General features: G+C 40.3%; 6 protein-coding genes and 1 long non-coding RNA gene across 14 annotated transcripts; 4 read left to right on the top strand and 3 right to left on the bottom strand.

The window, feature by feature from the left end:
• The first annotated feature begins 7,451 nt into the window (after positions 1 to 7,451).
• Positions 7,452 to 48,670, top strand: LOC105923906 (neurabin-1). Of its 4 annotated transcripts, XM_036139288.1 has the most exons (20): positions 7,452 to 7,614; positions 9,453 to 11,387; positions 30,797 to 30,929; positions 31,694 to 31,814; positions 32,903 to 33,007; positions 33,358 to 33,487; positions 34,084 to 34,245; positions 34,351 to 34,404; positions 35,462 to 35,691; positions 35,868 to 35,964; positions 36,062 to 36,188; positions 38,922 to 39,073; positions 39,385 to 39,682; positions 39,767 to 39,821; positions 39,904 to 39,978; positions 41,467 to 41,662; positions 42,949 to 42,993; positions 44,954 to 45,070; positions 46,772 to 46,960; positions 47,233 to 47,391. In XM_036139288.1, exons 2-20 carry the CDS (start codon positions 9,606 to 9,608, stop codon positions 47,389 to 47,391), a joined length of 4,227 nt encoding a protein of 1,408 aa, XP_035995181.1. In that variant the 5' UTR covers positions 7,452 to 7,614; positions 9,453 to 9,605. The 4 variants fall into 4 exon arrangements, with proteins under 4 accessions (XP_035995181.1, XP_035995183.1, XP_035995184.1 ...); XM_036139290.1 differs by lacking the exon at positions 42,949 to 42,993 and having other exon boundaries at positions 47,233 to 48,670; XM_036139289.1 differs by lacking the exon at positions 7,452 to 7,614 and having other exon boundaries at positions 9,606 to 11,387; positions 47,233 to 48,670.
• Positions 48,671 to 50,505: 1,835 nt separating this feature from the next.
• Positions 50,506 to 63,676, bottom strand: pdk1 (pyruvate dehydrogenase kinase, isozyme 1). Of its 2 annotated transcripts, none has more exons than XM_036139296.1 (11): positions 63,235 to 63,676; positions 61,117 to 61,258; positions 60,962 to 61,033; positions 60,698 to 60,882; positions 54,319 to 54,414; positions 54,139 to 54,216; positions 53,880 to 53,956; positions 53,694 to 53,792; positions 53,459 to 53,569; positions 51,681 to 51,794; positions 50,506 to 51,591 (listed from the first exon to the last, which is right to left on the bottom strand). In XM_036139296.1, exons 1-11 carry the CDS (start codon positions 63,356 to 63,358, stop codon positions 51,451 to 51,453), a joined length of 1,239 nt encoding a protein of 412 aa, XP_035995189.1. In that variant the 5' UTR covers positions 63,359 to 63,676; the 3' UTR covers positions 50,506 to 51,450. The 2 variants fall into 2 exon arrangements, with proteins under 2 accessions (XP_035995189.1, XP_035995190.1); XM_036139297.1 differs by having other exon boundaries at positions 63,250 to 63,675.
• Positions 63,677 to 65,362: 1,686 nt separating this feature from the next.
• Positions 65,363 to 67,717, top strand: nup62l (nucleoporin 62 like). The gene is made up of 3 exons (XM_021313319.2): positions 65,363 to 65,598; positions 65,698 to 67,210; positions 67,307 to 67,717. The coding sequence occupies exons 2-3, from the start codon at positions 65,705 to 65,707 to the stop codon at positions 67,463 to 67,465; spliced, it is 1,665 nt and encodes a 554-aa protein (XP_021168994.2). The 5' UTR covers positions 65,363 to 65,598; positions 65,698 to 65,704; the 3' UTR covers positions 67,466 to 67,717.
• A 3,484-nt stretch (positions 67,718 to 71,201) lies between these two features.
• On the bottom strand, positions 71,202 to 98,026 carry itga6a (integrin, alpha 6a). Of its 3 annotated transcripts, none has more exons than XM_036139293.1 (26): positions 97,749 to 98,026; positions 87,038 to 87,162; positions 86,854 to 86,933; positions 86,516 to 86,768; positions 86,297 to 86,413; positions 83,452 to 83,656; positions 82,613 to 82,806; positions 81,664 to 81,758; positions 79,219 to 79,346; positions 79,043 to 79,129; positions 78,903 to 78,964; positions 78,649 to 78,815; positions 78,313 to 78,456; positions 76,416 to 76,534; positions 75,972 to 76,128; positions 75,777 to 75,851; positions 75,614 to 75,693; positions 74,477 to 74,551; positions 74,183 to 74,285; positions 73,906 to 74,082; positions 73,699 to 73,791; positions 73,512 to 73,619; positions 73,306 to 73,404; positions 73,087 to 73,209; positions 72,053 to 72,179; positions 71,496 to 71,609 (listed from the first exon to the last, which is right to left on the bottom strand). In XM_036139293.1, the coding sequence occupies exons 1-25, from the start codon at positions 97,940 to 97,942 to the stop codon at positions 72,072 to 72,074; spliced, it is 3,168 nt and encodes a 1,055-aa protein (XP_035995186.1). In that variant the 5' UTR covers positions 97,943 to 98,026; the 3' UTR covers positions 71,496 to 71,609; positions 72,053 to 72,071. The 3 variants fall into 3 exon arrangements, with proteins under 3 accessions (XP_035995185.1, XP_035995186.1, XP_035995187.1); XM_036139294.1 differs by having other exon boundaries at positions 71,498 to 71,609; positions 72,034 to 72,179; XM_036139292.1 differs by lacking the exon at positions 72,053 to 72,179 and having other exon boundaries at positions 71,202 to 71,609.
• A 16,111-nt stretch (positions 98,027 to 114,137) lies between these two features.
• On the top strand, positions 114,138 to 115,982 carry dlx2a (distal-less homeobox 2a). Its single transcript, XM_012857118.3, has 3 exons — positions 114,138 to 114,695; positions 115,043 to 115,227; positions 115,348 to 115,982. Exons 1-3 carry the CDS (start codon positions 114,374 to 114,376, stop codon positions 115,675 to 115,677), a joined length of 837 nt encoding a protein of 278 aa, XP_012712572.2. The 5' UTR covers positions 114,138 to 114,373; the 3' UTR covers positions 115,678 to 115,982.
• Positions 115,983 to 120,158: 4,176 nt separating this feature from the next.
• Positions 120,159 to 140,560, top strand: LOC118563723. Its single transcript, XR_004931391.1, has 2 exons — positions 120,159 to 121,665; positions 139,155 to 140,560. It is a non-coding gene; the product is annotated as an uncharacterized LOC118563723 (long non-coding RNA).
• On the bottom strand, positions 122,808 to 128,045 carry dlx1a (distal-less homeobox 1a). 2 transcript variants are annotated; one of them, XM_036139286.1, is made up of 4 exons: positions 127,535 to 128,045; positions 125,572 to 126,177; positions 125,088 to 125,290; positions 122,808 to 124,900 (listed from the first exon to the last, which is right to left on the bottom strand). In XM_036139286.1, the coding sequence occupies exons 2-4, from the start codon at positions 125,879 to 125,881 to the stop codon at positions 124,649 to 124,651; spliced, it is 765 nt and encodes a 254-aa protein (XP_035995179.1). In that variant the 5' UTR covers positions 125,882 to 126,177; positions 127,535 to 128,045; the 3' UTR covers positions 122,808 to 124,648. The 2 variants fall into 2 exon arrangements, with proteins under 2 accessions (XP_035995179.1, XP_035995180.1); XM_036139287.1 differs by having other exon boundaries at positions 125,088 to 125,287; positions 127,535 to 128,042.
• Positions 140,561 to 143,186: the final 2,626 nt, after the last annotated feature.

Below are 143,186 nucleotides of genomic sequence, written 5' to 3'. Positions count from 1 at the left end.
CAGGATTGCCTGCATGAGCTTCGCCTGGGGCTCTGTCTACTTATACCTGCCTTTCACAGCCAGTCAGTGTGAGCAGCATTTGCGTATGCCGTCTGCCCTGACCTATGTTCCCGTTTTGGACTTTCTGCTCAGCCTGCCCTCGCTGGACACATCATTGGCCTTCTGACGTTGGTCACGACCTGGATCGTCTCTGGTTCTGATTTTTGCCTCACCCTTTTTGGTACTTTTACACTGCAAAAACAGATCTAAAAATAAGTAAACTGTTCTTAAAGTTAGTGTATTTGTCCTTGATTTGAGCAGGTAAATAAGATTATTTGCCAATGGAATGAGTACTTTGACCCCTAATATAAGATAATTAGACATTCTGCACTTGAAATAAGATGATGGAGTTGAGTTGTTCCTATTTTAAGGTCAAAAATCTTGTTCCATTGGCAAACTATCTTATTTACCTGCTCAAATCAAGGACAAATACACATATTTTAAGAACATTTTACCTTTTTTAAATTCTGTTTTTGCAGTGTAGGTCTGCCAACTCCAATCACAACCCCTGCAAGGCTCACGGACCACCTATCTGTCACCAGTGGTTTCTGCCTGTCTTTTTTTTTTTGTCTTTTTTTGTGTCCTGTCTGGCAGTGTAGCAATAATAATTGTTGTCTTAATGCCAAAGAGAGCCCAAAAGATTTTACCTTCACAAGTGGAGCCTTACTGCTTTCGCCATAGTGCACCTCTTTATTTATATATGGAAGACGCTTTATTAGATTTTATGCTGGGACTATTTCACATTCAATGGGCACAGAAATGGGAAGGTAGAAGAGGAAACAAATGAGAGATACAGATTAATGCTAAAATGGAGAAAAGATGAAAGAGAAAGAGGAGAGGAAAGGGAGAGAGCAACATAACATAACTGCTTCTACATCTGCAAAGAGAGATATAAAAAGAACAGCAAAACCAACTGATAAAGTATTAAAGGTACAAACAACCAACGCCTCGATACCATCACTGAAAAATATACAGTATTATTTAATACGAAATGTATAAAGTGACAGCTGAAGATGAGAATAGGGGTTTTCTGTAAAGAAGTGAATCTGTAAGTACCTGAATCCAAGCACCTGTAGGTGTTTGTGAGAGTGCGCTTGTGTATGTAAGGTTTAGACATAAGAAAAATGCTTAATAGTGGTTGTGAGGAGCCAAAGACCTGGCCCCCAGAGGACTGAGGCAGACGTCTGAGGAACCAGAACCGTTTCTGCCATCCAAATCCTACTGCTCCTGCTCACCCCAGGCTCTCTCCTGCCTGCACCACATTTTTGTTTATTTGTTTTATTTCGATAAACTATTTAAGCGGAACATCGTGTCCAGCTGAATTATCGGGTTCTTTGTCAGGCTTAGCATTACAATCACAAAGTTTGAATAAACAGCAAACCAACAAAGAAAGTCTGCAGTGTGCGAAATACCTGTCAATATTTGGGGGGGTCCCCATCTCCCGATTGTTGCGCAATAACGATGTAAATTTTCTCAATATGCAGTAGGCCTATAACATTACAATGTCAAAGTCAAAGTTAGCTTTAATGTCAATTCTTCACATTCACCAGACATACAAGGACTCGAGAGGACTTTCTCATTCACCAACAGTGAAACAGATAAAGTGCACAGGCACAACAGATAAGATCAGTTCCTAATACTAAAATTTAAACATTTTTAGTATTAATTGTTGTCAACGTTACGTTATTCTTCTGTTTGGCGCGCACATGCCTAATTTGCATCCGCGAATAGGATTGGCTGGCTCCACTTGGCATAAAAAAGAACATATTTCCCCCTGGGATCATTAAAGTATGTCTGATTCTAATTCTGATATTTGTGAATAAATGTTTTGAATTTTAAATACTGGACATGTTGAGCTTAAAATTTTTTTAGTGACCATTAGTGACAAAAAATATTTCATTTTTAATTTTTTTGACACAATTTAAGACCCCCTTTAAATTTTGCTTTTGAGGGGGTCTCATGGGTTAATCGGGGGGGTCGAGCCCCCCCGGACCCCCCCGTATTTCGCACTCTGAAAGTCTGCCAACCCAGCTAAATAAAGGGCCCGTGGTTACTCTGGAGGAGCAGCAGAGATCCTTAGCTCATGTGGATGAATTTGTTGACGGAACAACAAGTAGTCACACATTTCACAAACCTCACCAGTTATAGCCATTAAAACCAAGAGATGAACCATTTGAAGTGCGCTAGAACCAGATAGAGCAAACCTGTATTTAAATTAGCCCATTTTAAAAGGACAGTGCACATTAATAAACTGCATTGCAGCCAAGTAAGCCAACGGGCTTGCTTTCATTGGCAGTCCATTAGCCTAAAGCAAAGAGTTGTCTAAATAAAACAATAACAATACAATAATTGTTTAAAAAATACAAACATTACATCACAACCAAGCATATACCACTAACATGTGAAATCAAGTTAAAAGGAACAGACCACTTGGTAAAATATGTAACACAGATAGTTCCAATTCTAAACATAAGTGTTTAGATTGTGTTTAAAGCCAAGATAACCTGGACTTCCTGACTGACTGTGGTATAGATTTCCTCTGATTTGATGCTTTTTAAAGGAAAAAACCATCGAACCAAATAATGTCGTTCTGAGGGGGATTGTATGTTCATCCCTGTTGATTTGATTTTAACAAAGTCTGACAGAGGAGGAAGAGCAAGGAGAAGAAGGATGCTAAGGATTAGGAAAACGTTTGTTTACATTCCAAAACAGGTCCCAGCTGAACAGAATATTGTTTTTGTTCAAATGTGACAATGATGAATGTCATTTCTTATCTAAAATGTTGTGAGTTTGCTTCGATGATAATCCTTAAAGTTTTAGGGTAGGACAGAGCTAGAAGACGAGCTGTCAGAGGCTGCAATTAGCTTTAGATGAGCAGAGCTTCATCTTCCAACAGAAACAGTTTGCTTTAGGTCAAAGGATATTCACGTGTTAGAACGGCCCAGTCAAAGTCCAGACATGAAAAAAATGCTGTTTATAGATACTCTTAATCTGACCAAGCTTGAGATAGTTTGCAAACAGAACTTTGCAAAAGCAAAATACAAAGAATGGACATATGCTCGTCACATTATTTTTAGATTTTCATCACATGAAAGATGTTAAAAATCAAACATCATTTTCCCTCCAGTTCACAAGGAAAAGGATTCATGTAAGGTTATTTTATGTTAGAAAGTGTGAGACAAGGTCAAGGAGGATGAGGACTATTGCAAGTCCCTGTATCAAAGAAGAATACAACAGGACATATTTATTCTGTTAAAAATGATGGTTGTTTTTTTTCTGTAAGTCAGTCGGCTGAAAAGCATTTCTCTGCATAAGTAAGAGATGCAACAAGGAGAGCTGCTTCGTCCTAAGCTGGAAAGAAAATGAGAGATTTTCTCAAAAGTTACCCATGCTCCTCTGACCACATCACCTGCTTTTTTTCTTCTTCTCATTTTCCTTTTCGTTCCATGTTGTTTGACGTGTTGCCGTAGCAACCACTGTTGCTTAGATTTTACCCCAAGCCCAGAGACTGTGGGACATGTCGGCCCTACAGTTGCTAGGAAATGCTCCTGCGAGCACCGAACGTAAAACACGCAGACACGCAGAGCGCTCGTGTGCACGTGCAGCAGACATTTCTGCTGCATTTGAAAAACGACTGCTAGAATGTAAGACTTCTTTGAACGATTGCCTTTAGAGGACAAAGCTAACTTGAGACCTAACTCTTGCTGCACGTGCAGAAAAGAGCAAAGGAAATAACGTTAAAACAAGTGTGCTCTTTAACCCATTCCTTGGATTTACATAAAACAAATGAGCCAAGAGAACTGCAGAAAGCCATACTGTACGCAGACAACAAAGTGCTTACATAAGCTATGAACATGAGTGTGGATATAAGTAAGCTACAAAAAGCTTCACATATCAGATAACCACGTCTCAGATGGAATGTGAAGGCAGATAACTCCAGAGGAAATGCCTGAGGACTGAGACTTTTCTGCAGACGTCTCCTTGGATGCTTTAGGCCACCAGTGTTTGCACAGCAACGGCAGACAACATGGTTTCACAATGTTCTTCAAATTATTCGGACCAGTGAGGTACCGTAATGAAAAAAGATAAGAGAAAAGATCTTGGGAAGTCAGTATTCCATGTTTTAGCCAATTAAAACTTTAAGTGGGATAACTCCTTAGGCTACATAAAAAGATGATAGTGCTTTCAGAAAGCGCCCGACAACTAGAACACCATCTGTTCAAGGCTCATGCTGCAGTCTGCTTCATGTTTATCAATAATTAGTATACCCTTTGCATTGTATTACATATGCTCAAAGTATACAAATGCCTGATAATTATTCTATTAGATTGTTGTTGTTTTTTTTGCAATGAGCAATTAAAGTTCCTAATTCCATCAAAGAAATATATGTCCGAAAACGTCACGTGTATCGCAGGTATCACTAAAAGTAAAGGTGAGACATTGTCTTGCACTTCCACTAAACTGCTTTATGCAGCGTGTGTTTCCTGGGACAACGGGCTGGGTGATATTTCTGTAATGTAGGTTCTTTGCCACTGAGGAAATCAAGCTACACTGCCACTCAATTTCTTTGTAGACCAGCTCAAAAATCAGAAAACCTTTGCTCCTGCGTGGAACATGTGAACTAAAAAAAGGGAAATATAAGACGTCAGCAACTCAGTGAGGGAAATTCCTAGCTGAGGAATGGACTCGTTAAAAAAAGAAAGTAAGAAGAAAAACAGAAAAAAATTTAATTATACAAAATAGTTTGTAAAAATACATAAATAAGAAATGAATAAACAATAGAAAAACAAATAAAATCAGACAACAAAAACTTCACATTAGAATCAGTTCAACAGATTATTTTATCATTGTAAACAGACAATTTCTAAAAAAACTGTTGTGTACAACAGATATCTGCTTGTGACCCATTTTTAATGAGGTAGTGTATACACAACCGGCTTACCTTTTATTCGTCTAAGGAATACCAAAAAAGACAGTACAAAGCCCCGTGACACTAATTTCAGAGGGGAGACGAGACATGAGGAGACATCAGTGACGTGGCGTTTACTTACCATCTTGCAGCATAGAACTGGAAACCAGTCGTGCATCACATCCAGGTGTTTAACTTCTTCCTTGTTTTATTGCTTCATCTTTGAGCCCAGTGTTCCTGCTTGTTTATATTCGATGAGATGTCACTGCCATATCACAACAGCTCATTGGGCTCACTGCTATGTCTCTTATAAACATGTCTTGTTATGGGCTGCACCTTTTCTAGCAGCTGTGATTCTTCATCTGCTCAAAACAAAAAGCACTCCTTATAACATCTTGAACTATCATGCAAACAAAAAAAATGGATCATCTGGCCATGCTGTTCAGTTTTTGGCGCTTGATTGCGCACAGATGTACAGATGTTGCTGTTTTTTTTAACATTCAATTTTAGAATGTCTGGATTCAATGCGATAAAACAACATTAAGTAGTGCACAATTGTGAAGTTGAAGGAAAATTATGTCATTTGAATACTTTTTACAAACCAAGTCCTGAAAAATCTGGCGAGAATTAAATATTGCATTCACTCTGAAACCCATGTGCAATCAATTGCCCTCAGACATCATCTAATTAGTAAGGCCTCAGAGGTTTTGTTGGACAACATTAATGAACAATAAGCAATGTGATGCAATTGCTTTGCCGTAACATGGTGGTGGCAGTATCATGCTCTGGAGAAGCTTTTCGTTAGCAGGGACAAGGGACCTGTCATAGTTGATAAGAAGATGTAGGTCAGTCCTGAAAGAGAACCTGTTAGAGGCCGTAAGAGACTAGAGATGGGAACTAGAGATGGGATTGAACTTGGAGAGACAACAATAAAAAACATACAGAGCCTGGGCTACAATGGAATGGCTTAAATCAAAGCACAAACGGGAAAACGGGAAAAGGTTAATGGGCTGCAGAGCAAACTGTTGCTGCTTAGGGCCCCCAAACCAGTAGCCCCCCCCCCCCCCCCATTTATGCTACATTTAACATATATCAAACATTTTATATTAGTTTTTCTTAATTTAACCTTTATTTATACAGGTATTCTCATTGAGGGACAAGATCTCATTTTAAAGACAGTTGTGTTTGAGGAAACAAAACAACAACAAAAAATACAATTTCTATCTAGTTTATTTATAATGAGAATCCCATAAAATTTGAGTTGATGGTTTCAGTAGAGATTAATCAAAGGAGTATTATAATGTTTAGTATTTAAACAAACATCTAAATGAATATTTCTTTAAAGAAGCTATATGCAAGATATTTACTGGAAAATCAACCTAAATTATTCTCATTTGTCACGTTCCCTGTAAACAGTCGGTACTCTCCATTAATAATGTCATTGTCAAGTTTTTCTCCTTTCAAACCTAGAGGTACGGTCCGGAACTACTTCGGTTCGGAGTGTAGCCCGCGTCTACTTCCTGCTTCCTGAGCCAATCATATGAGAGTTCCCAGGGTTCCCAAAACAGAGGGCAGCATTTGATATTTTATGTCAGCAAAAGAGCAACAGCCATGAAACACGGAAGTTGGTAAGAGAATCAGACCAACAATAGAACAAAATACATTACATACCTATCATGTGGAAGTTAACACTCAGTGGACTTTCACAGCTGCAGAACTGTTGGCTAAATGGCGGGCCTCCATGAAATACATTGTGTGTGCTGTTCTGATTTTAACCACAAGGTGCCATTGTTACTTATTGTTCCTTTAATTTGTTTCTCCTTGGTTGTTTTGCTCCCCCAACCCCAAATCACAGATTTGGATTTTACCAAATTTGTGTGGAGATGCTATCTGTCAGGCCCCAAATATAATTCTGCTTAAGGCCCTGTTTAACCTTGGGCCAGCCCTGGTGTGCTTTTGCAGCAGGATTTAAAGATAAACAATGAGTTATTTCAAACATGAAATCATGAGTAATGTATTAACTAAAGGTTAGCCAACATGAGTTTATGAGCCTTACTCTTTTTTTATTGCTCAAGTTTTTAAAGCTACTACTCCGTCAGTGACACATATGTGGAAAAGGTAAATCATAATAGCACAGCGAGGTCACTGCTAAGAGAAGCTTAAAATTAGGGAACTTTATCATTGTTAATGGGAACTGTTTACAGTTTTAGTAAAATTACATTTTCTTCTTAGTAATGTTTTGGAAGTGTTCTTCAAGTAGAAGGTAACTCCTTTTATCTTTCGGCGCTTCGACGCGAACTCTCGTTCCCACGCCTCTTTTCTCTCAACATTTCTCGTGTTCGTCTGCTGTGTCGTGGTGAAACTCTTGGTTGGGGGAAAAGAAAAGGAGTAGTGGGTTACAGTCCTGGAATGTGTGCGCGCTCCCGGTCCCTGCGTGCGTTCCCGACTGGCAGCGGCGGCTGACTGACTGCCGGCGCGCGCGGTTCTCTGGCGCGCGCGCAGCTCGCGGCTCGCCGATCTGGAAGTGCAGAGAGAGAGAGAAGGCAGGGAAAACGCCGCCGGGAGCGGGGGATGATGGCGGAGAGCGAGAAGGAACAAGTTTGATACCGGAGCAAAGCTGGAATCGCGGGCGAGCTTTTCGGCGTCTAACTCGATAAGGCGGCTAGGTGAGAGGCTGAGAAAGTTGTTATTCACGTTTGTTTCCCACAGCAGATCGCGTTTGACCGGCGCGAACTACTTCAACGAAGCGTACTTGAAAGGCAACAATGAACTGTTTGAGGCTGAGGTACTAACGCTCGGGCTCTATTGAAGTGTCGCCAGACCGAGTTGAACTTTGTGTCGTGCTTTATCTGGGGGTGGAGTTGCCGGCGGTACCAACACAGGTTAACCTACCGATTTAAGTTAATTTTTTTCTTTTTAAAGTTAGTTTTCGAGCCTAACTAGTTCGGGTGAAGTTTAGCTTAAAGCTAGGAGTCCAACTATTCAAATCCACTCCAACGGCTGTGCACGCGAGCAGACCTTTCAAATCAGTGATTTGTTGCACCCGAACCTCTCCGGTTTCCTTATACAATGTTTTTTTAGTGGGAGAAATAAGAAACTATGGCTAATGTTTGAGGAAGGGGGCTAATAAAATAATAAAACCAAGGAAAGTGCTACTACTTAACACAAGGACGTCACTAAGAGGCATTGGTGTGAATTTTGTTGGATTACGTCTTCCCAGGGTTCCTCTGCAACCTTGAAAAAATATTAAATCTGGTTTTTGGCATTGTCCAAGTCTAGATAAGTGTGGTAAAACAAAAATGGATCAAAATACGCCGACGTCACTCCCTCTTAGCAGAGGTACAACAAGCCCGCTGGTATTTAGATACCTTTTATTTTTTACTTAGAATAATCCAAGAAAGTAATTAATTCAACTGCTGTGCTCTCTGGCATTTGTTTTAATCTTTTACAGTACTGTTAAAAAGTAGCAAAATTAGATATCGGAATTCCCAGGCCTAATATCTTATTCCATTTTCTAACAGATAAAATCAGAATTTCTTGAAAGATAAATATGTTTTTTGTATCAAGTTCACTTCAGAAGTTACTTGTCCAATTCATTTACCACTTTGGTTTTTGAGTAACTAGCAGAAACAAAAACTCATTCTATAACAAAAAAGGGCAATTTCAGAACTTTATTATTATATTTGTGTACCTTTTATTTGTTTGATAAAAGGATTTTGAACTGGTTTGGTGTAGATGCTAAACAATTGACCTAGGAAGTGATCGCAATAGTCCAGCCCAAATTGTTTTATGTGTTAGAGATCTGAACAAATCTTAACTAACCAAAAAAGATCTAAAATAGAGATAGTTGATCAGCACACTTCTAAAGTGGAAAAATAGCAAATGGCATCCAACAGAGGACAATGTTTTAAAGTTGCGAGTTCTTACCATTGTGGAAAAAGGCAGAACATAAAGTCTGAAACGTGTGTAATTGTGAGGTGGTAATACTGTAGGAACCCTAATTAACATATTTTATGTTTGTTGTCCAAATACGAGTATTACATTTCATATATTTTGTGAACTTTAGCGGTGATAATATTTGCAGGCGAGGGCTCCTTTGGGTGTTCTAAACACCTATTCATTTGAATAGGGCCATTAGAAATAAATGTCCTGAGAAAGACAATAACCTGTTCAAACCTTATTGTTGGGCTCTATGCTAAAAGCTGAAACAAGTTGTGCTTTTGGCCCATTTTCTTATTTTTCAGCCTGGGCTGAAACGGCAGCCTTTGGCCAAGTTTATACAGTTTATCTGCAAAAAAAAAAAGTTGATTTTGGCACAAGTTACGCTTTAGAAACACAGAATTTTATTGATTTAATGCAAAACAGCTCTTTTTATTTTCAATGTAACAATTGCAAATTTATGGGACTGTTGGCTGCCCAAGTCATCACTGAATGAAACCATTGTCATTATCTTTTGAATTTGCTTCTCGTCTGTGTTAAGACCTTTTTACGTTTCTTTCTTCAGATGACTTCGCTTGAAACGAGAGAACAGTGCTCCAGAAAAATCTCTGCCGGACCCATGGCGATGGATGCCTGAACTCGTATTGTCGTTCTCCGCCGAAGCATTTTACAAGAGCTGATTCGTTTTGGAATACAACTGCAGTAATAGACAACCAAGATGATCAAAGCAGAAAACAAAGGAGGGGAGAGGAGCCTAAGAAGCGCGTCCCCTCACAGAAATGCGTACAAGTCTGACTTCCACGCCATTAAGTGCTCCTTTGACGGGCCAAAGTCCGAGGACGGCTCAAAAACGTTCGCGAATGGATCCAGTGAAACCCGGGAAGAGTCGAGGGGAAGGCCGTTTGGAACCAGAGTGAATAAGATCAAGAACATATTCCTGCAAATGGATGGACAGCAACAGGAGCCCCAAGAAGTGAAACCAGCTTTAAAGTCCGATGCCCCGCACGTCTCCCCGACAAAGTTGCAGTTCCCAGTCAACGCTCACAGGGTTAACTTGAGCAGCGCTTCAAGCCCAGAATCCCACAATTTAGATAAAACACCCAAGGGGGAAGATGTCGAGATTGACAAAGTGGCTCTGGCGGAGAAGTTTTCTGTGACCAGGAAACTCTTTGAAAGGGGCATCAAAGAGCAGCCGACTGCCGACAAACAGTCCCCGAGCAGAGTGGTCAATCGCTTGTCCCTCGGAAGTGCCTCCGATGAAGAGAAAAGCACCAGGAGAGTGTCGGGAGGCAGGGAGAGCGGTGGCAAGTTAGAGCAGACTCCCACATCAGCAGCTAAAAGCTGCTCAGATGAGGTAGCCGATGGCGAAAGAAGGCATGTGTCTAGGGTGTCGCTGAATGCAGGGCCATTGTCAAAGAGGTTAGAAAATTATATAGTTCAGAATGACTCAGACGACAACAACACATCTGATGGGAAGGAAGGAGCGACATCGGCTAAACAACACAGCACCGCTCAGCACACACAGCCTTCATCTGTGTCTAAGGACGGCTTACACAAACCCACGTCTCCCGTCAAAGAGGCCGCCGACGCTCCGTTTGTTAACAGCGTTGCCATCAAAAGTAAAGACAGCAAATCTGGGTCTTTGGGATCAAGTTTTGGAAGTAAGCCAACATCCCCCGACAGCGCGACTGTCTCAACAAAACTTTGCCCATCAGAGCAAACGGCCTCGGTCGGCCACGGCTACAAGCTCCCCTCGTCGTCTGCGGATAGATTTAGCAGGACATCTGTCGGTGACGGGGGTAAACCTCCTAGTTCGCCCCCAGGGGAGGAGAAACAGCCTTTGCCGTCAGCTAGACACCCGGAAAAACCCAAGAGCAACGACGGCCACACCGGGGCCAAGCCACAAAGCCAGGCTTCCCCACCTGACTCCAAGGGAGGGAGCACGGTGCGGGCTGAGCTGGTGGTGGTACAGAATGAGTCCTCGGATAGCGAGGAGGAGGAGGAGGAGGAGATCAGCGGGGACAACGTGTTTGAGAAACAGGAACGCAGCAAAGACCCGCAAAGAAGCCTCAGCCCTGCAGACGCAGATCGACGGGGCCCAGACACCGTCAACGAGGGGAGAGTGCAGAAGACGCGCACGGGATCCGGTTTAGAGAAGGAGGAAGACAACCTGAATGTCAGTCAGGATGGCATCGATACTTATGAAGAGGATGAAGCAGCAGGAGAGGAGGAGGAGGAGGAGGATATACTAGCAAAGAATGTGGAGGAGAACATTCTGGATAGAGCCTCTCCTGTGGTTTATGGTATAGAGAACGCAGCATTTGTGGATGACAGAGATGTAGACCAGGTCATCAGGGAAGAAGAGGAGGAGGAGGAGGAAGATGAAGAGGAGGATCAAACCTACGGGGATTACGATGACTGTTATGAAGTCCCCGGTCTCTCAGATGAGGAGGAAGCTTCCCCGAAAAGGAGAATCAAGTTCTCCACAGATCCCATTTTGGTAAGTGTCCTGTTTTACGTCTGAAGTTTCTGCCGTTCGGCTCAAACGTCTAAAACACGGTATATCGTGTTTTAGACGTTTGAGCTCATCAACCACTGTCCGCGCTGACTCAGCAGCGGCGTCTGACCCGGGCGTCCCCTGTGGACCCACAACAAATTAGCAGAGTCTGAGAATGAACGCTTTCGTCTGCAACGGCCGCGTCACACGGCTGCAGCACTCTATCATCAGACGAGCTCTGAGGCCGTGCACAGGAAAATAATGTTTGGTTTATTTAATCTAGTTGAACAGGAAGACAGGTGGTTTGACAGCATGGCTCCTTAATCTGGTGAGAGCTGAGAGAGGAGTTTGGAGACAAGGCCAGTGTAGTAGTTACAGTATTTTTGGAAATAGTGTTGACTTTGCAAAGTTGCAGTTGGGGTTTAATGTGAAATTTTGTATTGCATAGCAGAAAATCTTTGCTACTTCTAGGTCAGTGGACGTGTTAGTTGGTAAAGTTGTTTCCAAGCATGCAAGGTCGTCTTGAAGATTATTTGGACACATTTTTCATGGACTGGATGCCTTTGTGGAACCCTGACTGCCTAGTTGCTTTGAAAAACCGGGAGTCTGCGTGCATGCTTGTACAATATTTAGTTTTCTGTCTGAATTTATGTTAGGGCTGAACAATTAATCGCATTTTCAATATAATCGTGATTTAAAATAACGCAGTTTCCAAATCGCAGAGGTCTGCAATTTTTGGCTATGTAACAGTTAGGAAATCAGACACGTCCTTTAGTGTCAGTAAAATGGTTAAAGTGGGTTTGCCTCCACATGGAAGAGAAGACAGTTGCAGCAGTGAGATATTCTAATTTTATTACTTGTTTTAGAGTTTGTATAATCATACAAAGCATTAAGTACAGGTCAGTCAGTTTAATACATAGACTTGCTTGTTGGTTGGACTTTGCACTTTATGTTTAACAAGGATTGATGTCCAATTAAATTAAAAGCTGTTCTCTTGAATAATATTCTGATCAATAGAAACATTAAAAGTTCATATTTAAAATAGTCCTTGTTTACAAACATCTTTATTTAGAGGCCATTTTTGTTGCTTGTGGTTAATGCGGAGAAAAGTCAAAATTGCAATTTTGATTGAAATATATTGTAGACAGAACGCAATGATTACTGCAGTTTAGATGCTGTGGGTCTTTTAGCAACTAATCCACATGGCGAGGAAACAAATTGATTTGTTGTTTGTATATATTTTGAATCACATGATAAATTAAACTGGGAAAAAAAAAATCGCAATTAGATTATTTTACAAAATCGTTCAGCCCTAATTTATGTTGCTTTCTTGTCATCGATTGGTGCCGCGGGTTAGCATCGGTGTGGTATGGATGACTCAAGATGTTTGTTTGAATAAGCTTTGGGGTTTTCTCGACATGCTGTAAATAATGTGCTGCAAAGGTGCTTCGTCTTTTGTTATGCACATTGAGGAGAAATACTTCCCGTCACCTTATTATATTATATTTGGACCAAATATCGACTCGCAATCTACGATGCAATGTTTTGTAAGCGGTTATATTTCAAGTGTCGCTCTGCCTCCTAGTTAATGTTTGGCTAGTTGGGTACATTTAGATTTTAGTGACAGATTGGGATGCTTTACAGTGATGGAACATTTATCATGAAAAAAAAACAACTAAATTAAGAACAAATGAGTTGTGGCCTAATTGCAACAAATATAATCTTTACGGTGTTCAACAATGAAACTGTAATCGCACTTTTCCCCCCCAATATCATGCAGCCCTGAAGCTGCTGGTTATATTTTTACGTCGCATCTGTTTGAAACATTCAGAAGGGAATAATATAACTTTGAGCTTTATACTTCAGTTTGACGCCTACGGCATTCACTGCAGTTCCTATCTTAAACCGTAGATGGCGCTGCAGGGGAAATCTGCTTGTATTTAACTGGCAGCAGAAGAATAATCAGGACCACAGCTAGCCTCACAAGCATTGCTTTTTTTATGCCCTTTTTGTTTTTCCAAATCTATCAAACATTTAGTAAAATGTATTCTGTCTGTGTTTATATTCAGCCTTTCGTTTATTTGGAAAAACAAAAGTGCCCGCTGCTCTTCCTGTTTAGCGAGCACCCACTGAGCTTTATTATACACTGGAGTGCTAATCACCGTCTGTTTGAATGAGTCGCTTTGAAGCCACCAGCCGCCATATTGGTACTCCCTATTTCCCCCCCAGTAACTAGGGAATATGTGCGCTACAGCATCGAATAACGAGGATTTTCTCATGTTCAAGGGAGGCTTAAAACTTTTTAAATGTCTAATGCCATATAGTTTTATGTTATGTTCTAAAAATATCAAGTACTGAGAAAGTCATGTGCTGAAATATTTTGCATTTTATTCATTTAAATATATATGTTTAACATTTATAAATAACAATATACAAAAACACATATTTACATATGTGTATACATATATATACATATACACATACTTATATATATATATATATATATATATTTAATATGAATAACATGTAAAATATTTCAGCACCTAATTTCCTGGTAGTTGATAGTGTTAGTTCATCCACTGACTGTAGAATTACCTGTGAAACGTTTTCACACAGCCAGAAAACTGCTTGTTGTTGCAACCAAAGCCTATGGGATTCTGTGAGAGTAGGGAGTAGCAAGATGGCGGCCAGTGACTTCAGTTTTTCGGCAAAATCAGCACTCCAGTGTATAATATAGCTCAGTGCGAGCACCGCACTACGAGGGTGGTGGGGACAGCGCGGCCATCGGAAACGACAGAAGAGAACCCCCTACACAGTCAATGCAACCCAGTAGTGAAACCCTGCTGTCTAAGACAGAAACGACGAGTTTAAACCCGGTGTTGGACCTTATTTACCCGTGGCGCCATAGACATAATATAAGAGTAGACGCGTCATTGGGCGGGTTCTGCCTATGCTGCGATGCGTCAGAGCGTCCGCCATCTTAAATGTGGCAAATCTGCAGTTACTCAGTCACTTAAACAGTATCAGAGGGACTTTAATCTCTGAATATACTTTGTTTTCGTAGTATTTTTTTGTGTAATATTACAAGTTTATTTTCGTATCCCTTTAGCTTCATTCTCCTGAATTTATTCTCCTAAAGAATATAAATATAAAAATAACCTGGCCTATTACTCCAGGAGTGAAATAATTCTGCAAACTGTGATTATTCTGGAAATGTCCCCCCTTAATTCTTATAATATGATGTTTTTATCATAACATTATCACTTTTGTGTTTGTTTGTTTATTTTTACTTTATTGACCTAGGACTTTTTTCCCTCACATTATTAATTTTAGCTCTTTAATACTCACCCAAAAAGTCTGTTCCTAAAGGTTCACATGTGACACGGTTTTATGAAATAATGAAGACCATAATGTTTAAATTTAACACATTGAGCCTTTTATTCATAACACATACACACACAAATATATATATATATATATATATATATATATATATATATATATATATATATATATATATATATATGTGTGTGTGTGTGTGTGTGTATTTATTGCAGCACAGGAATGAGGCATCTTCTCTGATCCACGTTCACAATAACAGAACTCAACTTTTTTCTGCCACATACAATATGGCGGTGACGTTGACGTGCGTACCTGCGCCCTATGACGCGTCTACGTATATATGTCTGTGCGTGGCGCGCTGTCCTACCCTTATGTGAGATCGTATGGTGTTGCCCTCCAAATTAAGGGTTTGCTGACAGCCTGCTACGTGAGTGGAGGATGTTTTTGGAGCCACATCCATGTTTGACGCTTTCATGTGTGACAAAGTTGCATTTAGCAAAGTGAAGTGTTTATTTTAGACGAGGCACTGTTACGTCAACATCATTTCTTGATTTACCCCCTCTCGGGTAAGGTCAAGACGAGAATAAAACGCGTTTTATGGAGCACATTGACCGTAGTACAGTTGTGGAATTGTGCTGACCCGATTCCTCCCCTTAGGTCTGTAATGACATCTGATGACGTGCAGAGCTGCTTTACAGAAGAAGCTTGCTATGAGTTTAAAGAAGGCGAGTTTGCTCTACTAAGTGAGAAACACCAAAAACGCCTTGTGTTTTCAGAAACATATTTAATAAAAGCTTTGGACACAAACGTCACCGGTAAATATGCACCATAACGTCAGCTCATATGTTCCAGGCTAATTGGTGTCTTTTCTAATCTAAGCTCCATGGATTTAGCCAATTGTTGCTATTACTTGCTTGCTTGTTTTTGGTTGGGATAAAAGTAGAGACTACTGATATTCTATCACTGCAACAGCTAACCAACATTTAGTTAAAACAAAAAAAAAAAAACTCCCATATTTTCCAACACAAGCCTTCAAAATGTGTTGTTATCTCAGGGTGTGGATCACCAACCCACCCACCCCCCTCCCTACCCTCCCAGTTTCCATCCCGACCATCAGGGGGTCCTGAGAGAGGGGACCAGAGGCCGACCCAGAGTGACGACACAAACAACAAACTGCTTTATGTGCCTAAAATTGACTTGGGACATTTAAAATATCTGTCCTTACAGTCTTATAACGAAGACTGAACGATTTTGGAAAATAATCTAATTGCGATTTTTTTTTTCTTAATATTGCGATTTAATGCAATTTTTTATTTTTTTTCCCCCAGTTTAATTTATCATGTCTTTTTAAACATATACAAACAACAAATCAATTTGTTTCCTCGCTGTGCAGATTAGTTGCTAAAAAACCCACAGCATCTAAACTCAGAGCAGAAATGATTGCGTTCTGCCTACGATATATTTCAACCAAAAATGCAATTTTGACTTTTCTCTGCATTAACCACAAGCAACAAAAATGACCTCTAAATAAAGATGTTTGTAAACAAGGACTATTTAAAACAAGAACTTTTAATGTTTCTATTAATCAGAATATTGTTCAAGAGAACAGCTTTTAGTTGATTTGGACATCATTCCTTGTTGAACATAAAGTGCAACCAACAAACAAGTCTATGTATTAAACTGATTGACCAGTACTTAATGCTATGTATGATTATATAAACTCTAAAACAAGTAATACAATTAGATTATCTCACTGCTGCAACTGTCTTCCCTCTCATGTGGAGGTAAACCCACTTCAAACATATTTCTAACACCTAAAGGACGTGTCTAATTCCCTAATTGTTACATAGCCAAAAATTGCTAACTCTGCGATTTGGAAATTGCGTTTTTTTAAATTGCGATTATATTGAAAATGCGATTAATTGTTCAGCCCTATCTCCCATTACAGTCAAGAGCACAGAGGAGACTCTATGAGACAGGCTGTTGATCTAGGAGAGCTGGACAGAACCATCCGAGGTCCCTGACCCATCAGCAGGACCGGTATCTGCTCCTTTGTGTAAGGAGGAACCGGATGAGTTCTGCCAGAGTCCTACAAAGTGAGCTCCATCGGGACAATGGCGTTGAGGTCTCTGACCAAATCCCATTAGAAATAGACTTCTGGAGGGTGGCCTGAGGGCCCGACGTCCTCTAGTAGGTCCTGTGCTCACTGCCCAGAACCGGGAAGTTAGATTTGCATTTACCAAAGAGCCCCAGGATTGGCGGCAGGTTCCACACTGTGGTGCCCTGTTCTTTTCACAGATGAGAGCAGGTTGACTCTGAGCTCTGGGAGGAAATACCCCAGGATCTTATCTGCCATCTCATAAGGAGCATGCCCCAATGTCAGGCAAGCATGTAGGGCACACTTCTGAGTGCCATTTTGAGTTGCTGCTGTGACATTTCAGCAAACCGGACAAGCTTGCTGCATGGCTTTTTCTGCTTCACCTTCTCAGGGAAGCAGAAAAAAACATTTTTATTTTCATCAAATGATGTGGTATCCTTTTGTTCCTAACACATCACCCGTTCCACGTCAGCATGGACATCCAGCATGGTTTTTTCCCCCCCAGTTGAAATCTGATGTGTTTTGAAATCTTTAATTTTTTAGCAATATATTTGGACAGCTGGATGATCTCTAACTGCCCTTGATGAACTCCATATGTATATTTTTAGTGGGTGAGATGCTAAAGCTAAAAAATGGGGAAATCTTAGGGAAAAGTGAGGAAGGAGACTCTGACGAAGACGGATAGTTTGAAACATTAGCCTATATAAAGTTTACACATAAAGCTGAAATCTGATCAGGCCTCCAGCCCTTTCTGCCCTTTGCAATTGTCATTTTTGATTTGTTTTCCGCCTACATCTCTGCCTGTAGACGGACTAGCTAAAGCTTTCCGCTAACAGTACACATTTTCCCACAGTCTATTAGTCAAGTTGGCACTGGAATAGGAGCCAGTGGAGCTTTAGCTGACCAGGAGAGAAGAAGTGCTTTGTGCTTGTAGTTCACAGTAGAATTAGATATCCTAGGTCTTCCTGACAGATGAGATGTCCTGTGTGGAAGAAAGATCCTCTTTGTGAAGCAAAGCTGCGTTCAGCGTGCAACAGCCTTATCAGGGTTAAAGAGGGGAGCTTGGAAGAAGACAGCTTCGAGGACGGTTGGAGCAGAAACACAGAAACTGCTGCCAGATGCAGGTATTGTCTCCTATTCCACATGTGCAGCAGATCACAGAACAGCAGAAAATAACAGCATAGCATTAAAAGGTTGGCCTTTTCTGTTGCACTTACATTTTTAAGACTCTCAGACTCGTTTTTATGTCAGACAGAGATGACCAATGTAAATACTAAATGGGGTTTTCAACTGATTTCATTTATTAAGGAAAGAAAGCGATCCTACCAAACATACTAGAAACAGATATTGGCATCTATCAACGCGGATAGGGTTACAAAGCCAGTTATAGGACTTGGTTACTCCAGCAAAACACAGAGACAGCTGTTATCCACAAAGGGAGAAACCACGAACCAGAGGTGAAAATCTACAGGAGTGGTCAGTCTACCAAAATTACTCCAAGGGCTCGTCAACGACTCATCCAGGAGGTCACTAAACAACACAGAGCGTCATTTAAAGCACGGCAGGCCTCACTTACCTCAGCTCACGTCAGCGTTCATGATATAAGAGAAAGAAACTGAGCAAGGATGTCGTCTGTGACAAAAAATAAAATAATGCTGACTTAAAAAAAAAAAAGACAAAAAACACGGCAATATATTTGGCGAGACGAGTCCTTTGTTGACCTACAGGACTTTTAGCAGAAAACCCTGAAAGATAAAATGCAACCAACAGTTTGCAGGCTTAAGATGAAGGTTGCCGGGTTTACACAGTGGGACCCTAACTATGTTTACATGCAAAATCTATTCGGATTAAATAATCGGATTTTACCATTTATATGGACACACAATTAAGCCGATCATAATGTGCGTGTAAATGCACCTGGCTTTATTCAGAATATAAACACTTTGACATGCGGAGCTAACAAGTTCCCCTTAAAAAACACACAGAAGAAGTACTTACTGCTTTGTTTTCTATTTTTTGTAGTTTAGCAAAGACATAAGTGTTTGTTTGTCTTCCGAGCGCTCAGGCTGGACTTGCACCAGGTTCTAATAAAGGTTGAAACGTTACTGAATAAGCAACAGTTTTGAGCTCTTTTAGTTTTCTCAGCAGAAAGGTTGTATCGGGAGCCCCAACAGTTTTCTTTCCACTGTATTTCTGCCTCTCACCAACGTGGAAATGCGTCACGTTTACGTCCACCGCACATCCACACTCGGATCAGTTTGCCACATTCAGAATAACTTGAGCCTGTTGATCGGATTATCAATCAGCATAAACCACCCCCCTCATTTGAATGCATTTTTATTCTGATTTGCCGTTTATTCCGATTACTTTTGTCCGTGTAAATGTAGCTAATGATCAAAAAGGAGGCTGTCAAGTCCACATCTGAACGGTAAAAACAAAACAAAGTGAAGGTCTTGTAGTGATCATGTCAAAATCTGATTGAGTAAACGGGTAGTTCATACCCAAAAATACTTTAATGTGGCTGAAATTAGCAAATATATAAGAGTCCAAATTCCTCCAAGCTGTAAAAGACTCACTGCTTGTTGTTACGAATGCTTGATGGTAGTTGTTGATGTCAAGTGTGGCACAGATTGATAACGTTTTCTCCCTTAAATACATAGTTTGAGAAAAGCAGCTGTATTTCCCCAGGTTATCTTTGTCTGATATTAAGATTAGTTTGAACTGAAACATGTTACAAAAAAAAAAAACAAATACAGTAGAAATCTGTACCAAATGTTTTACATTGCTGTGTGATGAATCTGAATCTTTTCAGATTATTGATGTGATTTAGAGATGGATGATATAGCCGAAACTTTTATCCAATATATTTGTGTTAATTTTTGGCTGATACAATATAATTACAATATCGATATAAACAAAATAAAAGCCTCCGAAAGAGTGTCAAGAGTGCCCACAACAGATGCCTGTATAAACTTATGTTGATTGTTTTGCCATCTTTCTAAAACTCCTCCAATATAGCATTTTAGAAACATTTGCTTTAAAAAAGAAAACATATAAATCTACATGAAACCCAGAACATCAGTCAGTGACACATGGTGTAATCATAGACTGTGTTGTATATTGAAATATCGGAAATGTCATATAACCTTTATTAAGGCTGGGCAATAATTCAATAACAATATATATCGATCGATTGACATGTGGTTCAATAGAAAAAAAAGGGTGAATAAAAAGTTCAATAAAAGAACAATGCCTTCTAGCCTATCATGTAGGTTAATATTACAGTCATTACCCCCAGCCAATTACAAATGCAGACACCGAAAAGCTCCTTCTCCAAGCGTCAAAGAGATTTTTTTTCTTCTGTTTTTTATGATTTACAGTTTTGGTAAAAAAGTTGGTTGAATAAAAGGGTTGTGTTTGAATTCATTTATTTAAAAATAGGTCATTAAGCAACAGCATAAAACGGCCAGGGTTGCACTTATGTTCTGAATCTTTTGATAATTATTGATATTGATCAACATGATTTCTTTATTATCGATATGCTCATTTTCTAAATCGTCCAGCCCTAACCTTTATTAAATAGTTATATTGCGATGTATATTGATATTGAATTATTGTCCACCACTAATTGATTCTATATTTTTGTACATGAATCTGACCGGTCTGTCTTGTAAAGTGCCCTGAGATGACCTGCCACCCCTCAGAACATGTCTAAAACTTGCCAGGACTGCTGTGAGACATAAAATGACTACAGTCAAACTTTTATTGGACATAAAAATTACCATCATTATCAACACTTTACAGCAGCAGTAATGTAAATGGGCGTATTCAGCAGACCTCTTGTATCTTTTTTCCTTGCGTAATCTGGAGATCGCTGTTCCTCTGCATGTTAAAAGGACAGGAAGAAAGTCCTCAGTTCTTTTAATGGTTAGTGTGCCGCGTTGTGGGCGTGTCCAGTTATGGAGGACAAAGAGCCCAGTCGTTTTCAAGGCACCCGTCTTGGATATCCAAACAGGTTGTCGTGGTGTTTGCTTTAGGTTGAACTGAAGGACGTTTTTAAATAGGAGTCAAAAATAAAGTTAAAAGGTCAAAACATGAAACCAAGATCTGCACCTGCCGCCTTTGCCCCGCCCACTATAAAAAAAAACAAAAAGCAGGAAGCTCCAACTGAAGGTTTTAGGCCAGCGGCCGCCGTGTGTGTTCGCTCTAAACAACAGGCGTGGTGGAGGATTTCAGCTCATTGCTTTGTTTGTTTAAGTTTTACACATTACAATGTCTGATTTCCTCACTGAGCAAGCATGCGGCTCCTGCAATCACGTTTACTTCCTGCTCACCTGCAGCGTGTCTTTGTGATCTGGTCTGTAGACGTTTCACCTGTTTTCAGGAAGGAACACGCGTTCGAGAATCGTTTTACTTTGAGTTCTCGTTGCTAAATGCTTCCATGTTGTATATTTTATGCATGGATGTATATTTTAGCAAGCGGGTCATTTTACATCTGGATTACTGTCAGTACATGTCTGAAATAAAGCCAGACCAAAAGAACTGCCTCCATCTGCAGTTGAATTACCTTTTATTTTATTTTGCTTTTTCTTTTCTTGACCGAGATTTCTCAAAGCAGATCTGACTTCCCTTCAGCCACCTGGGCTGGTCGGGGGACACGAGAGCGCAGAATACTAATGGACTCGGCTCAATGCTGTTTGTTAAGCCTGTATGCCATTAGCTTTAAGCTGATTGTTATCACTTTGAACATTTTTCTGATTCTTAACACATTACCTCCCTCTACTAAAACAACAGATGCGCTTTGTCGACAGCTTTAGGCACTTTTGCCAATCCTGAAATAGCTTTTGTTGGTCATTTATAGACAGACCAGTTCAACCTGTCTATGTACTCTGGAAATTTGATGCTTTTCTCAAACGTAAACTCTTTTCTTTCCCTCTCTCTTTAACGTTTTGATGCTCAACGATGGTAAAAAATAAGTCTGGTTCGTAGATCCGCTGAGAGATTTGTCACTGGCTGACTGTTCTTCACATACCTCTGTGTCCCAGAACGCGATCCGCTTATAGTCGACCATATTTCAGTGAAAAAAGTCAAATGAACCACGTCTTTCAGTTAAACGCGAGTGTTTATTTTAACCACAAAGACAGCTTGTTTGTACACTATCTACTCTGAAGAAAAAAGATAAATGGTTCCTCATCAGAAAATAAGTGCAGTTTCATTAGGGCTGGGTATCATCTAGGATGAGCCGATTCGATACGATTCTCGATACATAGCTCAGCTTGATTTGATTCCAATATCGATATTTATTACTTTGAATTAATGCTCAGTGATTCAATCACCAAATATTATGTTTATGTTCTATTTATTGATCAGACATATTAACAGGAAAATAAAGTGCATTTGCTTCAATGCATTTAACGTGTCACAGAAACCAAAAATGTGCCCAAACATCTGATTTTAGGGACAAAGGAGCTTTTAAATCCTGTCGGCCGTTCCACAAATTCGTCTCACTCGCTCTCCTTCGCTGTGAACTGTAATGGTTGCGCTGTAATAACGCCCCCTAGAGGTTGGGAGGTATATCGATATTGAAAGCCAGAATATCGATATTAAATCGTTTTTAAAAATATCGATATTAATCTTTATATCGATTTTTATGCACAGCCCTAAGTTTCATGTCCTTCTGGTTTGGTTCAATTATCCATCCATCCACACACGGACGCAAACGCACGCATTGTTTCTCAAAAACAAGATTTAACCTGTTTTCATTATTCGCTCTGTTTGCGCCGCCCTTTGAATAGGATAACATGTCATGGTAGACAAAAGCAGTCAGTGCGGTCACAAAAATCTGCGGCAGGTGGAGGTCCATGGGGAGTCTAAGCTGACCCCAGTGGACAGGTACCGATGAAGAAAAGTACGAGGCCATGCAGCCAGTGGAGCAGATTGAGAAGTACGGTCAGGGGCAGGTGATTGTAGGGCTGCCGGATGTTTTTGGAAAATATAACTTTTTAATATTGCAATGACGATATCAAATGCAATTAACCTAGAGTTGCCTTCCTAATTGATTTATTTTATTTGATGTTCCCATCACTTCCTGAGTTTGAGTTTCCTCGACACCAAGCTGTAGATCAGCTAGGCGGCAGTGAAAGTCCATCAGAGGGCTGTGTTTGCCCAGCTGGCCCAGTTACCGACTGCGATTTCATGGGTTGTGCATATCTCTTAACCTGACCCTAGCCACATTGATATCGCTCCGCCTAGCTTCACTCACATCCATCTGGGACCTCTTCCATAGAGAGTGATTTCTCCAACCAATTTTATTGTCCAGCCAATCAGGACGCAGGGCTGGAGTTTCATAGATGTGACGTAGTGGAGAAGCGACCGTGAAAAAAAAGCAACGGCGGCTCGCATCAAGGAAGCAAGCGTTAACATTGATGCTGCTATTTCTTCCGTGTTGTCCAATCTACCTAATATTGTTTCATTAAAAGAACATCAGAGAACGGCTCTGAAGGCTTTTGTTGGTGGAAACCATGTTTTCAGTGATGGCTGCAGGCAGGAAGGATCTCCTGTCTGTCTTACAGCAGATCTGGAGAAACCTTTGACTGAAGACACTCTGTTGATGTATAACAGTCTGATGAAGAGGATGCTCAGGGTTGGCCATAATATTCTTAACTTTATGAAGAATCCTTCTTTGCAAAGTCATCTCCAGAGGTTCTAGTAGAGTTTCCAGAGCAAAAACGTCTTCATCAGCTTGTTGAGCGTCTTTAAGTCAGCTGCTCTGATGCTGCGACCCCAACACATGATGGCAGAGGAGATCACGCTCTCCACAGCAGATAATTCGCTCTTGACCGTGCTTTCACTTGTAAATCACTCGCTCCATTCACCTTTTTCACTTTTTGTGTGGACGTACCTTTAGAAAACTAAAAATAAATACAGTACCACCTTTTAGACAAGCTTTATTAACAGACCCTTCTTGGTAAAATCACTGTAGTAAAATTATTTAACATTTAAAAAGGAGTAGATTATTATCAGACCCCCCCCCCAAAAAAAAAAAAAATTGTAACACAGAATTGTGGGTGAAATTAAAGTTTTTTTGTTCTTGTTTTTGGTTTCTAATATCTGCTTAAAGGTTATTTTCTAAAGATGCTTTTATATCTTGACCAACAAGCCTCAAAGTCTAATAACTCATATAAACATAAAACATATCTAACATATAATATTGATTTATTGAATATGAATATATATCAGGTTCACCTAACCACGTTTGCTTTCAGAGGCCAATGTGGAAAATTACTTTAACTCATCAGTTCTTAAAGTACGTACAAAATATCTGCCTGGCAGGTGAAGCTTGATGTCAGAAGACGACTCTCCCTTTTGCACCCAGAAAGTCCGGTATGAAACAATTTAAATCGGCAAAATGGTAACGTGGCAAAAGAACAGCACCCGTTACTAAAGGGAGACTTATTTAAAATTCATGGTAATTGAGTTTCCTCCGTCTGAGCGACATATCGTAACACGGCTGTGACACTTTATCCAATGTTGTCTTCTCGTTAGTAAAAAAAATTAAATTAAAAATATTCCTAAAATGCGGTGACTGTACTAAGAACTTGGCTATTTGAGATGCCTGAGATTTTCCTCAAAAAGCTCAGCGTGTGGATACACTCAGTCATGTTGAAGAGGCTCTTTGGATCAAATTAAAGGGCTGCAGACAGAGCAAGGCTTTTGGCAAAAAAAAAAAAAACCTCTTTCACTCGAGGCCTTTCACTCTTGCCTTTTTATTTGTATACCTGCTTCCTAAAACAATCTTTGTCAGCAAATCATTGTGAGCTCAGCCGACTGTTTATAATTTTAGAGGCATGTGCGCAGGAAGCACTACAGATATATTATGCTGCTTTTCCTGGTGTTTAGCCAGGATCGCAACCGGGCTCCACTCCTTTTTTTTCCCCCCTAATTATGCTGTGATGTCCTGGCTGCCACCCCTGCGCCAGCTCACCCTCACAGCATGTTTTAATTTGTTGTCTTTTGGTGGTTCAGTTTACATTACAGGCCCCCCGATCCAGTGGGCAGCCCTTGTTGTTTTTCTTTTTGCTCTGGCAATGGGTTTTCTCTGGTTTGCCTTTCCTCACTGCTGCTGACTCATTTCCCATTCTGGTATTCTAAATTGTGGGGGGGGGGGGATGGAACGAGTTTCATTTTGGGTGTGGGCATGAGTGCATCTGACAGGGCACAGGCTATAAAGGTAGTAAAAGATTAAATAAATGCTGAAATTATCAGCAGGTAATTGACCAGATTCAATGTTTATGTTGAAATGTACAGAATGCTGTTGACATGATCGAAATCAATAATCAACGAGAGCAATGGTTCTGACGGAGTTAGTTTGACTTTTAAATATGGCGATGATACATGTTAGCCCTTTGTTCTGCAGTAAAATAAAAAATAACAAAATAACAGGTGGTTTTAATTTGATCCCGACTTTGAACTGGGCTTGTTCTGGAGGTGGAAAATGTGTCTTGTCTGGTAAGAGGGGACACTGGCCTTTGTTTAAGGACATTATTTAACTGCAAGAAACTAATGAACAGTTCAAGTTCTGTCTTTCTTACCAACAATGGTGTGATTGTGTGCTTGGGTTTCAGCAAAGTGCAAACATGTTTCCTTTCTGGCTGCAGGAAAGCTAGACATGACAGACCAATAGAAGATGAGGAGAAAAAGTGGAGCTGCTAAAAGCTAATGCTACTGACAGGCTGCACTGGTCCTGTCAGAGTTTTTAATCGTCTACATATGCAGCCTTTAATTAAGTCTCTAAATTAAACATCATATTTCTGCCACATTGTCATAAATGTGAAGCTTTACAGCTTTTATGAGAGTTTGAGAGGTCAGCTTAAAAAATTGCACTTGGTTGTTCCAGATGTTGTTAAAAATTAGGAAATAAACTTCAAATATTGAGTGCCTGAAATGTGGTTAAAGAAACAAATCGTTACTCAATTATTTAAAGATCAATGACTAATCAATTATTTATCAATATAATATGTGATATTAAACTAGAAATATTTAAAAAAATATATTTAAAAAAAATGTGTTTATTAAACAACTGGAATTATAAATAAATAAAGGTCAAACCAAATTTGAAGTCATAATATGATAATATGTAATAGTTTCCATATTTAAGCAAATATTTTGTGGCTAATTCTTTGCAGCATGGTGAAATAACTGAATTTGTACTGTTCTGGTACATAAAAAGTGCTTGAAAATGTTTGCACTGCACATTTTTTTTAACCAGAGGAAAATCATAACTATACATTTATTTGCCAGCGAAGACGAGGTTAAACTTGAGGTCCAATAAATAGCATCTGGCTGAAGTACAGACTGTCCGCTTTAATCTTTCATTGTTACTTAGGAAATAAATGCGGCGCCTTCAAAGTTCACACATTACATATACATTCAGTGTTGTACACAATTAACATGAAGTTCTGTATGGTAGTTTCTATTGCTCAGTATAAAATGGTTACGGTAGTTTTCTTTGCTAATTAAAATATACAGCTTGGCAAGTCATCCTGGTAACGTACTGTCTGCACTGCTTTGGGCCTCATCCAAAGACTACACAGTAGGAAGAATGAAGGTTCTTTAATGGTTAATTTCTCAAACACTGCCGCCTTTTCCCCCCACAATGAAGTAGATTTCATCGTTTAATCTTGAGGCAGATGCTTCAGCTGTTTTTTTATTTTAATTTCATAAGTTGTTTTAATGCAATCATAGAAATCTTTTTTTTTCTTTCTTTTTTTTTTTATTTACAGAGGTTATCTTTGCTTTAGTCCGAAGCAGTTAATTGTTGCTGCTTTTTCATAGAACTGTATTCTGAATTTTAATGTCCTACTCTGTTTGTTGTGGCAAAAAAAAAAAAAAAAAAGGAAATTCAAAAGGAAAGAAATCAAAACGAAGAACGGGAGCATTACATTACATCCTCCCACATGTTCAGGTTTATCATACAAAGGCAGCACGCTGAACATTTTGCCAGGTATTATCAGATAAAAAAAAATACCCTCCATCCATTTAAATTTGCAACAGCTAAATTCAACTGTAAAGGAAAATTGACCTTGGCAGCACCGAAGTGCATCTTGTTAATTAATGCAAATCAGTTGCCGCCTCTGAAGCCCATGAAATGTGTTAAAACGCAGCAAGACAGGACAGATTACTGGACTATGCTTCGGTATAGAACGGGTCCAGAAAGGATTTTGTTTCTAAATACTCTTGCTCTTCATTCTTTCAGACCGTTTCAATTTAAAAATGGCCTTTAAGCTCCTCTGTTTATCTCTGCAAGTCTTTACTTTTCATCCCGTGCAGATATTGCAGTCAAATAATGAACATGCTTAGAAGTCGTTCCATCATTTTTGTGACAGAGTCACAGTGACTTCATCCAGACACGGACTAATTATTCTCAAACAGAAGGTTTTTGTTGGCCGGCTCTCTGTTTGGTTCGTCCTCAGGCGGCAGCTGCTCATGGAGTCTCCTCCACTCAAATCTGCTTTGTTACCAGTTCACAGACTCACAATTTGATTTACTCCTGTCTTGATTCGGCCAAAGAGAGGTTTTTACTCTCAAAGTTCAAATCCAGCATCATTGTTTTTTTGTTTGTTTTTTTGGGTGGGTGGGAGTGGTTGTACACTTGGTCATGAAACCATTGAATTGTAAGTTATTGAACCGAAATGCAACAATATTTTTTAAAGCTGAACGGAGTTTGTTGGTTTTTATTCTTTTGTTCGTTTCACAATAATTTAAAAATAGCCAAAATGTGTTTCTTTTTTTATTTTTAGTTAAATAGCTTGTCAGAGTAATCACAGTGGTACTGAAGCAGTTGTTGAACCAGATGATGTTTTAGCCAATTATGAGAATAGTTGGGTTAAACCAGACTTCTGTGCAATTTTTACCTCAGCTTCACTCAATTGGATGACATTGTTTTATTTCATACACACGTTTTATAGTTATTGGCATCTGTCAAGGAATAATATAGGGGGTTACAAATCATTATTTTATCTTTGCTGTCCACATTAACCTGTTTAGTGTTTTATTATATACAGCTGCGCCTAAAATAGATCAAAGCGGCGCTGCAAAATGGGTCTATTGGCAAATTCTCCAAACTAACAGATGTTTATTATAAGATGCCCAAACAAGGACAATGTAAACTGCCTAAGGCAACTGATTTCATAAGTAATCTCTGCAAATGAAACATAAGATGCCCTTTTATGGTGCTGTATGTTGCAGGGGTAGAGTATACTAGCTAAGCTCAGAGACCTAATTTCTCCACACCACTGTTCTGGGTTTGAATCCCGGCCTGTGGACCTTTGCTGCAGGTCTGCCCCCCTGTCAAATAAAGGCACCACTAGTGCCACAAAAATAATAAATGCCATTTTAATGACTACTACTGCTCACCTTAAATAATTCAACCCCTTCATGACAAGCATCTTTAGTACTTTTTTAAATCTTGTGAAAATTAATCTAAATAGATGTGCAGCTACAGTCGGTGAGACCAAAAACGTCATAATGAGGTCGTCTTATTTATAGCAAGTAAAATGGACTAACTTAGACATTTCTAAACATTAACATTGACAGTTTTCAGGTGGATTATATTGTTTAATCCATCTTTCCAGTCTTTTGATCTGCCTGCCTATACTACTGGGGGAAAAAATCCAACTGAATCTTGTCAGTTCTATATGTACTTTTAAAGTTGTACTTTAAAAATGTACTTTTAACGTTTTAAACCATAAGGTCAAGGTAACTTTATTTGTACCCGGGGGTAGATTTGCTTGCAGGTAGAGTGGGCTGCATGCACACATTACGCGGCAACAACACTGACAGAAGACAATGACGTAAGAGTAAAAACAACAGTGCTCCAGGCGTAGAGATATAGATAAAAAGTACGTAAAGGTACCATCAAAATACCGTTGATATCATATTACAGAGTAAAAACCACCATATCAATAAAAACAACACAAAAAAGCTGGGCCAATAAATAATTAAATAAATAGATTAGGAAGGCCGTGCATAATTTAAAACGATTAGTCTACAAATAGCCTGTTGTGTTGTTCAGGATCTTAATGGCTGAAGGAACAAAACTGCCTCTGTACCTTTTGGTTTCACCTGCAGGCATTTTAAACCTACGGCCTGATGGGAGAGGCAGGAAATCACCATGCAGTGGGTGGGATCCATCTTCTAGGATGGAGCCCACTAGCCTCTGTGGCTGCCTGGTGTAAAGGGTTTCTACACACTCCACTATCCGACCATTTATTCTGGTTGGTTCCTTAACCCTGGTCAGTCTCATAAAGTCTATAAAATCTAATTTCAAAAACTGTGAACCCCTAGTTTTCAGTATACTTTTTTTTATGTAGTTTATATTGAAAGTTTACATTTTCTACCTTTTTTCATTGTAGCAAAATAAAACTAATATGAATGATTCTCCAGTGGAGGCCTCGTCTCCACAGCTGTACTTTCTCATTCAGCCACTTCTTCAAAGTGATCCGCTGCTTTCCAACAACCCGGCAACAATTATATCATTGTCGCGTCTATAGGCAGGGACCAGTTAACCGGCATCAATGTAAACTAAGAGTTTTAAAAAGTTTGCTTTTTAAAAACAGCTAAAATGTTCCACCCCATCATTCCTACGCTCTAACGTCCATTTTCTGTCACGCCAGAGGAAGCGTTGCAGTGACGAGGATTTTCTCCGGCTGTGAGAGGGGGAAGAAAAAAAAATTCCAACATGTGAAAACATTCAGTAAAAAAAAAAAAAATTTCAGTGATTTACAGTGAAAAAACAAAATCCAACATTTATAAATAAAATTTTTCCTCAGATAAAGCATCAGTGCTCCAGCAATACTTCTGGGTTTTGCCACCAACGATTCTCTGCGGCGCTCCTTTCCGATGGCTTTGATGGCCGCTCTATGTTCCAGGACATTTTCTGAAACCAAGCCGTTTGTTGAACTTTGAAATACGCTCGGGATCGTCGTGCCGCTTGAAGGCCGTCTCGAGATTTGTTTATGTTTTCGTTGCGGTCTGAAGTCCGGGAAAAGATTGGACAAATTATTCTGCTCTTTCTCTGCTGCGCGTCGGAGGAACGGATCTAAGCTGCATCAGACTATATGCTCAAGACTAATGTTTATAAAATCAACACTGCTTTAAAGGGTTAAAGGTTGTGTGTTTTTCTTTGTAAGCCGCCTTCCCCTCCAGGTTTATAGAAAAGTATTTACAAAAGAGAAACAAGCTTTTAAAGGACCAGTCCCCCCATAGTGTGCAGAAACAATGTGATCCTGCAGGATCAGGGCTTTGATGCGAGAATACTCATTTGGCGTGACCGGCATTAGCTTGTTGTTTATGATGAAATGTGAATCTAATATACTGTGCAATTGCTTATAATCAAAATGTATTTTTTTCCCCCTCACAGTGAGGAATACTATATATATAAATCCATCTTTGCTTGATTACCTCTCCACAGCTGTGCCCCACTTTCCACAGTGCCTCATGATCATCATCTCTACCGCATGTCTGTTCTGTCTAATTGCAAGCAGAAGTCTTTTTGAGATGCGTCCCATGCTTTGAGAAAAACCCGCCTGCAAATTTCACAACTTCTGAGATCTCTGCAGCGTATCGTTAGGGAATTCCTTTCATGGTTTGTGTCATTTCATCTGCCAGAGATGCGAAGCAGCACTCTCCCCAGACAGATAAGTAGAAATTAGGCGTCTACATATGCTCAAAAGAAAGGAAAGCTGGAATTTCAGTGTTGGTGGTCCCGATCATTATCCATCCATCTGCAGATGTTAAAGCAGGTTCACCGAGTACCTCATTTTTCTCTGAACAGGTTAGATTATGAGTGCAGTTCCACCTTTTTGTTTTCAATAAAAGCCAAAATAAAAATGTTTTCCCCTTGCTGTGAAAGAAATGTGTAAAAAACTAGAATGTCATCCACGTGAACGACTTAATGTTCTGATTTGCACAGGTCTTCAGTACCTTCTCCAACGAGGATTATGATCGGCGCAATGACGACGTGGACCCAGTCGCAGCGTCTGCGGAGTACGAGCTGGAGAAGAGAGTGGAGAAAATGGACGTGTTTCCTGTGGAGATTGAAAAGGGTGAGGCGAAACTATTGTTTTAGGGTGTTGAGCAAGTTAACTCAGGAGGAACATGTTAGGAAAAATAAGAATAAAACCATATTTTACAAGCTGCTGACCAGAATTTCTTTGTGCCGATAGGAATTTCGCCTTATCGCTTCTTTTTGTAACCTTGAATTGTAACGAAACAAAAATGAGATCGGCTTTCAAAATGTGTTTTCTACTCTGCAGCAAAGCCACCTGCGTGGGAAAGTAGTTACTGTTAAACATGGATTTACAATTCTTTTAAAACAGAGACCATACAATTATTAATTAGACATTTTTAAACCTCAAAGTGGTAAAACACTAGTCCCTGAGACCATAATGTCTGAGGTTTACTCCAAACATTTGTAAATTCAGCACGTTCCATGGCGGAGCGGTTGTAAGCTTAACGAGCTCAGTTATTTGTTATCTGCTTAACAACCAAAAAACAGGTCCCCATATGTCAGAGAAAATAGTTTCCTTTCTTATAGCTTCTTACCTCTCAGTCTTTATTTTAAACACAGCACTGAAAATATCTAACTTTGAGACTTCTTCCCTCATTAAACACTTCAGGACAGAGGGGTCAGATCGACCTGGTAGCATTTATTTGTTAACAGATCAAAAATCATCTGATAGTTTTTTTCTGATCAGCTGGTTCTCACATTTCTGCGTTTATATATATTTATTTCTGCATTTTATGTATGCTTTAATATCACAACGTTATCTGCTACATCATCATCATCATGAATTTTCTCTGCCACCAGGAGACAACGGGCTTGGGATCAGCATCATAGGAATGGGAGTCGGAGCTGACCAGGGTTTGGAAAAACTTGGCATTTTTGTGAAAACAATAACTGAGAATGGAGCAGCTGAGAAAGATGGACGGTAAGTAAACGCTCCAAATGTGCCGTCGTGCCCTCCACCTGCACTTTAGTTGTTAGCTGTCACAATAGACACTCCTTGTTTTTCCCTCACCTGAATTATAACACTCAGTGTATAATGGAGAGAGAGAGAGACTCAAATGTAAGGGAAAGTAGTTTAATCCTTCCTTTTGGAGCTAATTTGGGAAATTCTGCTTTGTGTTGAAAATCTGTGCAAATCCCTACAAAAATGAGGTGCTTTAGAAGAGGAAGAAATCTTTTTGTCAATGCAATTGTACGTTGCAACAACATTTGTCTTTTGCATTTCGCCCATCCCTTAGGGATCAGTAGGAAGCTTATCACTGCGTCCGGTGGTAGAGCTGCACCGACCCGATACCCGGATTGGATATCTGCTCCGATATTGACTAATTAACTAGATCAGATATTGGATGAATGACGTTGATCCAGTCATTTCTTTTTTTTTTTTTTTATTAATATCATATACAACAATACAGTTACAGCGATCTAGTCACTTCAATTCTGTTTTCAACGCCGGTTACGTCTTCAAGCAGAGCACACACAGCAGCTAGTGATGCGCAAACACAGAGCAACATGGAGCAAGCGTCGGACTGAGCCAAGTCTGATATTTGGGAACATTTCAAACTTGATACGGCAACAAGTCTGACTGCAACATGCAGCATCTGCAACATGAAAATTGCGAGGGTGGTGATAAAGTTCATAAATTCAACACCAGAAACTTAAATAACCTCAAAAAGCACCATGCTAAAGAAGATGCAGACCTTTTTTTTTCTTAAACTATGTTATGTCTGATGCCTTCACTCACATGGCAGGGTATACAGTTCATTAATTCAAGTATCGGATCGGGATCGGCTGATATGCTGAGCCCAGGTATCTGATTGGATCGGATAAAACTGGACCGGAGCATCTCTACTGGGGAGTAATCTGTGGGTACGGGTCATGCTCAGGGATCCATAGTGGCAGTCTGCGGGGTTCAAACCTTCTCAGAACGCAAGCGGACTGCTCCAACCACCAGGCCACCATTCCCCCCTAATCCAAAATCTTCCTCTCAGATTTTGCTTTCTCTTTCTGTAGGATACAGGTGAATGACCAGATAGTAGAAGTGGATGGGACCAGTCTGGTGGGAGTAACCCAGCTGTTTGCCGCAACTGTCCTAAAGAACACCAAAGGCACAGTGAGGTGAGTTCAACTCCTCCTCTACCCTCAAAGCAACCCTCATCTAAATATCCTGCTGGCAGCAGGACTGTGCTGCTGTTTTCTCACTATAATTAAATAAGCTAGTTGAGAAAAAATGTTCAGAGAGGAGAGACAAGGTTTATTTGTTCTAAGTCCAAGATCCTGTTGAATGTGCTACGATAAAGATTCATAGGCAAATTTAACGGCCACACATTAGAAAGTCTGTTCAAAAACACATTTCTAGTTTGCATATTGCACTATGAGACACAAACGGCAATGCAGTGTGAGTATTCAAAACATCATGTATAATGCTACATTGTACAGTATGCTTCCCTGTTAAAAAAAAAAAACAGGTTTCTGATTGGTCGAGAGAAGCCAGGAACTCAGAGCGAGGTGGCCCGACTCATAAGCGAGACACTGGAGCAGGAGAGGAACCAGCAGCAGCAGAACCTGGACGATCCCTACGATCACTCCACAGAGGAGGTAAGTCGGCTACAGAGCGGCCCTCTGACCGGTCAGGCACTGCTTTCCCCAACGCTGTGTAAAAAAAAAAATGTTTACAAGAGTAAATCCTGTAATTATGATAATGCAGTAATTGCGTTTGCGCAGTTCAGCCACTTTGCTGCTCCCGGACCAATCCCTCTTGGATCATCCAGGAAATTAGCAGCTGCCTCTGAGTAATCCATGTGTCACAATTCTGCTGCTGGAAACGTCCACTCAGCTGCCATCTGTCCGTCAGACTGGCTGAAATGTTTGTTTTCTGAACTACAAGCCACCGCAGGAGTCGAATTTTGCAACGTTGAGACTACGCAAAGATTAAATATGCTTTATTAGAGCAGACAAATGTACAAGTGTGGTCATAGTCTTTATCTATTGAGTGTGTTGCTCATAGTTGCCTTCATTGCCATGAACCTGCTAAAGTGACTCCTGTGGACCAACCCGATGTTGTTTGCATTAGACACACTGGTCAAGATGTTTCCTCTAGGCAAGGGGTAAACATTGGAGTGTTGGTGAATGAATGTTCAACCTGTATGAGACCATTAAGGTGTGTTTGAGCTCACAGTAAGCGATGTCTTTAGGAGGAGAGGTATGAGGACGACGACGACATACTAGAAGAGAGAATTCTGGGGTCCAATTTCTCGCCTGGGAGAAATGTGGAGGTGTTTGAGCTGCCCGATTCTGAGGCCTTGTTCCTGCCAAAGGACATGAACAGCTCTCAGATGGCCTTCAAGTTCAAAGAGGTACAGCTAATCCCTTCTTTCTTCTTAAATATATATGCTTCTGCTCGTTGATAAATGATCTGTTTTGTCAAATGTGAGATCTCTAATTTTCATGATTTCCCATAGCTGCAACTGAAGCACAGCATTGCTGTGGCTGAAATAAATCAGCTGAAGGAACAGGTAGGATGAGAACATTTTAAGGGTTATATTTTGTTTTTAAAGGAAGTACATTCTCAAATACAGCAACCCGCAAAAGTATCTGAATCTTAACTTCAATAATATTTTATTGGGATTTTATCTGCTAGACCAACACAAAGAGGGACATAGTTGTGAAGCTGAAGGACTCCATGATTTCAAACATCTTTATGAATGCAAATCCCAAAGGTGTGGCACGCCTAACCCACCTAAGTCAATACTTTGTAGGAACCCATTTAGCTGCGATTATAGCTGTGACTTTGATGCTCTACCAGCTTTACACATCAAGAGATGGCAATTTGTATCAATCCTGCATAGCAAAATAGTTTAATATCATTGGGATTCTATGACGAGCGTCTGTGAACTGCTGTTTAAGCATGATGCTGGCACCATCGTGTCTCATTGTGAGGATGGTGTGTTCAGGGGGATTTGTGGTATCAACTTCACAAATGGTCTATTGCATCTTCCTATTGCTTTTTTCAGCAATTGCTTTCTTGTCACTTTTGCATAAAGTTCAGATTTGTGAAGTTCACCGCTAATAGTTGACCTGTGTGCTGATTTTATTTGTTTTTTTCATCTTCACCTGAGTCATGAATCTCTGCAGCTCCTCCAGAGTTACCATGAACCTCTCGGCTTCTTCTCTGATTCTTCCTATCCTTACCTGTGTGGGTTAGTAGGGTCGTCATGTCATGCTAGGTGTGCAGACATCCTTTACTGATGATATTTCATGCATTTGTCTTATACTTTATCACTGTGCTCTGCTTTGTGTCAGTCTATCACATAAAATCCCAATAAAATACATTCAAGCTTTTGGTTGTAATGTGACAAAGTGTGTACAGGTTCAAGTGGTGTGAATGCTTTTGCAAGGAGCTGGATGTGGTGGCTCCGGTCCGTATTATGCTGTGTAGATGGGACAGTTTTTATTATTTCTCACCCTTCGTTGCTGTTTTATATCAGACGTAACGTACGGTCTGCTTCAAAACTAGGAGTCTGCCAATAACAGCGAATGAATTTCTGTAAATCTGTTGTTTTCTCTTTGCAGCTAAGGAAATCAGAGGAGGACAAATCTCTGTGGGAAGACAGGCAATCGGCAATGGAGCAAAAAATCGAGGAGAGCAACGACAAAATCCTAAAGCTGGAGAATTACTGGCTGGAAGCCCAGGCTGTGTGCAAGAGTGTGAACGAACAATTAGCCGAGAATCAGGCTCAGTATGAGGCCCTGGACAAGAAGTACAACAAGGCCAAGAAGCTGATCAAGGACTACCAGCAAAAGTGAGTTTAGTTTCTTTCTCCAGCTGACATCTGATGTTAGATTTGTTTATTCTGTGTTCATTTTTTTTTTTTTTTTAACAAAAACAGACATTGTTGGATTGTTGTGGGTTTTACAATCAGGTAAAAGTCTGCATGTTTATCAAACAAATGCCACTTTTTTTTCATATCCCCAACAGAGAGATAGATTTTGTGAAGAAAGAGGAGGAACTGAAACGGATGCTAGACGAAAAAGACAAGCAGTACAAGGAGCAGCTGGAGAGTTTGCAGAACAGGGTAAGACTCCTGGTCTGACCATGAATCCTTTACGTCCCCGTTAACCGGCTGCTGTCACCGAAATAAACACCATCATGACTTTTGCTTTCGTCCACAGATTGCTGCCCTGGAGTCCAGAGGCGCTTCAGTCGTGGAGGATCCGGCTGGTCTGGACTCTGCTGCTGAAGAGAGACTCAGCAGCCAAGACTCAGTCAATAACTCACAATCTGTTGATTCACTGTTAGGTACAGTGGCACACTGAGATTAAACCTAGAAACTGCCTTCACGGCGCTTCCACTTATTTTCGTAGCAGGACTTTTTCTTTTCTTGAAGGCATCCACCACAGAGCAGTAAATTTCATGGCTGCATGACCATGAAATGCCACAATGTCCATATTCAAAGCTCCAGGGTTTAATCTGCAATAAACCCAGGGAAATGGTCCGGTCAGTCTGTGGCCGGTTCTAAAGCCGACCTTTCCTACCATGTACCCAAACCATGGCAGCTTTCTGCTTTGTTGATCTAAGTGGAGCAAATAGTCACTCAAAAAAGTTTAAGAAGGGAATCACTCGGTATAAAAGGAGAATCAATTTTGAAAACAAAAATCAGTTTATTCAGGGTTTTATTATTGGATTTCATGTGACAAAGATAGAAATCTTTGCTGGCTTTACAGCAGGTAGACGCTTCTTTGAATCACTGACCAGCATGAAATCAGAGCTTGGAAGACCTCCTTGTCATCAGCCTAATCTTTAGAGTCCACAGATTCAAGTCGGGCCTCTGGCTGACCCTCTGCAATATATAGATATTACTTCCCGCCGCCTGAAAGACGTTGATGAAATTAAAATGTTACTTTTAAACCAAAGCGCCATGAATAATTTTGGGGCCGAACTGTAGGTTGGCGGTGTCAGGCTTTGGCGTCTGGCATGTGAGCGTCTGGCATCGCAGTCGTCTGTGACTTGGGCAATTCCCAGTGTAAACAAATGCATGTAAATTGCTTTTTTCCTCCCAGCTAAGGTTAAAAGGCATCACAGGTTTCAGCGTTGACTTTACAGAGACGGGTTAACTGTTCTGACGAATGCCGGCCCTAAAGCAGATGGGTGCCATATATAAACTAAAGATTTAATCATTTACCTGCACTGAGTTTTCATTAAAGCATAGCTATGGCACTTTTGACATGGGGCTTAGACCAATTATGGTTTTGAGGGATTTTGAGCAGCTTGTGTAAAATTGAATTTAAGTGGGATTGTTGTCTTCATGTGAAGTACGGCAGAGATGTTTGACGCGTGACTTGAGCTCAGAGCTTGTTGTTCAGGAGGGATTTAAACCAAGACATGGTTAACTCTAGTTAATAGCTGTGATGTTTAGGCTGTTCACTTAGAAAACTGTGTTATGTTCATATTTGTGGTTAAACGTATATCTGGTTCTAACAAAAGGTAGGAATTTCAGACATTACTGTTTTACCACAAGTTCCTTTCCATTCCTGGTTGGGTATTTCCAGTGGACTCCTGAAAAGGAGATCTTAACCTTTATTTTTATTTTTTTTTGGTTATCTCTTAATTATTTAATCTCTGTCATATTCAGCTTTATTAAACTCATCCGCTGCAGCACTCTTTATTCGCTGCTGTGGTTAAGAGAGTTCCTGTAATAAACGTGGCTCCACTTTTCAAAGTTTAATCTGTTTCAGACTTTAAAATTAGCACTTTTGTTGTATATATGGCTATGTTTAGACAACTCACTACCTTTTTTTGGTCATTTATTTACTTATGAAAACGTATCAATCACACCTGCCCTACTGAGAGGCCTGTTCTCTTGTCTATTCTATTTGCAAAGTAGCCAAGAGAAACGGGCCTCTGTCACGTTATATTTATACACCATTGAAACAGGAAATTGTGGATTACAAATGAAGTCTCAAGAAACTAATCATCTTAAAAATGTAAAGTGTGGATTAAAAAAATCTTTAGTTGTTTTAATTTTATACACATTCTTTTGTGTGCTAAAAAGTGTTGCAATAGGGATTTTGTTAAATATAAATAAATATTAAGATATTTGTACCTTTTTTTTTACCATTTAGAAAATGTTGGATTTTTTAAAAATCTTTTTCTGAGATTATTCTACTTTCTATTAAAGATTAGTTCATTTAAAATTTTTTTCCAAATCTTTACCGGGGTTGTGAGTGAAAATATTTTCAGTTATATAACAAATATATCCTCCCTTGAAAGTCTAGTGCTTTTAATCAGACCAACAAATGTCAACATAGCCTTTTACAAATGCCTTTGGTTTATTTTGGACATTTTTGGACATTTGGTAAATTTTTGTTTGCAAATAGATGTAAAATACTTCCATAAAAATCTTTATTCCCTTAAGAAAAAATAAATAAACAGAAGAGGAGCAAATGAGTTGAAAATGCTCACAAAGCAGGAGAAGTTATCGTGGCACTTTCAAGTTCCAAGAACTGGCATAAGAAATATTGAGAAATTGAAAAAGATTCACAGGATCTCAGAGACAGAAACCAAAATATTCCAGAAGCTCTGGAAAGAAAACTAGCGATAGGTGCCACTCCAGAACTCCTGCTATAGACACTGATGCCTTGGTCAGGAACGCTGCAGAGTGAATGCAAACCAAAGTGGCAGACAGAGAAACTATCTTCAGAGGAGACTCCTTCAAGCCAGAAGGGATTATGCTAAAGATCAGAAACCTGCAGAATACGAGTTATAGCAAAATTCAAGTTTCCTTTGGGATTAATAGTGTTTTTGAATTGAACTGAATGAGACAAAACTAGAACTCTTTGGCAGAAGAAAGACGTCACAAATCAAATTATCATCTGAAACCTTTTTTTTTTTTTTTTTTGGTATTTACTTTGTCCCATATTACAATGTCTTTCATATGAGATATATTTCTCAGTAAAAAAAAATATTTAAAAAACCTAGAAGTCTGTCACAGCGCCGTATAACCGCACTGTGTGTGTGTGTTTCCTGTTGTAGAACAAGACTGGACTGAGCTGGTCCCTGAAACTGCGCGCTTGGACACCAGCGCTCAGAGAGCAAAATGCCGGCTGGCTCAGATGAGCAAGCGACAGGCTCCGTCTCGAAACAAACTAAAGGAATGCCTCGCTGGCCCCTCTCATCATTCTCAGGTCTGACCCTCTCTTTAATTATTCTAGGTTTTTTCCCAGCTCAAACAAAAAAAAATGCCTTCTACCTCCTCAGTGTATGAGCAGCACACCCCCAATGAAGGTGGGATTTTGTGAATTTGGGTCTCTCCTGATCCTCTAAATATACCAGCAGGCTGTGCAACACAGTAGAACCCATTCTTAATTTAGTCTGAAGACAATAGAGCGATATTATCATAGAGACACAGCTAACCAGAGCTCTCTGCTACATAAACAGCTTTTTACTCCCCCCTTCCTTGTATTGTCCTTGTAAGTAATTAGCCTGGTCCCTACAGGAAGCTGAAGAGGAGGACGAGCAGGAGGAGCAGGAGTCTGCCGTGAGCCTGACCCTCCCCGTCAGCGCCAGCTATCCTGGAAACGGACAGAAAGACGACCCGGTCGAGGCCAGAGACGCTTCCAGGAGCAAAGCGGAGCTCTCCAGCAGCCCGTCTCTGTCGCCGTCACTGGGGGACAGCGTTGAAAGCAGTCCATCGCTGTCCTCTCCTAAACACGCTTCCTCGCCACACTCTCCCTCCGGTTTCATGCGCAGCGTTAAGAAGAGAGAATCCAAAGGCAAAGGGAAGGAGCTCAAAGGTACGCAAGAAGCAAAGTTAATGTCTGCAGTAGCAGAGGCTTTTTCCTTCTCGCTAAAGGCTGTTGCTCCCTGCTTTGTTACAGAGGAGCTCGCCGAGCCCACAGCAGCAAAACCTAAGAGACGATTTCCAGATTTTGGGTAAGTACTTTACTTATTCACCAATCAGTTGTAGCCAAGATCTCAGCTTTTTGTTTAGGGTTAATATCTTTGATCAAAACAGAGGCCTTCGGAAGTCGGGCGGCAAAGGGAAGAAAGACAAAGAAAAAGAGGCGCTGAGAGCTTCTTTGGACAGCAGGTACTTCTCTGCCAATATTAAACATTAATATCACAAGGTTATATAATTTATACCTGACGTCCTGATTCAATCAGGCACATCACAATTAATTAAAATATCGTCAAAAGGTTCATTTCTTTCAGCAATTCAGTTCCAATAGTGAAACTTGTATTATTTAGAATTGGTAAACGGTGACATAGTGCAAGAGTTTATTTCTGTTCTTTTACAAGATCCTTGCTTAGTTAATAAAAACGCTAAATTTAGTTCATCACCAAAAAACAATATTAAATAGGCGCAATAAAAGGTATTTTAAGAAGGAATGCTATTGGGGCGACATGGGGCTCAGGAGCTATGAGTTTGTCTAGTAACTGGTGGGTTGCTGGTTCAAAGCTCTCGCTCCAGCCGTCTCAGTTGTGTGAAGATACTTGACCCATTGGTGCTGATTGTATGGCGGCCTTGCTTCAGTCAGTCTGCCCCAGGGCAGCTGTGGCTACAATGTTGCTCACTAATGTCAGTATATGAATAAATGACTGAATAAATGTAGTGTAAAGTGCAACAGGGCGTACATAGCATTGAGTCTGAGCAGAGCCGCGGCGTTAAAGCATCAATTCATGCAATGGGAGCCCCAACCAGGCATTGCATGGTACAACTTTCAGCAGAAAAATAAAACTTTCATTGGTCTTGTATAATATTGACATTTTCTGAAAAACTGAATTTTGATATTTTGTTAGTTTTAAGCTAAACGTCTCTAAATGAACAGAAAAACACATGACATATGTAATAGGGGTGTGCAAAATAATCGTCATGACGATGCATCGCGATTCTAATTTTCACGATCTACTGCATCGATTCTTGATGCCAAGTATTGATTATTAATTTAAAAAAATTAATAAATAAAATTGCATGAATGGTTGGCGAACATCAGCCAAAAACAAGTGGAATACAACTTCACTGGTTTAAAGGACCAGTGAGGCCAAGTAAACAACACTGATTATCTTTATTTTGTTATTTTAAGTTTTATAAATCCTAAGCACTTTTTGTCGGTGTGTCCACTCCAGTAATAGTAATATTTGTTTTATGGCAATACCTCCAAAAGTAGTTTCAATAAATACAGCTATGTATAAATTCAGTTTCTTTCAGTTATGTATCAATTGAAGACACTATCCAGATCATACACAGCCAGTGTTCAGTGAAAATATAGCAATGCATCGCAATACATCACAATAATTGAAGTATCGTGATGCATCGTGATAGAATCGGATCGTGGCTTCTTTGGCAATACCCACCCCTAATATGTAACTGTGTACGTAAAGAACCTATGCCATACGAGTTTCACTTATTGAATTGACTTCCTGAAACATTCAGTCCTAACTTTGCTCCACACACGAAAATGTATCTCAGCTAAAACAGCTGCATAACGAGGCGTTTGCTGCAGACACGGACCGTAGCTTTTCTCATTCTCGATGGCAGATTATCAAAACTGCGTCTCACTACTAATGTGAAATCCAGGGGGTCTGCGGAGCTGCTAGAGGAATCTGGAGGGAACCTGTCTCCTGCAGAGTCCATGACCTCTGTCCCCACCTGTATGCCGTTCTCCTGGTTCGGAGACAAAGACAGGGACAGAGAGCCGTCCTCCTCCAGCAGCAGCCTGCCGTACACTGCAAATGAAACCAGCAGCGAGCAAAGCCAGGATCGCAAAAATAAAGTAGGCACCTTTTTTGTGAATTTACTTAGATTAATTGTAGGCTCCACAATAGTTTTAGATTTTTGATCTTTATCCTGAAGATTAGTCCTCTTCCTGTCCTTTAGTGCCCATTTATTGTGTGTAAAACTATCCCAACTCATAATGTCAGGATTACTTCCTGTTTCCTGGCACTCCAAACAGTCCTCACCTCCCGAGGCACGATGTTTGGACCTGTAAGAGGAAATAAGGAAGCTTTTGGTAACGCTGCTCTGATTGGTGCTTTTCCCTCACATGGTACCGTGCAGCTCCTCATCAGTGGTCAGGCGTGACCTGTTTATATGTGTATTAAGGGATCCACGATGAGTTGTAACAATAGACATTATTTGATAAATATCTATTTAAAATGTAAAAAATAAGTATTTAAATAAAACATTGTCCAACAGATGTCACCATGTTGTTTATGTTAGAACACATTCTGGGTAAATGACGCTCTTAAGGCAGCAGGGTTAGGCTCTTAAATAATCGGCACATTTGGTTTTAGCCTGCGAGGGTAACGCCCACCTTTTTGCTCCTTCATCAGTTTTGTTTGGTAAAAATGACTCAAAGTCTCCTGGAGAAAAGTGTGGGGAGCACAAATGTGGCTCCTTCAGAAGTTGTCTTCATCGACTTTTTTCTCATTGCGCTTTTCTTTTTTTTCATGAGGGAAGCGATGAAGACAAACCTTGACGTTTCTGTTTTTTGTTTTTGAAATTACAGCCAACAGCGACACCGTGTGGCATTATCTAAATTTACACCAGTGAAACTTAATACAATAAAAAAAAAAAAAACTTTGATAACTCTGTGGGTTCCAGTCCAGTAGGACCTAACCGTGTCGTTAACTCAGTATGCAGGTGAGAAAGTGGTGGCCTCCATGGGTGAAAAATATAACCAATAATATACAATTTTTGAAGTAAATATCAGGTTTTACGTATCACAAACCGCAATTTTTAAGTTAATAGGAAAATTATAACATGTAGGCCAACATGTTCAACTAATTGTGGATCCCTTTAATAAATGTTTCAGCTTTTATTATTGGAGAAAAAGTCCTGACAGCATCAATCTGTCTGTATTAGAAGTTTTACAGTATTAGTTTGCAGCCTGACTGCCGCAGGCCTTGGTGTGCTGCTGTTCCCATGATTCCCTCGTAATGAGCTGAAGCTGTAACCGTACAAAACTGAGCAACGCCTTTGATTCTGTGGCTGTTTTTTTTTTTTTTTTTTTTTGCTGCTTCCTGACGAGTCTCTGTTGACCATGTTTTCTTCAAACAGACAAATCTCTCCTGGTCCTCTTTATTCAGTCGCTCTTTAGATTTGGTACAGTATCCACATTTTTGTTTATTCCTTTGACTCTAAATCACGCAGTAGTGTATTACTAACAAAGTCAGCCTTGGATATTTTAACATTAAACATCCCTTAAATAATTCATTACTTGCTTTGTAGTGGGTATGTGGTAAAGTTTTAAAATCTAACCAGACCCATATTTTCCCCCCTTTTAATTTATTTTAAGAAAGACTTCAGATTTATTGGGAAAACAAACAACTCGAGTAATTTTACAGACTTGAGAGGGCAATTGGAAAAAGCTCTTAGATTTTTATGTCTAAATAATTATTACACGTTTGCCTTCTGACTAACTTGGTGTGTCGACAGTTTTTATGCATTTTTTTTTTATGGAGTCACTTTGCACAAAACCCTGCAAGTTTGGCTGTTATTCCCATTCCTCTAATTTATTTCCATCCCCCTTGCTGCCTTAGAAGAAGACTTGCTGTACCTTGCAAATGTATTCACACCCCTTTTATAAATAAATTTTTTTTTCAGGCAACACAAAGTAGTGCATGTTATACAGTGGAAGGATACATTGTTTTGCAGATAAATATGAGAAGTGTGGCACCAGCAGCTACATTTGACTCCCTGCACACTGGTGCCCTTAAATAAATCCATCGCAGCTAATTGCCCCGAGAAGACGCCTCATTAGTCCATAGAGTCCGCCTGTTTGTAATTTAGTCTCACTATAGAAACAGCTGCTCTGGAAAAAATGACAATTTGATGACAGAAAGCAACAAGAGGTCCTGTTTGCAGTTTTTACAGACATGTGAAAAAAGACCAGTCAGAGTTGACGTGATGATAGATGGAGCTAAATACAGGACTATCCTGGGCTGGAAGTTCACCGTCAAGCAGCCAATAGACTGGTTTAGCTCAATGCATCTTCATATACTAGAAGGTCCCAGTCAAAGTCCAGCCCTAAATCTATTGAGCCTCCATGGCAAGACTTAATACAGATTCTGTTCCTCAAATCTGTCTCAACTTGATTAATTTAGCAAAGATCTGACTAAAGTTTTAAGTCTCTGGTTGTGCAGGACTGATGAAGAAGACCTGCAGCTCACTGCAAAAAACTGATCTAAAAATAAGTAAAATGTTCTTAAAGTTAGTGTATTTGTCCTTGATTTGAGCAGGTGAATAACATTATTTGCCAATGGAATGAGTATTTTGACCCCTAATATAAGATAATTAGACATCCTGCACTTGAAATAAGATGATGGAGATGAGTTGTTCCTATTTTAAGTGCAAAAATCTTATTCCATTGGCAAATCATCTTATTTACCTGCTCAAATCAAGGAGAAATACATTAATTTTAAGAACATTTTTACCTATTTTAAATTCCGTTTTTGCAGCTGTAATGCAGCGACAGGTGGTTCTATTCAGGGGGGGATAAAAATGTAAATGCCCGGGACACTTTTTAGATTTCTATACGCAGAAAAATTGAAAACACGGTTAGATTTTTGCTACTTTGCAATAATGCGCAGCTCTGTGTTGGTCTGTCACACAAAATACAAATACAATGTGTAAGTTTGTGTTTGCAGCAGGACAAGGGGTAGAAATACTTCTGCAAGGCACTACGTAACAAGTCAATACTTCTAAACATTTCTGAAATCAAGTCTTCGCTGTTGAATTACCGTCAGGGGAAAACATTACCTCATACCTGGATTTAGTTTTTTTTTATTTTTGGCAGGCAGTAGTTAGAAGTAGCCTTCTAGTAGCTCAGAGGGTCCTCGTGTAGTTTTGGTGGTGGATTGTCTGTGGCTTGTGATTGTGCACCGTAGATCCTGATTTTTCTGCCTGTCACACGTCTCAAGGCCACATAATCGCTACATAATCAGCATTAACCGCCACCACCGTAATCGTTCGTCTCACCATGTTTTAGTCCCCCATTAAAAAAAACGGCCCTGTCTGGTGATGCTGCTTCAGTAAATGCGTTCCTTCTTTCCCATTGTTCCAGAGTTTTTCAGTCATAGACGATTGTAGCCCTGCCAGTCCCAGTACAGACATCTCTGGGTTAGTCGCTGAACCCGATCTGTCTGGGCGCTCGCACACTTTAATCTTCTCTTCCAGCGAGGTGAGTGCTCTCCTTGTTGTCACAAAAGCTGTGTGGGGGACGCCTTGATGCAACTGAAAGGGGACTTTCTCAAGCATGCCCGTTGAGCCTCGGCCCCCTTTTAACGGCACAGATTAAGCCATGAATGGAGCGAGACAATATGAGTGCTGCATGTGTGTGTGTGTGTGTGTGTGTGTGTGTGTTAACGCTGGTTTGTCGTGCCGGCTCGGCTTTTTCTAAAGCTAGCTCTGATTTTGATGGTGCGTACATACTTGTGCTTTAGTGTAGCTGTGTTCTTTGTTTTGCCTGTTTGCTTGATGATGTTTCACCTTTTTATTCTCATCTAGTTTGTCTCTGCAGCTCAGTGAGAAAACGTCAACATGCACTTGCAGAGTTCTGGGGTGGTTTTCTAAAAATGCACGCTGGTTCTTTCTGCATACTAGCTTAGGGAATGATTGCCGGCTTTGATATGTTGTAGTTTACTTTTTTAATAGATTGATAAATTTGCTTTGCTGCATTTGTGTACCATTAATAGAAAGGTAAAGATTTAGATTGTGTGTTCTAAAGATAATTAAAGTCCTCTTATAACATTTGTACATTTTATCTCACCACATGGGTCCACCTTTGTGCACATTGTTAGTACTGATCTGCTCTCCTATAGAAATAGTCATAATGTGACGAGCTGCTAAACTAAGTTTTGGGGAGGGGGGTTTATAAAGTTTGGGCCAGAAGTTTACATACACTCAGTATCACCATGCAAATTGATTTGGGACTTGATGCAATGTTCAACCAACACAAACTTTAAAAACAGGAATTGGATGCACAAATATTAATTTATTGTGGATTATTTTTATTTGACTGTATGTTCATAATCATATATACTCGACATATACTCGACACAAACCCCTCCTGTGCTGGGTTAAATTCCCTTTAAAGAGAAACCTCACCTTTTTTTTAAACTAAGCACCAACAAACTGATTTAAGTCTGGCTGAATATTTAAGCTCTCTTTAGAAAATGTTTGAAATCCTCTGTTTTCGTTAGTCCTTGCTCTTTTGCACAGTGCTCCCACCACCATGCTTGACAGTCATGTACGAAAGCCTCACCTACAAATGTTCTTTTAGCTAGAAAGCGTGAATTAGCTGCAAATTTCAAGGTGTTAATTTAAAAAATATTTTTTTTTTTCTTGATCAGCACCCTGTCAGAATAGTTTCCATCTTATGATGGCTTGAGCTTTGTTGACTCCTAGGTTGTTCTTGAACCGCCCAGCGAATTATTTTACAGCCAATTTAGTTTGTTTTGCTAACAAATATCCAAAAAAAAAAAACGGGCCTAAACTTAGATTTGAGCCTGTTTGTATGATTTTAACCCTTTTGGATTAGAGAAAATCCACAATGAATTCACAGTTGAGCACCCAGCTCCTGTTTTTACACCTCATTGTAGTTGTACGTTGTATAACTATTCCACCCTCTGGGTGGAAAAAAAGATCCCAAATAATGAATATTATTATCTACAATGTGTATGGAAACTTAGTGTATGGTTTACAATCTTTTACCATTTTGTATATAATGGAAATATGTGTAGCAGAATAGTGCTGATAGTCACCAGGTGCCCAATTTACAGATAAAAAAACACATCTAAAAACATTTAGAGTGAAGACGTGGATCAAAAGCAGCAGTCCTTCTATGTTTTACTGCCATCTATAATATCAGTTTTCTGTGCAGACCTTGGACGACGAGCCAGTCCCTGTTGGAAAGGAGTATCAGTGGCAGAACCGGCCCATCTCCGAGTGGACCAATCAGCAGGTCTGTCACTGGTTAATGGGCATGAATATGGACCAGTACACACCCGAATTCACAGCAAAGGGAATCGATGGCCAGCAGCTGCTGCACTTAGACAGTGACAAACTCAAGGTAAAACAAATGTACTCTTAAAATATTCCAATTAAAATTAAGTATAATTCATTTTTTACCTCGTTTTCCAAGCAGTGCACTATCTCTTTGCTCTGGTCGCATAGTTGCTGCCCCCTTGTGGTCATAGGTTGTACTTATGTTGATCACTGTTTCATCTTATTTGAAATGGTAACAGGAAATTGGCAAAACAAAGACAAATTAGACCTGTTATAAATTTATGCAGGTAACGAGGAGTTTGTCTCAGTGTTTAAATGACGTTTTCTTCCCTTAAGGCTCTTGGCGTGTCGAGTCAAAGCGACCGTTCGACTATCAAGAAGAAGCTGAAGGACATGCGAAAAGCCCAGGAGAAGCTGGAAAAGCAGCGGGAGAAAAAAGAGAAGGAGGGTCGGCGCAGTGGGAGACTGCCCGTCCCCGGTGACTCCATCTGCTGATCAGAGCCGCTTACTCACATTTAAGTCTTTTTTCCTCGAGTCTAATCCCCATTAAGAACTATGAAAAAATCATGACCTTCTGGAGATTACAGTGGTTAACGCTGTTAGCTTAAATGCATCAGCCAGCTGGGAACTTCCTGTGTGGAGTTTTCTACCATTTTTCTACCTGTGCAGATTTTCTTCTGGTGCTCTGGCTTTTTTTTTTTTTTCTTCTACAATCCGGAGACATGCACAGCGAGTTAACTAGGGTCTGTAAACGTGCTTTTGATGTAAATTTAAACCCGAGTGTTTATTTGTCCCTTTGTTGGACAGTTGATCACAGGTCTTCTCCTGCTCAGACCGTGATGTGCCAGAAGCATCCTTACAGGACCAGAGGTGTTGTGGTTTATTTCTTTCCTCGTTTTTTTCTCTCAGATGCATTTATTAACTCCAGCTTAAATCGTTTTAACTGAATGATGGGGGATGTCTAGGTTGGTAAGTGACCAAAAGAGATATCCTAACATTTTTACCACTAAAATGCTTGTAACATAATTATTGAAATCTGCTTTCAATTATGATGTAGTTCTTGCCAGTCATGCACAAACTGAAATATGAAAGTCAAATGTATGCAGCTTTAGATATATTTGTATCTTTATATAGATATATCTATATATATAGATACATCTACATAGAGATATATCCATATATTTGTGTTGAGATGCGATGCCTGAGTCTATGTTCAGTTTTTGGCAGGAACGTTTTTTTTTTGTACAGTTCAGATAAAAGCACTATTAGTCTTTTAGGTTTCAAAGGGCAGCAAGGTTTTAAATGTATAAATACGTTTTATACATGTGCCTGTTCACTGCATTTTTAACTAAATTCCTTTTTTTTATAATATCTAAATATTTCTACCAAGTAGAATAGCCAGGCTATTTTTTTTTTTTTTTTGTCTGAAAGGAGAGAAATGAGCAACTTATCTAGTAGGGACCAGGTAAATGCTGCTGCTGTGTGCCTGATTCAGACTGCTTGGCTTGAACGGTACCGCGATGCTCTGTAAATACTAGAAAAGGACGAGCCAGTGGCGAGGACTTGTGTGCATCGAGAGTTGTTCCACGTGTGAATGAAAGGCCGGGCAATGAATGTTCACCATGAAACCGAAGTGCTTCCTTTATTCTCAAGCCTAACCCCACGTTTGTACAAAATATGAAATGTTGGACCACAGGAAAACAATGTTTTCTGAACTCTCAGAGAAACTAATCTTGGTACATCCAGCGTCAATAAACTAATAACCGCCTCTTTTTATTGCATTTCTATGTCTTCATCTTTTCACATCGCAAATTTAAGTCACACCAAGGTAACATGTTGCAAACATTGTTGGTTGCCTCTAATTAAAGTGACACGTCCTCTTCTGGTGGATCTAGTTTTGAGTTAACGTGGCCATGTGATGTGTCAGAAACTCCATAGCCACTGATGTTAAATCAAAAAATATGATCAAAGCTCGCCTAATTTTAAAGCCAGAATATTTAGCCGTATTTCCACCCAGAGACGCATTTAGGCTTCTTAATTGTAGATAAGTTTCATTTTGACAAGAGAGGACTCTGCTTTTCACAAATGTATTGTCTAAGTCGGACAAAGAACTTTAAGTAACTCTGTGCTGCTTTGCTGCTTTTTTACAATTATGGTTTTCCATTCAGAGTTGAAAACTTCTGTGAAGTACTTAATTTTTTACTCTAACTTACCCTCACAGCAAAAAGTTTTCACATATACACATTTTTAGTACTTTTGGAGTATTATCTGCAGATAGTGGGCTAATTGTGTTGCGGTTTTCTGTCAAACCCTCCAAGAGAGGTCAGGATTTTACCCATAAAGCTTAAACATTATTTGACTGGTGTGAAGGTTAAATTTACATAGTCAACAAAAATCAAAGCAGAAATATAAAAATCACCCAGAACAAGAATCAGGTCTCATGGTTCAGATTTTTTCCAATGGTGCTTTAGATTGAAACAATGCAGCTTGTGGAGTTTTATTATGAAAAGGCGGGAATCACCATGACAACCTAAGACGCAGCCTAGAAGAGTCACAATGGACAGCAAAATAAAATACTCTAAGAAAATAAATCTAAGGGGATGTGACTTATCCTTTTAAATTGTATAAAGTGACTTAAACTGTCTTGTAGCAAATGTTTTTTTAAACTGTAGTAACAGCAGCCTGCCACTAGATGTCAGTTTTCCAACAATACATTAAAACAACCCAGAAATGTCCAAAAAGAGGAAAAAATGATGCAGAATGATGAATTTAAAACGTAACTCTCCCCAGTATCAACTTTGTTTTGCATATAAACTGTATAAATGTGGCCTAAGTAACTTTTACCTACACTTGTTACTCTGTATTTTTATATATTTCTGTGAACTGAAATGAAATTCTAAAATCAAAAGTATCATCTATACATATGCAACCGGCCCTTTTAATGACTTCATGATGGCAAGGTGGACTAATATAGAAATGAGTTTGATTCTCCTGCTTTAGAATAAAACCGACAAGAGACTCAAAATTTACAATATCCTAATATGTCCAAAGCAGCACTAGTTAAAATGTGATTTTTCATAGGTTACATTTTAAGTTTCCTCCATGGTATTAAGTGCACCAACACCAGTGATGTGAATCGGAATATTTAGCCTTTCAAAATAAAAGCTTTTAATCTCTTATAGGTTCCAGGTCATTACTAGATCTAAACTAGCCATAAAAATGGGAATGTTAGCTTTCTAAAATAAAATTGGCATTTCATGGGTTAAATTATTAGAGGTAAATTCCAAGTTCCCATGTAGCTTTTGTGCAAACTTGTCATTTGTTCCAACATATCAAAGCTTTTAATATTTCTGGCAGTTTTTTCGCTGCTTTTACCGACATTTTCAATCCAGAATCCTTCGAAATAATTTGGGCTTTTCTAGTATGAAACTGCTCAAGTCCCTTTTTTTTATTTTACTTTTCGTTGGAACTTTAAAGAATCACAAAGTTTAACAAAGTTAAAATATTACAGCACCAACAATGTGATTTTTAAAGGTTAAATAAATGTAGTTGATTTGTGGTCATCTTTGCTGCAGGGATGGTCACAAAACACCTAAACAGACTAACACCTGTCATTTAAAATAATTTATTCAAGCCTTTCCCACAACAGAACATCACACGTCATATTCAGGGACACTTTAATGCCCTCAATAGTCCGCCGAAGTGGAGTGTTGCTGCTCCTCTGAAGCCTGAGACTCGCGTCGTTTCCATCCTCTGTCTACTACGTTTGCATAGACCTTTCAATACAAAACGGTACAGATAGGTGCTTCTAGTGCAACATGTCAGCAATGAACTAAAGCTAATACAAACACAGCTCTCTATACCGCATCATTAAGTTAGAGATGACAGGATGCTTGTAAGATCTCACTAAAAAGGTGCTGAATTTTGGTTGAAACGAGCAAATCAAAAGTAACACGCCAGTAAAACGTCCCCGATAAATATTTTCTGACATTTGTAACAGATCCCAGTTGTCTTACATCAAAAATCAGTGCGGGTTTGCCTGTTACGTAAAGCCTCTACCTACCCTTAAGAGAAAGACCATTAATATCAAACTAAACTGTCCCGCAACCCAAAAAAGCAGCTAATTTACAGAACTTTTTATTTCCCTCTTAAGAGACTAATTCTACTCACGTTTCGATAAGCAGGATAAAAGCTGCAAACTGAGTAAACTCAAGCTACCGATGGCGTTTTAAAGCAAAAAGAAGTGCTAGTGCTGAAGCGCAGGAGTAAAGTTGTGCTCTCCATGCAGCGACTAGAAACTGATCAGGACTAAACGCTTATATATTATTCAGCTGACAGCGGGAGCTCAGAACTGGTGTATAACTTCATGTGTTATACCAAAACAGGTCCTAAATCACTACATTTGCTGCGTCCCGTACAAAACTATTAAAATATGGCACAAATCTTTCCTCCCGATGGACGTCTTCTTTAAAACACACACCGCCCACACGGTCAGCGACGAGAAGCTTTTGTTTTTTTCAAACACACAGCTGCACAAACATCGACTCTTTGGCTTCAGAAACTGCGAAACGTGGTCATGTCCTTGGGCTCCTTGCTGGGGACGCACCAGTCGTCGGCCTCGTGGATGGTCTTGTAGTGCTTCCAGGCCGACTTGTTGTACACGGGCAGCCTCTCGATTGACTCTGTGGACAGCGCCTGCGGCAAGACAAAGAGGAAACTCCGCTGTTTTTTTTTCCCGTCAGAGGCGGCCGCGGGAAACTGTCGCGCCGTGAAACTCAAGTTACCCTTATGTAGATCACCGCGTCGGTTCCATATCCCTCCAGAGAGTAGAGCTTCAGGTCGCCCTGGAAGTAACGGGCGTAGAGTCGAGAGATGGGCAGGCCGTACCCGTATCCAGCCTGCGAGGGAAAACGTCCGGCGTCAAGCCTTAAGGGAAAACCTGATGCCACATTTCTTTCTGGCTTTTATTGTAATTTAGAAATTGAGTCTATCAGCATCTACTGATCTTTTTTTTTTTTTTATTCACCACCTTATATGTGTGGTTTTTATGCAGACTGAGACATGCAGGTGTTGTTTTAATCCAAAGCAAATATGGAAAGACACCAGCAATGACCTTAGAGACACAACTGTTGCCACGCACCATTCTGTGAAGGGTTACAAGTTTATTTCAAATCTATTTGAAATAAACTGTCCCTGGGAGGATTTAGTGTGCCGCCGCTAAATGAATTTTAAGGAAAGATATTCATAGAGTGTCTATATTCTTAAAATGGAAATTTTTAGGTATGACCAGAAGTTTGTTTTTTTTTGTTGTTTTTTTTAACTAGCCATGTTTCTCTCCTCTCCCCCCCCCCCATTTGATTTTTTAAGAACAGGGACCACAAACATTCAGAGACTTTAACTAAAGAGCAGACTTGGGTGTATCAATTCATTACTGTTGCCAAAACACACCAAGATATTCTTATTAAAAGAATAGACTGAAAATCTTTTTTTTTTTTTAAACCAGGAGAATAGAAAACCTCCATCCTTCGGTTGGTTATTGGGGGAGAGGTTCCTATTTTAAGTGCAAAAATCTTATTCTATTGGCAAATCATCTTTTTTACCTGCTCAAATGAAGGAAAAATACACACATTTTAACATTTTACTTATTTCTAGTTCCGTTTTTGCAGTGTAGAAACCGTTCTAATAAGAAATTAGGGAAGTACATGTTGTTGTTTTTAAGGGCAAATGTTTTACAGCTTTATTATGTTTTGGATCTACAAATGTTAACTGAACTATAAAAATCTGACGGCATTCATTCATTTGTTACTTGAGAAAGTTAAAAAAAAATTGTTTTAAATTGAGGGTAAGAAAAAAAAAAAGACTTTACAATTGACAAACTTGGCCTCTGTCGAAAAACGTAAGGAAACGACTGATTTAGGGGAACTTACTGCTCAATGATTTGAGAAATTGAGAAACAAAAAAAGAAAACTCCACCTCAGGCCTGTCGGCGTGTGTCAAAGTTAATGTTGGAACGATCTGACCGACACTGAACAAGCGCCGCTCATTTGGAAACGCTGCCTTCTCGCTCTAAAGTTGTGCCTCTATGTAGGCTCTAAGGTTAAATCTGAAATCCCAGGACTCCTGGAAATGTGTGATTTGACAGATTAGACCAAGATAGAGATGTTTGTGTTAATACACTGCGCTTGGTTTTCACTAACAATCCTGGCTTATAAGCACTGTGGCAGAGGGATGATGAATGGGGTTATTTTGCATCCAGAACACCTGGTTTACAATTATTATAGCAGATCTCTCTGTTAAATGAGAACACACACATCAATGAGACTGTATGATAATGAAAAAAATCTGTTTAAATTTTAAATAATAAATATAAAACATAGAACATATCGATTCAAACCCTGTCCAGAAATCCTCTCCTTCAACTTACTGCTGTTGAATGGGGCTAGACGTCCTGACTAACTTAAATGTAATCTTGTTTAATGTGGCATAAATCACATTTATATGTTTTTTTTTTGTTATAAATGTGGGGAAAAACACTTCACATTTCACAACGGGCGCCACTGACCAGAGGAGCCGCTCGGGAGCCGTCGATACTGGGCCGTGGAGCGGTGGAGTACGTGTAGGTGAACAATCGGTCGATCTTACGAAGAGGCACACCGCCGCCGCGGTCGCTCACCTGACAGAGTCCAGAAAATACACAGGTTAACTCTTAAATGTGCAACTTTAAGGTTTAAGAGAAAACTGGACTGGAGTTTAACCGAGTAACCTTATAGTGGAAAACAGGAACCGTTCACATTTACCTTGACGGTGAGATCCTCAGATCCCAAAGCAACCTGTGCATGAACGGGAGGGTACTCCATCGCATCGCCGTGTAACTCCATGGTGGCCCGCATGGCGTTCTGCAAGATAAGGCTCGATAAGGTACGCCGTGGTTTAGATACCGACAGGTGAGAGCAACAAGCGCAACGGGGGGGGGGAAAGCTCACCTTGAACAGTTCAAACACCATGTGATACAGATGAGAGGGGACATAGACCACGGTGACGGGTTTCCCCTCGTCTTTGGCTGAGGAACAATAAAACCCATTAAACCTGGTTAAACTGGACTCCTCCATTATTAACAATCAACTGATATAATCCAGTTTTAAAAATAGATACAAGATAAAAACAAGAAAGTCCTTTATAGAGGAAATCCGGGCGGGACAAAAAACACTTCTTACACCTAGAACGTCTTTTCAAATAAATTACCGTTGAATTCCTCCAGTATCAGCTCCGGAGAGTTCATGTAGTACCGGTCACAGAGGTTTCTCGCATTCTCAAAAGCATCTGCAAGGAAGCGGTTTTGTTTAATTTATTAAAAACACAATTTTAAAAAAAAAACACTGAAAAGAGCCAATAATTATGTCCCAAAAGGTTCTCAGGAAGTACCTCTGATAACCTCACTGACGCAACAGTGTGGATCGATGCTGCCAATCTGGTTGGGGTGCGCAGGATTCACCTTGACCTTCCCACCGAACAGGAGGGCTGCAAACAGCAGAGATGACCGTTTAAGAATGAAAATACCTTTAAACATTACAGCATCTGATGCAAAGGAGGACCAATATATACCAGTTTGCTTTGGATTTGAGATTCAAGGTAATCATCCATCATCCATCCATTTTCTAACACGTCTATCCCTTTTGGGTTCACGAGGGGTCCTTTTTTTCCCACTTTGTTTTTTTATTTAAAAAGGGGACAGTGTACATTAATCAACATTAAAACAATGTAAATGTACCCGAGTTAGCTAAAGAGTGCTAATTTTCATCGGTAGTCCCCCAGCCAGGTGTAAAAACGGCAACCTTAAAAACAATCACAAGTATAAAAATCACAAGATAAAATTACAATGCCAATTACATAAAAAACATTATGGTTAAGAAATACAATTCATGTAAAATAATTATAAATTATTTTACATGGTTGCTGGTGCCCATCTCCTGCTGTCAATGGGCGAGAGGCAGGATAAACCCTGGACAGGTCGCCAGTCTATCGCAGAGACTCGAGGTAGCGATGTTCGGGGGATAAAAGGTTCAGGGCAGCGTACGGTGGTGAGGTCGCTCACATTCAGGAGACACATCAGCTACATTAATTAGGCAGATCTAATTTACATAGCGAACGCCGACTGCCCAATAACACACGATGCAGCGCGGTCGAGATGAAAGATTGAGGGTAATTAGGTTCTGGGTAGCATTTTGTAGGGCAGGGTAGCAATAATAAGTAGCATAACTCACTTAAAGGCATACTATGCAACATTTTTCAGTTAATTAATGTGTTCCATACCGTTTTGGATGATTAAATGAGTCATTTCAGGTCGAACAAAGGTTTTCTCGGCCGCCCTGGTGGTCTGTGGGGGAAATACCGCACTTGCACTTGCAGGAGCCCTCGGCCCGCACCCACAGGCTCAGAAGTCTGGTGCAACACCGCGAGAGTCGGTCTTGCTTTACGGCGAGAACTCCATGTGTTTTTGCCCTGCCATTCACTATATGCACGCGCGAAAGCAACAACAAAGAACCGCGTGTTAACGTCAAATAAACATGCAAGCATATTGAGTTTTTTATTATTATTATTATTATTATTATTATTATTATTATTATTATTATTTTATTTTTATTTTTTTAAATGTTGGCGAGGCGGTAGCGTGAGTTTGGCGGCCGCCTCGCCAAGATAGCGCTGCGGGAAGCTTGATGTTCATACTTTCACTGTGTTAGTCATTGTTTGTACTGCCGATTTTTCGACTTTTCGTTGCGTTCGCCTGTCTGCTAAGCTCAAAACAACCGCGCCTAGCTTGATGGAGAAACCAGAACAGCTGAGCATCTTTATGACAGTGCACTTTTACTTTCGCCCTCTGGGGGGAGCCTCGCTGGAAAATCAACCCCGGTTGCATAGTATACCTTTAAGACAGCTCTGTGTCAGCAAACGTCCATTATTTAAAAACACCCTGACGGCCAAAACACTCTTTAAATGGTGCAGGAGGGGATTAAGGGTTCGTCATTTAATCAGAAATGAAGAAGACGAGCAGCCTTGGGAAGATGAAGGCCCCGTCCACTGGGGCTGGGCCTTTTATCGTTGTTGTGAAAAATGTCTTATGATAAGAATTTGGGTTTATCTTCATAATGATGAAGTCCAATTAGTAATGTCTGAAAAGCCCAAAAACGGCCAGTAATTGATACTTTAAGCCATTTTCTCCACTGTTGGTTTCTTCAGAGCGTCAATAAATGTCAATAAATTCAGAACTATAATTAAAAGTCGTTGCTACGTGGAGTTTATTGATAAAAATCTATTTTCTAATGTAACGTGTCCTGATAAAACATATTGCTAATTTTGTTTTAAAAGGTATATAGCCACGTTACATGCCTTTACCAAAAATACCAAATTCCAGTTGATTATGATAAAATAAGGTTATATACTCCAAGCATCCGTCCAGATAGTATTTTGATACTCTGAGCCAATAAGATATTCATTGCATCATCTCAACAGAAGATGTCTGGGCCTTAGTCTGCAAAGTAAACATTTTATAGCAGAAATTCATCTCATTTTGCACATTTTTATCAGGTTTTTTTTCGCAACATGGCAGTGGAGCAAGTATTAAATAATACGCTAATCTGACTGATGAAGGGGGACGATTATCGATGACTCAGCCTCATTAAGGCACTATTGGTATTTCAGTAAAAAGTAACATTATGTTACATTAAATTCAATCTAGCTCACTGAAGATGGAAAGCATTAAAGAGTTAGTGGTTTTATCAGACTGCATTTCCTACAACGAACTGACAATCTGTTAAACCAGCGATCTATAATCAGCCAATAGATTTAGTTAGATGAGATAAATGTTAGAAGAGGAGAGCAGGGTGGTAGGGCTGTAGGATTTAGCCAAAAAACTGAATTGTGATATATTTCAACCATAATTGCAACAAAAAGGGCCTGTAGATAAAGGTGTTTGTAAACAAGGACTATTTAAAATAAGAAATGAAACTGTATCTATTAATCAGAATGTTATCATTCAGGAGAATAGCTTGTTGACCTGAATCCTTGTATTTCAATCCTTGTTGAACATAAAGAGCAACCAACAAACAAGTCTATAAATTAAATTAAACTGTTTGACTGGTACTTAAAGCCAGATTAAAGTGTGATTATATAAACTCTAAAACTGGAACTGTAATTTCCCTCTGGGATTATTAAAGTATTTCTGATCCTGATTCTGAAAACGCATAAAAAGTTTTAGATTATCTCACTCTTTTAGCTCTCTTCCCTTCCATGTGGAGGCAAACCCACTTTAAACATTATTATTATTACACTGCAAAAACGGATCTAAAAATAAGTAAAATGTTCTTAAAATTAGTGTTTTTGTCCTAGATCTGAGCAGGTAAATAAGATTATATGCCAATGGAATGAGTATTTTGACCTGTAAAATAAGATTTAGATATACTGCACTTGAAATAAGACGATGGAGATGAATTGTTCCTATTTTAAGTGCAAAAAATCTTATTCTATTGGCAGAACATCTTATTACCGACACATAAAGGATGTTTCTTATCCATTCATTGTTACATAGCCAAAAACTGCAGACCTCTGCGATTTGGAAATTATATATTTCAGAATATAATATTCAAAATATTTCAGAATATCTTTCAGAATTACGGCTTTTAAATTTGCGATTGTATTGCTAATGCGATTAACTGTCTAGCCCTACAGGGTAGGCAGGATGGAAGACCAACCATGTGAAAGTGAACAGAAAACAGCGCTGATTTCCTCCACATTAGTGCAGATTGTAAATAGCACGTTTTAGAGTATGTCACAAAATGCATGAAACGCTCACGGCCCAGGCTGGTACATTTCTGCAGACGTGAGTAGATTCAAGCAGATGAATGAGTGGAGATAAGAAGCTGGATGAGGATTTTTGGGCAAAGTATTTTTATGGTAATCAGGGATTCTGTTGTTACTTGACTGAGGCTTAGACAGTGTGCTGTGTTTATAAAACACGTTTGAGTTTTTATTACTGCATGAAGAGCTGATAAAAGGTTAAAAAGGAGCCTCCTCTTCAGTGAGAGCCCTGTTGGTGAGAGTTATTAATGCAGCAAGCTGAAACAGAAATCCTCTGAGGTTCTGAGCCCTGCAGCAGCATTTAGGGAACAAAAACAGAGACTTCAGACTTGACCTGGACTCTGAGTCTACAGCTGGAACCTGGTGAAACATCTCCAGCTCACGTAAACCGGTAAATGATTGAAATCGTCTCCTTTGAGTTGCCAAAGTCTGCAAAAACAACTGGTTGGCATAATAACAGCTGACGGAGCAGGTAAGGCCTCTGTACCGTTATAACGGCACCATCTGCACGCAGCATTTTATTTAAGGTTTCGCTGCAGATAGAAGGTCGCGGGTTGAAATCCCAGTCTTCCCGCATGAAGGTTGCATGTTTCCCTGTGTGTTAGTGGGTTCTCTCTGGGTACTCCAGCTTCCTCCCACAGTCCAAAACCAGGACTGTTGGGTCAGCTGGTGTCTCTAAACTGTCCTGCGTGTCTCTGATGGACTGGTGACCCGTCCAGGGTCTACCCTGCCTCCTGCCCCATAAACCCTGGGGACTGCAAAGACAAACGGTTTTACATAATGGTCGGACGGACATGCATTAATGTGCATAATCTCCTGTTAAAGGGTTCGTTTGATTCACGGACCACAGGAAATCAATCGTTTCTGGTTTCTGGTTGTTGTTGCACCATCAGGACTTCTACATAAATGTATTTTTTACCTTTGTTTTAAATTACAAAACAAACCTAACCCACCTACGAAATCTCGTTTTCTTGCTGCAAAGACGGTTCCAGTTTTCAAAATACATGAACTTCCTCTTAAGTTTATTCAGGAACCCGATATTCTTTCTATTTCACTCACTACTTAAAAAGGTTTGCTCTTAATTTAAACTCTGACCGCGCATATAGGAGCCTGTTATTTGGACTTTTAAAATGCAGAATGAAAACAAGGCGGCTTCCTGCCAATGTGATGAATCCTCCAACCCAGAATCTGCTAAACCCTGATTAACGCACTTTGCATTGAAGGACAACAGTACTTTATAACTAAAATCATTTTTAAAAATACTCAAAAACAGATAAAACAAGTGAATCAGATTTTTTTTTAAATAAATAAGAGAAATATAGAATAAAATGCCACAGTGCTGCTGAGTAGGGCTGGGCGATATGGACCAAAAATAATTACTATTTGTAAAGTAATTATAAAAAGGCATCTCTGTATTGAAGCTTAATCCCAAATGTCTCACAGGCAATTTTAACAAACAGCTGTAGATAAATATAAGGGCTGAAAAATAACCTACTGGAATACATAAAAGTATAAATATAACGCAACATGGACCGACTGGATATAAACGATATATAGTCCCATCTTATATCTCTTAAAGAAATCTTGATATTTTTAAAATCTTGATATATTGCCCAGCCCTGATAATGAGCACTGAAAGCCTTCCTGAATTAAAGGATCTAAAGTTGGGATGTAAAAAGGCCCAGGTAGGTTATTGAGTGGAGATTCAAAGTGAGATGCTGTTTTGTAATTATCTTATTCCAAGAAACAAAAAACACTTCCATCATGACTCCATGGAAGACAAATATGGGCCGTTTGTTTTTGCTCCGAGTCCGTCCCCCAACCCAACGGCCAACCATTTTTGGCAGCTCTAGCGTCCCGTATGTTTAAGATATGGCGTTCTGCTAAATTTGATTGGTTCTTATGGTCCCTGAAACTGTTTTCAGTCCTGCTGTATCTTCCTTTCATGTTTTATTGTTATAGGGTGTTGAAGTGTTCGGTGTTTAAGATCTTCAGTCCGGGTGCCTCAACCGAGGAGGCCCAGCCACCCAAAGTTTATATTTAGTTCTCAGATCACTCAAGAAGAACTGCTACGATGACCTCAAGGATCCACCACAGCGGGGGGGGGCAACGTGCTCGCGTCTGGAGGCGTCGGCCTAAACGCGTGCAGCTGCATGTTGGGTAATTTGAAGCCCGCTGAGGGATGACTGAGAGACAGCCATGTAAACTGTGATTAATTAATCATTACTTGAGCTTTTTTTTAGGAGTTCACTACATCGGTAACAAGAAAAAGAGTTCCTCAAACATGACAGCACTTCCTGTTTATCCAGATATGACACCTAAGCAGGTGCTCACCTAATTCTACGCTTTTTAAAAAACATTTAAAAAGGACATTTTTTACATTTGTGGTTGGGTAAAAGGTTACACCTCAGACGGCTTCAAGATAATTCACAGCCGTTTTTTTTTACAAGTTGAACTGAATGTTCTGAAAAACATAAATTTATAGCATTCAAATTTTCATGTGTTCAGAAACTACAGCTATTCTGGGTTTTAGGCAGGCTTTAGGCAGGCATCCTATGTGAGAATCTTAGTTTCTGTCATTACGGACCAGACGATGCTGGAGGAAAAAAAAAAAAAAAAAAACAGTCCATGCACGGGAGAAGAGCCGTCTACCTTTATAGGGTGAGAAAATGTCACATTACTAATGTATCTCTTCAGCTCACGCTACTTTTTTAAACTTGTACAGACAGACAAGCAACATGTTGCATCAAGCTTCTTTCCGGGTTCGGAGGAGTGGGTGTGGTGTGCGTTTGTTTTTGTTTTGCTCGCGGTTTGCAGAGACAGAAAGAAAAAAAAAAAAAACCTACCGAACCTGGATCACACAGCTACAGACCGCCGCTAAGAAAAAAAAAACAGCTAAACAGCTTCAGCAGCGACTGGATTGAAGGGGGGGGGGAAAGCGTGTTCTCACTGTGCTGGTTGAGCAGCATCCTGATGGATATCCTGCTCATGTAGAAACGGTCCAGAAAGTACTGCACGTTCTGGCTGACCACCGGGTCGGTGCCGTAGGTCTCCTTGTACTCCACCACCCCCTGAGCCATGGTGGGAATCACGTCGTTGTGGCGATTTCTGATCCGTATCACGGCGTCTGTGAAGCTGAGAGAAGACGGGACAGTCACGCCGACGGGGACGGAGCAGCCAGGTCCACGGAGGAGGCGCGGCGGTAAAAACTCACTCGTACGTGACTTTCTCGTCGTCCGCGTTTCTGTCCTTGAACTGGAGGATATCCTGGAAGCTTTGCATGTACCTGAAACAGAAAGCCGGAACCCTTCTCTGCCGGTTCAAGAGATATGTACTGGATGGTGGGGGGGGGGAGCAGAACCCGCCTACCAGCTCTGGACCAGCCGCACTGACGGAGTCCCCAGCAGGTTGTCCGGCAACAAGTTGATCTCCTTCATGATGTTGGCCAGCCTCACGGGCAGCTCCTGTCTGAGGAAGGCGAAGGACGTTTTCTCGCACGCGTTTTCTGAGCCTGTGGGGGGGAAGGTGGAAAAAATGGAGAGGGTTGTCCTAGTGGGAGCGTACCTGCCCTGATTGAGACCAAACATGTGTTGTTAAAGCCTAAATGTTAGCCTTTTTGCATTGGCTAAAGAAAAGGAAGAGGGGACGGTTAAAACTGTCATCGTCTTTAAAGGTCTGGGCAGGGCTCCGGACCTTTGTCCATCTGTATGAGACCAGCGTTAGTTCGTCTACTGCCTGGTGGCCATTTTACAAATTAGTTTTTTGCATAAAAATCTGAAAAGTGTGGCAGTACGCCATTACAGCCAAGAAGTGCAAATGAGACTAATTTGCGGGACGGCCGACAGGATTTTAGAAGCGCCTTCGTCCCTAAAATCTGATGTTTGGGCACATTTTTTGCTTTCTGTGATGCGTGAAATCTTTCAACTAGGGCTGAACAATTAATCGCATTTTCAATATTATCGCGATTTTAAAAAACGCAATTTCCAAATCGCAGAGGTCTGCAATTTTTGGCTATGTAACAGTTAGGGAATCAGACACGTCCTTTAGTGTCAGTAAAATGTTTAAAGTGGGTTTGCCTCCACGTGGAAGGGAAGACAGTTGCGGCAGTGAGATATTCTAATTTTATTACTTGTTTTAGAGTTTATATAATCGTTCATAGCATTAAGTACTGGTCAATCAGTTTAATACATAGACTTGTTTGTTGGTTGCACTTTATGTTCAACAAGGAATGATGTCCAAATCAACTAAAAGCTGTTCTCTTGAACAATATTCTGATTAATAGAAATATTAAAAGTTCTTGTTTTAAATAGTCCTTGTTTACAAACATCTTTATTTAGAGGTAATTTTTTTTGCTTGTGGTTAATGCAGAGAAAAGTCAAAATTGCAATTTTGGTTGAAATATATCGTAGGCAGAACGCAATCATTTCTGCTCTGAGTTTAGATGCTGTGGGTCTTTTAGCAACTAATCGGCACAGCGAGGAAACAAATTGATTTGTTGTTTGTATATGTTTAAAAAGACATGATAAATTAAACTGGGGGGAAAAAAATTAAAAAAATCGCCTTAAATCGCAATATTAAGAAAAAAACATGGCAATTAGATCATTTTCCAAAATCGTTCAGCCCTACTTTCAACCAAATGCTCTTTATTTTCCTGTTAATATATCAGTGTTCAATAAATTGAACATAAATATAATATTTGGCTGGTTTTGTTGATTGAATGACTTTGAGCTTCAATTTGGAAGTAATAAATATGGATACTGGAGTCAAATCAAATCATGTATGGAGAATCGTATGGAATCGGCTCATCGTAGATGAAACCCAGCCCTGATGCACAGCACCTTGCAACGATAAAACGAGCCAAAGTAATTATCTTGTTCTGATAGTTTGAAACTAAACAAGCTTCTCCTGCTTCCAGACAGTAATATCTTCATTTCAGACCACGCTTCTGCGAATAGTCCTTATTTTTCGGCCTTGGTTGTGACAATGTACCGTGGATACTCATGCACTACAATCCTCAGTGCCTGAAGGCATCACCGTGGGGCCACTTCTGTGTGCCTGTTGGTGAGAAGAGGCCAGGAAGGAGAGCTAAGTGGCATCAAACTAAGGCTTATTTCATAGCGCGCTTCTCCGCCATCAAAGCCAAGATCTTTTGCTGGGAAGTGAAATATGTGGTTTGTGGTAGTTCGGTGTGACAGAAGCCCTCAGCCAAGGGTTTTTAAATCGCTCCCAGGACCAGAGAGCAAGGTGTGATCTCCTCAAGAGATCTCAGTGAAGCCTGGCTGAATGCAAAAGCACAACACAACACACTTTCATGGTTTATATTTGAACAAAATCATCTTTTTTCCCTTAAACTTCACAATCATGCACTACTTTGTGACGGTCCACCGCACTAGCACCTTCAGGTGCTGTGGCTGTAATTCAGATCAATTCAATTTCAACAGGTTAAGGCACCTAAACACTTTTTGTCCCCCCTTTCATCTCACCGACCTGTGCAGCTCTTACCAAAATCCAAAAACTGCTTCATCGAAAGCGGGGAAGGAGAAAACCTGGAATAAAAGTCAATGTCCTTCCCAATGGCCACGCTGCTCCTCAGAAAGCGCAGGAGCCTCATGATGACGCCTCCTCCAAGGAGTCAAGCAGAGGAGCGGCGTCCACGACCAAGCCTTCCTGTCTGTCAGTCTCACAGCCGAACGGGGTTAGGGGGATTATTTAGACTCGGCAACCCGCAGAAGCCCCCTGATTGACACACACCGCTGGCCTAGTTGTATTTTTAATTTAGTTTTAGTGTCCACAGCCTCACGCCCTCTACCGTGTTTCAGCATCGTCCTTTAGATCAGATGGTCCCTGCGAAATCCTCGCAGGCAGATAAGTCAACAAGCTAATCCGAAGAGACACTATAGAGACAAGAGAATACCCCTCCTCATTTTTCCGGCGCTGTGTTTATGTGGTTGGAACCCATCATAAAACTAGATTACCGCCATCTACTGGACTGGAGTGTTCTGTAGATGGTAAATTTATATATATATATATATATATATATATATATATATATATATATATATATATATATATATATATATATATATATATATATATATATATATATATATAAATAAATAACTGTATAAATGTGTAAATATGTCAAGCTCTGTCTGGTTGTTTTAAAAAAAGAAGAAGAAGTAGACAACCCACTGTTGGGTTTGTCTATCAGAAAGTGGGTTGTCAGTCCTGTGTGTCCTAGTGGACAGGACTGACATCTGTGGAGTAATGACATCTCCTTCTTCCTAAACACCTCAACATTACCCATGATGCATGTAAAATAAAAAATGCCTTTTTTGTTTGTTTGTTTCAAGGGCCTTTCAAAGCAAAAACCAAGATCTACAAAACAAAACTATAACAAGTAGCCTATTTGGATTTTATTGTTGGTGGTGTTTTTTAAGAGACTAGTTGAAAAAAAAAGAGCAGAAAGTATTGTTTGTGGTTTTTTGTTGTTTTTTAGTTAACCAATGCCATTGATAGACAAGCCACAGTTTTTAAGATGAAATTCAATATTTTGTTGACCAGCAGCATCCTGCTGCAGTCTTAGTAGTTTGAACCATTGGTGTTTGCCAATGTGGCTTTCTGCCCAGGGTCCTGCAAGCATACAAAGTAAAATAAATAAATAAAACGTTTAAGGCAGGCTAGTATAGCAAGGGTACACTCCCGGGAAAACGTACAATTATGAAAAAGTAGAACTGCAATTTTGAACTACACAGTACTCACAAATCTTTTGATAGTGGTATTGATACATATTTATTAACTGTTTAAACTGTCAACCAATGCGTATTTTCAATTGGAAAACATATATATATATATATATATATATATATATATATATATATATATATATATATATATATATATATTAGGGTGACCAAACGTCCGTATTTCCCGGGACATGTCCGTATTTCACGTCCTGTCCCGGGCGTCCCGGGTTTTTTTTATAAAGTGAGGAAATGTCCTGTTTTTTTAAATTACCTTCATTGGTACGTCACGCTGCGTGTGACGTAATCCCTGAGCCGCGTCAGGTTGGGGAGCCCTGTTATTAATCAGAAGACAGAGTCCTCCCTCGCGCTTGTCGGCCGCGCTTGTCTCTTCCCCAATCCCCCCCCCCCCCCCCCCCCCCCGCTCGGCCGCGTTTGCCGTACAACATCAACCGCCCACCAACCCCCCCCGCTCCGAGGTGTCCTGGTTTTCCCAAATGAAAATATGGTCACCCTAATATATATATATATATATATATATATATATATATATATATATATATATATATATATATATATATATATATATATATATATATATATATATATATAAAACATTTAAATGTTAATAAACTTTAGTTTATTTTAGTAGAGACATTCTCTTGATCAAGATAACGTAGTACGTTTATGATCCGTTAATCAAGTGTGTTCACACTCTTGTCATCGATGACTCTTTGAAACTGTTAACCAAAGCTTTACCCTGAAGTTTATCTGTAAGGTTGCAAGCAGAACCAATAAAATTGCAGTACCACTGTTTTAAAAACTGTGATTGGATAAGAAATGTGTCAGTTGAGTAAAAGGGGTGGGGTTTTCTACCTGCTAGACAAAGTTCAGGGCTAAACAAAAATGGTCTCCTAACTGCCGTCATTTCCTTTAGATAGCAACAAAAATGTCGGTGCATGGAGCCACGTTTTGAAGAGGAATATGCTCGTTTTGTTAGCATTTACTCTTTAATAACTATGCGGAAACAATTGTAAAGCGACACTGCGTGACTTTATTTGCCGCCGAGTCGTGAAAAGTCATCTTAAACAGACGCAGAGTCTCTTCGGTGAGCTAGCTTAAAGCAAATCCGGATCCCGACCCGCCAAAAGCCGCCGAGGTTCCACCGAGGAAGTGACCATTTTGTCCGTCCTTTTTGTCCCCGCAGTGTAACCATGAGTGGTGGCTTTAACTTCGGACAGCCTTCGGGCTTCTTCCAAGCCCAGAAGACCACCGCGTCCGCGGCTCCCGCTGCCGGCTTCACTTTAACAAACTCCGCTCCTGCTCCGTCAGGAGGCGGCTTCAGCTTCGGGGCTACCAGCCAGCCGGCCGCCGCCGCCAACCCCACCGGCTCCTTCAGCTTCGGCAACACGGCGAAGAGCTCCCCCGCCGGCGGTGGTTTCTCTTTCGGGAACCCTACCAGCACGTTTGGCCTGGGCACGGCCCCTCAGACCACGGCGGCCCCAGCGCCCACCCTAGGCTCCATGTTGGCTTCGTCTACGGGCTCGGGGTTCACCCTGGGCGGGGGGTTGACCCCTCAGACGTCCGCTGCAGCGCCCGCCGGAGGAGGCTTCAGCTTCGGCGGCGCCCCTCAGCCGCAGCCTGCCGCCGCATCCACCGCCGCGCCTGCGGCTACAACAGCGGCGGCAGGCAGCATGCCGTTCGGGGGCTTTAGTTTTGGTAACAAAGTCCAGGTCACCACAGCTACAGCCTCTCCCGCCCCCGCAGCAGCAGCACCAGCAGCAGGAGGAGGAGGAGGAGGGTTCAGCTTCGGATCCACCGCGCCCTCCACCTCCACAGCAGCAGCAACAACCCAGAGTGGAGGATTCAGCTTCGGGATCAAGTCCTCCTCGACCCCGGCGCCTCCTGCCTACACCCAGGCCGCCTCCTCGGCTGCCCCGGGCCCGTCTCTGTTCGCCTCGGCCATCACCACAGCTGCCCCGGCCCCCGCAGCCACCACCGGCTTCATGCTGGGGACCACCCCGGCTCCAGCAGCGAGCACCGCGGCGCCCTCAGCAGCGGCGGCCGGTCTAAACTTCACCCTCAAGCCCTTAGGGTCGGTTGCTGCCACCACTCCCGCTGCCTCCTCCTCCTCCTCCTCCACCACCACTGCTGCTGCAGCCGCCACGACGGGCGCTGCTATGGGCTTCACCCTGGGAGCCAAACCTTTGTCCAGCACCGCCATGACGGCCACTACCACAGCCGGAGCCCTCGCCACCACCGCCGCCGCCGCCACCACCGCCCCGCCGGCGATGAGCTACGCCCAGCTGGAGAGCCTCATCAACAAGTGGAGCCTGGAGCTGGAGGACCAGGAGAGGCACTTCCTGCAGCAGGCCACCCAGGTGAACGCGTGGGACCGCATGCTGGTGGAGAACGGCGAGAAGATCACGTCTCTGCACAAGGAGCTGGAGAAGGTGAAGCTGGACCAGCGGAGGCTGAACCAGGAGCTGGACTTCATCCTGTCGCAGCAGAAGGAGCTGGAGGACCTGCTCTGCCCGCTGGAGGAGTCGGTGAAGGAGCAGAGCGGCACCATCTACATGCAGAACGCCGACGAGGAGCGGGAGAGGACGTACAAGCTGGCGGAGAACGTGGACGCGCAGCTGAAGAGGATGTCGCAGGACCTGAAGGAGATCATCGAGCACCTGAACACGTCCAGCGGCCCCGCAGACACCAGCGACCCGGTAAGATCGGAGGCCCATCATCATCAAACCTGCTCCCATGACGGGCAGCTGCTTGGATTAATCTCTCTCTTCTTCTTCTTCTTCTTCCCTCCACAGCTTCAGCAGATTTGTAAAATCCTCAACGCCCACATGGATTCCCTGCAGTGGATCGACCAGAACTCTGTTCTCCTGCACAGGAGGGTGGAGGAAGTGTCCAAACTCTGTGACACGCAGCGCAAGGAGCAGGAGAAAACCTTCCGCCTAACATTTGACTGAAGAATAAGTAGATCTGAGTGTGTGTAGGCGTGATGCTACAGGGAAAAGCCTTGTTTCTCTTTTGGCTCCACTAATTCCTGCTCCTTTTTTTTTCACCCCTGGCCCTGCAGCTCGGTTGCTTTGCATAAAGAAAGTGAATATTTTTGGATTCCATAAGCTTTATAAACAAATGTTTGTGCTCATGTAAGTTCTTCTGGATATGAGGAAAATGTTTGTAATGTCTTTTGAATTAGTAGATGATTAAAACTGGTATTTCTCAAAATAGGTGAGCCTTGCAGGAATCACTTTCTTCACACTCTTTCTTTTTTTTGGGTGAGGGGGGGTGTATTTAAAAACAATTTCTACACCGAGATGGTGCAGAATTAAAAGGATTTATTATTTCTGTTGAAATGCACTGAGCAGGATCATCCTGGATGCACAGTTTTACAGTTTCTTTCTAAATCCTCACTGATTTAGACACATTTTAGCTCTTCTAACACATAAGGGATGGAAATGTGCAGCATTGTCCTCGATGGAGGTTGTAGCATTGAATCCAGCAGCAAATGCCGCGATTACTAACTAGACTATCAATGGTCATGCTTGAAAACATCCCTCTGATCGTTATCAAGCTGAACCAAATGATGCATTAATGTGCTGGTCGGTGTATCGGTCGATTAAAAACGGCATCGGTTTTTAGTTTTCATCCATTTAATGAGTGGAAAAACATGGTAAAGTTTCAGGATCTGACCTGCGGATTGAGGGTAAATTGGTTGTTGTTCTACTTTTTAAGTAAGCTGGAAGCAATTGTTCATTCAAACCGATGTTTTGGATTTTTTTGTGTGTGCCTGTTTGTATTTTGGGGTTAAGATGAGCTGAAGGTACTGATTTTCAGTTTGCAGAATCTATTTTTTTTGTTTTGTTTTTTTTAAAATAGGTTTTTAATTAATGTGTGGAATCCGATTAAAGGCCAGAAAAGTAGGTTTAAATAACTCAACAGCCTGGATTCTCTGCAACGTCCTAAGAGACATTAAAGTTAATATTAGTGAGGGTGTGTAAAGGCCTCTCGGATTCTGGATGCATTTATGAAAGTGCTAATTTCAAACGTTTTACCCCCAAATGTTCCTTTACATTTTGTGAAAAGAGTGTTACAGAAAAGATGCAGCAACATGCATTTACCACATGACACAGATATTGCTTATTTATAATTGCATTAATGCTGAATTTTGTAGTGCTTTTAAATAGTTTTTTAATTAATGTTAATTAAATTGCTTTACCTGCTCCAAAACCCTGGAGTAGATCCACGTTTGGGATCATTGTCCTATGAGGACAACCGTATCTCAAATAAAATACTTTTCCATTAATCCATTAACTGAAACACCAGTGTCGCCGTCCCCAGTGAAGGCAGTTTAACATTAATGTGGAGAGAATGTTGATTAAAAAGGTCTTCCAAAATGATCAAATTTATTGGTGCCCATGTTGGACGAGCCCAGTGCCTTCCAGAGAAAAGTCTTCTGGTCAGATGAGACAAAGATGGAGCTGTTTGTCCAGAATGACAGGAATTATGGAGGTAAAGTTGGGCTTGTAAATTTAAGGGTCAGTGAAGCTGCTGCTGAGCACGGCAGTGGCAGCATCATGCTGTGGGAATGTTTTCCTGTCAATGGTACTGGATGGGTGGCTCAGTCTTAAATCATCAGAGGATTGAAAACTGGGCTCCGTTTACACTGCAGGGAGATGCGACCCAGATCTGATCTTTTTTTTTTTTTTTTTATCTTTTTCACGGCAGTGTGAACGACCCAATTCCGATCGATTGTCATCGATCTCTGCCACTTCCATATATCTCCGCTGTCTGAGCGGTCATGTGGCATTTTATCCGTCTTTCACGTCACTCCTGCTTCTCACCACACATACACACGCAGTAGCAGCATCTAGAGATCCACAGAAGACCATTAATAGATGTGCTGCTTTCTTCTTGCCTTATTTCGTCTTGCTAAGATGTGATCTTAATACTGTCCGCTCTCATTATTCAGCAGTTTTCTAATAAGGAAAGATGCCGGCAGGTAACCGCGCTTTTTTTTCCCTTTTCGAGTTTTCTTTTAACAAAACTTTATTGAACACTTCTAGAAACAACTACATTCACCATTACTTCCGTAAACAGTGCGCTGCTGTGTGACGTCATCCGCGCATGCGGGACGCTTTGCGGTCTTGAACCGTTCAGACTGCAGTCTGGTGGCGGTCGGATTTAATAGTAGTATGAACTACTGAGCTATATAATACACTGGTGTGCTAATAACTCGCTCTTAGAACGAGTCGCTTTGAAGCCACCAGCCGCCATATTAGTACTCCCTATTTTCCCCCAGTAACTAGGGAATATGTGCGCTACAGCATCGAATAACGAGGATTTTCTCATGTTCAGGGGGGGCTTAAAACTTTTAAAATGTCAAATGCCATATACTTTTATGTAATGTACTAAAACTATCAAGTACTGAGAAAGTCATGTGCTGAAATAATTAGCATTTTATATATATATATATATATATATATATATATATATATATATATATATATATATATATATATATATATATATATATATAAGAATATACAAAAAATATTTACATATATGTATACATATATATACATATATACACGTACAAATATTTATATATACATATATGTATGTTTAATATGAATAACATAATGTAAAATATTTCAGCACCTAATTTCCTAGTAGTTGATAGTGTTAGTACATCCACTGACTGTAGAATTACCTATGAAACGTTTTCACTCAGCCAGAAAACTGCTTGTTGTTGCAACCAAATCCTATGGGATTCTGTGAGAGTAGGGAGTAGCAAGATGGCGGCCAGTGACTTCAGTTTTTCGGCAAAATCAGCACTCCAGTGTATTATATAGCTCAGTGGTATTAACAGCCACCTAAAAAAAAAATAATAAATCGGAAATGAACATCACGTCCTGCAGCGTGAACGTAGCTTTGGCTGCAACTTGGTTTTCCAACAGGACAAACATATCAGGACTGGTTTTGGATCAAGGCGGCTCATCGGGCTTCTGGGATGGCCTCGCCAACCCTGTTGAAAATGTGTAGAATCCGATTAAAGGCCAGAAAAGCCAAGTCGTTTTAAATAACTCAACAACCATTCTAATTAACGTCCTTAGATGTTAATTAGAATGTCTAATTAAAGCTAATATTAGCTTTAATTAGACATTAAAGCTAATATTAGTGAGGGTGTGTAAAGGCCTCTCGGATTCTGGAGGCATTTATGAAAGTGCTAATTTCAAATGTTTTTCCCCCCAAATGTTCCTTCACAGAAAAGGTGCAGCAACATGCATTTACCACATGACACACATATCGCTTATTAATAATTGCATTAATGCTGAATTTTGTAGCGTCAAAGTACCCCGAAAGGAGAGGTTCTGAACAGTCGTATCTTTGTAACAAACAAAAGAGTTTTTATTTTTTGTCTATTCAACCAATTACATTAACAAATGTCTGAATAAAATATATACATTTCTGCTTTATTTAAAAAAAAAAAAAACATCTTCCCTTTTGGATTCCTCATGTGGGACAAAACAAGCCACCTCAGTGATGCTCTATGGTCCAGTGGCTGCTACCTAAACTTCTCAGGAATGAGGATTTAAGGGTGGGAGTTAAACTGCGCTGAACACCAACAATGCTTTTATTATTCATATATTTGAACTAGTTGTACCTTCTGTACACAATTTGAGGTAAAAAAAAAAAAAAAAACACAGTACAGCACCAGTAACAGCAGTAAACTTGCTCCAAAAAAGGCTTTGGTTACATGGCTATTTTCATATAAAAAAATAAATACAAAATGTGCAGAAATATTTAAATATATACAGCATCATTTATACAGTGTGTAAATTGATTGTCTTGAACCCAAATTTAGAATGAAAAACACTGAATTTAAAAATAAAAAATGAAAGTTCAGTGGGTCAAACCCAGAATCCTCAGGAGATAAAACATTCGTTAGCAGCTGTAATTGTCGATCCACGTCGTCATCCACTGCTTCTTCTCAAAAGCCTCAGACTCGGCTTTTCCATCGACGTAAGCTGGGGTCTCCTTTTTGATCCGCACTGCGTGGTAGCGAGGTACGCTGTCCTCTTGTTTGGAGCGCTTGAAGAATCCGCACTGGATGGAGGGAAGAGATTTAAAGAAGTTTAAATCTTGTCATATTTCAAAAGGGACGATTAAAGGAGAGCAGCGCAGCAAGGTTAAGCATGATTTTGCGGTGTTTTGTTTTATAGAAAAGGTCGGGAAAAGCAGTCTGGAGAGAACAGCGTTGTTGCAAAAAAATTTTTTTGAAATTTGCACATGGAAACGTGTCTAGACGTTTGGCAGCAAAAAGAGATGTAATTACGCAGAAGCAAAAAAAAAAAAAAGAAAGAGGTTTATTTTATGCTGACTTCAGCTGGAAAGTTCTTCCAAGTAAAAACCCTCCAGATGACTCGCATCTTCATCTCAGTACAATAAGTGTCTGATTGAGAGTATCTGCATTAGGTCAGCGGGTTTAGCACGGAAAGCGAAGCTCGTTAGCAGCTGCGGTGATAATCACGCTTTCATGCCGACTTTACCCCCCGATCAGAGAGAGAATCAGGCCTCATCAGTGAGGTTTTCTTTGTCTGAGGGCTGAACGTGGATCTCTGCCTTGTGATACGCAGCATTGAATTGTTCTATAGTCGCCCTCTTGAAGAAACCGCACTGAAGAGAGACAAAGGGTGGGCAAAAGGTTAGCTGTGTCATCTTTCACAAAATATTTTAAATGCCTTTATTGAATGTAAATGTAATTTTTTTCACGTTTTTTTTTTTCTTTCAGATGCCAGTTTTCAACATCCCGCTCAGTTTATTTTAGCCTCTTATTATCGTCTTGTTCTCCGGCCGTTTTGGTTTTCTTTTGTGTTTATTGTTTCTCAGCATTTTCTTGCTGCTTTCTAAGGGGTCTTTAATCATATTTAATGCATTTTCTGTGTTCATTTTTGCCGGTTAAGGTCTTGTGACATTAGTTTAAAGTTGCAGTTCACAAAAAATTTCCTTCTTATCTGACGGGTAACAATCTCAGCCACTAGATGTGCACAACTGGGTAGAGGCGCAACCCAAAAGACCTTAATTGCAGCAAATTGGTGGTTCTAAAAAAGTATTGACACAGAAGGGGCTGAATACAAATCCACATCACACTTTTCTGATTTGCAATTAAAACCACATATTATTTTTCATCTAAATCTCAGATTATACGCTGCGTTGTGTTGGTCTATTCCGTAGAAAAACAAGTTAAATGCATTGAATTTATGGTTGTAATGTGAAGATATTTGAAAAGATCAAAGGGGTATGGATCCTCTGACAAATCTACTGGCCTCTTGCACTTCTCAGAATCATTTTTTGGCGGTTTTCTATAAATTGATTCTTTATTAGATGTGATTGCACTCCTACTAGCCAGACACGCTTCATTAAATCAGCTGCTTTGGCGTTTTAGATGTCTAATTATGTGAAAAATCAAGTTAGCTAGTTGTTCACAGATTTTAAATGCTTCGCCAGCTGCAGCTTCCCTCCCATCCGACGTGAAAGTTCGGCTTGCATCTAGCTCGTCCTTTTTCAACAAACATCTGCCCACCTTCCATAACACAAACACCATCAAGGCCAAAATCAGGACCCCGGCCAGAACCGCCATCAGAATGATCCACCAGGGAACTCCGAACTGAGCCACCTCGCTGTCGGGCGACACGAGGACCTTCACCTGAGACACAACGTCAAAGCAGAAAAACCCGATGAGCCCAGGCGTTATAAAGGACCGCTGGGGTTAATATTTCCATTCAGCCGATGAAGCGCGTACAGTAAAGTCAGGAGACTTCAGGAATATGTTCTGAGCCTGAGAGGTAAGCACGAGCGAGGCCTCCACATCCAAAACTGTGGTTGGAAAGGAGGCGTATTCCTGTGGGAAAACAAAAACACGAGCTTCAATAATTAATCAGGACGTCCATAATCATGCTGATCAACTCTGGATGCATAAAAGAGGCGACAGAAACTAAAATTTGTTACCTCAATAAAGGTGGAGTTCCACAAACGAGATCTCAGCTCGACTGCAGTACCATCAATTCCCTGCAGAGGGCACTGTAGCACCACACATTTGTTTTTCCCTCTACAGGACTGAAACAAAAAAAAGGAGGCAAACTTGTAACACAAAATGTCTAGGTGTTTACGACACAGAATATTTAAATCCACTCACCAAAATGTTATATTTTGAATGAAAAGCGATTTGGCCACCAAGTTTCCTTTCTTTCTCGACCACGTCCCGTTTTGCGCGTGATGGAGAACTCTCCTGAAAGCACATTTCTACACTTTAAACCAACACAACACACAGCTGTAAACGCATGAAGGAATATTTGAGCTCAGAATAATATTGTTTCAACATCAAATTCTCAGAAACACCAACCCAAATGCTTTTGAGCGAGTGGATTTCAGATTGAGGCAAGCAGACGACGTTCTCCTGTCCATGAGATGTGACCTTCACCAGGTAAAGAAGCCATTTCCCATCTTTATTGTATTTGGGCCACTTAATGTGCAGCGAGGCATTGAGAGGATGGGCCAAAGGCTTCCACAAGTTGTTTATCTGGGGGAGAAATTCAGAAGACGCAGCTCCAGAACAGCACATTATACTAATAACATGAAATGATGTTCGTATATCAGTAATCTATTTAGACTAAACTTACCCTAAAAGTAAAGTTAATCAAACTTCCAGCCTCTTCTTCTGTCTTCATTGCAGTTTCTGCTTTCACAACACCTCCGAAAGATAGTTGATTGGGTTGGGCTTCCCTGAAGGAGCAATGGGAAAATACTCACTTTTCTTTTGCAATTATACAGACACACACACACACGCACACACACACACACACACACACATATATATATATATATATATATATATATATATATATATATATATATTTATATATATAGTACGTTCACATAGGTGCTCTGTGGAAGCTCTACATTAATGTACCTACCCGCTCAATGTCAAAGGAAGTTCAATTTTCACTTTACTCTTTACTTTCACAGGAGAAATATTTTGAGTACTGGTCCTAAAGCAGAAGAAGACAATCTTGTTCAAGATAATTGTAAGTAACTGTACAAAATACAATAAAATAACGTTTTAACAGTGTTTTTTTGGCTGTTTACGAGCAGGCGTGTTAAAAACCAACAGTTAATTAAAGGGATTCACAAAGAAATTGGCCAATTTTCATCTTAATTAGCAGACTGGAAACTAAAAAAATAAGACCTTATATGTGTGAAATGGGCCATGAAAACAAGTTGGGGGTATAATATCATCTATTGCGCACTGATGAGGCTGTGTGAATATCAAAGGTGAATACCAAAGGACCGGCTCAGGGGTGGTCAGCTTTGTTGCTTTGCTCAAAAATGCTCAGATCAGAAAGCGTGTTGTCTTTCTATGAGGTTGTCTTTCCATGGAATTCAAATTCTCTAATTCTCTAATCAGAGCACAACATGAAGCAAACAACCTCCCCTCCTCCCCCAGCTGATGCACCGGCTGTAAGTCACGCTAGCATGGCTGACTGCTCCACCTGAGAGGAGGAAGACGGAGGAGCGAGCAGATGTTAGCCCCTGATCAGCCTCCCTGTATCGGCTCGAACAGGAGGCAGATGGCGCTGAAGCAGCAGGGCGTGAAAACTAACTTCACAGCGGTGACTAAAAAGGGGAGCTGAAGTGTCCGAGGGTGAAAATCACAGTGGTGTTGTTTCCCAGCTGCATCAGTACAGCCGCAGCGAGCTTCCTGCCGCGCCACGGTCTATGTGGCTTTTTATTTCGGGCCCACTGTGTTGAATCACATCGCCAGTTGTTTCTGTAATTCTTAAATTGCATTAATAGCAGAGAACCAGTGATGATCTGAACTATACATGTACAGTGGATACATTTTTTTCTACTAAATCTCAGTAAAAAGCAGGGTCTGAATTATGGCCTTAATGTAACCTTATGTAATAATTCAGTTATTTCAACTACAACAGCTGGTGAATTTTGTTTTTGAAACGGCAACAATAGTCATATTTTACAACCTACTTTCCCGGTCTTATAGTTTATTGCCCTAATATTTACAGTTCATGTATAGAAATGAACGGATGACTTACGTTTGGAGCTGCAGATCAATCTCAATCTCAGTGGCGCTGAGTGTTATAGCCGTGGTGCTCAGGATGATGTAAAAGGTGACCTTGTATAAAAAAGAAAACTATACCTTACCTTAAAATACCCATATTTAGCTTTTCAAGCCATTCTTATCAGGATTGTGGGTACCTCTGAGTTTCTCTTGAAGGGGTTTCCCAGCTTACACTCGGCTTCAGATCCGTTTTGGTTGGCAGTACAGATGATCTGTTCATTTGGCAAAAAAGGAGCGATCTTCAATTTAAAAGGCCATTTTTGAGACAGCACTCATATTCTAGCAGGTTTCGCCCTAGTTCACATAGTAGCTACTCACTACATGTCACTCACAGTTGTGGGCCGAACTCCAGCGTACGACAGGGTGTCTGGGAATTTCCCCACAAGCTTCGCTTCGTAGGCATCGTCTTGGTTTTCATTGGTGACCGTCACCCCCACAAACAAGTCCCTCTTCTCGTAACTCTTGACGAACTCAGGGACGTTGTCGGCACTGTAGCACACAAACTTAAAAATGAGCTCGGAAGAAACACAGCAGCCAAACAACTATTTCTGCAGAGATCTTTAAAATATAGCCTAATGTTTTACTTTCAGCAGGTGAAAAGTTATGTAATGTAGACAAGGCAGACTTATTTATTGTAGCTTAACTAAAACTAAAAGAAGAAACTCCAGTGCAGATTTGTTTTAATTCTGACAGGATTTTGCAGTACAAACATTTAACATAAAATAATTTGAATGATTTTAAACAGTTTTTAAACAAGGCTGAGTTTGTATTTGAACCTTTTGGGCAACGGGGAGAATATATCCTGGCTGATCTCTTTGTAGTACAGACTGTAGTTCATGTGCAGATTGCTAAAGCAAATCCTTTTATCTCTACATCCCTCCTTGAGAAAGGTTACCTGCAGCGATAATTCAGAAAACAAGATGTTAACAAAGTAAAAATATCGATTTGCATACGGTTATTTAAAAAAAGGATTCTTACCACTTCAACTATGTCACATCTTGCCACATTACAACCACACGCTTAAAGGTATTTTATTTGCTAGACTTGCACAAAGTAGCACAACAATGAGAAGCAGATGAAAAATTTTATATATATTGTAGTTTTTAAAATATTTGACAAAGAAAAATCTGAAAAGTGTGGAGTGCATTTGCATCCTGAACCCCTTTTGTGGTGGAGTAAAAGGTGGTTGTGGAACCACCTTTTACTGCAATCATAGCTGCAAGGAGACTGAGTAGAGAACATCTGTGAACAATTTTCAAGTCTTGACAGATGTTAAATTGGATTTGGGTCTGGACTTTGACTGGGCAATTCTAGCACAAGAACATGCTTTGTTCTAAACCATTTGGTTGTAGCTCTGGATGGATGGTTAAGGTCATCGGTTTGCTGCCCCAACCTTCAGTCCTAACAGGTTGCCTACCAGGATTGTATTTACCTCCATCCATCACCAAGTTTTCTGTCATATATGGAGTTTTACACGTAGGATCAAAAATATAAATTTGGTCTAAGAGTACCTTCATCTGCATGTTTCTCCAACAAGGCATGTGGCAAACTGGAAATAGGACTTATTATTGCTCCTTTTTTCCACAAAGGTTTTCTTCGGTAACTCTTCAATAAGGGACCAATTTTATAGCACATGACCAATTTGCAGATTGTTTCACCCAAGCTGTGCATCTCTGCAGCTCCTCCGGAGTTAACGCAGGCCTTTTGACTGCTTCTATCTTCGATGCTCTGTTTGCTGGGCCCCATGTCTGGGTAGGTCTACAGTTGGGGAACAGACTGTAAAGTGGGGCCACTTATTATGCACATTTTCAGGTGACAATCATGTAGAATGTATGACTTTCTTTTAAAAGGGAATATGTGAGAGGCCCACTTTTTTTCCAGATCAACAATGATATACAGATCCTTTATCTACAAAAATTCTACTAACCTCTTTGTTTCATCAAAATACTGTCTAGTTTATTGTTGAGCAGGTAATAAAAAAATACCATAAAATAGTTTTACACTTTAACAATCACACACATTTAAAAAAAATCTAATTCACGTTGCCCATTAAACGTTCGACAACTGGTCACATATTAGCCATCTGCAATCGAACGGCAAAAAGTCTGGACATCACGGCCCCAAATTTTCAGACGACGAATTGAACGGTGCTGTTTGAGATGTTTACAGCTTGGCATATTCTTTTTATAATTTTTTTTTATTTAAGATATTTATTTCAGGCACTAGAAACAAAACAATAGCAGTAACAAACAAACAAAACTACATAAATACACAGAGCAAAGGAAAATCAACAATCAAATTAGTCAAACAACAGCAAAAAGAGTAATGCCAACATAACATGTTCGACATGTGCATATTTACAGACAAAAGTGAATACATAATGCAACTATATGAACAACACTCATCTTGGGTTTTAAACACCTGCCTGCAGTTGGTCCTTATGATGCTGTTGGTTTGTTATCATTCACCAACAAACAGCTGAGACCTTCACAGTCCACATAGATTTACTGAGATTAAATTACACACATGGACTCCATTTAGTGGAAAAGTGAAATCTTTGTGCTGGTTTATCACATAATACAAATTAAAGTTTGTGGTTGTAACGCGGCAAAACAGGAGAAAGTTTAAAGTGACGAGTATGAGCTCGGTTAAAACTGTAAAGTGACTCTTTACCTCTGCGACAGCTCTGCTTGGCTGGGCGGCGTCTAAAACCGGCATCAGCCGAGGAAGACCATTTTCTGTCTTCTTGCCTTTCGCTTCGATAATTTCTGCAGAAACCTCGATGAGAATGCCGCTCATCTTGTCCTGAATTTTCTCCTGTGTAAATCCAACAGTTAAAGTTACAGCATACTGGTTTTCTAAGCTGACTCCGTAGCAGTATAAATATTTTACTTCTTTTCTTAACACATTAATCAGCTGCAAAAGAAAAGATCTGATTCTTCTACATATTTTTACTGATTATATAATTCTGGTTCAAACTAATTACAATTAGAGGCAATTATGATTTACCTTAAGCCCGACATTGACGCTGACGCAGCTTTCTCTATTTTGGCCCCTGAGCTCTAAGGTGTTGTTGAACCACGTGTCCGATTCAGCAGATTTGTTCAGAAAAATCACCCTGGAGTTCAGCCCTTTTTTCCTGCTTTCTCCATCTGTCTCTATGGAATAGCTGATTACTGCAGGATAAAATGTGATCAGATGTTATTAAGACCTCGTAAACATCTGTGTAGCATAAACCTTTTATTAATGTTTTTTTTACTTACTGAGCCGCTGGCTGTAGGATTTAGGATTTGCTGTGTAGCTGAAGCAAGCTTTCACAGTGAAGCTATTGATAAAAAAAAGAAAAATTACCCAACAGAGTATCTTCTGCAGAGTCTGAGTATAATGTCACCTGAACACCTACCAAAAGCGGTTATTACAGCCATTACTGGGGTCAATTTCCTCGGGAGATACTATAACATTTTTCCTGATGTTGACAACTGTCCTTGCTCTGAAAGAAGGTTGTTAAATGAAGCGTTGAAAGACAACCACACCATCTTCATTTATTTTGCCCTTCCTGTGTTTACGAGTCATGTTTACCTGTAAATTAAAGCTGCATCTGACAGAGATCCCACAGCCAGGTCTGGATAAGAGTTACCATCCAGGTCCATGTTTCCTGCCAGAGAATATCCAAAAAAGCGGATGTTGTGCTCTCTGCCTGAAAGGATCTGTAATGAAGAAGATGAAATATTAGAGAATGTAATAAAGGAGAAATGTTGGACCATTACCCTAAAAAATGTGGAGATTCTGACACATGATGTTGCGCCAGCAGGAATTTAAATGTTGAAAGTACAAGATATAAAATATAGCGATAATTAAAATGTACTGGTCTTTAAAGTAAAGTGAGTGAATTCTCTTGTACCCATTAAGCCCGACTATCCCGGTACCGGGTTCAGTGGGCAAAGCCCATTTTTTGCCTTCTCCAAAAGTAATTCAAAAACGATAATTTATTTTTCTCCTAAATCCCTTGAGGGAGAAGGTTTTAATGTTTCTAGAACATGTTCCTCAGATCCTTTTCTTCATTTCATCTCACTATTCCCCATGCCTGTCTCAGCTCTAAAATTCACTCCTGATCTCCGTAACACAGACTCATTAGCACACTTCAAATCCACACTCAAAACTCTTCTGTTTAAAGTAGCCTACGCACTGTGATTGTATGTGTATAACTATGTAAGGGGACCTTGAGTGTCAAGAAAAGCGCTTACAAATAAAATACATTATTATTATTATTATTATTATTATTATTATTATTATTATTATTATTATTATTATTATTATTATTGTTATAAGTTGCTAAAATATTTTTTTCAAAAATACTATTTTTTAAAAAAAAAGATGTACCGTATTTTCCGGACTATAAGTCGTAGTTTTTTTCATAGTTTGGCCGGGGGTGCGACTTATACTCTGGAGCGATTTATGTGTAAAATTATTACACATTTTTACCGGTATATCATTACACCTGTTATTTTCCCACCAAACCCCAAGAGGGCGCTCTAGGCCTGTGTTGAATCAGACGTAAGCGACGTAGAAGTGGAAGTGCCGCGTCTTCTACCTCCGGAGTTAACAGAGTTATTTAAAAGTGACACAGAAGATGAAGATTTAACTGGATTTTAGTTATTTGGAGTGACACGGGTGCTTTGGTTAACTTCTTTGCATGTTATTTATGCTATAGTTATCTGAATAGCTTTTAATATGTTATGTTAACATACTAGGCACGTTCTCACTTGTGTTATGTAGCGTAAGCTAACCGTACAATTATTCAGCCTGTTGTTGCCTCCGTTCTATTTTTATTTAAAATTGCCTTTCAAGATGACGTGTCTGTTCTTGATGTTGTATATTATCAAATAAATTTCCCCCAAAAATGCGACTTATACTCCAGTCTTTTCTTCTTTATTATGCATTTTATGGCTGGTGCGACTTGTATTCCGGAGCGACTTATAGTCCGGAAAATACGGTAATTTAAAGGTCTATCAAACATAGCGGACTCTTCCGGAAAAATGCTTCAGGACTTGTTCTTGCTAAACCCCTCGCAGTTGGTATTCCTGGAAACTAGAGAGTCACACTTTTCCAACAACCTATTGCAAGTCTTTTTTACGCGCAGCTACTACTCCTGACGCAGTTGATAATATACAGCGTAAATCTTATGACCAAAGGCTTTGTCATATGCAGAAGGAGTGTTACAATAGAAATCAGCACTTTTATTTGACCAGATTCTATTTTAGGAGGCGAGAAACACATTTGGCACAGTTTTGGCACATTTGGCCAAATTGTGCCAAAATCACAGGTCTGCCTGGCACAATGGCCACTAAAACCGAACAAATATGCTTCAGCTGATTCAGTCCAGATTTGCTCCAGTTATAGTCAAGATGTGGATCAATAAAGTCTGAGGCTTCTCCTATATTTTCAAAAGGGTTTTTAATGATGTTTTGCGCTGTTTATTTTGAAAAACATTTAGGTGACCTTCAAATAATTTTAATAAGTTTGTTTAATTGCCTATAAATCAGACATAGTGACATTTGCAATAGTGGTTCCACTGGAAAAAATATTCTTTAATGCCTTATCTTCACACAGATAAAAGTTTGCATCTACAGTTTATAGCTGTGGAGATGTACTTGATTTATATCAGGTATGTAATTTTAGGCAGAAATAGTTCCAAAAACCCTTTGGGCTTACAGACTGAAACTGGGCAGAAATCTGCATGCAGAGGTTTTCAGCTCTATTTTGGCAACAGAAAATAAGATGTAAATCAAAGCCAAACATATAATGTGGCACAGTTAAAATATTACTTCAGTTTACTTCAGTTCATCTGTTTTGGGAATCTAGCACATTTGTAGGGAAATTTAAAATACTCAAAATTCTTCAAACAAAACAAGCTAAAAATTATATTCAAGTCACTTAAGCTGTGAAAAAATATCTGGTTTATCACTGCAACCACCACACATGTAATCCATAATAAAAATAAAACAAAAGGTCATAAAAACCAACCTGTGCAGGGCTTGTTTTGATCCCTTCTGCAGATCCATGATAAATATAGACTTTTCCCACTCCCTCATCATCCTGCGGAGCTCCAACTGCAATATCTGCACAGGTATAAAAACATTGCTGCTAATGTACTCTGGCTGCTGAGGCTCTGGGTTCACGTGCCCATTTGCAGATTTGTGTCATCATTTCTTCCTAACGCGTTAACATTTGTACAAGCCTACTTTCGTCTCTTTACAGCATCATTATATTTTGTAACATCAGAATCACAAACGTGTGTGTCTTAGGGTTTAATGGGATAGACCAACACAATGAAGCACACACTTCTGAAGTGGGGGAAAAAACAATCAAACTGTATATTTATATTCAACCCTTGAAAAAATACTTAGCAAAACCTCCTATTGCTGCAAATTATTTATTTATTTTTATTTTTATTTTATTTGTTATTTTTTTTGACGTGCATTGTTAAGTTTCTGCCCTGTGGGCCAAACTGTTTGAATTTCTTATGACCAGAGCACCATCTTTCTCACCCATCTATTGATTTTCTTTGAACGTCTTTCGCAGCTACATGGGGGAGCTGGTGAGTTGCATGACTAATAGTTGTCATGTGTACATATTCCCCCACCTGAGCATGTGGTTTGTCTCTAACAAACCTCTGAGGCCTTCGCAGAACAGCTGGATGTATACTGAGATTAAAATTTCACACAGTCTAAGTCTGTTAACTAATACGGTGACTGCTAAATCATATGCAGTATCACAGATTATGGCAACTGATCAATCCAAAAACAATCATACTAGTACCTACTGTCAGATATTATTTATCTGATTTATTAGACTTATTGTAATGAAGCCTCATTTCCTTACAACAGACTATGCGGGTCATAGTAAATCACTTGTCAAAACAGGTATGAAATGTCTGAAAAGATGAATATCGTCACAAAGCCAGGTAAATTACCGTTAAATGAGTCCTTATTAACGTCCCCTATGTTTTCCACCGCCACTCCAAACATCGAATCTTTGGTGCCGTTTAGACGGATAGGAGTGACCTTATTCCACCCTTCAGGTCTGTTGATATAAACAAAAGCCGCTCCACCGACGTCTCGGCTCTTCACGTAGAAGTGAGGAGCTCCCACGACAATGTCCTCCCATCTAAATCGTGTACAGAAAATATAAGGACCCTGTTAGCTTACAAACTTCCTCCGCCATTACTGGAGAAACGTCTTAACATAAACGCATTGCAGTGGAATATTCTCCCTCCAGCTCAGCCATGGCAAAGCTTTCATTCTTTTGTTTTATTTGGTGTTTGCTTAGACACGTTTTGTGCCAAATCTTGAAACAATTCACAACTTTATCCTTCTAGGCAAATAAAAAAAAATCCATTCTATGTAAATAAAAGCAACCCCAGAGCATGACAGTCACACCACCGTGGATCACTGTGGGTATGGTGTTCATTCTGTGATGTGCAGCGATGCGTTTGGGCCAAATTATTCCATCTTGAATTTTGGCTCAGAAGCTTGTTTGGTTTCATCAGATTATAACACATTCAGATGGGATGTTGATGTTGATTTTAGGGAGGGGGAGAGATTTTATTCAGACCCGGATGTTTTATTAAAAGAATACAATCCCGTCTTGCAACCTACTGTATCTCTGACTCCATGTGTGGAGTCAGAGATACATATAGTGCAGCTCTATGCTACTAAAATTTATTAAACGTCCACTTAAGGTACCAAAAAATTGGTGGAGAACAATCACAAGGAAACAAACATCTTTCTCAACAGATAAACGTTCACCTACCCATCACCATTCAGGTCGACCACAGCCACGTCGTATCCAAATGAGGACGCTAGTCCCGGCCCGTCCAGCAGGTCCTTCACCCGGAGTTGTCCAGAGTCTTTGCTCAGCAGGACTACAGCTCCCTTGTGATGGGCTCTTGGTGCTCCTGCCACCACGGTCAGGTTGCGGTTCCTCATGATGCGGTGCCCCGTGTCGAGCGAGAACCCTATGGGTAAAGAGATGTTATAGATGGAAAACCGTTTAGCCTATTATGAGGATAATGTTAAAACTCTCTGTTCTTGTCATGTCACTGCCGTTTTCCATTGAAAAATATGTGAAGGTGTGCATGTCTCCTCTGGGATTTGTTAGCAACATTGCAGAATCAGAAAAGCATTTTGGCTAAGAACAAAGAGATGGTAACTACACATTGGTTTGATCTGGAGACCGAGGACAATGTCTCAGGTCACAATCTGACTCTCTCCTACTTTATCCTGTGGGGTGACGTGGCACAGAGGTTAGGGAGTTTGTCTTGCAATTGGCCGGTTCGATCCTTGCACCGACTCTCTCTATCGTTGTGTCCTTGGGCAAGACACTTCACCTGCATTACCTGCTGGCGGTGGTCAGAGGGCCCGGTGGTGTCGGTGCATGGCAGCCTCGCCTCTGTCAGTCTGCCCCAGGGCAGCTGTAGCTACAAACATGGCTCACCACCGTCAGGGTGTGAATGACTAAACTGTAGTGTGAAGCGCTTTGAAGGTCATCAAGACTGGTTAAAAATGCTGTACAAGTACAAGCCATTTACCATATCCTCTTTTTGGTTTCCCACTGCAGCTACTAAATGGTCACGCGGTTTAACATCTAAACACTGAGCTCCGTGTTTAGATGCACTAATTCTGCTTTCTAGTTCTCATCAGTCCCCAAGCGGTCACCAACTGGCTTGTTTAGCAGAACTTGTTCATCAGGACTTAAACAATGAATGTTCAATTGATAGATATTCATGGGCAGCTCACATTAGTCTGTCAGGACTTTGGATGTTATGGGCCAAAGGAAAACCTTTTGGATGTTGTTGTGGGCATGACGATGTACTTCACTCGCAACAGAAGTCAGAATATTGCTCTAGGAATGGTAAACTGCACAGAGCAGTCATTAAGAGTGTTGCCTTGCAGCTAGAAGGTCCCTCTTGCATGGAGTTCGCATGCTCTCCCCTTATCCTATAATGCATGACTTGTTGTAACAACTACGGCTTCCTCCCACAGTTCAAAAACCTCAGAGTAGTCATTATCGTGCTGGAGGTAGTCATCAGAAGATGGAAACTCGGCTGTCATGAAGTGAAACGTGCGGGCAACAATAACATTCTGGTGGACTCTGGCGTTTAAATGATGCTCAGTTGGTACTGAAGGGCCCAAAGGGTGACATGAACTTCTTATAGGTTCTCTTTGGCCATTATACTTTTCTTGGAGAGCAAATCCTCTGTCCATGCATACCTGCCATTGAAGTTAAACTTGCACACAGCCTCTTTCTCATTGTGGAGGTATGCACTTTGGTAGCTGAAAAGCTCAAGCTTTAAAGTTTGTTGAGGCTTCGTTTTGCATCTTGCAGTCTCCTTTCACGGTGAACCTGCTTAGACAGCGACACCTGGGCACACTGACAATAGTTCTGAAAGTCTTGCAGCTGCAAACTATTTCCTGTACAACAGACGGGCTGGTATAAAATACTTTACACCTCTTTGTTGATTTCAACACTCAAGCAGCACACCTGACCACGTCTCTAAAGGTCAGATCGGCTTCAAACTGCAGAGTAGAGATCACGCGATCCTGATGTGATACACCTGTGTGTCGTTTTGCAAAATGTTGTGTGTGTGAGGAAATGTGAGGATTGTTTTTATTTATTACTCACTATAAATTTTTATGTTTTTTTTAATCTACATATTTTAAAAAAGTTTTAAAAGGCCTTTATTGTAGGGGGGTGGGGTAGTAGAGAACAGGTAGTGGTGGCTGGGGAGAAGTGGTTGTACAGTGGTTAGAGCAGAGCGCTTGCCTTCTGAGAACGATGCATAAACCCAGTTTGAACCTTGCAGACTGACACCACAGTTTCCTGAGCATAACCTGTAGCCCTAGATTGCTCCCCGGGCGCTGTAAGCCCCCCTCTGCTCCCTATGGGTGACGGGTTAAATGCAGAAATCAAGATTCCTTGGAACGTGCTATTGCAATGACAAATAAAGATTTTATTATTATTATTAAATGTGAGGGGAAGGGTGTTTCTTCTTGCCCACTGCCACCACAGTCATGCTCCGTTTAAGGGATTGCAGCAAAGCTAACATCTTTTTGCAATCAAATCATCCACTGTTGTCACACGCTGATTCAGGAGGGGGGGGGGGATTGCTGCGAAGCGTGAGAATCTGTCTATAGGTTCTGATTGAACTGAATAGATAGAATTGGATCTGCTTTTCTTGCAATGTGCCTTGAGATGACACCTGTTGTGATCATAGTGATTGATAGTAAGTATCCATGGGACTAAAACAACACATTGTGTCAAAGGACTGTATTTTGGGGACCTAAATAGTTGAAGTAAATCCAAATGGGTCCCATTAAAAAAAAAAAAAAAAAAAGCAGTTAGTTTCCATCATGAGTAAACTATAGTATAGGGCCCCACATACACATGTTCTAATCTTTCCAGTAGTTTTAGAGGAAGGATGCTGTTCTAAGAAGTTAAAAGCCTTATTATAAGCACTTCCTCATTATCTTCAAAAGACACAAGTCTGCTGAGATACTGTTGGCAGCCAATAATTGGAAACTCTGTTGTCAATGCAAAGCAGCCCAAGTGATACACAAACATACAACCAGTGCGTTTTGTTGGAGGATTTACTCACCAAGGTAGCTGTGGGCTTCTACGACAGTCTTTTCAGGTTCCACAAACTCATATGGTCCATCATCATATATTTCCATATCCAACAAAGTGCTGTTTTGTTGGGTCACCTGCACAAGCCCTGCAGAGGATTTCAGAGATCAAGGCAACAGATTTTGATGCAACCACACTGAATACAGAGAGTAAGTTATATGGTGTCAAAGCGCTAAATAATAATGGTGACCTTGCCAGTTTTTGGCTCCTGGGGCTCCAAACACCACATAATGGTAGTCCTTGGTGAAGGTGACCCCCAGACCCTGCTGACAGACCCCATACTGGAGATGATCTGTGTCTCCGAACCTGTTTTCACAGGTTTTCCAGTCACCCCCGTCCATATCAGATGTCGAGTCGATGGTCAAATCCTGACTGAAGAAGTAGCAGCGCCCAAGGACCGACTGGGATTCTGTCAGACGCTTTTGATATCGATGTGCACACGTCTGAAATGGCATGACCCACTGTTCAACCACACAGAGCAATCAGAAAGACACAGAGGGCAATGGTATAAAATGTCTTTGGGCGTACCACGACTTTTCCACCTGGCCCCTGACTCTGCACAGACACACCCATCCACTGGTCCTCTTTACTCTCCTTAAGTGGGTCCTCTTTCAGTTGCAATCAACCCAAGAGAAAGAAATCAGAATTGTGTCAATTAGACAGGTTGGTAGGAGGGTAAGCAAGCAGGAGGGGAGATTTATAGGTTTCTCACCATCGTTATCGAATTCAACACGCTCACAGTTATTGATCTCATTGATTTCACATTTAAAAAGGCCACCAGTCTCACTGGATGTTTGTTTATTTAAAGCCCTGGCTCTGGGAGCGCCGATCAGCAACCTGAGGAAAAACAAACAAAAAAATATTGTCGAATCATTGCACACATAGACATACATTTCAAGTATTTATTTTGATGGCTATGGCTTGCAGCTAAGAAGAAGAATATTGTAGAACAAAATAATAATACACAACAAAAATCCTACTGAAAAGTATGCAATACATGCTTTTCAGTCTCTGTTTTTATGTTTGAAAGACTTGATGCCCTACATTTCTTAAAACTAAATGAAGAAAAGACAGAGGTGGTGATTTTTGGTTGTTCCAATGAAGACTCCCTGACTGATGCTGGCTCCATTATTACAAATTTAGGGATAAAGACAGATGCTGAACTTAAGTTGGAAACCCACATTAGAGCTATTGTAAAATCCAGCTTTTTTCACTTGAGGCAGCTTGTTAAAGTAATGCCTATTCTTTCTAATCAAAACAGTAATCCATGCCTTTGTAAGGACACGGCTAGATTACTGTAGTTCACTCTATAAGGGAGCCAATGATTTGTGAATTTCCCAGCTTCAGAGGGTACAAAATGCTGCTGCACGTCTCTTAACAGGTACAAAAATATTTCCCCAGTTTAAGCCGCGCTGCATTGGCTGCCAGTGCATTTTAGGATTCATTTTAAAACCCTTTGATTTGCTTTTAAAGCTCTTAATGGCCTTGCCCCACCTTACCTATTTGAGCTGCTACATCCCTACACACCCACGCGTTCCCATAGATCAGCTGACCAGTTGTCACTGAGGGTGTCGAAGACGAAGCGTATGGGTGATCATTTGTATTTTATGATCGTGCATAGCACTTTGGTCATGTGGGTGTGTGAAGTATAAATAAAATTGCTGTGGTATGGTACATGCACTCAGAATTAGGCTGTGCCTCACTTTGCATGAGTGGCTGCATCAACACAGTGAGGCATGGATGTGATCAGCACATGGCACTGCGGAGGGGTTAGGGATGCTTTGTTGGTTCTGGTGTTTCACATCTTCGTCTTGAGGTCAGGTGAGTTTTCTGGCCAATCATGCACACCGAGAGCATGGAAACTGTAATATTGGCCGTGTGGGCAGGTGCCAAGTCCTGCTGAACAATTTAACCAGATTCCCCATAAAGCTTTTCAGCTGAGGGAAGCATGAATGTCTGCACTTTGACGTCTGCACTGATAATGGACCTCATGATGGACCTGATGACACACAATGGCCCAAAATTAGCAGATGACATGACTCTGTAAATCATCACTAAGTGGAAACCTCACATTGGGCCTCAAGCAGTTCTGTGCATTCTGTGCCTTTCCACTGTTTCTCCAAACTCCCAGACCCTGACTTTCAAATTACATTCAACCTTAGTCCAGGTAAGGCACTTCTGAGGTTGTCTATGGTTCAGGACTGGCTTAATGCAAGGAATATAACCGTTGTAGCCCATGTACTAGATAAGTTCATTCCTTGTGAGCAAACCCAAAACCTTTGAAGTGGATTTACTTCCAAATCTAAGGCGGTAATTATTCCTGTTACTTGTTCCCCTTTTTCTACCAAACTTTTTCCTTCCACTCAACTTTTTGTGAACCTGCTTGGATACAGCCCTCTGAACAGCCACCTTCTTTGTGATTTACCTGAGCTGGGAAGGGTTTCAATGACTGTTTGCTGGACAACTATCCAATAGGCGGTATTCCACGTGGTCGTGAAGGCCAGAATATACGTTATGGTCCTGCATTAAAAAAATTATTGGTCTTAAGTAATATAAACATTTGTAGAGAACCTAAATACACAGACTGGCTAAAAAAAAAAAAGTCGCCACCTGGATTTAACTAAGCAAATAGGTACGAGCCTCCCATTGGATAATTACTGCATGGGCAATTATGTTTCAGCTGGCAACCAGTTATTTAACACCAACTGGTGCAATGAAACGCTTCTAATTTATTAAACAACCATGTTGTCCAACCATCCCATGTTTGTGGAAAAGTTGTCAGTCTGATTCAGAAGGGTCAAAAAATTGGCATGAAGCATCAAGCAGAGAAAACATCTTAAGGAGATTGCAGAAACTGCCAAAACTGGGTTAAGAACTGTCCAACGCATTATTAAAAGCTGGAAGGATAGTGGGACCCCATCGGGTTTGAGGAACAAAATGTGGCCGGAAAAAAAATCCTAAGTGATCACGATCGGTGATCACTTAAATGTTTGGTGAAATCAAATTGAAGAAAAACAACAGTAGAGCTCCGGGCTTAATAGTGAGAGTAAGAGCATTTCCACACACACATTTGATGTGAGATTGTGAAACAGTGGTCCAGGGAGCATGAGACATATTTGTCACACATGGATCGGCCACCACCTTAACCCCACTGAAAATGTTTGGGATGTGCTGGAGAAGGCTTTGCGCAGCAGGCAGACTCTACCATCATCAATGCAAGATCTAGGTGAAAGATTAATAATAATTAAACACTGGGTGGAAATAAATCTTTTGACATCGCAGAAGCTTATCGAAACAATGCCACAGTGAATGCATGCCGTAATCAAGGCGAAAGGCCGTCCAAAAAAAATACTAGTGTGTGACCTTTTTATTGTTTGGTGCCGACTTTTTTTGTTTGTTGGCCAGGCAGTGTACGTGGGTTTCATTAGCCGTAAACCATAATCATATAAATTAACCCTTATCACATTTTGTGTAATAAATCGATGCAATGATGTTTCTTTTTTGTCTTTCCTAAAACCTTTTTACCAAACTAAAATAAAAAGAGCAGGAAACAAATCTCTCTCACATTTGTTTGTCTGGGTGTTAAGGAACTCAGTCAACGGTGACCATCAAAGACGGGAAAAAAAAGCAAACCGTGACATCCTGGCCGGCTACTGCTTAACACACATTCTGCTGAAACAAACATCCCTTTTCATTTCCCCCAGCGACCTTTGCAACATACCAAACCTCGCCGTCTCACACGTTTTCCTGTCAGCAGCCTCACTATCAAGTCAGTTTGTTCAAGAAACCCATAAAAATCTAAGGCGTTCTCAGAAACACATAACTGGTCAGATAAAACATGTCATAAAGAAGATAATAGCAAAGATCATATAGATGTTATGGATTTTTCCTTTTACTGAAATACAATAGCTAAAGCAAGAATCTTCCAAAAAAAGAAGATCTTAAGGTACTTATACTGTAATCATAGATATAAAGTTTAGAGTAATTTTTCTCCCCTGATAATCTGATCAGCAATAATTATAAATGTTTACAAGATGTTTTAGTCTTACTGAAAGGAACACAAAAATCTGATTTCACGCAAGAGATTTAAATTGCCTTTTTATCCAAAACTGTGGAAATTTCAAAATATAGTAATTTGCATAACTAGTGCTGTCATGGGGAAAACTAAGTGCATCCTTGTTGCTTCAAAACTATTTAACATGGACAGTAGCAGCTATAGGGTGCTGACCAAATGCCTTTGATTAATAAACCATCTCCCAGTGTTATTTCCTGTATAAAGACAGGACTGGGGCATTTTATAGGTCTGGCGCGTATGGATGTGTGTTAAAATTATATCAAGATGGAAAGACATCAGCAATGACCTTAGAGAAGGAACTTCTGCTTCCACTTTGGAGCGGATGTACGAGAACTTTCAACTCAAAGTCAAGCTCAAAAACTAAAAAAATGAAATAGAAAAAAGTTAGATCTGGGCACTCTACGGGCCTCTGTTAGCATGCTCAGTCTTACAGTTCTGGACACCCATAACTCTGGATACACAGTAAACTGAGTAAAATCTTCTCAGAAACTGATAACATTTGGTCCCTCTCAAAAAAAAAACATCTTCAATTTGAGTAAGTTTTACGCAGAGAAATTTCCTGTGTATCACCTGTTAAGCACGACGGTGGAGGGGTGATGATTTGGGTTTGCTTGGCCGCTGAAGGACCTGGTGTTGAGTAGACCATGAATTCCTCAGTACACCAAAGTATTTTAGAGCCAAACGTGAGGCCATCTGTCAGCTGAAGCTGGGCCCAAAGTGGGTCAGAAGCAGACAATGCAATTCGGTGCCGTCTTAACAATGCACTTATTATGTCCAACCTCGGTCTGAACTTAAACTGCCACAGATCGCCAACAAGGACGACTCTGTGCTTCATGGATGACTCATGGCACCAATCCGGGGAAAGATGATAATCAACACACTTTCGGACTTATCAAAGGGCTGGACACACATTTCTTTAACGCATACATTCATTTATCTTCAAATGGTGTTTGACATAAAGGAGTTATGCATCTTCAAAGATTTTGGATCAGAACTAAGTTTTTAGGAGTCACGCAGTAAAAAATGCAAGGCTAAAATAAAACTGACGTACATATCAAGGTCTATCTGCATGAACTGTTTGGTACCTTTCACTACATTTATCTTCACGCTATCATGGTGTGATGGCAGCTGTCCAGTAAACTTCAGGCAAACTACCAAAGTGTGAAATTGTGAAAATGTAGAAAGGGAAACCACAGTCTCGCTCAGACTTCCCGTCTGTCGCCTACGTGAACACCGGGTAACAAAGTTCTGTTTTATCTCAAACAACTCATAGGACAATATTTTCCTAACAGAGATCTTCACTATGGGGCCAATTCATGCATTCATGCGTAATGTATGATTTAGGATCTCATTCTGCGCATTTAAAAAGAACTCTTGCCTCAGGTCATTTGCTGCATTGACAAAATGTTTACATTTTGGCTATCTTGTTGACCTGGCAAGCTGGTAAGAAGTTAACATTTAAAACAGATTAGTCTGAAGGACACAGGGAAGGCTGCACAAAGCTGAAAAATACCAGAGAACGTGTGTGAAGACAACACATCTATGAAAATGCTTCGAGGAGGAGTAGTTCGAAATGCAGCTGTTTCTAAGGTGTTGTGCTCTTTGGTGATTTGAATGTTACCTCTTTATTTTTCTTCATGCTTCTGTCATCGTGCTTCTGTCAGGATGCATGTGACTGATAATGAATCAGATTTTTACCGCTGTGGTAGCTGAATACAGTTTTATTGGAAATTTGATTTCAAAAGAGTAATACTAACCATCGGAGATTTTATCTTGGTGATCATTAAAACCGCTTTCATCCCTTGTCCTGGTTTTGTTAGGCGCGCCGCACACTATACAAAATGCTGTCAGGATCAAGTCCAAAGAACAACAACAAAAAAAAAAAAAATGCGCAAAGGACCAAAATGCAATGAAAATCTTTGAAAGGATTTTAAAAAAAAGAGGAACTACAGATCCAGACCCCCTCAAGTGATCTGTTAAAAGCTTGGCCCTCTGGAAGAATCTAATAACTAAATTAGGGTCTAATTTAGTTATTAGATTCTTTCAGGTCTTAAAATCTAGTATAAGAGGGTTTCAGTTGAAATCCTCATCTCTTTAAAACACCACGGCTCTCGCTGCGCTGTAAATGGGAAGGAGATCGGTGTTGGTTTTATGGAGCGGCGACGTCACTGATGTCCCGCTGCAGCCCCCACAGCTGTGCCGTCGTAGCGGGAAGAGCCTCCACAGCTGTTCAAAACGCCTGGGCTTACACGATATACCCGGACTGCTGCTGATCTGCAAACAGCTGGACGCACATCACGGAGGAAGGTGCGAATATTCAGCATCAAGCGAACAATAAAGGTCCACGACAAGTCTCCAGATTCCCTGCGTTAACCAAGACGTCCTTAACCCCTGCTCTAGCTAGACTGACCTGGGAGGGAAATGCAACTGGAATGTCTCCGTTGATGATTCACTGATGCCTCTAATCTATCGGGTTACGCGCTCACAGATGGTCATGCATGCCCGGTCTAATGGCCTTTTTTCTCTGGCGGCGCGGAGAGAATCCAGATCATTTACTCAGCCTCTTGTTCATCCAGGAGGTATTCGACTGCTTCCCCTGTGTTAAAACAGGAATCCTCTTCCACTCAGCCCGAGATTTTTATATTATTTTAGTTACAGCTAAAGAGACTGTCTAACAAACAAGAGGAATGTTATCCACATCGCCTTCTCACCAAGCAAAGTATGCATGAAGGATGGTGAGGAGTCTCCCTGCCTCTCCTCACGTCAAGGATTTAGAATAATCCCGTCAATGCAAGAAGTAAAGGCTGGCAGAAACTTGCAGCTGCCAGCGATCGCTGCGAAACGTTGGGTCCAAACGAGAACAGAAGAAACAGATGGGCCGAGAGTCTTGCATTGCTGGTTTGTGGTTTTCGCCACGTCCGTGTTTCTCACACTGCCGAGCTTGCCTATACGATTTCACCTCCTTTGCTCGCGGGTCAAGTGCAGATATAGAGCGAGACTAAGTGACGAGTAGAAGGAGCTCTTAAAACAAACAGCGCTCTGTTTTCAGCTGTGCTATAAGTCCCATAAAGGCACATTGAAGTGGTAAACAGCAGCTGAACTCAATGTCAGTGCACCTCAACAATGTTCCCCGATGTTTTCAATAAATAAATATTTAAGAAGAGCCCTGTGATGGACTGGCCCCGCCTCTCGCCCAATGGCCGCTGGAGTTAGGCACCCAGCCACCCCGCGACCCTGCACGGATATGCGGGTAAAGATAATAGATGGATGTTTTCTGAGAAACTATGACATTGTAAATTGGATACAAATTATTTCATTTTGAGAAACCTATAAGACTAACAGCTCAGCATTGGAAAAGCTGCATATTGCTAAAGCACAGAGTGGAAACATCGCCTCCATCAACCTATCAGGGTAGATGTTTGATAGAGGAACCAGAACAGCTCTCTTGCTCCAGGAAACACTTATTTTAGGCTACGTCTGCGAGCATGCAGGGTTTTTTTCTTTGAGATCGTGTTGAATGATTAGGATGAGCTTCGAGGATAGGAACAGCAATATACAACTTGGTTTGGCCGGGCTGCAGACAGAGGATGCAGCTAGTTGCCATAGAGTCTCGCCTGCTGACGAGGCTGATGGATTTTTGCACTGATTTCTTAGGCAAGTCGTGTTTGTCATGCTTCTTGCTTGTTAAGATCTGACAAGATAAGGAATTTCTTTATTTTCCCACTATGGGTAAATTCAGGTGTGACAGTGGCAATAATAGTAAAGAAAAAAAATGAAAAAAGAACAATCGAGTCTAATCTAAAGTTAGTTGTAAAGACAAGCTTAGAATAAAAAGTAAATGCCACAGTAAATATTGTACAATTATTGATAATATGGTATACTAGGGCTGGACGATATAGAAAAAAAGTAAATCGATAAAATAGAAATCATTTTAATCGATATCGATAATTATCAACAAATTCAAAACCTATATTTTAAGTGCAGCCCTGGCCATTTTATGGCATTGCTTAGCGACTTATTTTTAGATACAAAGCACACAAACAAACAAAAAAGCAAAAATAAGATAAAATATTCAAGTTTAACAGTGGAAAAAAAAGATAATACAATATGCAACATGAATGATAGTGCAGCAGCATCTCGAAGTAACTAAGGCGTGTGCAAGTTTACCTTAGTATGTGAGAGGCAGTGTAAAAACTAAAAGAATGTTCAGCAATATGTTTCAGACCGAGAGACCCTGAAGCTCTGTGTTAGACTACAAGAGGAAATGAAATGAAGAACGGAAAAAGGTTTTCAGTCTGATGATCATAAGTGAAAATCTGAATGTTGCCCGCTTTGAGACAAGCAGCTGAGGAGCCGTCCATGTTTTCATTCGCACACAGACCAAGAGAACTTCAGCAGCTGATGTTGCGGAGCAGCTGTGACGATGTGTACCTGTCTGCTGTGAGAAAATTCAGGGCAAATTTAATTTATAAGCTTTAGCCTTGACTTGACGCATAATAGACTATTCAAGCATTCATATGTTCTCCTAAAGAAAGACATTTCTAAAAGCGAGACATTTCGTCTGTTGAAATAGTTGTATTTAGCGATAGTATTTTTTAGCAATAATTGTGGATGAAAACTTCTTAATGACCACTGACATTTACTCCACTGCAGCTAAACTGTGGATAGATGTACCTCATTTGAGTAGACAATTTGAATTCATTATTTTAATTTCCAGACGCTTTCCAGAGCTTATATCTACATTAGGTAATGTCAGGACTCCATGAATAGATCGTAGTCCAAAACTGATAATAATGAATGCTACTTGACGCATTATGTAAAAAGAACGACGATTAAAAAAAAGAAGCAAATTATCTTATCAGTTTCCAAATGCTCACAGACAAATATGTATGCTGTGCTTTAAATTATTTAAAGGGGATGTCATGTGTTTTTGTTTGCTTTTTACAAAGCTCCTTCTCATGATATGAAGGTTTTTTTAAACAACTAACTGATGGTGTTATATTTCTTTAAATTGCATGTTAAATGTGTTTCTAGCAATTAAAAGCGCAACGATCCAGTTACAGCGATGCGAAATGCAATATCGATCCCTATCGTCATTTTCAAGATACACTTTTATTTTGAAATTCGGGAATGAGAGTATAGTGAACAGGTGATCTATTATTATCATTATTAATATTGCTTTAAAATTAGAAGAATACTGTTTTTAATGTCATTGCCTGATACGTGCAACAGCTTACAAGTAAAATGATCTAATCATGTATCTTGTATCGTCAATGTAACAAGAAAAATTTAGACTTTTATAAAAGGACTAAAAACAGATAGATAGATAGATAGATAGATAGATAGATAGATAGATAGATAGATAGATAGATAGATAGATAGATAGATAGATAGATAGATAGATAGATAGATAGATAGATAGATAGATAGATAGATAGATAGATAGATAGATAGATAGATAGATGATGAGTCCATGATGAGCCTGGTTCTGCCAGAGGTTTCTTCCCAAAGGGGAGTTTTTACTCTCCACAGTCGCTGCATGCTTGTTCATCATGCACAGTTCATGCAAACCTGTGTTTATCCAAGTTGGACATCTAGCTCAAACAGACCATATTATGGACTGAACAAAACGTCATCTATCTCCACTCCACCACCAGTTTCAGGCCTGTGGGGAAAATATCCCTATTCTCATACGCCTGCTTATGCATATTCAAGTATAATTCAGCGTGAATGTTTCCTGCCGAGGTCTGAGCGCCAAAGTCTTAAAATATTGTATCAATAAAATTCTTCTAATTGCCTTTTCTATCCGTGTGAGTTTTTCCAGATTGAAATAACATCGTATTGTGCTGATTTACACTCCTACACAATTGTTTAATTTTTCAGATTCAGTCTGCAGAGATCTGTGGCAGCCTCCTCCTCGGAGGAGAATTGAGTTCTCTTTCCCTATCTGCAGAAAACCAACTATCAAGCCGGCGCCACGTTTCAGGCCTCGTGTTTGCCGGGCAAATATAACGTCAGCTTCACAACAGCCCTCTATCACTTCAAGCTGTCAAACCAGGAAGAAGTCACAGTGTCTCTTTTCATGTTCTCTGAAAAAGAAGCTTTTAAGTAAAAGTTTAGATGAGCTTCTCTCTAAAAAAAAAAACCCTTATAAGAAATCAACTCAGAATGTAGACAATGCCAGGACTGTTCTGCACAGCAGTCAGATAACATTCCAGGAGGCTTATCTACGTCGACCTGCTACCAGATCGTTGTCTCCATGTTCCTCCACTGGTCCCCCATAGCTGGAAACATCTCCTAGCGTGCAATCTGAGCATGTATGCAGGCTCACACATGTTGCCTCCTCCCTACCCGGCTACACAGGATCAGCCAGCAGGATCCAGCCTCTCACAGGTGATGTCTCCTCTGACACTTGAGTTGTTGCTGCAGAGGCAACGACCGCCCACCGTGGCTACGCAGGTCAGTGACTCAATGCAATCTACTGGGTTTTCCTTCGATAGAAAACGTTTCAACCAATCTGTCTGGATGATTTCACTGAATTGCCTTTTTTTTAAGTGCCTTGGGATGAGAATTGGTGCAAAATAAATAAAACTGAATTGTATTGAGTTGTGCCGCAAGCAGATAATTTGCGACAGAAATCAGCATGTTCGATTCCCCTATCAATTAATAGTTATGTTATTATGATTGAATTTTTTTTAAAGCGATTGATCTGTTAGCTTCCAACTTTGTAGTGTAATGTTTTCTACGATGCAAACTCCCACGTGAAAAACAACTAAAATATAACGTGTGAAACAAAAGGAAAGCAGATCATAACTCCTCTGCCTGCGCTCTGAATGATTTGAACCTTATACAACCACATTGGAAGATTACACCTCCAGTAGAAACACTTGCTTGTCCTCTTCCTGCTTTCCGTTTCACGTTCAACCAGCATCACAGGGGAAGTTTACTAAAATCTAGAAACCAAAATAACTAAGAAGCTCTGTGGGCTTGGGAACTTTATGTGTAGTTTTAATTAAAGAAATGCTGGAGCAGCCCAGCAACTGTTGCATGGACGTCAGTCCTCCAAAGGCAGGAGGCCATAATTGACTAAATCTTTGATGTTTCAAGCAGAAAAAAAGGATTGAATCAAGAAACATCTAAAGGTTTTCATTGTTTCCTGCTGCTGCTGCTGCTGCTGCAGAACAAGGCTCACGGATTAACATTTTCAAATATAAACCAAAATAATTCAAGAGAATCTGTCCTTTCATACAACATTAAATCCATTTATCTACTCAGGGGAGTCTCTCTCCTTCCCACCAGAGGTTTGAAATGAGAAATTATATAAAGCCAAAGCAGAGTGAGCACTTACAGGACTTTATTGGGGTTGACTTGCTGGTGCAAGGCGAGGGAGAAGCCGAAGAGAGAGCCCGGCTCCCCGTCTTTCCTGATCGCATGCCGGGCGTCCAGGTTGAAGGCGCGCAGCCCGCTGGGCTCCAGCAGATGGATGAGGAGGATCAGCGCAGCCTGGACGGCGCAGGCTCCTCTCTGCTGCAGCGGCGCCATGGCGGCGAGGTGAGCGACGTCCGCACCGGTCCGGCAGTCCAGAAAGTAGAGAGCCCGGGGAACCCGCTGCTCCTCCGCCCTCAGTTACTGCGTTAATGAGGCCAGCAGCCGATTGTTTAACTGCATGGCTTGCTCCACAGCGCCGCCTGTGGCCACAGGACACTGCGCCCCGAACTACAGGTGCGCTTCGGGAAATGTTGGTTATTACATCAAAAAGTGTACTTCACATGGAAAAGTGACATAGATTGATTACAAATGTTAGTGTGGCCGTGTAATGACCTAGAGATGTCAAATGGGGTTATTTCGGTCGTTAAATTGTTTACTTTTACTCTTCTAAATTAAAGAAAAATACATTTATTTATTTATTTTTCTGCCAAATACTGTTTTAAAAAAAATCTATGACTAATATGAATGGTTTCAGCTTGAGAACTTCTGTTTCTCATCGGTAATAAGGGTGTGTTAGATTGATCATAATTTATTGTTTATTAGTCACAAAGTTTAAGGTCAGTGATGGCACAGCTCTGTGTAAGCCACAAAAGGTAATTGTTGAAGAAGCTGGTTGTCTGCTGTTGAGTTTTGTGTCCAAACACGGCAAAGGAAAGTTGGGTGGAAGGAAAAAGTGTGCTTTCTTAACATGGTCAAAACATAATATACAATGGTGGTATTGCGTAATGTTCTGCTTTCTCAGAAACAGATTTTTGCTATTTTCGTTAGCTGTAAGCCATAATACCTGACATAAATCATTGTGGGAAATATATCGCTATGTGGGTAATAAATTTACATGAATTTTATTTTTTAATAATTTGAATTTATTGAGATTAATCTTTACATTTTAGGCAGGCCTGTATGTCCTGGGATGAGCCTTATGTCTTGTGTCTTTTCTTCCATACCCATCCATTTCTGAGCTGCCTTTTTTTTTAGGCCGGAGATGTTCACAGCTGTTTTTCATCCGTTCATGACACCACACTGCTTCAGGTGACCAGCAGGAACTCAGTGGAACAGCCAGATTGCCATTGGTTGTTGGAGTTTTCCCTCTGATTTCCTCTTTTCTAGAATTACATACTCATAACTTACCTTGTACCTCCACCACAGCTTCACCTCATTTATTGGAACTCCATTTGAGCATTTAACAATTGCCAGACAAAGATTAGTATTGTTCATTTCAAGAGTTTCAACTATGTTCAGTATCTGGTCCCTGCATTAGAGTCCAAAACAACAGCCTAAACATGGCAGCAACTACCAATTTAACCAATTATTAATGCCTGTGAATAACTAAATAATCATAGATTTGAAGATCATGAAGTAAAACTTTCCATTGGAGCAGCTTTTGATCCATCAGATCTCACCAGTGTTTCTGAGTAATGTACACTTTGAAGTTGTTATCAAGAAAAACAAACTAATGACTTCAACTGTGACTGTGTTTTTCCTAAATGAGACTCCAGGAATTTGATCATCCAGTCCCGCCCAATCCTCCGTCCTTCAGCTGCTGACCCATGCCGCAAAGCAGTTCTCGTAATCAGGAGCTGAAAACACACAGAGTCCTATCCAAGGGGAAGTATAAAAGGAATATTCACTTTCTCTCAACTGAAAAAGAGCATGAAAAATGCCCCAGTCACCATTAAGCTAGAGAAGCCAGAGTAAAAAGTGCTGATAGTGGCTCAGTCACTTGATGGCAAACAAATTATTGTTGAGCCAAACTTCTGCTGAACAAACTTCCCTCACACCATCTCCTTCTGTTATCTGGTCCCTCCAAATTTCTTTATTTTTATTTATATTTTTTTATTTTTATTTATTTTTTTGCTCTCAAAAATGTTGTTTTAAAGCTGTGTGTTTACTAAGGATTTCTTAAACTTTTTTTTGTTTTGTTGCTACTTCTTTGCATCCCATAACCTATGGATCAAACATTGAGTTATGATCGATTTCCTGTTTTTGGTTAAAAAAAAATCTTCACCTCCATTAAATGCTTTAAACAGTTAATTTTTGGGTGTGTGAAGGTTAGGAGAGTAGAACAGACAGAATGCAGCTGAAACAGAAACAATGACATCTAATTTGCCCTAAAAATGCCTGGATTGAAAGCTTTTGTCGGCAGCATTATCCCGTTTAATGATGGGAAATCTCTGTTTTTACTCTTGTGTTAATTCAGTTCTGTTCTTTGTAACGTTTTTTTTTTTACTGTCATACATTAGTTACTTTTAAAACAGAACTTGCCATTATTTTAACCTGTGCTCTGAGCAATAATGAACCTCATGACTTGCAGCCCCTGAAGGTTTTCAAGGTCACAGCATGACTGAGTCCTGCTGCTGTTCTGCAATCTCAGTTCAACTTGCTGCTTTAAAACCCCAGTTTCTGTAGAGTAGCTAATTGTAAAAATATATTTCAATTGCATGTATCTATTATTATTATTATTATTATTATTATTATTATTCAACAATACAATGAACAGTCATTTGATGAGCTGAGGCAATGCGATGGAACCATTTAATTTATAGGCCTCCGGTTTTTCTGAGGCCACACTTTTGCAGTGCTACTTGCCATAATTTCCTACACCACTATGCCTTGTTTCCAGTATATTAATCAGATAATTAGATAGTCATCAGTCTCTTAAGGAAATGGGACATGGAGGTACTTTTCTATCTTAACCATTTCAACCAGACGTTTACTACTACGTTCACTACTAGTGACCCAACACGATGCCTCATGACGGAGGGTTAGCCAAATTGTGCAGCTGTATTCTACACGTTGTGATCATTCGCAACAAACGTCATGCTTTTGATGCGAACCACACAGAAATAAAATCCAATTGGATCCAGGTTATTACAACACTACAAAATCCTATGATCAGAAATGGTCAATTAAACATTTTTGCCAGCTGGTATCTAGGAACCCCAGTAATTGTAATCAGTTGTTGACCTTGCAGCTTTCCCTCTTCCTGTGTATCACATCCTTTACTATTTACTATCCTTTTATGCCTGAAAATTATTTTGAAACTCATTTAATTGAACTGAGCTGATGGCGATTCATCACGAGACATTAAAACAATCTTTATTGCATATACTCAGATATTGGTATGATAAAAGCAAAGACCTTGGATTGTGCTCATTATAAGCTGTGTGGTGCCACTAACAATACCGGGTTACTACTTATCACCTGCTGCTTGTACAGTGCTGTGGGAAACTATTAGCCCCCAGGACCCTGACAGAGCTCTAAAATGTTTAAGTTCAATATCAAAAAAAGGTAAACTGACCAACACATGATAAATTAATTTCTTAAGGAAAATAAAGCTAAAAAAACCAAACTGTGCGAAAAAGTAGTTGCCCCCAGATTCTGGCAAATGCACCCTTGGCTGCAACGACTCCAATCAAACATTTGTGATAACTGGCAGTGAGTCTTCCACATTATTACTTTACTTCTTCGCAAATCTATTAAAATTCAGCCGCCAACGGCCTGATCAAAGCCAAAGCTTTGGATTTGGCTTTGCAACCCATGCCTGACTGTTAGACGTCAATGACTTTGTTTCTCATCAGTTTTTGAATGGGAAGGTGTTTTTTTTTTTACCACTAAATAAAATTATTATTTAGAAACTGTGTTGTTTTCATCTTCTATTTAATGGGGATGTCCTTGCCTGATGTTAAAATAATTTTAATGATCTGAAACCATTAGGTTGGCCGCAAACAAGAAATCTGTTAGTGGGAGAAAAAAATCCCCAGCACTGTATGTTTGGTGAGAAATTAGACCATAAAACCTGTGGAGGCAGCATTAAACGTAAAGGTTATTCTGCTGTTGTAAACCTCAGCTTGTTTACGCCAGCTGGACAAATAAACGGCCCAATTTCAGACAGACCAGGAGGCGATCGGCTGCAGGGACAGTAAAATGTTCCTCACTCTTCAACACACCCAGAAAGACAAGATTAACTGTAAAAAGAATATATGCAATATTAATGTGTGCCGCCATTAAGGACACCTGCTGATGCTCATAAATAAATAATTACCGCCTGAGATTGTTTGGCTTTAACAAGTCAGTCAGTTCAGCGCCTCTTACATCTGCCTACATTTAAAGGATTGGATCATCTTCTACTGCATGTCACTGGATTCAGGGCCGGCCAGAGGCATAAGCGAACTAAGCGGCTGCTTGGCCAGGGGTCCCCCCAATTTATTTATTTTTTACAATGAAATAACTTAAAGAAGTGATATAAATGAATGAATAAATGATGATGAAATCATTTATTTAATATGTTTTGTGACAGTTGGTATTCAGAAGTTTTAATAAAATAGTGAAGTATTTTAAGTGTTGTTTGTTAATTAATTTTGTATTAATACATAACCTCACTGTATTCGTTTATAATATTCTCTATAACGTGACATTTGTGTCAATAATCTTCTAGCTTAGGTGATTCTGCGTGGTGGGAGGGGGGCCCCTAAATCAAATTCTGCTTAGGGCCCCTAAGAGGCTCGGGCCGGCACTGACTGGATTTAAACTGAACACAATGAGACTCGTAATCTTCCCAATGGCCTTTATTTAAAACTGTATTTGGAGGAACTGAAGAACGCCCAGGTTTAAATCTTAAAAGTTTAAGTTTGGCTTTCTCAAACAGCGAGATGGATCCAGAACCCTGAAAAAAAGGCATTTAGGATGTTGTGAAATTTCCTTCCGACAATATGGAGTGATACGGGCCATTAGTGTCATCTTTCAGTACCTGCCAGGATTTCAAAGCGCTTCTTCACATTTCACGCCCGGTCATCCCCGCCATTCTGCTGGTGTTGGATGCTGGTGTGGAGCCTGAACAAGACTGGTGCCGGATCACACAGCAGAACACAGCACAATGTGGATATTGTTGAAGTAAGAAAGACCAGTCAATGTGTGTGTGTGTGTGTGTGTGTGTGTGTGTGTGTGTGTGTGTGTGTGTGTGTGTGTGTGTGTGTGTGTGTGTGTGTGTGTGTGTGTGTGTGTGTTGGCAGGCGGACGGGGCTGGGTGCATGCATGTGTGGAGGGGTGCAGCAGGGTCTTTGTCACATTCCTAATTGCTAAGAATCATACGGGGGAATAAGTGAAAGGCATCTCTGTTGCTGTTTCTGAACAGATGCATCAGATATGAACACTTAACAAGCCTTTCCACGTGACCCATCGGTTTTTGTGGGGAGATGACTCTCCTACAGTCGTCATCTGCAGACAGAGACGTCTTCAGGGTCAGTGCGATGGCTATCTGCGCTCATTCACTGGGTGATCAACCACCATTTGTTGCACTTCAGTCCCTTTTGTAACTAGAGCTTCTCAGATCTTGTGTCACATTCCAGTAAAAATACCTGCACATTTTACAAATTTGTAGAATATTAACTTTAGCTTCAACACTTTTCTGTATAGATGGAGCACAATTGAGATTGTGCATGGTTGTTTGTCCTGTGTGTCCCTTTTTTGCCCAGTGATGGACCGGCGACATGTCCAAGGTGTACCCTCCGTCTCCCCATGAGCGCTGGAGAAACAGCATGGATAAGGAGGTGTAGACGATGGATGGATGCGTAGACGTGATGGCTGCTACGGTAGACCTATTACCTTTGTCTCCATAAAATTAAAAAAACAGTACAATTACATAACTAAAATTGTTCCTGATGAAACTAAATAAAAGGTCTCACGTTTCCTTGCAGATGTATTTATACACGTTTCACATTTTGTTACATTAAAATGACAAAATTCACTTTGGAAAGCATCTATAAATGGGAATTTAGCCACAGATTTTGTTAAGCGTTCAGGTTTGGATTTAGGCTAGGCAAGTCTAACAGAGCGATGTGCTTAGATCTGAATAATTCACCTGTAGCTCAAGCTGGATGTTTGTTGTTGTTGTCCTGTGACAAAGCTTTTAGGATTATCAGCTACTGTGTTTTATAACTGATTTATATATAAAAAGGCCCTTCACAAGATCAGACATAACGCAAACAAGGTGTTGTACCCAATTTGGTTGCTTTCTGCAGGGTTAGTGATGTTTTAACTTATTTTACTTCAAGGATTCAGAGCTATCAGGTCCACCATTAGCCTGAGTGGAAGTGTAACAGGAGCCGTGAGAGGAGGTGAATCTCCGTGGCCTCGTCTAGTCTGGGGCCAGCGGGAGGAGAGAAACCAGAGAGTGGAAGCAGGTCCGACAGGTGGTGCCCCGCAGGTGGAAGCGCCTTTCTTTGAAGATTACCTGCCGTTTTGTGGAAACAAAATGAAAACTCACTTGAGGAAGGCACTCGTCTTGGCTCTTTTTTTGTTTCATGCTGTCCAGCGAGAAGAATGTTTCCTGACAACACCACGAGCCCGTCGTTTCATGTCAATAACACAACACTTATCAGTTTAACGACAACAAGAAAACGCAGAGACCCAACAACTTCTTTCTGTTTCAGTCATGAACCTGTTTTATTGTCTATAAGATTTAATTTGATGTCACTAACAAACTAATAATGGAATATTATCAGATTCAAAAACTTGGGTCAGTCCTTATTCAAGCTTTAACTGGGAGCATACGGTGTGATTACTCTCTTGTCCCTTCTGTATAAAATACAGCCACGAAGAGAACCTTTAATCATCACCTTTAAAGAGCGGTTCCTCTCAATGCGGTTGAATTAGCTGAAGTACTACCCTAAAAGTGCATTTTTCCAGTGTTTTACTCTGATTAGCTGCTTTCATGTTGGACGTTTTTTTTTTCCCCTTTTGCCCTAAAAGCTCTGAAATCCAAACCCTGACGGGCCAGAAGGGCACGCTCCTGAAGTTTCAGTGTCCTGAGGGGAAACGTATCAGAGAGCTGGAGGAAACTGAAGCCTAAAGTTTCTGAGGCGTGGGTGAGGGAAGCATGTCCAAAATGAACAGCTGTTTTAAAGCAGCTCTGCTGGGTACCGCCACACAGAGCACCTGCGATGACTTTTAACGCACCATAAAGCACGCGACACAGTTTTAAACGCAGGACCTGTATCATATTTACATTAAATTCAGCATTTCTTAACAACAAATCAATTAAAAAGGGGAAAAAAAATGTCCAGCCATCCAAATAACACTTATTTACTGCTCAGATTTGTGTCGGTACAAATATTTGTGTTTGATTCTGTTTATATCCATTTGCCGTCTGCCGGTGATGACATACGCAGGTCGTTGGCGCTCGTGCACCAGCGCGAATTGTGAGACGATATGTCCGGATACTTGGGGAGCTCAAAAGTGAGTCCGTGTAAGAGAGAGAGGAATCCAAAGCCACATGTCATTCCCAGTATCCAGCTGGCAGCGTTACCAGCTGGTGGGGTAAGAAGTTAAGTCATGCTGAGGGCCACGGAGGAAAAAATGACTGTATTATTTGACAAGAGAATAACTGATCTACACACTGAAATTGATACTTGGTTGTGTTGCCATCATCTATTTAGGAAGCACAAAGACGTTTGAGCGTTTCAAATTTCTTTTAGATTGTTTCTTGTATTATCTAACGTATAGGAAGAAGTCTAGGATGGCAAATAGTTCAAAATAAAAGATGGGTCAAAATAATAAAATAAGGAGTTTGGGTTTTTGGGTTGAGAAATCACTGTAAATCTAAAATTTCTGCAGGGATATATTTTTTTTCTGTCTTGGGTTTGTTTTCATCTATTTGGTTAAATTCCAAAACAACTTGGTCCTTGAGACAAGGGGCGAGATTTGTGCAATTCAGCAAGCATGAAGTAAACACGAGTCAGCAGAAATGAGATAATCTCAGTTGTGACTCGCTCCACAGACAGATGGGGGAGATACGTACGGCCGGCTTTTGCAGGAGCAGATATGATAACAGCGGTTGTGTCTGCGTCAGCGGCCGCTCATTAAACCGCAGTGTGTGAAAGTTGGCGCAGCTCATCCTGGTCCTGTTGTGACAGGGCGGTGATCCTTTTGTCAGGAGGCCATTCGCAGCAAATCTGCTCCGCTCCACTCGCACAAAGGTTTTGGGTGGGGTGGGGGTGGGGGGGGGGGGGTGCTGGGTGTGCCAGAGAGTCAACAATGAAGGGAGCAGGACCTCTCAGACCTCTCTGAATTCCTCCTCTGACCGGGCCCATGCAGATGACACGGGGAAGTCTGGGGAATCCTTTGTTGGCCCGGCTGCATAGGAAGTCATTTCTGCTTCAGTCTGACGACTTCTTATGTCCGTCATGTAAGGCTCCAGACTTTTTTTCCCCCTTTCATTTAGGTTTTTGTCCTAAAAGGGGAACATAGACACATAATAAGACACTTTGAGTGAAATAATTTATTATGAATACATGGATTTCCAACAGTATTCCTAAAGGTTTTGACATTTCATCCCATTACAAGGCACAAACTGTGCCTTGTAATGGGTTTGTATCCGAGAGTCCTACCCAAAGCAGAGTAAATAATGGTTTTCAAAATAGTTTACAAACAAACATCTAAAACGTTTGTTGTCTATATTTATTCAACCCCTTCATTCTGATTCCCCCAAATAAAATCTGGTGCAAGTATAAATCCTGCTACTCTCTGTGTGTGTATAGTGGGAGAGCTGGGCTTAATGTCGGTCAGAGCCATACCCCTGTCGTCGTTCAAGAGTAAATATGATCTATGTTTTGCTTTGAGCACCTTTAAAGTTGAAAAGAATCACACAAATAGGTTGTTGCAAAAGAGAGAATGCATTTCAGTTCCTTGTTACCCAAGGTGGGATAGTCCTTTCTTACATAGATAGGCGAATAGCCTCAAAGTTCAGTTTTAAATCCTTTATCATCTCTATATGATATATTAATACAAGTTATACTTCATAATTATTAATTAGATTATTAATATAATATATATATATACTATATACTATATATATATATATATATATATATATATATATATATATATATATATATATATATATATATATATAGATATATATATAGATATAGATATATATACATATATCACTGAAGTTTGAGTCTGACGGGTATGGATGTATTTGCCAGGCTCTTTATATAACATTTTATCTGTGAAGGTGTATTTATGTAAATCAAAGAATCATTAAAAACTAGGAAAACTGAAATGTTAAGAAATTAAATGAATAGATCTGGTAGTTTGCCTTCTTATTCAGGTTGCAGAATAAGAACCACTGCAGGGACTTTTTTTCACACAGATCTTCTGTGAGTGAATCATCGAACATTAACTCCCGCCTCTGTTATTAGCTCAGCGCAGGACGCTTCCTCACCATTGTTACCGTCGGCCGGCACTCGTCATTGAAGCTTTTGTTGTTAAAAATAGCATCTCTTAAGGGGGGAAAGCGTCTGATTGTGAGGAAACACATGCCCAGTCATGAACACTCCGCTTAGGGCTTCCAACTTAAACTCTGCTCGTGTCCGGAGTGGAGCGAGCTCAACCTTTGAGACAGAGAGGTCAAGAAACATTCGGCAGATCATTTCCATGTTTGCAAGAGGCACATGAGTCGAGAGCCTTCAGAGGGTTTTTTTTCACGGACTCTGATTTGACGACTTAAAACCAGTTGGAAACAATAGAGAAAACACACAAACTCCCCCTGCTACAACTTTGGTTTGGTGGAAGGCACCAAACTATTGGGGGTTAAGCCGATAAACTGAGTACCCAACAGGTAATCTGGAGCAATAATTTACAGGCGAATCAATGCTAACACAAAAATCTGACTGCATTTTATGCTAAATAAACATGGAACATCTTCCCCACACACCCCTCCATGGGTCACTCCCTGTATTGCTATAATGTACAGTTAAAATTACTAAAAATGTTACTGTTTTGTTCTTTACATGCAGCTTTGTGTAAAATATTTTTACACACAGCAGTTCGTTTTACAACTTTTTTGTGAATTTGTAAAATGTTGCTTGTGCATTATGTAAGAAGCTTGACCAAACTTGAACATTTGAATTACTTTCATGTGATCACAAAAGACAAAATACTAACAACACACAAACCAAAACTCCATTGAAAAAGTCCAAATAAATGAATATATGTTAGATTTTACCAACAGGTTTAACATACAGTGATGAAAAATACTGTAAATGTCCATATAATGCATTTGTTAAAAGTGAATCAACATAAAATCTAATTTCATCTTTTAATAAATAGCATACGGTTTATACTCAAACCTGATTATTATAACCGTATGATCAGTAGAATTATGAGAAATTCTTACGAATTAAACATCCAAGTGTGAAATTGTGTTAGTGTTGAGATAAAACAGTAAAGCGCTGAGTTATAGAAACTAAGGGTTTCATTGTTATATTACTTAGATCTGATATAATATTTTAATAATATAATTAGATTTAAAAGGAAGTGCTGTTATTACTCTCATAATAAACTATGTGTTTGAATGTGAAAAAATGCATGGGAATCTTTTTGAAGTGGTTTCTGTTTGTTTGTTTGCTTTAATTTTTACTGGCTTTAGTGGCTTTTATTTGACAGTATGCTGACAGGAAATGGGGTCGAGACGAAGATCTGAACTCGGGTCAGCCACACCAGGGACTAAGGCCTCCAAACATGGGTCGCATGCTCTACCCTTGTGCCGTCATCACGCCCCTGATCCTCTTGGTTTAAATTGTTTCAATGCTTTTATTCACTATAACTTTTATTCTCTTTCACCACAGCATTCTTTAATTTTTTTAGCAAGCTTTGTTTAGTTTCATCTCTGCGCACTTGCGGCAGAGATCAGCTAATTGAGTGAGACTGCTCTGGCACAGATGCATGCAGGATGGTGAGAACTGTGTGTGCTAAGATACGTGTAAGTTCGGTTCTTAGAGACAGGTGTCACTAAAATTGAACGTTGGCCCTTTTCAGCAGTTGTTCATGAAATCCAGATGGTGGACAAAACACAGCTTGACTGTTTAATTTCCTCATTTTATCCTCAAACCCATTCTTTGAAAGCCTTTAGCTATGCAGCTCCTTGTGCGTGGAATTTTTTTACAAAGAGACTGGAAGTTGACTGAGTTTTTATCTTTAAATGCTTTTAAGTTGAAAGTGAAAGAATTTGAAACGGCCTCAATTATCTGTAATTGTTTTCTTTTATATGTTGTTTTTTTTTGTTTGTTTGTGTGTGCCTGTCATTTAATCTAATGTATACCTGTTCAATGTGTAACTTTGCTGCCTCTTGGCCAGGACTCCCTTGAAAAAGAGGTTTTTTAATCTCAATGGGATTTTTTTCCTGGCTAAATAAAGGTTAAATAAATAATAATAAAAAAAAAGCCAGGTCAGATATTTTGAACCCCAAGCTATGCCTAAAAGCTTTGAGTTTACCTCATAGCGAAGCATCTCTGTGGAGCTTTGTAAGCTGTGCAGCAAGTATTCATTTGGTTTACCTCCTTTCCTGAAAGGAAATGATTTATGCTCTTAACATCCTGTGATCTTCTATTGCTTAATGTACCAAAATCGATTTATCGTCCATTAAGCATTTCGACATGAAGTAGAAGCTCAGATGTGTTCTTCTGCTCCTGAGCGCCACGGTCGTCTGTAGAACAGGTAAAAACGCATTTTTCCTATTATTTCATGTCAAAACGTCTGTTCTTAAAGAGGCTTATTAGTGGTCTGAAACATGTTGCTCCACCTAACTAATCCACCCAGTAAAGGCAATCATTATTGACTGTAGAGGAAAAAGTTGCTGAATACCACATAATACCGATTGGTGCACATTGGCGGGCGTTTTTAAGAAATACATATACAAGACATATTATACCCTACAGCTGACTCCTCTGTCATTTCGACAACAGACGAGTTTTACTACCGCAATTCAATGTGTGCAAATGGTGTGTCATCATCACGATCTGACCATTTGTCTTGTCAATTGAGCTATTACAACAGAAAAAAAACACAAGATAATAGACATACATAATCTATAACTTCTCAAAATGTCAGGCTCTTTATCTCTAAAATCTACTTCCTGGTTTGTGCACTTTGAATCTTTGAGACAAGAAGTCGATATCTTTCACCGCTGCTGCTGTTGTTGTTGTTGTTTTTAGGAGGACGTCTCAACTCTTCAAAGCCTTTCAAAAGGAAAAATATGTATAGCCCAAACAAAACAGACTGGTTCAGGATTATCTGACACAGCTAATTATAAAGATGTGATATTAAACCGAAGGATTAGGCAGAAATTTCTTTTGATTGATTTACAACGTTAACATGAAATCAAAGAGTTGTTTGGTCAAACCCTGGTTTAGGGCATTTCTGCAGAGTCTAGGCGTTTTCCTTATGCAGGTGTGGGCAGAGACGAATTTTAATACAGACTATGTGGATAGTTGTCCAGGGCAGCATTAAAATGGGTGTGTGAGCAGCAGATATGATATCATAACCTATCATTTCAGCTATGCCCTGAACACGCTTTCTATTGGTGTTATAGATGTGCAGTGAATAGGATAGCATCCATGTGTGTTGACAAGGCGTTCCCTTTTTTACTGCTGTGGATACCGAGCGTATGTGCTATGTTCTGCATTTTATTCCATAGAGAACCTAAATTCCTCCTGTTTAACCCAAAGCATCCTTCATGCAATATCTAGGTCCTCCAGCCTTCTTCCCACAATCCAAAAATATGAATGTTGGGTTAATTGATCTCTCTAAATTTGAACATAGATATGAGTATGTGTCTGGCTCTGTGTCTGAATCAGATCACTCAAACAGTTCAAGAGTTTCAAGATAAGTAGATAAGTTGAGTTGGTATTGGAAAAATATTTAACAAGCAATATTAAAGGCATATTTGATGCTTTTATATTGTGTTAATAATAAATGACTGTGCAAGGTTGAGGCTAAATTATTGATAGCAGAGCAGATGTTGCTATAAATTAAATCTCCATGCCCTTTTTTCTTAGATCAGTAATAAATATATTTACAGTTTTAGGTCAAGCAAAGCTGTTTTATCCAGAAGTGAGGGAAATCAATAGAAATTGGAAGAAATTATCATAAAAGTTGATCACATCTCTGTACGGTCACTTGGCTTCATTTCCACATCACCGAGCGCTGAAAATGTCCATTGTACCAGCTGTTCTGCAACTGAATGGGAAAAAATGCATTAATAATCTAGTTACATAGCTGCCATGGCAACATAAATCCTTCAGTTTACCAAGCGAGAGCGAAGAAATGTCAATTTATATTATTCCAAAATGTCAAATAAGCCCTGTCATAATATTTTAGAGTATGTGGTTTTGTTTACAGCCTATTCTGCTGCTGATTCTAAAGCATGTCCTGAAATATTACTAACTTCCCAATCTGAGACACTTCTGTGAGGAAGAGGAGGATTTTGAAGATGTTGTTCTATATGGTTGATTACGGGGGGGAAAAAATTAAAACATAAAAGGCCATACTAGCAGAAAATAATGACCACTCTCCTGGACTTGCTGATGAAATTCTAAATTTGAAAGTTTCTAACCAGGAATTTTAAAAAAAGTCTCTATGGCCCCTTTTCCATTACAAGCCCTTGTTGCTTTTTCATTGGATTTGAGAAGCCTGGGGCTTTTCAAGTCCCGGATGGCGTTTCCATGCACATTTACCCGGCTAATTTCACTTTCCTGGGGTTTTGCTTTCCTGGGACTTTGATCCCTCAACCGACCAAGTAATTTGCTCTGCTTTCCTGGGGCTTGTTGAGGGGGCGGGGTTATGTGCTGCAAGGAAAAATGCCCACTGCAATGGAGGAGTAAAGAATAGTAAGGAGATGAGGAGTTTACAAACCTATTCATTTTATATCCTTAATTTATGACAAAAAGTTATTTTAAGATGTGTTTAGGCAATCAATTACATCTCCAAACTTCATGTGTGCAGTCAGTTCATCAGGATTATTTTAATATTGCTCAGCCTTGTCAGGAGTGGCAGAGACACGCTGACAGGCTGGCCTCTCCAGGGTGGCTGCAGTGTTTATCGCCATTGCTGCAGCGTTTAGTCGACCAGACCGTCTGTGATTTCCCGCAGGCTGGATCTATTTGTTGCCGCTGAAAGGTCACTATAAAGCGTTTACAAAGTTTGTGGGGAACATCTGCATATAACAGATATCAAATGTGAAAATTTTAGCTGGATATTTTTGGCTTTTAAGTTAATTATAAACTGTTTAGCCACAGTTCTGTAAGTTGACTGATTTTATATATGTGTGTGCGTGTGCGCCTAGCTGGCTGCTTTCCTCCTTCAGGGCAAATTATTTCACCCTGATCAAAAGTCTGCAACACTGTATTTAAAATCCTTGTTATTCTCGCCGTGAATGAGGAAAAAAATGACTCATAAAGGCTTAGTTTGCCGAATGCAGTTTGTCTTAAATCGGCAAACTTTAGAGCAAAGCTCAGTCTCGTCTCTCCTCCGCTTCTGTCTCACCTCCCCACACCACTGCGGTCGATGCGCTGCACAGGCACCAATAAGCTATGCTTTATTTCTATTTATTTATACCAACGGGAGTAGAATAGAGAGGAGCCCGACGGTGCGGAATAGGGTTGAGCCGGTGCAAAAGAGACTATAAGGAGATGTAACGGCATCAGTTGCTCATTCTCCATCCTGTTTCTACGGAGTCCGGATGAGTGGCTGCATGAGTGGCAGGATATGGATACAATTTCTCTAAGCATCCAGCAGATTAATTATAAAAATGGTTTTGAGGACAACAAGGTGTGAGCAAGCAAGGCGGCCTACAAATCTGACTCAGTTAAAACGGTTCTGTCAGGAGGAATGGGCCAAAATTACAGTGAACTACTGCGAGAAGCTCTTGGAAAGACACACAAAATGTTTGACTCCAGTCATACATTTAAAATGTTTATTCTACCAAATAAAATAGAAATACATGCAAGCTTCAAAATTTGTAAACAGTTTAAAAACGACCAACATTCAGACATGTAGCAACTGCTATATTATCCGTGTGTGGATTGGATTCACAGGGTAATATGCAGAGTTTGTTTTCTGGCACATATGGCGTTTTGCATGAAAGCCAAGAAGTTCAGTATTAGTTTAATCTGAGCACGTTTGCTGGGTTTATATTTGTAAAAAATAATGAACACAATATATCCTTTTCCTCATGCTTTACAATTATGTGTTTTTTTTATGTTGATCTGTCACCTAAAACTCCATTAAAGACATTTGAGTTACTGCAGCAAGACACTGCATCTCTTGTATTGAATTCCCGGGGATTTTACATTTTACATGCCAATCTACCTTCACACATTGTCCTGTTGTGTCATTTTCTGTCTGCTTCTTTAAGCAGATGAAAAAGTTACAGAAAGGTGTTTAAAATTCTGAAGAAATAAGGTGTCAGTCAGTATCTGACTTAAAATTAAGTTTCTTGATTTCTTGGTGAATCTTCAAAACTTGATAAAAAAAAAAAAAAGATCTGCTTGTTAACTAGAATCTTGCCCAATGGCAAGAGTAGTAGGCCAGCCTCATCACGACCCTGCAAGTATAAGTGGGTATAGGCAATGGTTGGATGATAATTTTAGCAACCACTGGCATTTCATGAAAAGCAAAATAAAACCCTGCAGTACTTAAGAAGGAACTATACTGCCATCTTGTGGCAAAGGTCGAAAGCACATGCACAATTCATCTAATTCCAAAATATATATTATTTATTTATTTATTCATTTATTTAGGGTGATCAAGTCACCTCAATGCTTAAAGCAAAAACTATACAGGAATAATTTAAATATAGACTGATTAATATAGCCATGAAGTCAACAGGGGGCGTCTGTTGTCCGTTTGCACGGCGTTTGAAAAATGATCGGAAATCCCTGAAGTTTTAGTTGTTTCGACACTTGGGGGCGCTGTGGTTACACTTTGTGGTCTTCGTGTTTCTGCTTTCATTATGACTCGGGTTTTTAGTTTATCTCAGCACGTCTGTGTGATGGTTGGCCCTTGGCCTTTATACTTTTACTCCCCGTAATCATATAGGCCGGTGAGTTGGATCCACCCGCTGGACGTTCTTTCAAACAGAAAATAGACGAGAAATAAAGGCATCCAGATTGCCACACAACGCACTGCACGCACAAATTCAAGATGAACACAAGTTAAAAGCAGGAAAAAAAGTATTTTTCCTGCTTAGTTGCTGTAACTTAATTTTGCTAATATTTGTTTCCACCGCGTCTTTTGTTTATCTGTCCGAAAATGGAGAAGAGAGGAAAAATGATCCTGATCTTTTGTGATCTTTGTGTTTTCTAATTCCTTAATGTCTGCAGAAGAGCAGGAAACACAGACCTGAGCAAATAATAGAGACTGGCGTGGGGAGTAGTCAGGCGCGGAGCCCTTACCCATTGGTTGCCTGAGACACAGGAGCTCTCCCTCTCACTCTCACATAAATGCGCTCCCACCACCGACCGTGGCAGATAATCACAGGCCACTGAGAGGAGGAGGACACACCTTCCGCTGATTTTGTCCTAGTTTGCACGGGGATGTGTTTTGACTCACAAAAAAGCCTCAAGATTTTACTCGTGCTTTTTGTCTGGCAATTTTGCAATTCTTGCGCACGCCCAGGCTCCGAGGTTGCGGCGTTCCCAATCCAGGATGACGGGGGTTTTTGAGAACCTGAACACAGATATGCATTCGAACCAGATTACCTCAAACAATTACCACAGCTTGCACAAATCGCAGGAGTCCCCGACTCTGCCGGTCTCCACGGCGACGGACAGCAGCTTTTACAACAACCAGCAGCCAGGGCACTGCCCCGGGTCTCCTTTTGGCCAACTCGCCTCCTACCAGTACCACGGCAGCGCCACGGGCTCTGCTCCATATCCGAACGCCAAATCATACGACCTTGGCTTTAATTCTTCGTATGGTACATACGGCTCTTACGGCTCCAACTCCTCTTCTACTCCAGTCGAGACAGGTAATATTTTCCTATTAGGTTGTGCGCGCATTTTTTGCGACTTTTACGCATTTGTTTGCGATGTGAACTCGTGGTTGACAATTTCTGTGGCACACATTAACAATTATATCCTCAATACTCATTATGATTAGAAATGAAGGTATTTTTTACACTAATTATTTTGTCTGTTATTATTAAAGGATTTATTTAACCCAAACATGATATTGGGTGGAGCCTATTAAAATGTGCTTAATTGTCAGACGCAAACCGACACCACTGCAAATGTGCATAAAATATTGACCTAAAACAAAAGAACGTTGTAAAATCCTTATTGCATTAACCCAAATTGCTTTTGACTTCCCCATTAGAGAAAGAAGAAAGCGAGCCAGAAATCCGGATGGTTAATGGAAAACCAAAGAAGGTCAGGAAACCTCGAACCATTTATTCCAGCTTCCAACTGGCTGCTCTACAGCGGAGGTTTCAAAAGACCCAGTATTTGGCTCTGCCGGAGCGGGCCGAGCTGGCAGCTTCGCTGGGCCTTACGCAAACACAGGTGGGTGCATTTGAGACTCGGGTTTGTGCTGTCAAACGTCGGCTTTCTTATTTAAACTGACAGAACGGAGACGCATGGAGAACATCGGCTAATCAGTGTTGCTATCTGTGTCCGGCTCAGGTCAAAATCTGGTTCCAGAACCGCCGCTCCAAGTTCAAGAAGCTGTGGAAAAGCGGAGAGATTCCCCCAGAGCAACACGTTGCGTCCAGCGAATCTCCTCCGTGCACGTCTCCTTCGACTACTGCCTGGGACTTTCCTCAGACTCAAAGAATGAGCAGCGTCAGCTCTGGTTTACCCCAGAGCAGCGGCAGCCCTCCCAACACCAATGCGCCTTCCTCGTTTTTGGCGAACTACTCCTGGTATTCAACTACGAACTCTACAACGCATCTGCAGCCTCCTCTCCTCCAGCATCACCACAACTCGGCCATAAGCGCTGGGACGATATTCTGAAATAAAAACAACAACAAAAACTTGGTTTTCAAAACGGGCAATAAACAAATGCCAGTCCCTTGATTTCCCAGACCTCGTGTGCGTCCTTGCGCGCAGAAACTAGCAGAAACTTAACGGAGCAAGACAGGTTCATGGACTAGACACAGATTTCTACACTTATTTTTGTATTTATTTATTTTCTTTGTGTGAGGGATTGAATGAACCACTATTACCCAAAGCATTTCACAGCCTGGCAACGAGCCTACTTTTACACGGACGTCACTGTTTTTTTTTTTTTTTTTTTTTTTTTTTTTTTTTTTTTTACATTTTCTGACAAAAAACAACAACAACAAAGCAAAAACAAAAAAACAATAAAAAAAAAAACTCTGACATCAGGACGAGCTGTCACAGATGTAGCGCAAATTATATCCCAACTGTATCGTGCCTTTTGCAATATGACCTCATTTTTTTTGCGGGGAAAACAAACGTATTCACTCCTGAAATAGTTTAGTTGATATATACCGGAAGGGTAAATTTCTTTGTAAATAACCTATTGTATCACAGCTCTTTTTCACGGCCCTTGTTGCTCTGACTCTTCTAGGATGTTGGTGCAAATTCATCAATCACCGTACAAGCTACTGATTGTTCCTCCCCCTGATTCACTTGTATCCCATTTTATTGTGTTTTGTCTTATTTATTTTAGCTGTGTTTCATATATGATCAGACGTTATTTAAATAAAAATGTTTCCTGTGATCATGCATTCAACTTTTTATTTAGCCCACAATATTGAGACTGTGCTGGTTTCGTTTAAGAATGTATTCTTTTCAAGATGACCACTTTCATAAACAGATATTTTTAGTTAACATTTTGTGTGTATCATTATTTTTATCATAAAATAGGGCATTTAAATATCACAAAATATTTGAGAATGTAAAAAACTATTTTTATATTTTATTTGGTGACATTTAAATGTAGAAAATATACCGCAAAGTTAGAAAACGTTCACAATATTTAATAAAGGGAGGTTTTATTGTATGTGTGTGTATATATATATATATATATATATATATACATATCATGAAAACCTATTGTGATAGTCTGGTAGCTTATCAAAGTACTATCAAACGTCACAATTAAACATTTGTTGCACAATTGAAAGCAACATCAAAAGATTTTGATTTATTTAGCAGTGATAATTACATTATTCACATGAAATGCAGAAACTGCTTGACAAGACAGCTGCCAACGCACCTGCAGATGCTAACATCATTAATAGTTGAGCAATCATGGTACCTTTTAGCTTAGATCCTGTGACTCTTTTCAGCTGCTCCTTTATTTAGAGGCTTATTTTGCCACAGCAAGTCATTGCACACAGACTTGCAAGAGTTCTTACGGCGGTATTCAAACCCAGGTCCTATATAGATCCCAAGCATGAATTCATGAATCCTTAGCTTGAAGTCCTTGTTTACAAAAACATACTGTAATATAAATATGTATGTATATATATGATCGTTTTCGAAAGCACACTACTTTGTCATTATTACACATTTGTTTCACCTTTCCAACGAGTTTTAAATGTAAAATAATTATCTGCAGAATGCACCAGACAGCTATAAACACATCTAGGTGCTTGCAAGATTTACAGTTCAATACTAAGTTCTAGTTCTCCATCTCCCAAGGATTTGCTTAGGTGGCTTAACAACAGTAGTCGAGCAATTTGGCATAGGCCAGAAAACATTTAGGCAAGCTAAAGTTAGGGCAACATTTTTAGCTAATTTAAGATAAGAACTTCGGTAATAGGCTGCAACGGAATAAGTCCTTGGTGAATTAATGCTATTTAACATGCTAAAATAGCTTTTCCTATTTTGCTATATAACATGTCATGGAAGACAAACATTTAATTAAACTGTTCTTCAGAATCAAATGCTGTTATTCAACATGTACTTCACCTTTAAACAATATATTGAATTTAAAATGTACCTTTCTTATACAATACGTTAAAATTCCTTGATAACTCAAGTGTAAACATATATGTTGCCGATGAAAGTTTAGCAGCCAATAATTTAAGCTACCATTAGCTTTCATGCAAAATGTCATGCTGTCCGGGATTAGCTTGGTTTCTGGGCAACCATGACCACTGGCTAGCTTGGTTGGTTTAATTCAAGATAGCAAATGTTTAAACCAGATAACAGTTTACCAATTAATCTTCATTGGTTAAGTAAACTATGTGGTTATATGTTGTTGTTTTGTTTATTTGTTGTTCTTTTTGTAATTGTTTGAACATATTTGACAAACACTGGTAGGCAGCGGTGGTTCCCTCTGGGCAAGCTCTGATCTGTCCCCATACCCAACCAACCCACCCACAACTCTAATAGATAATTATTATTTTTAAATCTTTACATTTTTCTATAAATTTATTCAGTAATTTATCAGAAAGTTTAAGACCAAATATTTTTTTTATCTGTTCACTAGTACTTACTTGGCAAAAATTATTTTAAATATTGTCATTCTATTGTTTGTGCTTTTTTTTTTTTTTTTTTTTTTTTTTTTTTTTTTTTTTACAATTGTGTCAATCTAAGGTGGACCTTTTTGCATAAAATTTTAAAAAATGCTCTTTTTTTACATTTTACAAACAAAAATGTAAAAGAAAGGGTTGAGCAGTCTAATAATTGTCTGCAAACAAATAGAAAATGTGTTAGCGTTGTAACTGGCTGTACCTTTACCAGTATGTCCAAATGGTGTTCCTCAAGTCATGCCGCCCTGGGCAGATGCCAATACAACCCTTATCAAAAACCACCCTTGGCATGATTTACCGGGATTCCTGAACTGTATGTGGTTCTTATTTTCCATTAGCAATAATTTAGCAGAGCAGAAAGCAGAGGCATAAGTAGCAACAGCAAGCTGTTGGCATGCCAGAGGGGAAAGATGAGGTTGGGCAAAAAAAAAAAAGAAAAAAAAAAGAAAAAGAAAAGACAAGCTTCTCAGACTATGTGGAGTCAGGGAGCCTTGTTTTCTCCCCCCCAGACGTTTAATGAACTCAGCCTTACAAGAGAAAAGGAGACTGGAACAAGATCCAGGACAGCCTGGAGCTTAACTAGACCATCAGGCAAACACTTCTCACGTCTCACAACAAGCCTCTGATCTCCGAAGATGAGCAAGTTGACCCACATTATTCATGTAGATTGAGGAGAACATAGACACACGTCTTGAAGCTGAAGTTTCCACACCGAAGATATTTTATACAATGATTATATTATTTTTTTTCATTTTCAGACGATTGAATGAGCTATTATGATTACAGCTGGTACAGTGCACTATAAAAAAGAACGTGTGTATTGAATGGCATTCATTGAAATGATTTGAAATTTAATCAAGTTTGAAAATTCTGTAATGGCTCAGGCTTAATAATTACTACTCTTTGGGCGGTAACACATTTTATCTAAACGTTTTGATTAAAATATTAACTGACGATGTTTAGTCAACAATTATTCTCATTCATTGTGTGCAGTTTCCAGCAGAGAACGGTAAGCCTGATATGCTTTTATGGGTTATTTTTAAAAATTACAATAGGTGGAGTACTGTCATAAAACCTTTAGTTTCTCAACTAAAAACTATACATTTTTAATTGAGAAAATTTCTGTGCTTAAGCAGAAATTTAAGTTCAGTTCCAGCTTTAGCCAGTTTAGCAACTGGGCTGCTAAAGTCAAACTTGCTAGCATGCATAGCTTGTTATTCATGAGGCACAAGGACAACTAATATTCCATACTTGCCGTGATTATCTGATTAATCGTGCTACTCTGAATCGGCGCTGTCAAGTCTCATGCAGTTAGCGTGAGACACGCATTTTCCTGACTTCAGACACACTCATGCCACAGATAAAATTCCTCATGCTAAAATATATCAGCCCATATGGGCCATGAGTGAGCAATGTCCAACCAGAGCTCAGTCTAAGCCCCGCCTCTGACGTTTTTCACAGATCCTGTTGCTTTTGCCGTCAACATAGCGCCTTCCGGACAGTCGGCCCAATGCCCCTGAACTTTTTAAATAACTGATTAATAGATTTAACAACTAGACAAAACAACTATGCATACACCTTTAATGTGTTTTGCGACAATGTTAAAGTGAATGTTGCTAGCCAGCTGAGCTTCGTAACCCTGAGGCAGTTATTGCTAGCAAACAAGACATCTTATGTAGTCAGGGAAAATGTTTACACATCACCCCATTAAATGTTAAAAGTTTGCATCCAGCTGTAACTATGGTGATCAGACATCCCCGATTTCCAGAGACAGTCCCCGTTTTAAACAACCTGTCCCCAAAAGCAATGTCCCCGATTTCAGCATTTTATAAATGAGGAAAGAAGTTGTATGCAACAAGAGCTACTAAGTGACCTTGTTGCGCTGCTGTTAGCGTTACAGACAGATAGTGAGAAGAGCCGTGCTGGAACCCCCCCCCCCCCCCCCCCAGGTGATGTCCCCACTTCTAAATGGAGAAATCTGGTCACCATAGCTTTACCCATTTTTAGCAGTGCTAATGCTAAGGTCCAACTTGCTAGCAAGGATAGCTTCCCTGAAGCTAACATTGCTAATGAACCGTATATCATAGACGGTTGTGTTAAGGGAGAAGTTTAGCATCCTACTTCATTAAAACAGATTACACACTTTTTGTTTTGTTTCTGTTTTTACTATTATTTCAATATTTTGCGCATTAATCCCAAACCAGTTCTTATTTCTTTTTAACAAGAGGTACTAAAGCAGATTAGCAAAACTACCTTAATGATGACTTAAAGTTAAACTAATTTGGTTGAGTAAGTACATGTCAATATTTGAGTTATTTGTTTTTAGCTGGTAGTTAGATAAGTTCGACAAATAAATTCATAAAACCATCCAAATAAAATGTTTGCAAATCGCTCCATCAATTTGATTGATTTCTTTCTTCACTATGGAGCATGTATTAGTTAAATGTGAATTATCCAATCATTATATTTCAACAGCTAGAGACCATAAAGTGGGATCTTTCCCTTGCACGCAATTAGGACTGTAGTATGTCAGTTGTTATATCTACATGATGGAGACCCCCACCCCCCATTCCAGACCTCCACCTTGGGGGCTGACAGTATCTGACAGGCCTCCAGGCATGCAGCCAGTCTGCGTTGTGGCCTAACACAAGAATGAACATGCTTACTACATTCTGTATCTTTAATTTAGTCAGGAAGTTGTCAGTTGATTTGTGTTGCCTGGAAATATGATGACAGATTTTCATGATCAGTAAATTTGCAGGGTAAAAATGCATTTTTCTGTTTCTCACCATTTAAAGCTGTTGTGGTTTATAGTTTTGTGTTTCTCTGGGAAACTTAAATGCCACATACCCCCCATATCCCCATTTAAACCCTGATCTGTAATTTCATCCACATTTGCTCTGGTTGGAGCATTCCGGCTTTCAAATCTGAAAGCCTGCAATTACTATATAATTCTTCGCAATTTTAGATGTCCTAATATGGGCTGTAATTTTTTACACAAGACAATTTCCCGCTATTTCAAGCATCAACATTGTCAAAGTTGTATGTACATAATAAATGGGAATATCAATGCATAGTTTTTAGCCTAACATCTTGACTCAACGATAATTATATCCGTGTGGAGCCTACGCGGAATTAGCCTGAATTGCATGGTAACTGCTGCTTTAAATTTTAAAAAAATTACTCATAATTTCCCCCAAAGATTACCAAGATCTCGAGTGCACAATGTCATCAGCGTAATGAGGAGTAAACATTTATGCTAATAATCTACAATTTTTCCCCCTCGTCGCCTATAAAAAGGGGAAATAAAGCAGAGATTTTCAGTCATATTCTGAACTCTGCAGCTATAGCATTGGACCGACACATGGGACGCATTTGGTGTGGATTTAAAGCGCTGCTCTGGAGCCTGTGCTGCGGGGAAGCTTTATGCTCATCTGTATCCATGCGGATTCTTGCAGTTGCAGAGAAGGGAGCTTCAGACTTATACTGAAAGGTGAGTCCTTGGTGCTTAATTTTTCAGTTTTAACCTTGTAGTCTGGCAGCATTTTAATAGAAACAGAAAACAAACTTAGACTTTTATCTTCCATTGCAGACAGGATTAATATCTTTGTCTCAGTCTCTGCAGTGAATAGGCAGATTTATTTATTTTTTACCTTGGAGCTCACTACAGTTTAGTAAATTTCTGGTTAAAAAAATCATATATATATATATATATATATATATATATATATATATATATATATATATATATATATATATATATATATATATATATATATATGCAACGCTTTAAAAACGGAGACATGCAAAGAGAGTAATCTCCTTACTCCGAAATTGTGCCTAATTTTTTTTAAGCCTCTCCGCATTGACAACTCAGTGACACCTGCAAGCAATTTGCCAGTCTTATAGCTGCATATTGGGCTTAGTCTAAGGGAACAGTGACAAAATGGCAGCTCACCTATTTCGCTTTTTTTTTTCTTTCTTTTGCACCAGAAAATTTCCTTCAGAGCACATTCTCTTTTGTTAAGGCAGAAAGATCCTCGGTGCGAAAAAAATTGCTCATAATTACCTCAGAGATAGGAAACTGCATTAGAATAAATAAGGGCAAAATGACTGTAATTATACCGGGTTTGATGGGCTCAACTCGTATAATCAAGGGGAGAATACAGCGAAATAACACTGACCCTCTTGGGTGTGCAGCTGCGCCTTTTCTGCGAGTAGGTAGGCAGATTTTATGCCGCAGTGCTCCTGCTTTCTTGGTATATCTTAAATAGGCATGTAGACACACTGCGGGCTAATCACAAAGGATTTTGTATGTTTGAAGTCATTGGAAGAAAAAAAAAGAAAGCAGAATATAAGGAATAATAAACAAGGCCAGAGCATGTATATTTTGATTTTATTTCTTTGTAGCCCTGTAGCTAATAATAATAATAATAATAATAATAATAATAATAATAATAATAATAATAATAATAATAATAATAATAATAATAATAATAATAACGTTTTACGCATGATTTACTGTTGCAGATTTGACAGAATAAATAAAGAGTTCAGTCTGTTTACCATATATCACTGTAATTAGATCTATTTATAATTATAAAATGATTACATTTAATATGTGAATATGATTGATTTTTTTTGCAAATATAAAAATAAAAAACAAGTATTGCATTTTCTTTTTCTTTCTATCCTGCCCCCAAATAAATCATTCTTAGCATTTCAACATACATGATAACATGCTTTTTTACATCGGTACATTTCGTGCGGCATCTTTGTAATCTTTTTCCTGCTTAAAGGACCATGAAATTACATTTCTCGAAAATTTTGTTTTCTTGGTTGTTTTTTTTTTGTGTTTTTATAATAGCTAACAGATGTTTTTTGTTGCATCGCATATTTCAAAGGTTTATGTAAGCCATGCTCACCAAAAAGCCTATTGTTTTTATTCATTTTTTTAAAAATTCATCTTCTTCCAAATAGGATTTAGCACTTTTTTTTTTACATATTTGGAACATAAATGATCTCTATCGAGGCAAAAATTAAGAAAATATATCAATACCTCTGTTGTTAAATTCCCATATCAATATGTTGCAAAGATCTTGAACAGTCATGTGTAGATATTTTCCATCCCGACATTATTTCTCATCTGTAGCTCAGTCCAGAGGTTTTATCACATCTGCAGTCACTGAGCAGAAGCTGCACAAAGGCATGTAGGGCCGATTGTTAAACACGGCCATAATCTAAACTGGGCGCCTTTTTTTGCAGCTCACATGGTGTCTGCTGCAACAGCCAACATGATCCTGCTTTGTGTCAGCTCGCATTAAAGCTGCAGGGCGCTGCAGCAAAAGAGGAGGAGGAGGAGGAGGAGGAGGTGGACAGGAAGAGAGGGTTGAATCAGACACCGTGTTTAAACATAATTTAAATCATATTTTACTGCTTTTGAAACTTTTTGCACTTTTATGTACATAAAAAAACTCCAGAAACAGATAAATAAATTAAAGTGATCAATACAAAACTAAATATCTTCTATGGTGACTAAAACACATGTCGACGAGTAATATACACGAAAAGCCTAAAACCCTGTTTCACAGCGTATCAGTAACAGCACAAAATAATAATAATAATAATAATAATAATAATAATAATTAAAAAAAACAAATCTGAAAATTATATACAAAAAATAAAAAATAAAAATACAGTGACAAGTTATAGCTGCTCATCCTCGTGATATTTTTTTTCTTTCTCTCTCTCAAAAACAGCGAGTCGGCTGGCCTTTTACATTTGTTCACATGACATCGGGGCACGGCAAAGAAAAAGCTCTGCTTGCGTTTAGTGCAGCGTCACAACAACACGGGGTTGTCATCTTTAAAAACACGCATACAGAATGAACACAGACAAGTCTGAATAATTTAACTTAAATAACAAGCACATAGAAACAACATAGCGACGTGGGTATTTACTGTGGTTGAGTTATGCTGTAAGCATGGCGGCCTGACTGGTGGAATCTGGGATCAGTTATTTGGTTTAAAAAGCCTTCACTGCTCTGGCCTGATTGGCCTTTAGGTGGAAATGCACGGTTTTAGGTCATCACGTGGCGTAAACAAAAAAAGCTTGTCTCATAAACATGTAGCCTACAGCTCAACAACAGAATTCTTCACACCAATTCGAGTTTAAAAAAAAATTATTAGAATAATAAAAGAAACGTAAACAACAGCAGCCAAAAAAAAAAAATCCTTTTTCCTTTCTGATTCCCGCTGCCACGGACTTGCTGCCCTGCGTGGGTGCATTGTGCGCCTTTTCGCTCTCTCAGCTTCCCTCCTTTGCGTCTCCCTCCCTCTTTTCTGCTCGCCGGCACGAAGAGGCCTCCGTGTCAGCTGGCGGGATGCGGCAGCTTTTATAGTGGCGCACCATCAATGCCGAGGCCGCGCTCGGGCGGCTGCGGGGTCCCTCGCCATCCTGACGCATGACGTCTCTGCTCACATGAGCTGCGACTGTTGCATAGACTCTTGGTGTGTGGTCGGGTACCACGAGGTGTAGCTGGGGATGTAGGAGCCAGTCGTGCCGACCGAAGTCTTCACGGTGGTCGGGGATGTCCATACCGGTGCCACGGTGGGCGAGCCGGTGGAAAGTCCTCGACCGGTGGCTAAAACGTTGGTGTCGATTGTGCTGCCGCCTTGCTTCATTAGTTTCTTGAATTTTGAGCGTTTATTCTGGAACCAGATTTTTACCTGGAGAAACCAAGGACACGTCAAGATTAGTCAGGAAAACGGGGTGTTTTACGCACACATTACGCACAATTTACGCATGCCGTTTTAATAATAATAATAATAATAATAATAATAATAATAATAATAATAATAATAATAATAATAATAATAATAACATGTGGCTATTTGATCATATTATTCAACTTGCCTGTGTCTGAGTGAGACCCAGTGACGCTGCCAGCTCAGCCCTCTCCGGCAACGCCAAGTATTGCGTTTGCTGAAATCTCCTGTTGAGCGCTTGGAGCTGTAAACTGGAGTATATAGTCCTTGGTTTTCTAATCTTTTTCCCCTTGCCGTTAAATCGCACCTCTCCGCCTTCGACCACCGTGTTCTTCTCGGCTTCTGGTGCTGCTGGCGGAGACAAAGAAGATGTATTGGGCAGGGAAAAGATGCGGAGGCAGCTGCGACCAGCACTGCTATGCAACGGCGAACACTTGAAGCACAAGTTTTACAGACTGTACTTTGGGTATAATTACCCTTAATTGCATACATTGTTTATAACGTTACGCAATAAATAATTGGTGAGTCCAAGTCCGCATCTGGGGGTATCTGTTACGCGCCGTCAGTGCGGAACAATCCAGCAAACAGACACAGTCAGTTTCAAATGAGCAAAGATGCCGCCGCACGCTTACCTGGGTCCTCCAGTCGTGTCTGTGTGAGCCCCGAACTGTTCTGGTAAGTCTGTACTGTACTCAGGTATGGACTGGTGGGATGGCTGCCGACAGAGTTTACGTACGGGTAACCCAAAGACCTGGGGAACGACGAGGCTGGGCTGTAGCTGTCGTGCTGCGTGTGACCTGTAGAATGTAAACAGTGCATGGGATAGTGTCCGTGAGACATGGAGGAAGGAGACATTTGTTGACTCGGGGGTCCAAACTCCATGAAAACGGCTTTTCCTGAGGCAGGGCTATTAAGACCTTCTGGAATCGTGGTCATTGTCATCTCTTCTGGCGGTTCCCTCCCGTCTCCTCTCCGCTTTTGTTGTTTTCCTCCTTTTGTGATCTCAGCTAAAGGATGGGTCCCAATTTAAGCCGGCCTGGTTTTTTCTCCTTCCATTCATAAGAAAATGCAGTTTGCGCCTGTGAAAAAGTCCTGGGAGTGATGCTGTGGACCGAGACAAACTCGCTCAAAGGTTTGAATCTCGGACTCATGAATATTCATCAAAGGCTGTCGCTGATTGGTCCACTCTTTGCGAGGGAGAAGCCGATTGGCGAGGCTGGGGCTGGGGTCCGAGGAACCTGACGAAGTCAAGGAAAACCCACAAAACCTCAGATCTTTTTTGACACGTAAAGATGTGATTTTTTTTCTTTTTTTTATTCTTTTTTTTTTTTTTTTTTTTTTTTTTTACAAACAGGGCGCCTATTTTATGATAGTAATACAAGCATTAAAGGCGGCATCCATGATGGAGTTAAACAACATTTTCCTCCCCGTCACAGCTGCTTTGTCTGCTGGCCAGTCTGATTAAAGCACTTTTTGATTAAAGCTCCTAATGTGCCATCAGGAGGAAGGCGTATATTAGCATAACACTGGCGTTCAATTTTCATAAGTAGGTCTGTAATTAGTCATGTATTTAACACGGAGAGCTACCTGAGGTGTCAGTTACACCTGCAGCAGAAGGACGAGGCTTTACAAGCTCAGGCATAGGCCTAGGGATGATTTATTACACCTAAAACGTTTTTTTTTAAATATCACGAAAGTTTGAGATAATTCTTTACACGCAGTTGAACAAATCCAATTATTCTAGCTGCATTTCTTTTCTCTGCGCGCTTTATTTGTCAATTTATGACGCATGCGAATGTTTACAAGGAGGTCCATTTTTAGCTTATCACCTTTTTTTTGTTTGTCTCTGTTTAATTACAACTGGACCATTTTAATTTATGCAAATTAAAATGGAACTGCAGATTCACAGCATTTGATGTTGATGTGGGGATAAAGGGGAAAAACGAGGCAGGGACGCTGCTAGACGTACAGCCTAAACAGGAGATGTGGAATGGCACATGCAAAATATGATGAAAAACAAATTTAAAAGATCATACACTGTTTTTCTTTTTTCAAATTAAACGTTTATGTTTGCAATACATTAAAATGGCATGTTAGAAATGATTGACTCATTCTAAATATTCAATGGGAAATCCTATACATACTGCAATCAAACCCGTCGAATTATTGCTGAGCAGCTTTTTGCAGGTCCCCATTGGTATTTTGACCATTTATTACCAAGTCTTTTAAGTTGGAAGGTCCCCTCTCGGTCACCCTAGTTCTATTTGATTTGGGTCGTTAATCCAGCTGGATCTCTCCAAAATGATACGGTTGCTCCCAGCTAAAAGAAAACTAGCTTGCTGGTAAATTTAAAAGATTAGTTTCAACCTACATCTCACAGGGGTTTTAACAATTTGGCTCAATACATATATATATATATATATATATATATATATATATATATATATATATATATATATATATATATATATATATATATATATATATATATATATATATATATATATATATATATGGGTCTACCCCAGTTGGGCTGTATTTCTAGCAACGCCCCTGGTGTTAATCAGCAGCTAAAGTCAAAGAATGGCCACTTACTTTGTAAAGAATCACGTGATGGAGAAGAAGCAGACAGATGTGCGCGATCCGAGGACAGAGAGCCTCCCCGGGATGGAAGCAGTGCAAAGTCTCCGGCAGACCGTCATTTTGCGCTGGGTTCATCTGCAGACCGCAGCTTTCTCTGCCTGCTGTCGGCGCGGAGCAGAGGCGCAGCCCCGCTCCTCCATCCGCCGGTCCCTCCATCATCTCCACCTGAATAACAAATTAAAGGCAGTTAAATTCCCTCACTGCGATTATCAGCGTAATTGCATAATTGAACCGCAAACAGAACGAGTAAGTTGCAGAATGTGTTATCAAAAAATGCAGGGCGCTGACATCACATCACAACGCGCGCGCGCGGTTGCGTGCGTGTGTGTGTGTGTGTGTGTGTGTGTGAGCGCGCGCGCCACAATGCGCCAGGCGGCTTGCCGATGCCTGGGATTTAAAGATTTCTGTGAAATATTAGGTTGTAACAAAGCTTGGTCTCCTTGTCCCCCCCCCTCTCTCTTAAAATAGGCCAATTTGAAGTGATTTCTCCTGGAATTACTTTCGAAAAATGCCTCAAGATTTCCTCCATCAACAACGACAATGATAATGGTGGTACAACCGATAATTATCATCTTCCAGAACAGAGGACAGATTTTTTATGGGTACTTGGTGGGTGCGACTGATAACTGTCATTATTTTTCCCACGATTATAGTATCTACAGACGGCTGTGAGTAAAACCATTAGCAGAATTGAGGCGGAATTTGGAGGAAACATGTAAAATAATAGCAGAAGTGTACTACTAAATGAGAGATGTTTATGTGATGCAAATTGGCGCTGGAAAACACTTATTTCAATTTTTGCCAAATGTTTCCAGTAACCCAAAGTGATAACCTAATACTAGATGGATTTTTCTCTAGCCTCCTCTGCGCCATCAGGATGAGGCAGACATGTGATAATATTACCGCGCTGTCATTAATAATTTGACTCGCCGGCAGGAGGGCAGCGCAGGCCACAGCAGCGCTTCCTGCAGCGGGACTCTTAACTAGCCGCACTAAAAATAAAGTCCTCCATGCATGGATGGATGGGGCGCGGAGGCAGGACTCATTAGGAGTGAGTAGCTCTGTGGCTGAGGGTGTTTTAACACCTGCTGCTCTTCACCTGACGGGTTACTGCAGAGGTGGAGAGACTGACGGGGAGAGGTGGCGCAGGACGGGGGGTGGCGGGGCTAAACGGGCCAACATGTCACCGACTTTATTTCAGTCCGGTGATAGCAGGCCCTCCTCAGCTCTGCATTTATTGGAGCCACCACATGCTATCCAGGACTGCGGGGTGATGGAGAACCGTGCCAAACTGGTGCGTAAAAGGAGCAGCACCGTGCGCTCTGCAGCATCTGGATCTGAGCAACAATTAAATACTGTCCCTGCAAATGAAGAGGAACAAGAGCAGTTTTAAATTGATTGTTTAATTTATTATTATTATTATTATTATTATTATTATTATTATTATTATTATTATTATTATTATTATTATTATTATTATTATTATTATTATTATTATTATTATTATATTTTTGCTGTTGTAAATAAGCAACTCTTTTATTAGATCAAATCTACAGTTTTCGTTGTCACTCACTCCTATACACTAAACTTGTGCCCACGTGGACAAATTAAAAATGCCAAGCAGCATGCAGTCCCTAAAGAGGACACATTAAAAAACAACAATTAAAACTGTTTCTGAAACGGGCCATTACGGACATCAGCTCAGCCACATCTCCAAGCGTCATTTGATGAGCCACTGTACCAACAAAAAATGTCAAACAAGGTTGCATTTCACGTTTTTATTATATATACATATATATTATTTTTTATTTTTAAGCCACCGATCAAGCAAGGGAAAATTGGCTTTTGTTCTGCGCCGTCTCCGCCGTTGCCTCTCCTGCCATCCTGTAATTTGCGGCCGTCAGTTAGCGCAAACTAGATGCAGCACAATTAACTCGGTTCTTGGTCTATTTTCACGTTCAATGCGGCGTCAAAATGGGGATTGATTTTGTTTGCTGAGTTATGCGTAAACAGGGGGGGGGGGGAAATGAATAATAGCATCTGAGGAATGAGACTTTCCCACTTGGTGAAGATGTTGCATTAACACCAGGGTCAAAAGGGTGATCAGATCATTATTTTCATTATTCTGTTTGTTTTTATTGCGAAAAATACAGACTATTTCTTCCAAAAGATACATTACCCTAATGTTTCATTAATTCAGCTACATTTAATAAATATCTTGCATTTTAACAGTGTAGCCAGCTATTTTTATTTATATAAATTCAAGATTGTTTCTTTGATTTAGCATTTATTTAAAAAAGATTCTCCCTAATTTGCTTTCTTATTATAGTGGGACTTATATGAAAAAAAAAAAAAAAAAAACGGGAAAACCTGAATTTACATCAAAACATAGATATATGATATATCTTTTTCATTCTAACAGTTAAAAAAATAGATTTATGTCTTATTTATTTCGACTTAATTTCTTTTTATACATAACACCAAATTACAAACAGCTGTCATCTCAAGGCACTTCAAACATGTCCAGTTCATATGCAGTTATGTAAAACCCTCAGCTCCGATCAACTCACAGCCATCACGTTCAGATCTAATTACAAACATTGTAATTTGATTTTAAATATAGTACCTACATTCAAGTCAAAGTCAGTTGATCTTAAAAATGCCCACTAGTAAAAATTAATTTGTCTTATAGGGAGAACCAGCCGACATATTTTCCAGCAATTTCTTCTCCTGATGCCTGAAAATAAGAGATAAATCCATTAATCTTTATTGATGTTTTAAATGATTGATGCTTTATGTGTGGAATATTAATAATAATTTTGTTTCTTTTTAGGCACCCGTTACTCCAAGGTCCTGCTTCAAACCACCTTGTGATCTGCAGGCCTCCAAATGGGCTTGTTGTTCTCCAGACCAATTACGCGATGAGAGATAAAGAGCAAGCAGCTTTTTAAATGCACATATGCTTATATTTCTAGATTGTTTTTATGCAAATAACATTTCACATCCTGTCCTCATACCTGATATCTCTAACAGCCAAAATCCTCTTTTGCAAACCCATAGAATCCCGATTAACCCTCCTGATTAACCCTGTGTAGAGCGACAGGCACCGTGGTAAAACTTCAAAGTCACTTTTCAGTTCCCCTTTTTTTTTCATTTCGGTGTTCAGAGGTGCTCTCCTCCCCAAGAGGCGAGGGGGTCGCGGTGTGGAAAAAGCCCCCGGTGGACTGGTAGAAATGCTGTCCCCATTACGGCAGCAGCAGGGGTCAGGCCATGGCAGCAAGCGCCCAGGCTGACCAAAATTGGCTGCAAAATGACCAATTACCTGAGTGAAGGCTGAGGAGAAAGGACTTGGGAAAATATGGCTTTTACTTAATTCAGCTAAACTGTAAAAGAAACTAGTGTCACGGCGATGCTTCGTAGTTGCTGCATGTCGCAGCATCCCACCTGTTAGGAGGGAAGATCTGGCGCCTCGGGCAGGAAATGAATTTATAGATAGGTGAGAATCAGGGCCATCGTTTTGGGGAGTGACGTAAGCGCTGCAATAATTTGAGCCGGGGGAATTATTACACCAAAACAATGATTGATTAAACATCTTTACATGTAGGCCTTATTGAATTAATTCCCCAGCAAATGGAAAACATGCAAATTTGGCAATTAAGTCATTTGCCCATGGAGAGCGCAGGCTGCTTGACGTTCAGCTGCCACAGCGCCTTTAGTCTGAAACCCTTTTTAGTTTTTTTTTCTTTCTGTTAAGAGTTAAGTCTCCAACAAAGACAGGAAGGAGGTCAGCACTCAGCCAACACCTGAATGCGGCTCTCTTTTTTTGTGCTCCCCTTGATCCCCACAGTCTGTGCCTGTCATTAGTCTTAATGATGGAAAATTGTCATGTTGATACAAGTCTTGCTCTCCCCCTCTCTTCTTTGTATAAGTAGAAGGTGGAAGCTCCATTTGTAACAAAGTTCTTTGTGACTAAAAGCCGTGGACATTGCATTTGTGCCGCGGGAGAAAAAAGGGGGCTGTAGATGCTCTTTCCATAGCTGGGATAATTATTCCTACTGTGACCTTAATGATTCGCTCTGTTCATCCTGCATCTCATCCACGCGCCAGGCCCTCAGCGGAGCCCCGTGTCAGGGAATATGAAAAACCCATATAATGAAACCATTTTGGGCTGATGGAAAAAAGGGGGCTACTGGAGCCGCACTTGCTACAAAGACGGCTCAATTATATGAGTAATTGTGATAATTTTCCCTCCATTCACTGCCTTCTCTGAAAGGTAAAAAACACAGATGCTGAAAGGGAAATTACTTGGACAATATATAATCTGTGAAATGGTCACAACAGAAAAAAAAAAAGATGACTGTAAGAAAGTGAAGGACTATAAATAGGTATGTTAATGCAGGGCCACATAAATACACCCTCAGAAGCTTGCAGACATAAACAAACAGCACGCCACTGAGCCAGTCCTCTAAGAGAGAACGAGAGAGAGAGAGGAGGGGGGGGGAAGCAACAAATGACCAGAAAATAAAGGATAAAGGTAAATGTGCAGCTGCCACAAAATTAAACCTCCTTCTTCTTCCTATTGATGAAATTCAGCTCCTGAAAATGCACCCCCATAGTTGGCTATCATTTGTTGTTCTCTGACAGGAAAAGGATAATTATCTCTCTCAGAGGCGACGAGACTGACATGCCCTTTAGACTTTGCCATGAATGCAGGGGCTTGATGGAAAGCTTGAGGAATAATTTTGTTCTTATGCTTTTCCTTCATGTTCAAGAGCTTGTTTTATCCCAAAGAACACGGAGATGACAGGATTGTGGAGAGCATTAAACCATTCGGATCCCCACTGTAAATAAGGCATCGCTCTGTCTTTCAGCATCTGCATTTTGGGCAAAAAAGAATAAAAAAAAACACAATCAAATTCCAACTTATCTCTAATGTAAGATATGTAGGATAGTAAGATACACGCGTTTCCTTTAAAAGTAGGTCAAACACGTGGTGCTTTAATGAAATGGAGAAGGTGGAGGATTTATAGTGCTTTGCAAAATGATTCATCAACCCTTGAACCTTTTCACATCTTTTTACACAATGAGAAGGTTCAGTGTATTTTTTTCTAAGTAAAAAAAAAGAAATGTTTGGGGGAAAGTGAGGATGTAGGGGACACGTGGTCGTCGTCCGCCTGGACGATAATCTAACTTATGTGTGGGAAAAACTACCACTACACATCACCTTCATTAAGCCCACCATCCCCACCGAGAAGCATTGTGGCGCGGCGATGCTCTTCTTGCACGGGAAGAGTTGACGGAGAGTAAACACAAGGCATTCTGGGAAGAAAACATGCTGGAGGTTGCAAAAAGGCTATAGACTGGGGTCCAGCAGGACAAAGACCCTGAACGTACAGCCAGAGCTACGATGGAGGCGTTTGGATGTGTAAGAATGGCCGTCTACCATTTACCTCCCACCTCAGAATGATGTGCTGCACCGTGTTGGTCTATCACGACAAACACCAATGAAATAAATTAACTTTCAAGGAGTGGCCGTTATATTTGTGCAGGGACAGAAAAGTTGTTGCTTTCCTCTATCTGATGGTTTCCTAAGTTTTAAAGAAAGCAACACCGGAATAATCTGCTGCATCTTATTTTCTCATGTTCCCCCCCTCCCCCCCCTCCCCTCCTGGCCCAACTTCCCGGCCTTCCTCCAGACAAACCTCCCACATGTGCAGCCGCCGGCCGCCTGGAACAAATCATCTCAGTCAAGCTGAGTTACATTACAACCTTTCAGCTCAAATACTTGTATCACGGCGAAACGACGGGCCTACGTCACGAACCGTGTCATCGGCCTCACCGCCCAACCCCCCCCCCCCCCCCCCCCCCCCCCACAACCCCAGCAACTTCCGTCCCATTGAGCCGCCCTTTTGCGTTACGCCGCCAAGACAGCACGAGACCCCCCGGCCCCACTTGATTGTGGCTCTTGTGACATGGAGGAGCAACTCGGTCCCGCCAACAGCCTAAAACTCTGCGTCACACACACAAATACACACACACACAAACCCCTACAAAACCTCCACTCTGAAATCAGTGCACCCCACTGTGAACTTCCTGACAGCCCCCTGAAATGTTTTCAACTTGTCAGATCCCTACAGTAATACTCCGGGGAGCAGAGAACACAGCAAAACAATAATCATGTGATCAGAAATGGAGGCCATGTAAAGGCTGTTTGAGCTGCATCTATCAGCCTCTTTCAGCCGCTGCTCGCTCTCTCTCTCTCTCTCTCTCTCTCTCTCTCTCTCTCTCTCTCTCTCTCTCTCTCTATCAGTGCCACACACACACACAAAAAAAAAAAAAACATGTAGCAATATCTAAACTGTTTGGCCACCTTGTCACAGAAACAAACGGGCTCGGAGTTGTTTTGTCAACCGCAGCAGCAGCAGCCGCTGGGATTTATTTTGGAGCACAAATGCATTTTTACATACAGGTTTATTTAAACTGACAGCAGTGAGCTGTGAAATTATTGGGAGGTGGGTGGGGGACGAAAAGAAGATGAAGAATGTTATTTTCTGTTTTTCTTTTTTTCCTTTGAGGCGATGACAAGCAAGCGCTTAACTTTCCGCTGCCCAACAGTGTCGGAAATGCATTGTTCAGCGTCCGTTAAGGTCAAACAGAACCTCTGCAATTGAAGGCCGAAGATGTAGCATTCCGCTAACAGATTATCATCACCTACATTACCTTCAGTAATGGTGCTTTTTTTTTTTTTTATTCAAACCTATTCGAAGCAGGACCGGTGTCCTGCAGCTTTTAGATGTGTCCATCGTCTAACACGCCTGACTCAAACGGGTGAATTACCTCCATAGAATCCAGTCAGGTTCTCCACAGTCCTGCTAATGATTATTTGGCGCAGGTGTGTTGAAGCAGAGCAGCAAATAAAAGTTGCGGGGCACCGGCCCTGGAGGACCGGAACGGAAGACCGCTGCTTTAAAGTGAACATCTCTGTCATCCCGGAGGCTAAAGTGTAGAAAACTGCACTTTATTTCTTAAAATGATTCAGACGAGGTAAAGATGCGGCGACAACACGCTTTGCCCGTTTTAGAGGCAAATATCAATTCTGTTTACGAATCAAGAACCTTTCACTGTCGTTATGTGTCACCATAAGGACATTTAGGTGAGGCACCGGCTACGAATGCACATAGATTACGCATAACAAGCAGACACAACAAGACATTATACCTCTAGTGTCTGATATCACTGTCAGCGCTTCCTGAGAAGCTTAAAGCGTGCAAATAGGCCTCAGCATCTGATAAGGTTAGTGTTCGAGGCAAAAAGATAAACAGATGACGTAGATTGCCGCGCAGCTGCATGAGTGTATAAGACGGACGCTATCCGAGAAGTTAAAAAGCGCGCAAATAGTCATTATTAAAAATTTAAATCTTCAACTTAATTAATGCTTGGGACAAAAAAGACTGGTAGCAGTCAATTTACAGGATGATGTGAAATATACTGTGTTATTAGTTTAAATCTTCAAGTCACAGATCTGTGCAGTTTGCATGGATGTCCAAACAAACATTGCCTGAGAAACTAAAGAGTGGAATTAGCACATTAGCATGTGAGAGCACAACGGCAAAAACGTTCATTCAATCAGAAATGTAGTCAAATATCTTTCTTTTCCACTTACAATGTTCATGCAAAATCTGGATTTCTCCAGTCTATACTAAGATAAGCAAATAGACAGTGTGTCAAAAAATAGCAAACTGTTTTTGGTGTCATTAAAAAGAAACAAAGTTGTAATTGAGGTGGCATTTGCTGTGTAACAGTGTAATATACAGTACAATTGTTTTAAAATCATGAAATCTGAACCCTCCTATGTATTAAGATAAATAAAATCCTCCTAGGTCTCTTGCTCAGCTTAAGATAATTAAGACTCCCTATCTACCCTTATTAACAGCACAATTTTGTACTCTTTGCTCTCAACCCTAAGATGCCACTAACCTTTGAAGTAAAGAAAATATTACAGTAGTCACCTAACGGTCAATTTCTCTACCTCACAGGATCCTCCTGTGTTAAATTTTGCTTTTTAGGGACTTCTTCAGTTCTGGGATTTTAAAGGAGGACTCATGGAAACTTTTTTTCTGAGAAAAGGGGCAAATCTGCTAAAATAAAGAAACAAAATGTAGTATGTTTTTAAGACATGGCTAGCAGCACATCACCCAGCTTCATGTGTTTTTTTTTTTTTTTAAATAAAGGTACTAGTCATTGAATAACATATTGAAATTCATGAAAAAAGAAACTACCCTCACTAACTCCGACTCTGATGATCCAGTTGTAATTTCTCTGGTGTGTCTTTGTTGAAAATCTGCATACTTCCCCGTTTAAAGCGGTGTAGGGAAGTGTAATTAATTTTGCAAATCAGACATTCTAGCTGTAAAAAAAAGAAAAAAAAAGACTTTGACCCATATAAGAAATAAAACCCAGAGTACCCACAGAGAACTCCATGCAGAAAATCCATAGGCGACAGCGCTACCAACTGCCCCTTCACAGAAAATCCTACTATTTAATCTAAAAAACACCACAAAAATATGTTTTATCCAAGGAAAAATAGAATGTATGTGAGATTCCTAGACGAAAGCATTAACTGTAGGGTCTATGTCTTTGCCTGTGGCAGCACAGACGGTGACCCTCAGACAGAGGCGGTCTGATTTTTCTCTCTTTAAACGGCAGTCTGATGTAAACCAGTCTGACCTACAGCTGTACCTCCCAGATATTACAAGCTAGCGACAGAGAGAGAGAGAGAGAGAGAGAGAGAGAGAGAGAGATAGAGACTCGTCTTCCAATTACACCGCTGCAGCACAGCCTGAAGCCCAGCCATCCATGGAGAAAGACAAGGCTGTCAGGGACTTTAATAAATGTAGGGAACGCTGCATGGGAAAAGTGTTGCTGTCTCAATAGAGTGGCACAGACAGGCCAAGGCTGTCAATGGAGCCCCTAATGACAGAGTAAAATAATGACAGACCCCAGTTAGAATCAGCAGGAAGAGGAAGATCAATCTGCAGCCAGAGAGGGAGGGATGCAGCGAGGGAGGGAGGATGGGGATGAAACTGTGGGCTCTTTCTTTTCCATTTTCTCAGTTTTAGCTCATCTCATACATATCTCTCTGCTGCAGCTGGCTCACGTCGTGGCGGGGCAGCTCTGCATTAAGCGCACAGTGGATCAATAGCCATTACAACTCCCTCACAGCCTGACACTTTGCAGGGTCGCGGTTGACATTTCACTCAGGGCCGCATTGATCCCCAGCGCACAATATTCCAGCCCGCGGTGAGTGGCCGAGCCTGGGGCCTGGCTGGAATTGAATGGCGGGCGGAGGGGGCTCTAAACGGCCGAGGGGCCGGCTAACCAGCTGCCCGTGCTACAAGTAAACAGCACACCCCTGGATGCATTCCTCATTTTCAATCTACTGGTTTTCCTGCTGCGGCCCGGTCATTCTGAGAGGCTTTATCGGAGCATCAAAGCATCGACCTGAGTGGGATTATTTATCCGTGCAACAGATCAGCGAACGTGTAGGCAGAAATAGCCACACTGGCACCATTGTTACCAGCGTGCATGTACTCTTATAAACCGCGTGGAAAAGGCGGACTAAAACAAGCATTCGGCGCAATTAGAACCTGGGAGTTTCCGAGGAACCTTGCTCAAAATAAACACAGAATGCAGCAGACAACACAAAATTAGACATAATTTGACTTAATTTCTTTTTAATTGCCTTCCGAGACCAAGATGGTATCTCTGCGTGCAGACTAGCCTCGGATAGCTGCGAGGGGAACGTGTGCTTCATGCAGCAGAGGAGAGGCATGTCCAATCGGTTCTTTAACATGATTCAAAATGAGACGCACTGAACTGCATGTAATAATTTTATTAGCCAGGTTGGTAGAAAGATTTTATTGTTTGCATTGAACATTGGTTCCAAAAGATGCGGTCAGAAAACAACATATTTGGAGTCCTGAGACCCTCTTGCATAACAGTAATTTTTAGATGTAAATGTGAAACTTTATCTAGCAGGAGGTTGTATATTTATAAGCGGATTAATAAAGCATGATTTATATGTATTGCCCCTCATTTGTGCATTTTTGGTGTCTAAAAGAAAAACATTTATTTTATTAAAAGTATACAATTGTGTAAATATATTTGTGTTTTAAAACATACTATATATATATATATATATATATATATATATATATATATATATATATATATATATATATATATATATATGTGTGTGTGTGTGTGTGTGTGTGTGTATATATACGTATAATTTGTTTGCTAAGCAAGGAATAAAGAAGTACTCGGATTACTTGGAGAGTTAACAGTGATGCCGGGATTTAATATATAAACTGTATTTAAAAACTGAATGAAAGCAGGGTATCAACCACATTACAGGAATACAGTTAACAATCTTAGCTGTAATAAAAGAAATAATAATCATAATAATCATAATAGTAGTAGTAATAATAATAATAAAATAATAATAATAATAATCCATCCATCCATCCATCCATCCATCCATTTTCTTACTCGCTTTATCCCTCATGGGGTCACGAGGGGTGCTGGTGCCTATCTCCAGCATTTCAATAATAATAATAATAATAATAATAATAATAATAATAATAATAATAATAATAATAATAATAATAATAATAATAATAATAATAATAATAATAATAATAATGATAATTTACATTTTTAAGAGGCAGTGCAGCCATACTACGTTTTAATGTCAATTCTCTGAATATTGTCACTAATGCCCTCCTCATTAAATTTTGAGTTTAGCGCGTTTGCTTTCTCTCTTGGTTTATAAGTTACTTACTGAAAGCTGGGTATGATCCATGTCTCAGGTGATAAAATTGATTTTTGAGTACATTATTTGACTTTCTAGTGCTGCTGTACAAACCCTTGAAGAAAATCCCAGTAAAAGTGCATCTCAGTAGATTGGAGCATAAATGCAAAGTCCATTTGTTTCAATGACAAATTCTCAGAGTGAAATCTATACACAATATAAATCTATTATAGGCAGACTGTTGGGCTTTTAGCTAATGAAACAGAATTAAAATATTACATAAACTCAATAAATAAGACTTTTAACATGGAAAAGTTACGTCGCTCTGAGATGCTGCTGACTTGACCTTCGTCCAGCCGTTAGAGGCAACAAACTAGGTAAGCCATGAAAAGTCAAAAACAAAAAAAACAACTACTGTTCACAAAGGGCTGTATCCAGCAACATCAATGGAAAGTTAAGTGGAAGGAAAAGGTCTGGTAGACAAACGGAGCACTAGCTACAGGGATAACAACAGCTTTGAAAGGATTGTGAAGTGGCACCTATTCAAGAGTTTGGGGAAGATTCAGGAAGCAAAGACTGCAGCTGGAGTCAAAGCTTCAAGAGCTACCGCGCACAGACGGATCCAGGACTTTGGCCTCAGCTGTTGCATTTGATATATCAAGCCAGGCATTAAAAAGAGATGCTGGAAGCATCCTAAGCATCTAAGGAGAAAAAGGACTGGACTGTTCCTCAGTGGTCTAATCTCCTCTTTTTTTTCAGATGAAAGTAAAGTTTGCATCTCATTTGTAAATCGAGGTCCCAGAGTGTGGAGGAAGAGCGGAGAGACAGAATCCACGTTGCTCCAAGTCCAGCGTGAAGTCTCCACGGCCATCGAGGATTTGGGGAGCCTTGCACTCTGCAGATGTTGGTCCACTGAGTTTCATCGAATCCAAAGTCAGCCAACTATCTGGAAATGTTAAAGCGCTCCATGCTGCTGCTGAGAATCATTATAGAGAGGCTGGCTTCATTTTTCCAACAGGACTTAGCACCTGCTGACGCTCCCGAGAAATACCAAAACCTGCTTTAATGGTTCTGGACCTCATTAACACCCTGGCAGAGTCAAAGAGTGACCACCTCCATGCCACAATACAGTAATCCATGCAAAAGGCATCCCAACCAACCAGAAAGTATATCATGTGCAGGAACACTGACATACTTTTTTTAACAGGCCAATATTCCCATGTCAAAACAAAATTACTTTTGTGTCGATCTTATATAACATTATGTCAGCTGCGTGTGATTACAGCTGTTCCTCTTTGCAGAAAATTGATTTAATCAATTCCCGCCGCACTGTGTAGGACACCAGGCGAGGTTTCACACATTCACATTTAACACTTATAAGAGAGAAGAAGGAGAAGCTGTTAAGATGGGAGCATGCTGTCTTTTAGCATGATAAGCCACAGGGGGAGGCGAGGCTCACATCTTGTCCTCTCCGTCCAAACGTGCGACCCGGGACAGCCCGTCACAAAGATACGCTCATTTACCGCCGCTTTGGCGCACGCTCAGACAAAGTTAGGACTGTTTTTTTTTTTTCTCCCTCACCAACCCCTTCCCAGCAGCTTATGGACATACAGGCCAGGCACAGGACAGACATAATGTCTATAGAGTGCATTTTGTTTGAATTGCAGGTTGTCTCATAGAATTAAATCCAAATATAACCCCGAAATATTTTACCCGATGAGCATAAACTATATTTTAAGAGTCAAAATATGTCATTCGAGATTGATTGTGGACGTGAAAAGTCCCTCTCAATGAGATGAACCCGCTGTGTGGGCTGCGTTTTTATTTTCATTCCCATCTTCCTCGAGATCCACCTCCTTTGTAGCGCTCCAAAGTCACTTGTTTGACTGGTCAATTGCTATGTTTTCCCCCCTCGCAGCCAAACAAAGTCAAATTGATGTTTTCACAGCTCTGTCTTATGTCAGTGCTTGAAGGAATTATTCAGTCTGCTTTTATCAAATGACGAGAACTTGAAATAGGCTAATGCAGAAATGGGAGCGATTCAGAGACATTCCAGCCCCCTTTTTAAATTTCTCCCAAAAGAAAACGAAAAGAAGAAAAAAAAACATGCACTTTTTTTTTTGCCTCTTTTCTTTCTTGCGAAGAATAAAAGGAGTGTTTTCATATACAGTAGCTATTGAGGTATTCAGTGTGTGTTTTGCGTTAAGATGTTAAGAGTTGGGTTTCACGTTCAGCGTTGCCCTCAGGACAGCCAAACACAGCAATCTGCGCCGGAAACACCTGCGGAGAGCAACACATGTCGGTCTGCGCCCACGATCTGTTCCGACTAAAGAGGACCGGGACCTTGTTTTGGAGCGCTTTGCAACTCTGGGTGTTCCCGAAACTTCTCTGGAGCAGAAAGAAAAACGCGCAAGGTTCTGCATTTTGGCCGTTGTTGTGCAGAAAAGCTCGGCCTCTCAGCGGCGTGTAACAAAGTTTGCTCCCTCCATGCAGCCTGGATAAATTAGCCCCAGAGCCAGAGTGTGGACAGCAGCTGGAGTGCAAGAGTCAGCTCTGGCAGCGGTGATAATCAACAGGGAGGATGTGGGGAGAGAAACCCTGAGGGAGGAGGAGGAGGAGGAAGGTGGGGGGGGGGAGGGAGGGGGAGACTGTGATCTTACAGGCCCAATCAGAGCCCAAAGTGGAGCTGAGGCCTCACGCAGTGTAACAGCACACCATCGCACTGCAGCTCTCTACATCCTGGACACAGAGCAGGTCTCCTCCCTAAACGGCTGCTTAACCCTTTCGCAGCATGGAAATGTGTGTGTGTGTGTGTGTGTGTGTGTGATAGGGGCTCCCTGGGCCCTCATTCGCTCATCACCGCACTAATCAGCCTCAGAGACAGCAGCTGCGGGGAGCCCCACTCCTAACCTGGCCTGGAGAGGCTGTTGTGCTCAGCAAGAGCAGAGCGGGCACAGAGCTCAGTGTTCTCGACGGGGACCGCGGAGAGTCCGACGCCGACGGCTCCATCCATTGTGCGCCGTTCAAATAATCAACATCTGCAGACAACAACAAAAAAAAAAAAAAACTGCCTCTTTATCCAGAGAGGTCGGACCTTTTATTGAATTTACAAACTGGAATGACTGTTTACAGCTTCATTCATTTATAATTTCATCGAAGTGGAGACAGATTTTGTTGTCAAGGACCAAGTCTGTAACGTCAACGCAGCAAAGATCGTTTAAAGCTGAATCCCCAGTGATTGTTTTCCTTGTTTTTCTTATTTACCATGCTATTAAGAAGTTAAATTGCTTTAGTTACGCAGTTCAAAAGGTAACACTAATATAATTCGGATTCACTACAGGTAGAGTGATACGTTTGAGGCGTGACTTTCTGATAATTTTCATGGTTATGGCTCAGAGTTTATGAAATTTCAGCACTTGGTCAGGGCTCCTTGTCCTGATGCATGTGGGAGATCAGCCTGCGGCGCTGCTGAGGTGTTAAGGAAGCTCAAGATGCTTTAAGAGTGGCCTTCAGCTCCTCTGCATCATTGTGTCCGGTGTCACTGATCTTCCTCTTAGAATATCCCATAAAACCTGGACCGACACCACCAAACGATGCAGCTCCCCACACCAGGAAGACCCGAGGCAGCCTGGGATTCGGTGCGTCTCCACTCTTTGTCCAGACCCTGATTTCCAAAGAGGTCATCAGGCCACCAAGCAACAGCGCGGCACCGCTGACGTCTCTGGTTCTGGAGTGGCTTAAGACAACAAATGCAAGCTGCAGTCCTGGTTCTGGATAAATCTGTGTCTGGAGGCTCTTGAAGCGCTGACTTCAGCTACACCCACGCCTTGGGAATCTCCCTCAGAGTCTTGAATGGCCTTTGCTTCACAACCATCTCAAATCTGCTGTTATCTCTGTTCCTTTCACATGTTTTTCTTCCAAGTAACTTTCTATTAACATGCTGAGATAGAGATTTTTGACCAGTCAGCTGATTTAACAACAACATTTTGTAGATTTCTCTCCCTGCAGAGGGCTTCGGCGACAGACCTCTGGATAAGTGTCAAGTCAGCGTTCCTCCGCCATTATTGTGTAAGCAATAACAAGACAATAACACAAACATTCAGTATCAAAATTATTATTTTTATTATTGAACTGATTTCAGAAAAACAGCATTTTGGCTTTATGTTAGCTGTAAGCTAAATTAATCGAAATTAACATAAATGAACACAAATTAGTCCATGCACACAGATGTAATGTATGTTATTATGCATTATATATTATTTATTATGATACATTTGAATTCAATAAACACCTTAATTGAATAACTGACATAAATCAGCTCTTTGATGATAATTAATTGAGATGCAGTTCTATCAAAAGCAGCAAGAACTTCAAACCCTTTATTGGACAAGGAACAACACTGACATTGATTTCCAACATAAAAAAAGCAAGATTTGTGTCACAAAGCAAAAAGGTCTTCAGCTATTCTCCAATGAGAATATCTGGCTTAAAGGTTTAATTTATGGGCATTTCACTGAGTGAAATAGATTGAAAGGGAAGCTTACATAGACCTGGATTGCACAATAGTAGAAATAAAAAAAATATATATATCAAAATTATGCACTAAGCCTCTAAAATACAGTGATGCTTAACATGCTCATATAACATACAGTTGTTGGCATTTTTCTCCCTATTCAATAGAATCAGTGTCTGCCAGTGTCTGTCTTCGGCTAAGACGCACATACAGTTTATTTCTTAGACTTAGACAACTTTATTTGTCATTCTGCAAGCACAGAGTGCGTACAGAACGAA

Source organism: Fundulus heteroclitus, chromosome 7 (genome assembly GCF_011125445.2).
Source record: "Fundulus heteroclitus isolate FHET01 chromosome 7, MU-UCD_Fhet_4.1, whole genome shotgun sequence".
Classification (NCBI taxonomy): Eukaryota; Metazoa; Chordata; class Actinopteri; order Cyprinodontiformes; family Fundulidae; genus Fundulus; species Fundulus heteroclitus.
This window is presented reverse-complemented; position numbering and strand designations above follow the sequence as displayed.

What these genes read in the sequence shown, in the direction of transcription:
- LOC105923906 (XM_036139289.1), top strand. Translation starts at nt 9,606, where the DNA reads ATGATCAAAGCAGAAAACAAAGGAGGGGAGAGGAGCCTAAGAAGCGCG. An exon ending in AGAGCTTCTTTGGACAGCAG is followed by an intron (nt 39,979 to 41,466) that starts GTACTTCTCTGC and finishes TGTGAAATCCAG; the next exon opens with GGGGTCTGCGGAGCTGCTAG. An exon ending in TAATCTTCTCTTCCAGCGAG is followed by an intron (nt 45,071 to 46,771) that starts GTGAGTGCTCTC and finishes TTTTCTGTGCAG; the next exon opens with ACCTTGGACGACGAGCCAGT.
- pdk1 (XM_036139296.1), bottom strand. Translation starts at nt 63,358, where the DNA reads ATGAGGCTCCTGCGCTTTCTGAGGAGCAGCGTGGCCATTGGGAAGGAC. An exon ending in TTTTGGTAAGAGCTGCACAG is followed by an intron (nt 61,259 to 63,234) that starts GTCGGTGAGATG and finishes TCCCCCCCACAG; the next exon opens with GCTCAGAAAACGCGTGCGAG. An exon ending in GATGCTGCTCAACCAGCACA is followed by an intron (nt 54,415 to 60,697) that starts GTGAGAACACGC and finishes TGCTGTTTGCAG; the next exon opens with CCCTCCTGTTCGGTGGGAAG.
- nup62l (XM_021313319.2), top strand. Translation starts at nt 65,705, where the DNA reads ATGAGTGGTGGCTTTAACTTCGGACAGCCTTCGGGCTTCTTCCAAGCC. An exon ending in CCGCAGACACCAGCGACCCG is followed by an intron (nt 67,211 to 67,306) that starts GTAAGATCGGAG and finishes TTCCCTCCACAG; the next exon opens with CTTCAGCAGATTTGTAAAAT.
- itga6a (XM_036139292.1), bottom strand. Translation starts at nt 97,942, where the DNA reads ATGGCGCCGCTGCAGCAGAGAGGAGCCTGCGCCGTCCAGGCTGCGCTG. An exon ending in TCAAAACAAGCCCTGCACAG is followed by an intron (nt 79,347 to 81,663) that starts GTTGGTTTTTAT and finishes TCTTCATTACAG; the next exon opens with ATCCTTTCAGGCAGAGAGCA. An exon ending in CCTTCAAGAGAAACTCAGAG is followed by an intron (nt 75,694 to 75,776) that starts GTACCCACAATC and finishes TTTTTATACAAG; the next exon opens with GTCACCTTTTACATCATCCT.
- dlx2a (XM_012857118.3), top strand. Translation starts at nt 114,374, where the DNA reads ATGACGGGGGTTTTTGAGAACCTGAACACAGATATGCATTCGAACCAG. An exon ending in TTCTACTCCAGTCGAGACAG is followed by an intron (nt 114,696 to 115,042) that starts GTAATATTTTCC and finishes CTTCCCCATTAG; the next exon opens with AGAAAGAAGAAAGCGAGCCA. An exon ending in TGGGCCTTACGCAAACACAG is followed by an intron (nt 115,228 to 115,347) that starts GTGGGTGCATTT and finishes TGTCCGGCTCAG; the next exon opens with GTCAAAATCTGGTTCCAGAA.
- dlx1a (XM_036139286.1), bottom strand. Translation starts at nt 125,881, where the DNA reads ATGACAATGACCACGATTCCAGAAGGTCTTAATAGCCCTGCCTCAGGA. An exon ending in GACACGACTGGAGGACCCAG is followed by an intron (nt 125,291 to 125,571) that starts GTAAGCGTGCGG and finishes TGTCTCCGCCAG; the next exon opens with CAGCACCAGAAGCCGAGAAG. An exon ending in TGGGTCTCACTCAGACACAG is followed by an intron (nt 124,901 to 125,087) that starts GCAAGTTGAATA and finishes TGGTTTCTCCAG; the next exon opens with GTAAAAATCTGGTTCCAGAA.